This window comes from Nothoprocta perdicaria, unplaced genomic scaffold (genome assembly GCF_003342845.1).
Source record: "Nothoprocta perdicaria isolate Ctin4 unplaced genomic scaffold, notPer1 scaffold_11, whole genome shotgun sequence".
In the NCBI taxonomy this organism is placed as follows: domain Eukaryota; kingdom Metazoa; phylum Chordata; class Aves; order Tinamiformes; family Tinamidae; genus Nothoprocta; species Nothoprocta perdicaria.
The window spans coordinates 5,356,070-5,499,088 of NW_020454205.1; the positions used below are offsets into that span (position 1 = coordinate 5,356,070).

Here is a 143,019-nt window from a genome sequence, read left to right on the forward strand (position 1 = left end):
ATAACAAAAAATCCCCCCAATTCATTCCTGTTCAAGAGCATCAACTAAAGGACAAATGTTCATTGGGTTTTAGCAGCTTCAGGTGTTGTGGATCTGATGGGTGATGGTTCCTACTAGGTGGTTGGATGCCTGTGAGCCCTAGGGTTGTTTGGGTATCTGAAGAAATGTTCCTTTCTAATGCTTTTCCTGCCTTAACCTCTGTGTGCCATATGTGGCTAAGTTCTCTTATATATCTCCTTTGTTTTGTTCCTTTTTCATGTTTGTTCCTTTGTGTTTGAGCTTTAGCCTGAAGCCTGCAGCTTCCCAGCTGTAGCCATTCGCCTCTCCTACACATTATTTATGCAGCAGCATCATGGCTAAAGCTGCTGCATGTTTAGGCTTGATATCTAAATTGTCCTAAACATAAACCAGTGATCAAGGCCCAAAATGTCATTTTCTCCCTTTAAAATAAGTTACAAATATCAGACCTTATTTCAGTAGCGTATAGTGTTATGTAGCATAGTATACCATTTTATAGTATTGTATGTAGTGCTATGTATAATACAGTTCTAGAAACATTGTTGTTCCTTCATATGTTGTTCCTTCATGGCTCAGAGTGTTTGATGTTAGTAACAGCTCAAACTTACATTAAAAGGCTGAAGACAGAGTGCTAGTCTGAAGCTAAACAGAATTGTTTTTTGAAAGTAAACCAGATGTTGTATCTTCAGCATTATGTTAATATATATTTTTTCATTTTAAAGGACATCCAGAAGGGGGGAGAAAGCATATCTTAATGGATTTTTTTTTATTGCAATTGACAGTGAGCATGATTTCAAATTGCACTGCCTTTTTAGCAGCTTCTGCAAAGGGATCGATGTCCGAGTATTGGCCACGTAAGCTGAACTAAGCAAGCCGACTGCATTGACAGTGTATCTGGGGTACACCTGTATCCTGCTGATGGCTGCTGTAGCTAAATGTTAAACAACATCTTCCAGGAAAAACAGTGCTGGCTCTAGACACTGTTAATGGGCCTTGAGCTATGTATTCCTGTTCAGGAAAGAGATTTCTGAGATACAGTAGGTGGTTTTGTGAAAACGTCAGCTCAGTGCTTAGTAGCAGCTAAAAGAAAGGTGGTTGTTACTAGGAATGCTGTTAAATGTGTCTGTGTCTCCCTTGTATCTTAAGGACTGTATTTTGTTCGGATTTCTTCGTCTTGGAGCGTAGCAATCTAGAAGAGGTGCAAACAAAAAAGAACAAAAAAGGGTGATGAACTGTGTGGAGGAGTTTCTGTAACAGTATTGACTCGCCAGGCAAGGCTCTTCAGCGTGGAGAGGAGATGGCTAAAAAGGGCTCTGTTAGACGTCTGTTCTGTCTCAGACAGGATCACAGATGTCAACGGGGAAGCCAGGGGCACGCTGGCTCTTCCAGTATCAAAGCCAGCAGGCATCAGACTTTTGAAGCTGAAGGAGATTATCAGTGTGGTTAAGCTGTGACATCTCTGGACACTGGGGTTACCAGAAGTCTTAATGGATTCAAAAATCCGTCAGATCAGTGAATGGAAGAAAGGTCCATTGGGCCAGTGGAGTAAAAGATAGCAGTGTGCCCAACAATTTTGCAGTGAACTGTCTCCATGCTGGCAGCAATGGCATCTCTTCAACTGCTAAACTACTACTATGCTCCTTAATTGCAGGGTAGACCCAAGCCTTGCGGTGGCTTTACTTGCTCTTTAGGGGCTCAGCCACTAGATGCCCCTGTGGCATAAGCAGGAAACCAGGCAGGGTTTGTGCTGCCCTGACCCAGGGAAGGCAGCTGGGAGCTGCCCAGTGGCTGTGTTCCCATGAGCGACATCTGCCTCCAGCTTCTGTTGCTTGAGCTCTTAGGAGAAGTGCATGCTGCAGTTCCCTGGCATGTTGTTCTGTTGTCCCAGAAGGTATGAGCTCCCAGTGTAACCCCCATCGGATATGGGAGTCCATCTTTTCCAAGCAGAAGAAGGGGAGTTTGGATGGCAGGGTTCACAGAAGAGGACATCAATTAGGGTTATATGAGGCAGGAGCAAAGAACACAAAATTGAAAGCTGCTGAGGGCAGGATCAAGGGCTTGTTTCTTGATGGTGAGGTCAGTGGAAAGTACATCTGGAAGACAATGGGGTTTTCTGACACTTTTAATACGCTTCCATCCCTGAACAGAACTGACATGAAGTCAAACTTCTTTTGCTATTCTGTAATTGCTTAAGCAGTTCTGCTTATAGCACTTGCATCTTTAATGTCATCTTTAAAGTTTAATGCCAAGACTGGACGGGGTCACCAATGAAAGTGTAAGATGGGAATGGCTAGTTGCTCAGCCTAACTTGGTGTTTGACATCTGTCTGCCCCTGCATTCACCTTTGCACGTCTGCAGGATGAGCAGTGCACAAGTGTGACTGTTGGCCTGTTTGCTTAGCTCTGTGAACAGTTGGGGATGACAGAGCAGTAAAGCTGGGGTTGAAGGAGATCTGAGCACTCTGTGTGGCACCGAAAGGACTCGGCTGTTTCATTTGGTGCCTAATAAGAGTACCTTATTCCTTACAAAGGCATCTTCTGTTGCTTCAGGGTGTGCAAATGTTTTCTGAAGCTGCTGGATATCTGTTCTTAAATTCCAAGCTGGAATGTCTATCCATGGGCCTGGGACATGCAGGCAGCACTGCAGAGTCTGTAGTGCTTTGGTGCTTTTGCTAGCATCTCAGTGCTCCTCCACATCCACCACCACGGTAAAAGGTTTGTCTAGACTTGGTAGGTAAATGTGTGATGTGAGGTTTCAGGCTTGCCATGGTGGTAGTTTTTCTATAACTCCTGTTTCCTAGAGCACTGGACACTGTACATTTCTTGGAGGATCCCTTGTTCTGGATTTTCTCTTGGACCGTCTTTCCCTGGATGGTGTCCTGACAGGAATGAAGCCATCCAGCTTGTCTCCTGTCCTCTGCCTGTGATGGGGTTGTTGCTGAGGTGACTCTCCTCCTCCTCGTCATCTGAGGAGGATGTAGCTGGCACTGGAGGGTTGGGGATGAGGACTTCTTCAGTGCTTCTCAACTACATGAAAACCAAGTGGAGATTTGTCCATTTTGTGGCTATCTGTAGCCAGCTGTTTTGGACTTAAGAGCCAAAAGGATTGTGCCTGAAGAGTAAGGAGGGATTTCCATTCTGGTGCAAGCAAGTCAGGGCACGTAGTATATATTGTTGGTCTCCCACTGCTGGAGGTTTGGCTTTGGTAATGTCTCTGGCTCAATTTCAGCCCCCAAATTTCCCTCAGAATCAGCATTCCTGGAAACTTTTCTGTAGGCAAGGTAGCACATTGCCCTGTGCACAAGAGGAAAACCACCCGGGGATTTTTGTGACCACTGTAAAGGTCTTCTGGAGACAGACCAAGGGTTTCTTGTTTACCTTGTCTTTTTTAATATATGTATTTTGCTGTGATTTTTGTTTTCAGGTTTCTTTTTAAAGCAGAGACATTGAGGGCTGAAAACGTTTTGTCACATGCTACTGCTGCTGCTCAGAGCCATAGGGGCTGTATTCTTGCTCCATTTTGAGCCTTATGGCTTCTCACCTTGCAACTCCAACATTTCATCTAGGTTTACTTTCTTGTGACTTCTCTTGCAATGCAGATGAAAGGGAGAGAAATAGGCTCACAGGTGTTCAAGTTATATTTAAAGGGCAGTGTGTGTCTGCAGATACTGCTTTTCTAGCATTCTTCTCTGAAATGAGCTCATGTTTCCTGCCTGCATACTTCTCCAAGGGCTTCCCCAATGTTGTACAGTGCAAGGAGTAACCTTGTACCTAAGGAAGTAAATTCATGGAAGGCCCTTGAATTTAAGGAGCAGCAGTGTGCAGATGTTTAGCACTTAAGATGGGTGCCACTCTACAAATGATCCTATACTTGTCGAAGTTGTTTGTTGCCTCCGCTCTGAATGGTGTAAGATAAATTGACATGGTCCTTTGTAGGGAGGCCCACCCAGGATGCTGGAGAAAAGGCAGGTCCCAAAAGAGAAACTCTTTCGTGCTGTGTCTGTTAGCAGCGCTGGGCTCAAGACATGAAGGTCAGCAACTTCTGTTTATCTTGTGCTACGTGGATTTTGAACCTGGGCGAAGCAACCACGAGTTTGGTTGCAAGGAACTACGTGGATCTACTCCAGATGATGCAGATGTGGCTTTAGTGCCTGTTTATCCCTTGGAGTTGGAGTGATACAATGGAAATGTCCCAGGTTTTCTTTAACCCGTGTAGAGGATGGAAAAAGGTGTGAAAACGTAGTATTTCCAATGTGGAGAGGTGGAAAACTATTTCAAAGACTAAAGAATTGCTCGTAGTTTATTTTGCTCTTTGGAGAGGTATAAACTGTTGCTCTGTGGTTTTGGGGGAGGAGAGGGAGTGCAAGCAGACACAGTGTGAAATTCATCTGTTTCCCTCATAACCCTTTGCAAAGTGGAAATTGTATAAATTGGCTCGCTGGCAGGATGGAAGGAAATGCTGTTAAAGGACCCTTTGTTTTCAGAATGGATGCTAGCACAAAGGAAGGAACATAGGTTGAAGCAGAGATTTATTTTGTGAAGTGTGTCCTGGAACCCATTTTCCTGGCAAAGGCAGAATTGGCTGCAGAGGGCAGTCTGAGCTGAGCTACAGGCTGGGATTTGCCTCATAGGAGATCATGGGTTGGTCCTTAACACCACTTTCAGGCTGCTTCCAAAATATTTTGACTCTTCCCCCCACCATGGATTTTTGCTGCTGAAGCATCAGTCCCTTCTCCCAACCAGTTCATGAATCTTGTATGTGCTAAATTAAAATATCTGTTGCAGGAAGCTCATAGCAGGATGGTGGTAGCAAAAAGGGAAAGGGAAGCATTTGGAGTGTACCGGCACTGCTGTTGGAGCTGCTGGATTGCACAGGTGAATATGTTGGGGAGAAAAGCCTGTACGTTGCCAGGATGAGGCACGGTGTTAAAGCTCAGGGAGCAGGAGAGCTGGGGCAACCCCAGGAATTCAGATGGATGAGGGTTTTGAGCCTCTTGGACTCAGCAGAGTAGAAGTAGCTTGAGTCTTTTCCAAAGTCACGCTAGCTCTGGCTCAGGACCAGATTTTCCTGCTGTTGCTGCTGGAAATCAGGCCCATGCTGCCCAAACTGTGCTTCCAAATTCTTCAGAGCACACTCCTGCGGGTGCCGCAGCTGCAAGGGGATTGCTAGGGGAGGAGGGAGAGAATTAGGTTGTCTGGAAAGGTTAAATGTGATTTTTTGGAGTGCATGACTGGCTGACTTGCTGCCTGGAACAGGAAAGAAGGAACATTTGTGTAAAGCATTCTTGCAGCTTTGCAGCTGAGATCCCCTAACAACGCTTCCGTGCATCCTGCCCACCAGCTGATATACTCTTTGCACCCCATCATTCCTAAATAGTGTGCTTAATTCAAGCAGTGCTTTCTGTTGCTGGGATTTCTTCCTTTTTCGAAGCAGGCAGTACAAAGCCCAGGCAGGAGCGAGCTGTATCCCAGCTCCGTGTGTTGCTTCTGTGCTGCTTGGAGCTGCCAGCAGCACTTCCTTACAAAGCAGTCTCTTGATAAGCTTGCACCTATGTCCCTGTTTAGAGAATTTGTTTTTTTTCCCCCTGCAGTCACTCTAAGACACTTCAGATGCTACCGCTCCAGATAGTCACCTTTTGTCTTGTGTCAGCTTTGATATGTCAACCGTGGTGGTGCTGTTCTGTAGTCTAAGACTCCTGTGCAATAAAGGATGCATCTAATTTCTGGGCAGCTGCCCAAGCTGGAGAATACCCCAAGGTTATATTTGCAAGAAGCTTGTGTTACGGGGGGGGTATGCAGCAATACGGAGTTGTTTAGAAAAAGCAGCGCTTCCAAGTATTTTTATTCCATAACTGAACAACTGTGGGCTAGGTTTAAGTGAGAATTTCACTGAGAAAATGTCAGCTTATCACGGACAGTAAATGCCAGTGATCTTTGATACCTCACTGTGTGGATACCTGCTTTTCAAGTATGCCCAATTCTGAGAGATTCTGACTTTTGAGGCTTTATTTCCTCTTTGAATCAGGAACTGCAGACTGAGGCCATTCCTGCTCACGTGGCTACATAAGCCAGCTCCTGATCTTTGCTGTGGTTTCTGAAGTACGTGCTGTTCTGGGGTCGCTTTTAGCAGAGGAATGAAATGAAAACATTGCAGTGTCCTCAGCTGTGGTGGGTTTTGGCATATTAGCTCAATCTTACTGTGTTGTAAGACTTTGGTTCCTTTGGTCATAACAAAGGTATTGGAATGAAGTGGCAGCAAATGAGTCAAGCTGATTTCACTACACCTATGGCAATGGATAAATACAAAGCACTGTGGTGTATTTGGATGACTTAAATATATACAGATAAATATATACAGATAAACTAATAGGCTACCTTGATACTACACACCTGTGTATTTGGACTATTCATTTTACTAATACCTGATAATATTCTCGTCACACCTGTACAAATAGCTAACTATCCTAGCATGAAAGTCTGTGTTAAGACCACTTCACTGAAATGTGCACCAATAGCTCCTTAAAGAAAAAGTATGTTTGATAGTCAGGCACCAATTTTACCAATTTTGTGGGGGTGAGAAATGAGAAAATGGTGGCTGCATGAGAAAACAGCCCCTGTTCACAGACACAGGCCCTCTTTAATCTTTGTGGGAGAAGCCTATTTCTGTGGCTTCTCTAAGGAAGGAGCTAAAGTCAAGAGGTGTGTTTGGTGAGGGGCAAGTACAGCAGCAGGTGTTGCTGGTTACGAAGCTTTATCGAGTGTCTCTCATGCCTGTGGAGAGCTACACGGTCTTAAAGTTAACTCACCCACTTGTAGCATTTCCTCATTTATGTTATAAAAATGCCTGCTGAATAGATGGTGTTGGAGGTCTTTGGTTGAAGTTTTGAATGTTTACTTGAGAGTATTAATTACATTTTTCAGACCTCTTCCATCTCCTGTCCTAAGCACCATTTTCTAGTCTGTTTAAAAAAACAAAAAAAAAAAAAAAAAAAAAAAAAAAAACAAAAAAAAAAAACAGAAAAGTCAACCCTGTTCTCCCTTCCCCAGCTAAATAGGGTTATTAAGTTATATAGCAGAACTGTGTTGTCCTGTGTGAAGAGCTGTCCCCTCACTCGTGTCTGCATATCTATGTGATGCTTTCCTGCCCAAACAGTGCACAGTGGCTGAAGCTTTTTATCCTTTTGGTTTTTTTTTTTTTCTTTTCAGAGTAATCACAGGAAGAGAAGAAAAAAGCAAACATTTTGCAAGTCCTTCCATTATGGAGTACCAAGCATGAAGCAATAAGTAAAATGCTGTTTGGTCAGGGATGCTGCATATGTGGTAGGTGGCCAAGGCCATGTTAAGTAACTCTTCTGAAATGTTAACTCCTGCTTCGACCAAAACCAGGAAGAGCCAGTACGGTGCAGTCTGGTGCTCATGGATAAGATATTAGGCTGGGGAGAAATTCTGTCTCTCATTTTCACAGCATATAAGCCTAACATTGAATCTTGAGCAAATGCAACTAATCTTGCCTTGTAAGGTCATGTTATTTTTAAACTGTGTAAAGAATGTGTAGCGTGGGCAAGAGGGTGTTTGTGCAGTCTTTTTGATGTGTTTTTCTTTCATAAAGCTGGCCTGGCCTTTTTAGTGATCCCTGGGAGCAAACCAGTGGAGTGTTTGAGCCTCTGGAATCACAAGGGAGAAGGACTGATTCCTAATCCTGGTCCTGCTTTGTAAAAAAACAAAACACAAGTCATTTTATGAAATGTCAGGGAATAAAAACCTTGCTGCCTTCCAAACATCTTCCAGTAAATCAAGTTGAGTACTGGACTAGAGACAGACACTGTGGACTCTTATCTGGGTAGCTACAGGGCGCCTAGGGCCAGTCTGTTAGTTGTGTCTGCATGAAAATAAGAGGAGTGTTTGACATGCAGGGCTCAGCAGTGGCTTTGGGAGTAAACTGCCCTTTGCAGAGTAGTTATTACTATGTGGGCTACTACTCTTGGCTGCTCTCAGTTTTAGCTAAGTAAGGTTTTTTTTTTTGCAATTGGCCTTTTGGAATGATGTCGGTCTCCTTCAGAAACTATAAGGGTTTTTTTTCTATTACTTCGAAATCAGCTGATCTAAGTGGAGCTACTAATCCCAGTGGCAATGGAATTTGACCCATTTCCAAGACTTTGATTCTTCTTCTCTTGCTGAAGATAAGGAAAGAACCTTATCTTTGTCCAGCTTGGGTGAAACATGGGCTCAGTATCCCAGATAGCAGCTGAGCATGGCCTGGGCTACTCAAGTCTGAAAGAAAAGTTTAATCTCCTCGAAAATGGGTTTTCTCTAACCTAGGAATGGATATAACAGCCTTGTTGCCAAGCATCATATGAATCACACTGGTCAAAAGTCTGTCTTGATTACTGTGATAGGAGAGATCTGGAGAGGAAGGGGGCTACTGAGATGGGCAATTTGAAGTAATTTGCCCTCTTTTTAAAGGTCCATGTGATGTTGCTGTGGGATATTCAATTATTTGGTTGCAATACTATTTTCCTTTTACAAAATAAAAAGTCTTCAATATATTTTAAAAAGTGATATGGGAAATTAAACTGCTGATCAGGACCTGATGATCATTAACACTTGTGTCTTGACGACCCTTTGGTGTTTGCTGCTGCCCATGGATGCTCATTTGGATGTGTGCCTTCTCCTCAAGAAAAGAGACATTGAACACCAGGGTCTGTTTTCACAGCTCCCTATTTACCTTGCAGAGCTAAATTGCTTTTAGCTGTCAGACTGAGCTAGTATTCTTGAAGAAAAATAATAATAAAAAAAAGAAACTGCATTATAATTAGGTTTTGATACTTTTTGACATTTTGGTTACAAAAATCAAAATAGAAGTTTTCATTTAGTTTTTAACTGAAAGTTTTCTTGGTTTGTATTCTGAAAACAAAAATGAAAATTTCAGCTTGAGAGAGATCTGTTCCTTCACTAAAATATATATATTTCTGCGAAAGTTGAAATAACTACTTGTGTTTTTCTAAGAAATTGATTTTTTGAGAAACTGTTTAAACATCTCAATATAAAAATATTCTTTTGTGTCTCAAACATAGTGAAATTCAGCTAGAGATAGGAAGATGTTTAAGTTAGCTGCTGTTATACATCCCTGTTTTTGTTTTGAATTGGGTGCTTGTTAGCCAAAGACCCACCAGCTTCTGTACTGTATCCAGAAGCTTTCCCAAAATGAGCCTTGTGTGTCTTATTCAAGTAATATTTGCAATTTATGCTGGGCTCTCAGGATTTAGATCGGCAAATTCTTCTTCACCCACATGAATCCCCTGAGGACTGCAGGGTTGGGACTCAGGAATGAGGTGGCTGTGCTTTTAAAAGCAGATATTACCTTGTTTTTTGGAGAGGCTGTTCCATTCTGCAGGGAAGTTAAACTTCAGGAGGATTCCAGCTGTTCATGGTATAAGGTACAAGTCAATAGAGTTAGGCAGCCAGGGTCTGTCCTGCTGGGAAAAAAACAATCTTGGGGGGGGGGGGAAGAAGAAACAAGGAGAAAAGATGTAAGGGGGGCAATTTAATTCTGCTGTGTTTCAGGTTAAAATCTGCAAGCCAATTACAGGTCTTTACAGTTTTGTCTTTTGAATCAGCTTAAAGTGTTCTTATTTTCTCTCCCTATTTATTTGAGCCTTTCTCTAGGAGATAGAGAAGATGCAAAATAAATTGGTGTGAAGATAGAGGCAGGCAAACAAAAGCTAAGTATCTGACTGTGCAGCTAGTGTGACATGATCCTGTCATGGTTATGATGACTGTGAGTTAGTTTTTCCCGCTGTGCTTCCCAACAGTTTTTCCTTGAACATGTTATTCAACAGCTGTTTTTCTTCAGCAGGAGGGTCCTTCTCTGTGGCACTATGGACCCGAAAGCCAGGACTTCCTGAAGCTTCTCCACAAGGAAAAGTGAGGATGGGGTGGAGCAGAGCTGCGGATAAGTGTGGAGTGCACTGCCTTGGCACTACTCTGGTCTGGTGGGTAAAACTGCATTTAAAGATGCCTCTTTGTTCATGCTTATCTCACTAGGACCTGTTTTTGTCTTTAAAAAGAAATGGAAAAAGTCCTAATGTGTATTTAATTACTCTGTTTCTTTTTTTCTTAGCTTAAAAATATTTTGCCTTTGAGCTCAGGATAGAATATGTTTAAGGTGAGCTCTAGGCTACCTGAGATATTCCCTCAAAACTGGAATAGATGGATAAAAATTCAGCCTGATGTTTTCTTAGTTAATTCTAATGTATTCTTACTTAATTCTGATGTATTCTGCTTAATTCTAATGTATTCAAGTCAATAATTAAAAAAAAGTAATAAATAAGAGTAATAAAAGCAGTTGGATGTGCTTTTGGATAACAGTCTCTCCATCTCTAAGGGATAAAGCAGGTGGATTTTTAAGAAGGCTTGCTGGTAAGCTAGACAAAATGATTGCCAGTGTTTATGCCACATGAAGGCACTCAGAAACAATAAGAGAGCCTGCAGGATTTTTGACAGGTGGAAATGGAAGGGACATTCCTATGGCCAAAGTTTGATTGCTCCCCATCTGTGTGGAGTTTTACCTGCATCAAAGCAGCCCTTGGCAGGAGCTGTCGCACCCCAGGTGTGGTGGAACAGATTAGCCATCCTGCCAGCCCACAGCGTACTAACCTGTATATATTTTCCTGCTGGATTTCCTGAGCTTTCCCATCATACCAGCATGGATGTGCAGTGTGGTTTGGGTGGGATGAGCTGCTGGCCGCAGGGCAGTGGCTGCCCTGCCTTTGGAGCAGCTGTGCTGGTGAGTTCCATGTGTGTGGGATATCCGAGGCTTCCAGCAGGCTCTGATCTCCAGCTGTGAGCTCTGTGAGTCGATCTGTGCCGCTGCAGCAGAGACAGCCAGTGTTGCTGGGTGCTCAGGAACTCTGGAGGAATATATGGAGTTGTCAGATTCTGGTAACGCCAGATCCCATCTGCAGAAACTCCGCAAGACTTGAATGTATCCTAACTTGAAATGCAGCTTTTTACTCACCTTCTAGTGCTGAATCCCTTAGGTTATGTCCTAAAATGCTCTATCACAGCTACACACCTCTTTTGTCTAGAAAGACTGAAGTTCTGTGGTAACAACTGCTGCCATGTGGCTGGACTTGAAGAAAAGGGGAAAATGTCAGGATGCAGAGTCATGTGGGTCGCTCAGGGTGAATCAGTGAGTACCCGGATCTGAAGATTGCCTTTTGATCTACTATGAACTCCTCCTATTAAAATTTAAAATAACTTCTTTCTTCCTAAACCTTCTCTTAGAACAGACCATAGAGAAACATAAAAAACATTCAGGCTGTGGCTCAAATAACTGAAGTCAAGAGATCTAAGGCATAAGGCTTGTACGTGATTCTTACTCTTTTCAATCTCTACCCATACATACTTAGGCGAAGCTCACCCTTAGCTGTGAAATTCTTGGCTTGTGACACTTTGCATTCTGATTACTTGGCTTTATTCCAAGTGCTTCATTTTATCTGAGAGGGGCTCAGAGCAGCAGGTCGGCAAGTGTAACTGGCTGCTGTCCCTTCCTGAGCAGTCCAAGGGGATCAGGTGATGGAGGACGTGTTGGTGCTGCCTGTTCATTTGCATGTGGGCAAAAAACTGGCTATTTCTGTGCAATTCGTAGTGAGGAAATAAACTGAAGCTGAGGCCTTAAAGGTCGTAGGGGGTTGATAGAGTTGTTAGCAAGGTGCTGTGAACAGAAATTCACTTCCCTAGCTCGAGCTTATTGTTGTATCACTGTAGTGCTCATGTCTGATAGACCAAGGCCTGATTAGAAAACGTGTGGCAAATCTTAGCATTAGTGAGGTGCTTTCTGAGCTCCCCTCTCCGTTTCTTGGAGAAATGGAAGCTTCCCTTGAAACTGAAGGGTTTCCAAGTCACTTTGGCATATTCCCTGGTAGTTGTAGGGAAGGAGAAGGGTGTTTGTCTTATTTCCAGTGGCTACAGGAATTTCAGTTTTTTGGCCCCTTCAATTGCTCTGCTTTTCTGCTCAGGACGTTTTTGGAATGTGTTTTAGTTGGGGAAAGGCAGGGTGGTCAGAAACCAGACACAATCTGACAGATGGCCGGAGCTGGCTTCCAGAAGCAGCTGAAGGACGCTTGGAAAAATTTCCTCTCTGATCTAAAAGGAGAGTCCAAACAATTCACATGGGCTGCTTGGGCACTGAACCCAGTCCTCATTTTGGGGGAGGTTTATGCCCATTGAGCTCTAAGGTGCAGGCAGTTATTTGGGCTTTTCAGTAGTGGGAATCTGTCCACAAATTGATTTCAATCTCTTGTCCTTCAGATGGAAGGAAGCTCTCCTGTACTGCACATGAGAGTTCATGTGTGTTTGTAGAAAAATGGTGGAGTCTTTGCTAGAGCACATGTTCATCAGTGAGCAGCAGGGAGCCCTGTTAACTTCCTTCTCCCAGCTTAGCGCAGCTGTAAAGCTTATCTTTAAGCTGTGAACTCCTCTGCACTTGGTTTCTCTTCCATCCTGTCTCTTTCCATCATGTGGATCTTGCCTTTTCTCCTGTGTTTCTCATCTGTGCTCCAACATGCTATCCATCATACCAAAGGTCCTCTCTCTGCCTTTTGTTGGTGCTCTGCTGTTCAACCTACTGCTGCCACAAGCTGTGCAGGAAACACTTTCATGTGCTCCTCGCATTGATTTCTGACTGATCTTGAACCTCTGTATACAAAGGAGTGCTAATTGTTACTGTCCATGGTTAGGAAAGGTCAGGTAAATCTTTTAAAGAAGTGTGTGTGAGCTGCTCAAAAAAGTCTGAATATCTATTTTTTCTCTTTGTGCTAATTGCAGCTTTGATCACCTGGGTTTTGAAAGATGCCACACTGCTTTAATTCATGAAGGAGAATAATGTGCATTCTTCCTTCACAGCTTGTGTGTTCATTAGACATTTTCACCTCTGGCTAATGAGGAACATAATTTTTTTTGAAGACGATAGTGTGGGGTTGTAGGAGATACGTGATAGTTATCAAGGTCTGTAATCAGTTAGGCGACAGCATATGGAACGTTTCGTCTCGTTTCAGCTGCTGTCCATTGAAATTTTGCCAAAAAGCTGATTTCTCTCTTTTTTTTTCTTTTTTTTTTTTTTGGGCAATGTCCTTTTATTTATAGAGAGGCAGCACTTTGGGTCCCTAGATGGGGTTTCTGGTGGCTATATACTCTTCAAAAAAACAGAATAAAAAGATCACAGCTTTCCACAGAATTTAGTCCTCCTGTTTTCCTCCTTTCATTACCAGTATGTTTGTAGCAGTCAGATGTCCATCTTGCTGCTGGTGGACTTCCAGTTGTGCACTGGAGAACACTAGAAAGCCCACGATGAACAGAAAATCTTAATTTGCATGGACCATGTGCTGCTAGGATAACAAGTGGTGCTTTTCCCCCTCTCCTAGGGACATAATAACCCAGATGCTTGTTTCCATGCATGAAGACTCTCATCAAGGCTGTGGGTGCAACTTCTTTAGCAGGTTTTGCTGTCCTCCAGCAGGCAGAGCTAATATTTGGCCTGTGGTGCAACACCTATGACAGTACTTAGAAGGCAACTTGAAGAAAAATGTTGCAAGGGAGTCTCAGCAAGCCCTCCTCAGAGGGGCAGGAGGAGGTGGGGCTGCAGCCAGGACTTTTAATGGCTGCATGAATGGGGAGGTGTGGGGCATTGCTGTGCAACTGGTTGGGTGTCCTGGCTGCCTCTGAGCTCTCTTTCCTGTAGTCTGCAAGGGCGAACTGTGTGTGTCAAATTCTGGAGAGAGGCAAACAAGTGGCTTTTTGTTTTGTCTTGTGATCTCTAAGCCTTATTTCCTCATCAGCAAGCTTCAAGATGACAAGAATTCTGACGGCTTGCAAAGTGGCGAAGGCTTTGAAAGGCAGATTGGAGTTCTGCACTGTGTCTGCTCATCACTGGAGTTTCCCAAGGACTGGTACCAGGTTGTTGAGCATCAAGGTAACAGTGACTAAGCTGCTCTGTCTCTAGATGTTTGGCATGCTGGGAGGTAGCCCACTGCGGATAAGGTTTGCTTAGACACATAAAAATGGATCAGAAGGGTCTGAACCCTAACCAAAGGATTTTCTTGACTACAGGGCTTTATTGGGTAAGCAAATAGTTTGGTAGTCTGGAATGGAATTTTCTGGGGTAAATTGCACAAAAATGGTGGAAGTTCCTGGTTGCTGTTAATTCTTATCTGATGTTTCTTTGCAAACACCCTACATTTCTGTAGGGCTGGTAGCTAGCAGAGGCAGCTCCTTTGGTCCCTCTCAGCCCGATTCAGCAACGCACTTAAATGCGTGTGTAACTTTGAGCATGTGAGTAATCCTGTTGGGTCCTTGTAGGATCCATTTTCAATGTATGAGAAACCAGGTTGGTTCTGACACTAATCAGAGAGGTAGAGTCAACCCTCTGTGAATGCTTTAGGGCATCAGCCATTCATTCTCCGGTGTTAGTTCGAATCCTCAGCTTTCTTTTGCTTTTCATTACAAGAGCTGCATTTCCTCAGCTTTGCCAGTGAAACTCGGGCAGTTAGAGCAGAGCACAGTGGTGAAGTGGGACATTCTGTGTGAAATGTAGCATTGGGGATGTTTTGACACCAGGCACAAACAAAATGAAGCTCTTGCACATGTGTCCTTTTAGATCAACAGTGCAGTAGAATTAGTGACCTGAGAAATGATGCTTCAGGGGTGAAGGGAGGATCCCTGGGAACCTTGTGCTGTGGTACCCAGTGATGCAGCTTCACATGGTGCAGTGGAGGAGCAAACGGATTAATACCATTAATGTCCACTCTAGATTCAGGTTTCCCTTACCTGTTCCATGGCCACTGATTTGTAAGAGAAAGCAGATCTCAGCTCCTGACAACAGACCTTTTAAACCTGAAAACTCAGATGCAAAGAAAAAATGAAGGTGGGAAGAAGCTTCCCTATTTTTCTTATCCCTTGTTCAATTTTCTCCCCTGTGCTTGGAGGCAGGCCGTGTATTTTTATTGCTGTGCTTGCTCATGGACCAGTCTTCCCCTCTCTGGCAGTGTGCAGCAGGCAAGGACTGTTACCTGGCTCACTGTGCCTTACAACCCAGCAGTAATCTTCCTCTTAGCAGCTTGATCCTGATGGTGCAATCAGATCTGCCTTAGGAGGATGTTATTTCTGCCTGTGATGACAGCAGGAATCCTGCTCGGGAATTAGAAACCTGCCATGATTACCAGTCTCCTCAGGGGCACTATCTGAAGAGGCAGTAGATTGTGATTGTGTATGAAAGAGATGACACAAGCTGTGATGGGGGAGTTAAAGTTCCTCCCCAAGACTGCAGACGCTTTGTGCATCTCGGCACTGGACAGGAAAGTGTCTCCTGGGTGTGACAGAAGAAAGTGTGACAGTTCTGGCTGTCTCTTCCGGAGATTTTATGCTTCAAATTGAAATGGGATGAGAGGGAAAGGAGAAATTCCACCACCAGTCTTGCTAGATCCCTGGAAGCTGTGAGGGAAGGTCCTGCACTCTGAAGTTGCTGTTTCTAGGGTGTAAGAGCTCAGGTTCCTAACTGGTAGCTGGTTTATCACTGGTTGATGCCTGTAGCGTTTGTGTGTTTTGTGTCGCCAAACAGGGATCTGGGCAGATGCACTCGAGTTCACCAGGGCTTCAGAAAGCGTGTAGCCACGTAAGCAGGACTGAACAGCTCTGCTAAAACAGCATCCTGGGTTGTTGCTATTGCTTCTGATCCCTAAGTAGGTGCTCACAGCTGGTTCTGATGCATCTGCTGTGTCAAAGTGCAGCAGCCAAAGGCTTGTGGCACACTGTGAGAGGTCAGTTGAGAAGCAAATCACTGTGGCAGGATGTCGTAACCACAAACTAAAAGGCAGCTTGTGCTGGTAAAGCTCTGTAGCCTGTGGTTAGGGCTGCTGGCTCAGTATTTGCTGAGACTGTGTTTTATTTATGTGCTCCAGGGCAATTGTGGTAGGCACCTATAGCTGACTGGTTCTTATGTATTCTTCTGCTGGTGGATTAGCATCTGACGCTTGGATCTGCCATCTTCAATGACAGATTGATGATGTTAGCTGTGTATTTTGTCCCTTGTTCAAGGACTTTGCAGTGGCAGACTGATCAGGTCACAGCTTGTAACGCTGAGATACCTGATGAAGGAGCTTCGGGCCCCTGGAGAACTGCCCTGCTGAGATGCACTTAGAGTAGTTGCTGTTCTCACCCTCACTGCAGCGTGGGGTGCTAGCAGCCCAGCAGCTTCTTTCTGACCTGGACATTGAGACTGTTGCAGGTCGGGACTCAAAACCTGGAAGACCAAAACTTGAACCTTTGCTGTCTTGGGGCTGCTACTTTAGGCAGTGTCAGGCTCTTCTATCACTATTTGCGGGGCTTGCAGGGGTCGAAGGGCCTCTGTAATGTAGCTGTGCAAGCAGTAAACCAGCAGTTTACTCATAAGTGATCTTAAAATGCCGACCTGTTGCATAGCTTTGCTTCAGGGTGTAGTAGTTGATCACAGTGTGAGACAAGTGACCAGCAGGCATCTTACGGTTAGGCTTGGTGCATTGTCTATCGTTGTGGATAATGGATATTTGTAGGAAGACTGGAAAAAGGGAGTGCAATGCCCAGAAATTAAGGTGTGGGGGCTAATGACAGTGTAGGTAATGATCCTGTTAGTGTAGGTTTTAATGAGTGCCTAGTTGCCTTTGCTCCTTCTCAGCAGTCTATTTTAGGGAGCACAACAAAATGCAACAAAAATCCTGATCTGGGTATAGTCTAAGAGAAGTATTAACATGAAGGAGAGGTGGTAGTTTTAGCAGAAATCCTAATAATTATTCTTGTAGGGCTGTTTTCTGCCCAGTTGAACCCAGCATGTGTGAGGAGGCCTCACTTCAGATGAGCAGTTGGAGACGGGAGGACTCGTGTTTCTGTTTCCCTTCCTTTGCATCTCATCTGCCCTGCAGCAGAGAGGCAGCATCCTCGGCCAGAGGGAGCCCTTCCTTGCAGCCAGGGGTTGAGTTTGCCCCAGAGAGCAGCTCTGAGACCTCCCTGGACGTCACCTGGGAGAAGGAGCCTTTTGGTGAGGCCGAAGGGCTCCGTGTCGCAGCCTTCAGGGTGATTGCAAGTCATTTAGTGCTCCCCTGAGGCCAGTGTAGTTAAATAGGGATGTAAAGATTAGTATGAGCAATAAACAGGTGGCTCATACCCATATACCTGTCTCAGTAAGGAGAGAATCAGAGGAGCTATAGAAGCCACTGGGAGCAAGCTTAGAAGTACAGTGAGGAGGAGAATAAGAAAATTTGAGTGCTGGATTTAGGGACCATGTCAGGTAACTGTGAACAGGCTCCTCGGGTATATTTTGAAGCAGATGAAAGAGGGCCCTGGTCTTGCCCCCAGGCTGCTGCATGGGTGTTAGGTGAGTGGGAGCAATTAACAGGGCTCCCTGCCCACACCACAACCTCTGTAGATGGCAGGGCTGGAGAGACAGAGCAAATAGTGTTGTTTCTGTGAAGAGCCTTAAGAAACAGTGCAGGTTTGAGTTGCAGGAGCTGTGTTCTTTATACTGTGGCATCCTTGCTGCGTTTCTTGCTTTCTCTTTGGTTTTGATGATAAAGGAGCTAACCAAAAACCTCTCCCTAGAGATCGCCTGAATGTGAATCTGCTTTTGATGCTAAAGATTTTGACTTGGCTTTTGATTCATTTTTAATTCTTGCCTTTCTGCTTTTCATAGTCTTAGCCAGAAGCAAATGTGCTAAAATAAGACTGAAAAAAAAACAACTTGGTGAAAGAAGACCTGGCTGTGAGCAATGTCCAGATAGATTTCCAGCCTGTGATAGCTTAGTGCTTCCAAAAGGAGATGTGTTTTTCAGCAGAGAGGATCCTCCACTTTGTTGCTGGTTATTTGGTCTTGAGAGAGTGGACGGAGTACAGTCCTGGCCCTGCATTTCCACAGTACAGGAAATCTGATGGGAGTTTGGCCTCTAATGCTGTTCTGGAAGGGTCAGCTGTTAGGCACCTGACCAAATGTGTGTGTTGTGTCTAGGAATGTTGTGCTGTGTGGAGCTGGGGCCTGTCTTAGGAAGGACTTGCTTTATCAGCCCTTACTGGAGGGGAACAACGTGGCCAGGGCTGGGGTGGAGCCCCTCTTGTGCCTGTGCTGGTCACCAGGGCCTCACCTGGCTTTGGGACCCAGTGTCCCTTGAGCTCTCCGGGTTTATCCAGGCTTTGCCCCAGGAAACTGCGGGATGTCTGTGGAGGGAAGTGCTTGGAGCGGCTTGGATGGTTATTATGTCAGAAGAGTTTGAATTCTGAAGCGGGGGGGAAAAAAATTACCTGTTCAGCTTGCAGGAAAGGAGTTTATAGCAGACGTGCCATAAAAAGCAAATTGTACTGCAGATCTTGTGGGATTCAGCAGTTCTTTATCATCCGTCCTGTAAATGGGGAGGGGTGCTGGAGCAAGGAATGCAACTGCAACTAAATTCATCCGCTTCTTGACTACTACTTTTAACAGCTCCAGTGTCTTGGCTACTTCATCTATGAAGTGCTCAGTGCAGAGGCACCCGAGCTAGTTAACTCTTCCAGCTGCTGTGACAATACGCACAAAATCCAGCAATACTGTGGAGATGGCTGAGAGGACATCTCCATCCTCAGAGGTCCTCAGGAGCCATGCAGCCTCTCTGGAGCCCAGGGAGCTGTGTTAAGGTAACGTTGCCAGTGAGTAGGAAGGAGAAATCAGATTGTAAATGGTGCATGTCACAGTGGGTGCCTGTGCAGGAAACGTTTTAGTCAAAAATAAAGATTTATTCTATGCTACGTAGGGAGACTTCTGAAAAGCAAGGAGATAAAAGGACCTCACAGCAGCTCTTTTGTTTCTTCTTATTACTATTTTTTTAAAGTGCTAATTTCTCCCAGCTAGATCCAGATTGGGTCAACTGACCTTTTTAATTGCCTGTAAATTAGCTTTCACGTTACAAACAAAACTGAAAAGACAAGGTAGGTTGGCAGCTTAGGGATGTGGTAACACCTCCACTAGAAATGTAAGCAAGAATAATTGCTCCAAGAACACTCAGCGAGCAGACTAAGCTCTTAATTAAGAATAATAAATCGAAGAGGGGAGGGAAATACCTGAACATTTCTCCCTTGTAGCTGAACACGTGTGCAGTTTATGATCTCGTGTGTACAAGCGCAGGTGGCCTGTTGTGGGCAGGGAAGGACGGGCAGATTCCTGTCAGCAGTTCCAACGAGGAGAGGCTCGAGGGTCATGGTAATGGCTGTGGATTTTGGCCTTTAGGAGCTCAATGTATTTTAACTTCTCCAGCCATTCCTACAAAGCGGACTTCGCTTCCCAGAGGAATCCCCACCAAGGGTCTTGCAGCTGTGGCTGCGATTGCACTTGCCCAGCTTGTGCCACTGGGGCAGAGCTTCCCAAAAGTTTATGCCCTGGAGATGAAGGCTGTGGGAGAAGCAGGTTCCTGAGCTCCGTGCCCATGTCGGTGTGGGCTGCATTTTGGCAGGGGTCGGGAAGGGGCGAGGGCCTGTCGAGGACCAGGCCTCAAGTGGCTGCCTGTCTGCGGGCCCGTGGCCCGAGCCCTGCTGCTGCTCTGGCTGCAGAGCTGCTCTCGGGAAGAAGCATCTCTGCTGTGGCAGGGAGAAAGCCCTGCCTCGGAGCAGCCACTGCTGCTCAGAGGTGTTTCGGAGTGAGCAGCTTTCTCTAGCGACAGGCTCAGTGAGATTTGGGAGCTGACCAAGCTGCAATTTCTGCTCGAGCTACATCTAGGGGATTTAGCTGCAAAACCTGTATTTATAAGCATAGAGGGAGTTCGGTGCTGCTGACTCTCCCACCCTGTGGTATGGGAGACTCAGAAATGATGGCTGATCCTATTGAGAATGACTGGATGTTTGACACTAATGAGGAAAAAATGCAAGGCTAAAACCATCCCAGATGCACAGAATTCAATTACTTGGCAGTGTGGTTTGGTTTTTAGTGTATTTTGCAGTACATTAGTAATTGATCTGCGCAGTATTTATAACTGCAGAGAAACCCTAGATGAATGTTTGCCATGATTGTTACAAAATGTTCAATTCTGGGAATGAAATTTCTCCTCACTGTGATTGTTCCTCTGATTTACAGCTAATGGAAAAGAGCTCTTCTGTGCCTTTCTGCAACAAATTGATCTCGGTTCCTCTCTTAAAAACCCCAATGCAAAGAATTTTTCTGCTTTAAAAAGAAATATGAAGGATCACACTGTAAGAAATGCTGAGAGCTGCTGCCTGGTGTACCAGCTTGTCCCATCTCCCATGGCTTAGGGTACTGGGCTTCCTGTGCTGGACTTGCTCTGTGACTGCATCTCCAGGCCCAGGAGGCAGCTCCACATGTGTTCCAAAGTGGAAGATTCTTGGGAGTCCAAAGGGCTGAAGTTACTGGCAAATCTGTTTCCAGCTCTGCCTTTTCTCTTCCCCAGTGGTCACTGGTTATTCTGGTGCCTGTATGAATCTTCCAACTTGTTTTTCTGATATTTCATGGATACCTTTTGATAGAAGGTGCACTCCCCAAGTGGTCTCCTGGCCTGCTGCGGGGCAGCTAAGAAAGGTTTAATTTCTAAATCAGACCAAAGGGGGTAGTGCAGCCCACATCGTCACTGAGGAAAGCCTGCGTGTGACGTGGGACCGCAGAGGTTGGGATACAACTGAGAGCCATGTGTCCAGAGCTGAACTCAAGTCTTGGAGCTGACTTGACTTCCTGCTGGAAGGAAGGAAGTTCTGCTGGAGCCTCGAGCCATGTGCTGTGGGGCAGTCAGAGCCTGCCCTGTCTATGAAAGGCCTGGCTGCGTGAGGAGCAGCACAGTCCCCATCAAGCCTTGGGCAAACACTGAGGAGAAAGGCAGTCCTTTTTTCCCCTGATTTATAGTCTTGTTTGCTTACAAGCTCTTGTGAGTGGGTGAGGTGGGCAAGGTGGTGGTGGCAGCAGGCAGGGTGATTCCGTGGTGACAACAGCACATGCTGCTCAGAGAGGTTTTTCAGCTGCTTGGCCTTCGTTAGGTGGAATTTGCCATGTGTTAGGAGGAGAAAGAGTACGAGGCACTTAGTAAATGGGGACAGAGATGGTCTTTTGGTGTCTGGGGAGGGAATAATGCCTAACATGTGAGGAATGAGGCAGATGTCCTAGGAGTTACCTGTGTAAACATCAGAGCTTTTGTTCCTATATTTGAGTGTCTTCATATCCCTTTCTCTAGGCGCAGACAGCCAACTTGGTGCTGGAAGATGGAACGAAGATGAAGGGCTATTCTTTTGGCCATCCATCCTCCACAGCAGGGGAAGTTGTGTTCAACACTGGTCTTGCTGGGTAAGTTGCAAACCATCTACTTGGAGCGTGTAAAAGGGGGAAGGGGTGATAGAGCAGCTACTTTTTCCAAGCCCTTGGGGGGTGCTTATCCCAGCCTGTTGTGTTCTGTCCAGAAATGCTGCCCTCCAAGGATATAGAGAGGGAGAGAGATGAGTTGAAAGGACTTCAGTCAGTCCTTTTGTGATGCTGCTGATGTAGAGCAGAGGAACTCACGAGAACTGGCCAGTAAGCACCTCAGTTAAATTTGTATGTTGTCCCTCATGTTTCTGGGTCAAATATGGAGGTCGGAATCATCTTTCCACCTTCTGGGTGGTGAAACTTGCTGTCTGCATGTGAATTTTTTAAATCCAGAGCTTCCCAGGCTGGATTCTATATGACATGTGGTGGTACAAACCACAGCTAAGAAAACATTTGAATTCTGTGCCCTTTCCTGCTAGAGAGGATCAAATTCATGCCTAACCTAGCACAGCTCTCGTGTCCTCTGGAGCGACAGAAGCCCATGGCTGGTTAGGACAGCGGCAAAATCCTGCGAGTCCTTCTGGTAACTGTTCTGAGAGAGGAGATTTGTCTAGAGGAACAAGGCCTTCATGAGGAGAGGGACACAACTCTGGGGAAGTGAGACGGCCCTGAGGTTGCTGGTGCTGGAGCTTTGCCTGCTGTCGCTGCTCAGCTGCCTCGTGGCTCTCCAGATTCTGTTCTCCCTCAGAAAAACCGGTGCCCTCTTGAAACAGGATGAGTTTTTAAATGTTTCTGTTGGTAAGAATGCTAAATTGCTGCAGAGGGGAATCTGTTTGCAAAGTTTTGCATAAGGAAGCAATTATTTAAGCTTTTGACAGCACTAATTACTTGCTGTGTTAATATACCTGCCAACAAACAACTGTTTAATATAGATCAGAATGATGGAGGGCACCAGAGTTCTCCTCTCTGTGATAGATTATGGGCAATAAATCTTGTCACGTCACAGAAGTCGGGCAGGACCTGATGGATTAATTTCCCTTCCACATGTTAGTGTGGCAGCAGAAGCTGTTTGCTCTTTTTCTGGTGATTTGGAGAGGATGCCTGTGAGAAGAGAGAACAGTTTTGCTCTGTGGAACATATGGGGATGGAGGGAACATGTGAAACATAAGGTTGCATCTTCAGCGTGTTCTCCAGGAACCCCATCTCGACTGATTTGGCGAAGAGGAGCAGAGTTTGCAGCTTTGTTGCAGATCATAGAAATGACAGGATTTGCTTTCAGTCCAGGGGCTGCTGCCCAGTGCCAGAAACACTGTAGCTCTGCCTAGGGCTGCTGAGTAAACCACTGGGTCCAGAGGAAACCCCTTGAAGGTTTTCATTGATGCAGTAAGAGGCTGAGAGCCCGTGTGAAGGAGGTGCTTTGGCAGATGCTCTGGCAGGGTTGGGCCTTGTACAGCCTCCCTGGGCCTATAGCTGTTTGTCAGTACAGGGAATAAGGGGTAGGAAAGGGAGAGTTTTGCCATGGCAGGTTTTAAGCCTGGAATATTGCTTTCTGGGGTCTGACTGTTCGTAGGTGTGCAGTGGGGTCTGTGAGCTCTGGTGAGACAGTGGTGTTGTTGGTCCAGTACCTTGTGTCCTCGTGAGGACTCCCTCACTTGGATTCATGATGTAGAGCAGGGAGGCAAAGCACTTTGTGTGCTTACAGCTTTGGCGTTCCAAAAAAAAAAATAAAAAAAAAATAATAAAAAAAAAAGCCGAAAACAAACAAAAAAACCCAGAAAACTCTAGTGTTGCATCTATCCATTTGGAGCGAGGAGGTTTTCAACTAAGAGAAAGAATTAAACCCCCTATAATGTGCCCATGCTTCAGTTAGCTCAGTAAATGCATCTGCTTCCAAGATGTTTGCATGTACTTACTGTGATAGTCTGGTAAGAGAGGTGGTTGACAGGAGTTTCCTGAACCCAGCAAGGCTTTGGGGAGGTGCAGAGAAGTCTGGACCTTGCAGCATCCCTGGAGCTTCTGCCCCTATCTGCTGCACAGGGCATTGTGCCTGCTGAAAGGGCCCTCTCTCTCCATGTAGAGCTGAGTTTGTGCTTACAAATAACATACAAAGGTTAATGACATGAGCCTTGTCTTTAGCAGCGCGTTTTTTGGAAGCATAACCCATTGACTTGAAGGAGGTGCCAAATGTACACGTGCTGTGTGCTTCCTGCCATTGCACTGCAGCTTGAGTGGATGTTTACAGCAGGAGATGCAGATTTGAGCACAAGGAGAGGCCTCCCTGGAAATATTTTGGAGCCAGGGTTCATCCAGGACATCACTTGAGGTGGCTGCCGAACTGCATCTTCTGCCTGCAACCATTCGGTTTAAACTATGGTGACAGTAATAAGTTATAGTCTACATAGGGCAGATTCATCTTGCACCATCTTAATGCATTTGGCTACATACTGGTGTAGATAACTTCATCAGATGTTGGGTTGCAGCTATTTTTTGGTTGAAAAGCAGCAGTTATTTAACAGCTTGCTGCACCAGTATGCAGCAGTATCATGCAGAAAATGAGGGCCTGCTTACTGATTAAAAGCTGCAAAGTAAAAGCATGGGTAGACAGACCCTAACTAATCTGTCAGCCTCCTGGGAGGGGAAAGTGAGAATGGATCTACTGGATCCAGAGCTGACACAGTAGGTTTAGCAAAGCCTTAAATTTGATTTACCCATTAAAATACAAAATCTTGTGTTCAGTCACCCATGGCAATACAATGTGTTCAACCAAACTTACGGATCTGCCCTTATTGGCAGAATATTCAGGCAGGTGCTTAAACATAATTGAAACTTATGACATAAACTCTGCTTCTATCTTTCTGTTATGGAAATTCAGGCCTGTTTTATATTTACTTATTTGCTCTCTTATTTTCCTCTCTCCTTTGCCTTTCTTCTTTACCTAGATACACTGAAGCCTTGACAGATCCCAGCTACAAAGGACAGATCCTTACACTAGCCAACCCTGTAGTTGGGAATGGTGGGGTACCTGACACGGCTGCTTTGGATGAAATGGGCCTCAACAGGTTCCTTGAGTCTGATGGAATCAAGGTAAAAAGACAGAGTTGCATGTGCATCTGTGCATCTAAAAATTGCAATGAACACTTAGGCTGTGCTGGAACCTGTGTGACCCCAGGAGTCTTCTCTTGGTGGACTGAATCACATCTCTGGTCTCTACAGCCCTTCCTGACCCAACTGGCAGCATATAATAAATCAAGGGGTTTCCTGGCCCATTCTGGCATTAAAAGATGTCAGTGCAGTGAGGGCTGGGTATTGTACCATATCAGATGAACAGACATTCAAGTAGAGGATGTAGTGCTAGAGCTGTTCTTTCCTTCTACAAAAGATTAAAACAACAGTATAAGCAAAATTTAAGTAAAGATCAAAAGTTACTGCAAAAAAGTTACTATGAAAGTTAAGTGTGTGTTCCAAAAGGGCAATTTGTCAGAACATCTGAGGAGCCCATTTCTGTACTGCAAAGCCACCTGTGATGGCACCATGTGTGACGTGGCCATAAAGAAGAGGGGAGGTCTCTCTATGCTATCGTATCTATTTGCCACGGGAGCACTGGCTTGGGGCAGGAGAACACCCCCCATATAGCAGTGGCAGCTCTGAAAAATGAAGCATAGTCATGTAATCACAGTGCCAGTGAAATGCTTTATCCATCCTGAGGTGACGTGGCTCCTTTATAAACTGCTAATGCCACTGGAAAATGCAGTTGCCTTTTGAAGAGAAATGTCGCTTTCAAGTGAAAAGCATTATTTTAAAGTAAAACACTGGCTTAAATTTAACCTTTCTAACAAAATGTGCTTTCTCAGAAGGTCTGGGGCAAGCATGGAGTGAACCTTCGGTGCAAAAGGCAGTTTCTTCTCTCTGCAGGTCTCAGGTTTGGTGGTGCTGGATTACAGCAGTGAGTACAGTCACTGGCAGGCTGCTAGGAGCCTGGGCGAGTGGCTGCAGGAGGAGAAGGTGAGAGATGCAGCAGTAGCTGCTTTATGGACAGACCTGTGAAGGTGGGACCAGGGGGCAGAACTGCTGGCTTTGTGCTGCTAACCATGCCTCTCCTCTGACTGGCTTTTGTCAGTTTTGGGTTCATCTTGTGTTTCACAAATCTCTGGTTCTTCATCCATTTTCTTTTTCAAGATGCAAAGTTATTTCCCGCTATTGCTGTTCCGAGTGGTTGCCACGATCTCAACCCCCCAAAAATTGTTTTTTGCCAAAACCCCACTGGTTTGAACCTGAGAGAATTAAGGATGTAGCAGCAAAGTGTGCACTGACAGCTGGGAGGGGTGGATGCTTAGGAATAAGGCAAAAATAGGGCTCAAAAATGAGGAAGGAGTTGCAGCATGAGCCTTTTTTTCCCCCAAATGTTTTCAATGCAGACACAAGAAGATTTGGAGAACCAAGACATATGAGTGAGAATGGGGAGGAATGAGGGGTTACTAGTTCTCTAACTTGCTCTTGTCTAATGTTTTGTGTAGGTGCCTGCTCTGTATGGGATTGATACCAGGATGCTCTCCAAATTGATCCGGGACAAGGTATGATCCCCCTTCCTTGATCCAGGTGCATTAAACTTGTCATTATGGGACCCTTTTTCTGACACTGCAGCAAGCCTGGGGTGACGATGCTGGCGGCTGGGTTGCCTTGGCCTCGGGTGCTGTTCAGATCCCTGTGCCCTGTGGGCAGCCGTGGCACTGTTTGCATCCCGATGATCCCCCTCTTCCTTGGCTCTGTGCTGGATTTCCTCTTCTAAGCCAGTGAACCAGCACAAGCTGATTTAAATGGTCGGTCTCAGGTAGGTGTGTAAACAGCCAGAGGCAGCAACACTTCTGTGGGATTGTTTTGCATATTAGTTTGTAGGCAACACCACCTCTATTCAACAGAAACTCCTCTGCTCCTCAGAGACATAAAGGAATGCTTACATTGACCTAAACTGGATTACTAACTCAGGCCAATTTTCCTTCCCTGAAGCCTTTTGTTATTTTTTAATAGTCATTATTTCTGCCTGATTCCTGAGAGCTGACAATTGAAGGACATATGCAGGATTATGTTACTGAATGGAGGTTAATGTTAAGGTACACTTTACACTGACTAAAACAATGATCAAAGCCACTCTGCATATAAATTGTTGTGCCTCAGGGGCTGCTCTCTTATAGAGGATTATTTGAAGTTGCTCTTTTCCATTTTGTTTAGGTGATCAATTTGCAATCTGCAGTCCAAACCCACACCCACATTCATTCCACAGAATAAAATATGAATGACCCAGCTTGAATAGAAGAATATTTGTAGAAGGGAATTCTTATGGGAAGGTTGGAGATTTTCTGGCCCTTAGACAGCAGATAAGTGGTTTATTACACCGGAGAATGGCAATATGTTTTCTTCTTTTTTTGATAGATGCTATTTAATGGTTCATCATTGCTTTCATCCAAACTAAATATGCTTACAGTATTTATCCAGTAGCTTAGCAGGAAGTTTATGGCACTAAGGGCTATTGTACTGGTACTGTGGCTAGTATTTTTGTTATTCCTAAATGATGTTTAATGTAGCCTTTTCTCCCAGTCTTCTTGGTCAGATTTTTGGTTTGTTTTTGGTGGGGGAGCTAGAGTGGGGACCTAGCAAACAATATTTTGCCTCCTGCCCTTTTGGGGATGAGAACAGTTTCATTGTGATCAATGCATAAATCAGCAGTAACTTGTTAGGTTGCATTCTAAGGGCAATTGCAAGGTGCTGTTTTACTGTGTAACCCAGTGCCAAAGTAAGCCAGCGGGTCTTGTCATGGGCGTTTGTGGGGCAGGTTGCCAAGGGGCAGTTCCTGTGGCTCCCGGGAGCGGAGCCTTTTCCAGGGGACAGTGGCCTTCTCAACTCTTCCCCACAAAGCAGCCTAGGGGAGATGTGCTGCCTTTAAAACTTAACCCTAGCAGCACATATGAAAATCTAAGGTCCTGGGTCTTTCTTGCCTTAGGGAAGTGTTAAGGATATTTGAGGTATGACCAAGCACCAGGTTAGGGTAAAGAATATTACCATGAGAAGGAAATATTTCCTTCCTAGGATCACAACAAGATGCTTTGGAGCTTGTTGTCTCTTTTCCTACGCCTTTGCTCCTTCCAGTTCCAACTTCTACCTGCTTGTCTTCCTTCCATGAACCTTCTACCTTCTTCCTGGCCAATGCAGGCAGCTGAGCAGGGGTGTCCTGGCTTCTGTGGTAAGAACAGCCAAGAGCAGAGCCTTTTCACAGTGTGTTTTAATAATTCATTCAGCAAACAGTTGCAGTGACCTTCCTCCCACACAGCTTTTTCATATGGCTTTTTCTCTGCTGCCTCTCAGCCATCCACAGTGGGTGGCTGAAGACCTCACAGGAGGTTTCCAAAGTCAAAAAGTTGCAAGCTCCCTTGTGGATTGCACCCAGACCTACAAAATGGGGATGTGGGGAGCTGAATTTTGATCCTCCTGGAAGGCAACCCATTTTCCTGTTATTAGATAGCTTGCCAAACTGCCTCTTAACAGCTTTTACTGCTGGCAGTGCCTCTTTCCCAAATGAAGGATGTTTAAACAGCTTTCTGATACCAAGGAAAACTTATAAACTTCCGAGGAAGCAGAAAGTGGTTATAAGCTGTCAAGAAACCATCACCAAGCAGCTGTTCGAGTTCCTGTGCCTGTCAGCACCTGCCCTAGTATTCACAGCTGCTGCTTTGCTCATGCTTAGCTGTTTACTGCTGTATTTCTACAGGGCACCGTACTTGGGAAGATTGAATTTGAAGGTCAACCTGTGGAGTTTACAGACCCAAATAAGCAGAACTTAATTGCAGAAGTGTCAACCAAGGTGAGAACTTCTCTAGTCCCAATGCTGTATACTCCGGATATTAACTGCTCTCCATTTGCCCTCCAAATCATCCATTTTGCCCAAACAAACAGTTCAGGGACCTATTCTAAACTATGTCTTTTTAGATCTTTAGAGGGCTGTGACCACAATATCATCTTCCTTGAATCTCTGTGGCTCCCAAGGTGCTGTGTTGAAGTTGTTAAATGAGCTGTGTTGATCTTGTGTAGTCTGGGTAGTGCTGTGTACCGGCCAGGCATCGTCTGTTACAATGACAGGATCAAGATTTATTGGGCATACAGAGAACAAGTATATAGGAGAATATTTCCAGACCAAAAAAATTTTTTTCCAGTTGTTCCCCTTAAATAAAATTCAAGGAAGATTATGGTCACAGTCTGTGTTCAGGCTCAAATTTTTTTGAGTGATTCCAGAGGGCTTTGGATTTGAAAACAGACTAAGGTGTTGGGATTCCTTCTGTGAAAAGGTGGTTGTGTAGCACCAGGCAGAATAGCCGTGGAGTTTAGCATCTCTTCATAAGGCAGCCCAGCTGTGAAACAGAGGTGTTGAGAAAGCTGATTAAAAGGGAATTACTTAGTGTTAAAAAAAACCCAAACCCCCTCATGCTAACTGCAGTTACATAACAAATAAATAGCTCTCCATTCTTCAGGAAGAAGCTATCTATAAATCATGCTGCATCAGTACTACAGCTGTCATTGAATGTATCCGTGTTGCAGTGCCAAGGCCTGTGTAACATACAGTAGGGTTTTTCTTCCCCATTTTGTGGTCTTGTTGCAACAAGGGGCTGTACAAAGTCCGGTGGTCCAGATTTGGCACTGAGGCAGGTAGTCCCTGGTTGCAGCTTATGTGTATATGCACATATAAACCAGCATTAAAGCTTCCACTTTCATGGAAAAATCAAGGAAGCATTAATGGTTGGTGCTTCTAGAGATTCCCTTGGTTGCTGAGCACCAGTTGTTTCGTATTACCGAACAGTCAGTCTGCTGCCCTTCCTTGTGTCTGAGAGGGATAATCTGTCATTTACAACCTAGTCTGTCTCTTTTCTCTTCCTACTGACAGGAAATCAAAATATATGGTAGAGGGAATCCAGTTAAAGTGGTAGCTGTTGACTGTGGGTTGAAGCACAACATTATCCGTCTGCTAGTAAAGGTAGGTGGGTGCTTTATACCCTGCATCTCTGCTTTGCTCTGAGCCTTGTCTCGTGCATGTGCTCACTGGGCCTTCTTTCTACCTGGATATAGTCATCCGAGTAGCAGATTCTCCCCTAACATGGAGTATAAGTTGGGGATGATTCCTGAGGACTGACTAATGTTTCCTGAGCTAGATATGTCATACCTGAGGCAGTGAGTGCTGAGGCAGCCTTTTGGCCACCAGAAGAACTAGAGGGTGAACTTAAGAGACAAGGCACAATCTTAGGGCTGCCAGATCCTAAGTTAGCAGTTAGAATTTGTTAGCAGTTCCCCGTGTTAAAGGAAACCAACCATTTTGTGTGTATGTTTTAGTGTTTCATTAATAAGTTTTGGCCCCATTAATAGATTTCAAACCTGACAGTCACTGACAAGATTCAGATACCAGGTCCTTAACCATCTTGTGAAAATAATCTGGACAGATAGTAGAGATGAGCCTCATTATTATCCCTAAGGAAGGAAAGTCTGAAATCTGATCTCAGCCTTTGTGGAATATCAGAGATGCAGCCTCCAGACTCAAATTAATTTGTTCTCCTGCTTCATGTATTGCTTGTTCCCCTCTTGCTTCTCTCCCAGCGAGGTGCAGAAGTGCATTTGGTGCCATGGGACCATGATTTCACCAGCATGGAGTATGATGGGCTCTTAATTTCTGGAGGTCCAGGGGATCCAATGAAGGCCCAGGAGGTGATTCAGAACGTTAGAAAGGTACAGCATGAGAAACACAGGCCAGTTTTCTTATTTCCATTTATTTATGTATCTGAAATCTAAACAGTTGTTTTTACTAGGATGTTTTGGACAATGTAGCCAGTTCATTTGCTTTCTACGTTCCTCATGTCTGTCTACTGAGAGTTAGGTCTCCAGTCCAGTGGTTGCAGTACAACTGTGCAGACCCTCATGAAAATGAGTATCATCATTTTATCAATGCCCTTAAGTATCTAGTGCTCATTCAGCACTGCTGTCAGCTTGTGAAAAAGCTGCCCTGTTTTCACAGTTCCTTCCGTTTGAAATCATGTCATGCACTGAATGCCCTGATAAAATTTGTCATCATTGGTTCACCTTGAATAGACTGAGACATTGGGCTGTGCTCAGAGGTTTCCCTTTGAAAGGGAGGAGAGAAGGAAACTTGCATCCATGTGGATTTGCCACCTTGCCTTCAGTCTTTTCCCAGGCCCAGGTGACTTCTTTGAGGGAACTGCAGTAGAGATGGACCTACTGCACGGTTTATGCTGGGATTGCTGGGCAGAGTCACTTCACTACCTCATGGAAACCTTTTTGTTTTAGATCCTGGAGAGCGATCGCCTGGAGCCCTTGTTTGGGATCAGCATGGGCAATTTAATCACTGGAATAGCAGCTGGAGCTACTTGCTACAGGATGCAGATGGCCAACAGGTACAGCAGCAACAGCGCAGGGCTCCGCACTCTGGAATGCCCCAGAGCAGCCATACTTGGCTCCTGAGCTGCCTTACAAGAAGCTAATGTAGTAGTAACGTTACTTATTCATTCCTGGCATTTTTCTTGCCTTAAATTTAAACTGCCATGTTGTGCTCTGTTTTTTGGGGGGAACTGTGGAAGTATTTGTTATAATTTGTCCCCATCAAACTGAAGGATAGCCAAGTTTCTTCTAGAATGTATCCCTTTGAGAGGCTACTGGTACTGCACATCTAGCAGGGAACTGCTGTGGGTTCCCCCCTGTGATCGGCTGTAGGTAACTGACATTGGGACACATCCTGCATCAATTCGCCTCTCCTTCCACTTTTTCCTTTCCCCCCTTCCCTTTCAGAGGGCAGAACCAGCCAGTTGTGAATGTGCTGAACGGACGGGCAGTCGTCACTGCTCAGAACCACAGTTTTGCCATCGACAGCTCTACCCTCCCGCCGGGCTGGACACCTCTTTTTGTGAATGCCAATGATCAAACAAACGAAGTGAGCACGTGGCTTCTGGATCCCTACCTACCACAGCCCTTAAAGTGAAGATTTCCCCCCCACTTCCCCCCCTTTATTTCATCCCCTGGAAACTTACTGTGGGTTTGCACCTAGTCATCCAATCTAATCTTAATGATCTGGTCTTTTGCTTGAGGACTTGCCTTGCAGCTCCAAGGGAGTTGAAGTAAAACCCAAAAGAAAGTACCCCAAAGTGTTAGATTATGACAATGACCTCATGATTTCCCTTGGCAGAGCTACTCTGTTTACTTCATCTTTTCCTTACTGTTAGTGGTCCTCATTCCATTATCCTTGTCTTCAGGATTTGTGGCACAGGGACACTATCGTATCCACTGTCTTGTGTTGGGCTCTTTGTAGCCTGGCGTAGAAAATGAGAATTGTTACAGTTGGATATGGTCAGTTAACATAAGTAGAATTCCAAAAACTAGAGGTCAGGAATTAAACTTCTGCCTTTGACTAGTAGAAGGGGGTCGATTTGCCTCTTGGAAGATGTAAGATAGAGGCTTCTTGTCAAATATCCTACGCTAAATAAGCAGAACAAATAAATGAAATACCGACAAAAGCCCCAAACAACCCCTTTCTGTCCACCAAAACCCCAAAAAAACAAACCCCACAGTCTTGGTCTCTGGAGGTTCACAACTGAAAAAGTGCAGATAGGAAGCAGTATCCCATAGCCCCATACAGGGGTAATTCTTCTTTTCTGTTCTCTTGCCCATGAGCAAGGAGGTGTCTAAGACGATTGTGTTTGCTTCTGCAGGGAATTATGCATGAGACCAAACCAATTTTCACAGCGCAGTTCTACCCAGAGGCAAAACCAGGGCCAACAGACACAGAGGTACAGTACAGGATTTATCTGGCTTTGCTTTGAGATGGCTCGGAGACTATAGACACACACTAGCTAAGGTGAAAAGCCTTTATATGGTGACAAGCCTAAATCTAAATCCTAAAAGGGGCCCAGCCAGGCATGGGCTCGTGGCTGCTTAGCTTGATCCACTGCTAATTATAAGCAGCAGCAAGGTGTCTATTGACTTCTGTGTGCTCTGGATCAATGATTCCATTCGTATGACTTGCATGCTCTGAGTCCTGGTGGGATTATTTGTGTGTTGGAAGTTACTGAAGTGTTGAAGCCTTTGCAGGATCAGGCTCAAATCTCTTGTACCTGGAGTGGTTACAAAAGGGGAGAAAAAAATCCTTCTTACGAAAAAAAAAAATACTAGCCAGATGCTTTGTAATAAAATCATTGACTTTCTAATACAATTTAGTTCCAGTTTCAAATTTAATAATTACTGTAGAGTTATGCAAATGGATTCACACTTCCTCACTCTTGTTCTCCTAAGTGAAATGAAATTTTAATCCCCCATCTGTGACTTCGCACAAATTCTATAGCCCCGCTCGTGTAGTCACAGGGTATGACTAAGCAGCAGCAGGGGATGTGCAAGGCAGGGAAGGCATGTCTGAACATAAATACACTATTTAGCATTTCTTGAGTAAGCAAGCTTGAAGAATACTTAGAAATGATTGATTTTAGTCTTAATTTGATACTGTTGATTAAACCTCCAAGTAAATCTCTAGATATCAAGAAGTTTTCTGCCAGTCTGTTTGACTTGTGATTTGGAATTGCTTTAAATTTGACCTCAATTGTGTATTTTTCAAGCCCTTGTGCATGTCCCCTGCTCAGAGGGGTTTGGGAGACATCCTGCCAGTCCTGCTAGACTCGCCATGCTCATCTGTGCTCCTGTCTCCCTCGGGAGGTGCACGGGCAGAAGCTCTGCAAGTGCTTTTGGGGGCAGCTGGAGCCTCTCCTGTGGCTGCCTGTGGACCAGGGAGGGTCACACGGCATCCTCTGAGGCAGGCAGGGTGGATGGAAGCTGGAGAGGAGTTTTCTTCCATCTGCTCTGGTCTCCCCTCTGGAGGGCAGTACTGATTCAGCACCGCAGCTGCACAACTGTTTGGATCCCAGCTCCATAGCAGGCTCTGTTCCATGTAGTTCCCTTGGTCGAGTTAAGTGTATGGTCTTCTGATTTTTAACTTTGAGTGCATAGGCATTTATTATGCAGTCAGCTGTGTACAAGCAGAGCACACAAACATGATTTATATGTGTTTTTTCCCTGATGCGACCGCAATTTCTCGAATGCAGCTTTGTCAGATATGTCAGAAATCATTAAATATACCTCAGATATGATTCCCCTCTTCTCTGATGGTGTAAATATACCTCCTATAGGTAGCAGAGCAAAGCTGATGACTTTAGCTCACAAATGCTGTGTTTTAGCCTTCTTTGCTTGGTGTTACTTAGTTTTACTTTGGGGATTAAATACAAGTGTTTGTGTTTTTCCTAGTTTCTCTTTGATTCATTTATGTCGCTGATTAAGAAGGAGAAAGGCACTACCATCGCATCGGTCGTGCCCCAGGCCGGAGCAGCAGCTTCCAGAGTAGAGGTCAGTGTACAGGTACTCATCATTCCTGCCTCTCAGTTAGGCCAGAAGCTGTTAAATCCTACTGAGCACAGGATACAAAACACATCACATAAAAACCTGGCCAGCAATGCCAGAGACAAGGCTATTATAGAAAAGCTGTTAGTTCTTTCTACCTGTCGTATAGTTATCAGGTCTCTCTTGTGTTATTAACTACCTTTCTTTCGAGGGATTTTAAGATCTGATGCTTTGTATATTTTGCTTCAGTTCACCCCGGAAAGGAGCTCTCCTCGCTCTGAGGTGTCCTGGGATAATCTGGCCATGGGAGTTTGCCAGCAGCTTAATGCTGAGGCTCTGTTGCTTAGCAAATGTGTCTGGAATTCCTAGTATGAGATGAATTTCATACAGTTTTGCTATCTAAGAAAGCAGCTGGACTTCATGGGCAGCCAGACCGAGGCACGGTTGTTTATGAGCATGTGATACAGTTAACACATTTACTGTATGCCTTATGCATAACTCATGTACTTCTCTAACCAGATACGCAGGGGGGAGGTTGAGCAGAAATATTCTTGGAAGTAAAACTGCAGTGTTTTGAATGCGACCTGTCTTCCCTTTTGAAAGTTGCTTTTTTATAATTTGAAGTTGTTCTGTGTCATTCCCACCCCTGTGGGAAACATGCTGACTGTTTCATGCCATTTCACACTTGCAGGTCTCCAAAGTTCTCCTCCTAGGATCTGGGGGTCTGTCGATCGGTCAGGCAGGGGAGTTTGATTATTCTGGATCCCAGGCTGTGAAAGCCATGAAGGTGAGAGGATACTCTGAAAACGTTCATCTGCTTTGATTTAATTTACTTTCCCTTCTTGTAGCTGCTGTCGCTGCTACATTCAGCTCTCACGGGGGCAGGGAAGTTGGTGAGAATTAGTGCCTGTCAGTAAATCTAACTAGTTTCTTCTGTTTGGGAATTTGTTGCTTGAATGGTCTGAGTAAACTACTCAAGACTTACCTAGCAGAGAAATTTTTTCTGGAGTTTATGTTGCAGTCTTGAAGCAGTTTGTTATTCATGGTGGATGCCTGCTTGCTCCTGGCTTGTCATGTTGTCCAGTGCTCTGATTGAATGAATGTAAGTGAAGAGAAACCTGGTCAGCAGCATCTGAGCTGGAATTACTGAAACTTTTGTGGTGTCCAGACGCACACTGCATGGCTGGATACTGAGAAAGGCTGAACCTCAGTCTTTGTGAATGTTGTGTATGATTTTTATTTTATATAGGATAAACATTTTTGTATATTCCAAGCTTCGTTTCCAGAATAAATTCATAATCTTAAAAGGAATTAACAATTTTTTTCCTGGGGATGTGTTTTTGTGTGGTAAACTTGCTGTCCAGTTTCTGCTCTTTTTCTGAAGACTCGAGAGAGAAACATTTACTGGGATGAACAGAAATGTCTGTGTGTTTCTGCATGTGCCTGAAAAATACATGCTTATGAGGAAGTCCCTGTGTGTCCTGCTTGCAGCCTCCTGCGTACACGATGCGCACGATGGGTCTCTGCATGCCGTTGGCAAAGGGTAATCTTCATCTGGGGTAGATCAGGTTTGAAACTCCATCTCACAACTCATCTGGCATTGTGTGTGCTTTGTGCCCTGTACTGATGGTGCAAGCTACTAGTTGGAAGTGGCCACAACATCAGGAAGACAAGAGCGAATTAGAAGTGGATGGTGGTGGAGCTGGTGAGCGCAGATAGGAGCTGCTAGAAGGGCCTCTCTCTTACCCTTGTTTTCTCTTTTGTCCTTCAAACTCAGCTTTGGTTTCTAGAATGTGAAGAGGGTTTTTTTGTGATGAATCTCCCTAGCTTGACCTTTCACGGTGCCCCTTTCCTTCCTGCGGCCCCCAGGCAGCTGCTCTGCCCTGCAGGCTCCTCAGCTCCCCAGCTGCAGCCCTGGCTCTTCCCGACCCTGCCAGCGGGAGAGGCAGGCGGGCAGTGGCTGCCAGGGAAAAGCTGCACAAGAGGGATGGGAGGCAATGGGGACACTTCATGGGAGGCAAGAGGTTGCTTTTTCCTTACACTTTCTATTTTTTCCCTCTTTTAAAGAATCAATATTGTTTCTTATTGCTACGGTCTGCTGATTTCTGCTCTTCCTACTCCATTAGACCTTGGTGCATTGAAAGACAAGTGCTGTTGTTTGCATTTAGTGCTACACAGTTATGTGGGTGTCTCTTTTTAAGAGGAAAAGCCTCATGGAGCTGGGCCTCCCCGGTCAGTGGGGGAGTATTTGCAAGAACTTGCATGAGAGGCAGGAGCATCCCAAGACGAACTGGCCCTGGAAGCATCTCAGGATAGCGGAGACCGACTCATGTCACGTGAAAACCTTTCTTGGTTGCTTGCTTTGGGGATTCTCCCAACTCTTCTCAGTACAGGTTGGGTATTACACAAAGGCAGAAGTTTGTCCATGGAAATCTTCCTTCTGGATTAAAATCCAGCACCCCAAACAAACGGGCATGATGTAGTATCAATAAAAAGTGTTTCTCTTGGCACAGTGGGCATTAATTCTGCTCATTAATCACCTTCCTCATCACTGCCAGCGGGTCCTTAGGGTATATAACCATGAATTTTTGAGAACATTCATCAGAGGAAGCTGTTTTACTCGGAAAACTATCCTTCCTATGCACTGCTGTGAAAATAGTTCTGTTTGGGGCGATTTCTCTGAAATACTGGTATTTTCTATAACAGTTTGATCTCTTCTTTTCCTGCCCTGCTCCACATGCATTCAAGGAAAGTACTTTTCAGTGAAAAAAAATCCAACTTTCCGTGAGAAAGTACCACAAATTTAAGACCAGTTTTTAAAGTGGTATTTTAGGTTATCAAAGAAAAATGAAGAAATGTCATTCAGTGTCTGAACTTAGTAGGCAGAGAGAACATTGTGCAAGAGTCCCACTGCTCCAGCTGAGTTACATATTTCTTCTCGCAAACAGTTGATTAAATAATCCCAAATTTGATCCAAACAGAAAAATCCTGTGGTGTTTTCATATTGTTTGTGGACTGAGGGGAAGTAGCAAGTTCTTTACAGGTCCTAGTAATGCTCCCATAAGCATTTGCTTGAGGAGCATCTTCAGCTTACCAACCCTCCTCCTGCCTTATTTCTTTTTTTTTGTCATTTTTCATCACAGTTCCTGTCTGTTCTAAAAGCTTCTGTTCTCATTTCTTACTATCTCTTTCCATATAGTAAATCTTTGTGTTAAAATATGTTGCATCTCTAGTTAGGACCATTTACAAAGGATTTGCTTCTTTGTAGAAGTTTCCTGTCTTGTAAGTTGAGGATGAGAATGACTTACCATAAAATCAGGCTACAGACTTTTTACTTCCTAGTGCACCTTTCCTTAAAGCAGTAGTGCATAATCTGAGTTTGACATGTATTTTTAAGCTTGGCCACATTTTAGTCTCATCATTCTTAGGAGAACTTGGTTAACTTCTTCATTACCCAGTAATACTCTGATAGTCTCTCTTCGGCCTTAAACTTTTGCCCTAGCCTTGTTGAAGGCCATTTCTCCGTGCTACAGATAATGCTGTTATCTCTTTTTAACACGTATGCCTAAATTTAACACAGACTTTTGCTTTTTCAGGAAGAAGGTGTGAAAGTCATCCTCATGAATCCCAATATCGYCTCGGTGCAGACCAACGAGACAGGCCCGAAGCAGGCTGATGCCGTCTACTTCCTCCCCATCACCCCGCACTTTGTCACGGAGGTCATCAAGGCTGAGCAACCCGATGGATTAATTCTGGGCATGGGTGGCCAGACAGCTCTCAACTGCGGTGGGTGCAGAGTAGGTGCCCTGGCCTCTCCTTGCAGCTGAGTCTGCTCTCACCACGCAGTTCAGCAGACTTGATTTCTATAGACATGTAAGAGCTGTGTGCCTGATACGCTCTCCGAGTTGCCACAGGGAATGGGCAGAGATGTGGCTGTGGGTCAAACATAGTATCTAATGACTGCTTGTGATATTTAAAATGGATTCGGATGTTTTGCTTTGCACTTTATGCCTGTGGTATTGTATTTGGATTGGGGATATTCCAGCTATAAACACTGATCTGATGAGTGAACAATTTGAGGCAGAGACCCAGATGAAAAGTTAATTGCATTTAGCTTCTTGCAACTGTATCCAGAAATACGAATCTGTTTTGGATTGCAGATGGTAAACAGTGACTTAAAACAGTGACTTCACTGCCAGTGCCAGGTCTTACAAACTGCGGGCCAGAAACTTTCGCTTTGTGGTTTATATCTTCCGGATACTTTCTTCTTCCTTCACCTTCAGTCATCAGAGCTCTGTCTTTGCTTATGCTGCAGGAGTGGAACTTTTCAAGCAAGGAGTGCTGCGGGAGTACGGCGTGAAGGTCCTAGGTACATCAGTTGAATCCATCATGGCTACAGAGGATAGACAGCTCTTTTCTGACAGACTGACTGAACTGAATGAAAAGATTGCTCCTAGCTTTGCAGTGGAGTCGGTAAATCAGACAATTTTGAAAATGTGGTTACCTATTTGACCTATCTTAAATATATATGTACATATAGTTTTGTTTGAATGCTTAGTACAGCGGTGAACACTGTAGCTTGGATACTTTCATCACTCCAAACTCATGATTGATGTTGACTCACAGTGATTTAGAATGGGTGAAAATGAAATTAAGCGCTTGAAAGTATAAATTAATTTAGCCACTGACAAGAAAAATAAATTAGACTGGTAACACATATCTCCTGCAGTACAAATATATACACACACACACACCCCACTTCAGTGGCTACTTTTTTTTTAAATCTTATGCAAGCTGTAGAGGCTTAAGATTTCAGGTCCTCAGAATCAGCAGTACTGAAATCCCTCGTGAAGATGAAAGAGTGAAAAAGTAATTGGTTCAGTGGGTAGGCCCATTTGAGCTGGGAGGAAACTGTTAAACCAAGATGTCTGTTGGAGGGGTTATTTCATGCATAGAAGACAGAGGAGGTAAGGACATTTCCTTGGGAAGTCAGCAGGAAAGTTGACATGTAACTTAACAGAAATCACTTCCCAGTGTCTATGCTTCTATTTTCTGCTTCTTGTAGGAACAAAGCAAGGTTACAAAGCTGAGTTAATTCTTTTTCATGTCATTTCAGACAATATAGCGTCTTACTGATGGGCTTTCCAGTCAAATAAGCAAAGGTAGTTTAAGACTCTCTTCAGCCTAGTTGTTACCATTGCCTTTGAAACCTCTTCCCATCTGCTTTAAGGTGGAAGATGCTCTGAAGGCTGCCGAAAAGATCAGCTACCCTGTCATGATACGTTCTGCGTATGCACTTGGTGGTCTGGGATCAGGCATATGTCACGATAAGGAAAGTCTGCTGGAGCTTGGTATCAAGGTTGGTCTGCAATTGCAAACCCCAGGAATGGAGTCAGGACCTCTGACTTTTAGATATTCTTTTAATAATTGCAAACAGTGGGGCTACAAGCAGTGTGCCTTTATTTGTACCTTATATAACTTATATTTGTCTGCCCTCCAACATTAGTAGACTCCTTCACTTGCTTTCAGGAGTGAATGATGTGTGAAAGATGCTAAGAATGTGGAAACCTCTAAAGAGCTCAGTGATAACATAACATTGGGGACAGAAAAGCTAGGAAGCTTCAGGCCTTGTTGTGTAAATGTGATGTTTTTGCTGGGTCCAAAACTCATGCGGAGATTTAACAGGACAATATTTCAAAATTGCAAGCTGTCTTTGGCTAAGAAACAACAGGTAATTGCTGGGAAGGAAGCTTGATTTCTGTGAGGGGGGGGAAAAAAACCCTCAGATTTCCTTTAAAAACCCCAGCTATCTGGTTCTTAATCCTTCCTGAATGTCTAGAAAGAAACTGCTGATGCCAGCAAGAAGAGGGCAGTGAGAATTATTTTTTTATTCTCCCCTGTACTGCTGTCATGCTAACAGATTTTGGGCTCAGTGTGCACAATGCTGAAAAAAATACCTGTTTGGGCAATATCTGTCCCAGGAGGTCTCAGGAATAAGATGGACAAGAACAGGGAAGAGGTGGTGGACCCAGTAGCCCACCCCGTGTTAAGGATTGATGGCTAGGGTTGGGAACTGTGCGTGCTCGAGCTTACGTATGGTCTATATCCACAAAAAGCAGGATTTTACTCGGAGGCCCTCCGAGTAGCTGTCTGAAAGGTTCATGTCAAAACATTTTTGAGTAGGAAAACTCATACTTCAGCAGGAAAAATAAAAATGCTTGAGTGTCTCCATTTCTCTGTGAAAAAATAAAGTAATAACTCTTTTTATAAGCATTTTCTGTAAAATTTTAGGGATGGTATAATTCATATTTAATAAAATATTCATCCCTTTTTCTACTAAAAGTCTAATTCTGTTTTACCATGTAAGTTCTTCAAAAATAGTGCTACAGGAACTTCAGCATTTCGAATAAGGACCAATATCTCATAATTTACAATGTAAAATAATTTGGGTATTTGTGCATTCGCTTGACTCCTTGGCTCTCAGTTCCATGGCTCAGCAGAACCTCTGCTCTCTCCCCTTCAATTAAGGAGACAATCTGTAGTCTTCCTCTGAACCAGATTTTCAAACCCTGGACTTTGGGCCTGACTGACGTGGTGTATAATTCAGATAACTGATCACCTGCAGGCTTGTCTTCTCATAGCACAGCCAATTTAAGTAATCTGGCCTTGAGTTGATGTCTCCTGAGTCAGCTGCTCTTTGAGGAATGGGACTGGAGGGTAGGATGTGTGAAGCACCACTCCTCTAGCTTAGGGTTTTATTTTATTTTATTTTTTACAAGTGCAGCACCTGAGCTAAGAGCAGTGTCTGGGTTGCAGCTTGAGCAGGCTGTGCAGGGGAGATGAGGCTGAAGGCTGATTTATGGGCAGCATTAAGAAAGAGAAGTTTTGTAAAGGACGGATTGGTAATGTGCCTGTTGCCTGCTAGGATTTTAAGCAAGTGTGATTAATGCTTTATGTCTGCTAATATTAGGGCCATTTATTCACTTTGTTGGTAAATGAGTATTAACTAACTGTATTTTTCATTTTTTTTGTCTCCTGTGCTGAGGAGCACTTTCAAGAATAGTTAAAGAATAAATCATGAGTCTTGCTTCTGATTATTAGGCCAGTGATAAGCAGCATTATTAGTGCTGTTAATTAAGCAGTGTTTTCTGGCACTTCCCATTGCTCAATCATTTAGCTTTCTGCAGTTATTCACCTGAAGTCCACCCACATGCACAAAGTCAAGTATGTCTGTTGCAGGACTGGAGCCTTAGATATTTTTATGTTCTTATTCATTATTTATATGCCATTGCAAGCTCAAATGCCTTGATGTGTTTTCTGCTATTTTCTGCCATCTAATCACATAAATATTTTCTATGCCTTTCAAATTAAGTTAATGCATATTTTTTTTAAAAGGTGCTTGTCATCGATGCTATAAACTTTGCTAATTTTTTGTGTGTGTGAGCTGGTCTGGGGTTGTCTGGAGAGGTGCCACAGCAGTTTGTGTATGAGAACATGTTCTAATAAGATTTCCTTACTGTTCCTTTTCTAACATATCCCCAGGCATTTGCGATGACTAACCAAATTCTGGTGGAAAAGTCAGTTGTTGGCTGGAAGGAGATAGAGTATGAAGTTGTGAGGGATGCTGCCGATAACTGTATTGCTGTCTGCAATATGGAAAACATTGATGCTATGGGAGTCCACACAGGTAGGCTTGGGAGCATGGTGCTCACCACAAATAGCTGTTCTAACATTTCTTTTTTCACATTTCACGGCAGATTTTGCTAGGCTGAACCTGTGATTATGATTTCATTTTCCACAAGAAAACCAGTCCTCTCCAAAAACCAGTGCTGGGGCTCTATCCGTGCCCTCATTGCACCCACGATTGGAGCATCAGTTTAACTTTGTTGCTGGGAATAGGGTAGCAAGGAAAGTGACCTCCGTGGCTAGCACCTACTGTCACTGAAGGGCTTCTCTTTCCTTCTCTTGTCGATTTTGATAAACAGGGGATTCTGTTGTAGTGGCTCCAAGCCAGACGCTCAGTAACGAGGAGTTTCAGCTGCTGAGGGATCGTGCCATCAAGGTGGTCCGGCATTTGGGCATCGTGGGAGAGTGCAATGTCCAGTTCGCGCTGCATCCAACCTCCCTGGACTACTACGTCATTGAAGTTAATGCCAGGCTCTCAAGAAGTTCAGCTTTGGCATCCAAAGCAACAGGGTAAGATTATATATATTTATAGAAAAGGGTGAGGGGAGAGAAAAGAAACACAGGGGAGAATTGTGGCAAGGGCCTTGAATCAGTGTATTATTTAAATATGCAAATGGGAGCTGCAAGGAAGAAGCCTTCCTGTGTCTACTCTCCCTACAGTTAAGACAAAGAGGCTCAGGTTTATTTTGCAGCAAGGAAGAGTGAAGCCCTCGCTAGGGAGGAGTGTGTCAGGCAGGGGTGGAGCTCTGCGTGGGTTGTTCCTAAGAAAAGTTTACCTTGGCATCTGCTAGGAAAGACCTTGGGAGAGCTGGTCCTGCTGTGAGATGGAGGAACAGCTTGGTGACCTCTTGAGATCCATTCCCACCTGCTGATGCTATTACTGCAGAAAATGAAAGAGCTCTTGTGGGGAGAGGAAGAAGCAGGGGTGCATAATAACTGTCCTTGCAGAGCGGATCCCGTTTATCCGTATGTTGGTCACAAATCATCTCCGGGACCTGGAGGACACGGTTATTAATGAGCTGTCTATCAGACTGACACAAATGGTATTGCCTGCTGCCTTTGTTCTGTTGGCTAATCATAAACTAATCGAGATAAGGGTGGTCAGAACAGGCTGTTTAGAAATTGGCTTCTTAATTGCGCTTTGCAGATGGTGTTGAGAGGTGCAAATTAATCTCTATAATTTGCAGTTCTCAATTCTTGTGGTGACTGTAGTGCAATAGCAGGCTGGAGACGAGAGCCAGTGGACAGTGGGCATTTGGTTGTTTTCTTTTGGGTGACAGACTTGCAGCAAAACGTTCCTCTGGGTGTCTAGATGGGCTTGCTGTGGGTGCAGCACAATGTGTGTTTTCAAGAGCAGCTTTGCTGATAGCTGGTTCAGGTAGGGACCTCTAAGTTAGGGTAGGAAATGTTCAAGGGTTGTGGTGCTTGAGCATTGCAACTGTCCATGGTGTTGAGAAGGTTGTCACCTCATGTGTTTAATCTGACCCACACTTGGAATTCTCGAAAAATAAGAAGGGTCTTTATAGCGGTGGAAGTGCTGGAGCTAGTTGTGCTACGGAGGAGTTGGTGTTGAGAGCTTGATTTCTCTTTGGGTGGGACGGAAGCAGTGGGGTTTCCTCAGAGCTGTAACATGTGGATTGTCATGGCTGGAGGCAGCCTAAGCAACTGAACTTGGCTTGGATAGGAATACAGGAATAGGGTCTGGAGAGAAGCAACTGTCTCTGCAAGGGAAGGTACCAAAGAACATGTTGGTTTTGGCTTGTTATCTAGTACAGCGTCTGGATTCACAGACCTAAAGACTCCCTGCAGATTGTGCCAGTGACTGTTACCTGAAATACCTTGTTTCAGTGAAGGAGGAAGAGGAGAAGGGAATGTTTGTGGTATCCTAGTTAAAGCAGCTTTTGCCTGAGGAGTGTTTCTTATGCCACTGATGCAGTGCCTCGTGCTACCAGATTCTGCTCATTCTTGCAGCATGTGCTTTATAATAATCAGAATGGCTCAGCTGTCAGTACTGGTCATGAAAGAGTACGTGGCATAAGAAGTAAATGTAGGAAATATTGTAGGTAATTTTTCAAGACGAGATTTTTCCTCCTTATACTGGAATAAAGTAACTTGTCTGCCTGCTGATGAGGCCTTTGCAGCCAACTGGAAATTATGAGGAATGACATACTTAGCTAAATGAGAACAACAGGCAGTTCTGCAAGGGACTCGCTGCATTTCCTCTGCTCCAGCCTGGCCAATCTCAGCTTCACAGACCAGTTACCACTTTTCCTGCTGGTACCCTGGAACTGTGCGAGATGCCTCTGTCTCAGCTGGGATCGTGTGGTTTGTGGACTCCTCAAGGATGAGTCTGTCCTTTGCACTGTTGGCAATTAGCCTCTTGTTGGTAGACTGGATACAACCAAACAGGGGCCTTGCTGTGTGCAAAGTGTAGTCCAGCCTGGCAGGGCCGTAAGAATGTTTAAAAAAAAAAAAAAAAAAAGTAACCCACTCAGCCATTTGTAGTTCTAATTTTACATGTAAGGAAGCAGGGCAGAGTGGTTAAGAAGCTACATTGAGAGGAAATCAAAAGCCAGCAATCAAACAAATGTCCTGAACCTTAGGTTTTAGGGCCACAGCTTAAGGCTCTTGCTTTATTTTTAATTTTTTTTCTTAACAGCTTTTTCCTGCCTTTAGTCTCGGGGTATGAAGAATGCATTTTTTTAGTAAGCCTCAGTCTTGTTTCTCAGATGAGCTATGCTTAGCAGTCTATCTCCTGGGAACAGGGGGCTGTTAGAATTCACCTTTGGAGATAATTTCATTACAGCAATTTCAGAGGATTATGCAGCTTCCTTGTCATTTGCAGCACCAGCCATGCTATTCAGGTGTTTTTCTCTCCCCTTCTCTACCTCCTCTCCATGGCAGGTACCCACTGGCCTTCGTCGCTGCCAAAATTGCCTTGGGCATCACCCTACCAGAAATCAAGAACGTGGTGACAGGAAAAACCTCTGCCTGCTTTGAGCCCAGCCTGGATTACGTCGTTACCAAGATACCCCGCTGGGATCTGGACCGTTTTCAGGGTACCTCCAACCAGATAGGAAGCTCCATGAAAAGTGTGGGAGAGGTGAGTAAGAGACCTGTCCTCTTTCTTTTACCTTCCATCACTGGAGAAAGTCATTTCTCTTTCTTGGACACCTGCAGAATATCTGATTTCCTGGGCTTAAATAAGCCACACTGCTTGGGAAACCTGACTTTTGAGGACATTTATTCAGCTCAACTGAGTTTTGCCCAGCTCTATATTCAATTGGAATGCATTAGGATTCTGATCTTGGACATCATGGTATGGATTCATAAACAGTTACCTTTTTTAAAGGAATAAAAATTCCACTTTGGATCGCCTGAGGTTGATTTCATTCTTAATGTGCGCTAAAGGACTCCCAGATTTATGCTTTGTTTGGAGCTCTGCAGCTGTGGTTAAATAGAGTATAGCTTTAGAACTGCAGGTTTTAAGATCTTCAGTGATGTTCATTTCCCATGATTTTTGGTCCCTGTTAAAATGGTGTGCCTAATTTCAGCATACTTTTGCCCTTGAAAGTGAAACACAACATGTAATCTTGCTCTGAAGTTTGACTTACTGCTCTCAAAAGGTGATTATGTCTCATATCTGGAACATGGCAGTGTGACTTTTAAACTCTGATCATTTTTAAGGTGTCTGAGACAATAATAGCATTTTCAGACCAAGTTTTAGGAGGTGCAAAATTATCCATGCGATTAGTTAATTACATATTATCAACCAGTGCAAAATAATTAAATGTGTGTTTTGTTGGCTGCCTTTTTTTCCCCTAATGCTTTTCAAGTATCTATTCTATGAAATTATTTTGACATATGAGACCTCTCTAACATCAATTCTACCTTGTGCAGACAACAAGCCCTCATCACAGCTGAAAGGATTAATTAGAACTTGGTTTCCCTGCGGCAATTTGTACATTTAATAGCAATAAGGTGTTTTTCAGTGACTTAATGCTTATGCAGATTTCTAGCCCCTCAATGGCCTGTCTCTGCTTACAGGTTCTCACCACGTTCTGCAGAGCTGGGGTTCCCAAATACAGGTGCCTTGGGCACTAGCAGCTGTGAATGCTTCCTGGCTGTTGCATTTGCAGGAGCAATTGCTGCCTGTCCAGGGGCTGGATATCACAACAGCAGCCTGCAATGAAACCTCTGTGCTGCTTGGGATGGATCACTGGTGTGGGACCCCGTCCCACTCCATAGCTTGGAGGAAGCCCCTCTATTTTCCAACAACAGTAGCTGGTTAGAAGGAAGAGGGGGAGATGCAGGAGAAATCAGCACTTGGACCGTCCTGCTCCATCCCTGCCCTGGGCTGGTGTGTGATGAGGGAGCGAAGCTCAAGAGCTGCAGTTCGTTTCTGGTGGAGGCAGCCAGCAAGAGGTTAATATCGCTAGGACAGGGCATCTCTGAAGCAGGGAGCTCCTTGCAGCTCCATCTCTATTAGTATGGCCCAGGAGTCCCCCTGGGCCTGCACCTGAAGTCAGATTGCAGTGCCTGCTGCATTTTTATTAATTGAATGGTCTGCTCTGACCTGTTTTTTTTTCTCCTACGCTCTGTTGTGCTGGGTAGTGGAGCTGTGAGAAAAGAGAGAACAATGTTATTTTTTTCCCTGACACTTTTCAACACTGTTTGAGATTTTGAAGCTGTTAGGGTTACGTTGCCCTGGGAAATAAAAATGTAAGAATTTGAAAAAGGGCTCTGTTCCTGCACAGCTTTCCACACAGCAAGGCTTGTTTTCTGATTAGCTGTGGTGTCAAGTTTGAAGGAGGGAGGCTCCAGTGTTGCTTTCTACCAGAAAGGAGTAATCTTTAACACTGTCCTCATAGGGGAGTATCATCATTAAATGTAATTTAAAGGGAAAGGAACAGATTTCTCCTTCTGAACGCTAAAATCCCCACTGTGGGTTTCCATCTATAACGGGTTGTTAAACAAAAACGTCTTTTTGTATTACTACACACATGCTGTTGCTTAATGCTTTCCTCTACTAAAGTTCTTGGGAGCATTTTACAGAGGAGAGCAGCAACTTCCTTTATTTTACAGATGGGGAGACCAAAGCACAGAGTTGCTTGTCTGAAATTCCCCATCGCCGCTTAGGGGCAGAGCCAGACCTAGAACGGGGACTGCTGTGGCTCAGTCTGCAGCACAGCCAGCGCGGCTGCCTCGAGGAGGGGCCCTGAAGGCTGCAGCCCCCGTGTGTGCCACTTTGCTCTGTGTTTGCGCTCGAGACCCGCAGCCGTCTGTGGCTGGGTGGCCCGTGACGCGCAGGGCTCTCCTTGCAGGTCATGGCCATCGGGCGCACCTTTGAGGAGAGCTTCCAGAAGGCCCTGCGGATGTGTCACCCTTCCGTGGATGGCTTCACCCCGCGCCTGCCCCTGGGAAAAGCCTGGCCGCCCAACCTCGACCTCCGGAAGGAGCTAGCGGAGCCCTCCAGCACTCGGATCTACGCGATGGCCAAGGTACCGAGCGACACAAAGCGGGCAGGGAGTCCCTGCTTCTTTCCCTCCTGCACACAGGAATCAGCCTGTGAAGCAGCAGCCTTGCTGCTGAGGTACAGGTGTGTTCTGCCGCTTGTTATTTCCCCTGCAGAACACAGTAGTGGCCACAGCTGGGTGGATGTGTGAGTGTGTGTCCCTCTGCTTGTTGTCACCTGTGCTTTCCTGACAACGCCACGCTTGTTGCGCGGAGCAGCAGGCACACTCCATGCCTGCTCATGGCACCTCACACTGTAGCTAGAAGCTAGGAGAAATACAGATTTCTTCTTCTGGGGGCTTTACCCATTATTTTATCCTAGTATGAGCCGCAGTCAAATTTAGCTCATTTTTCAGATTTTTATTAGGTTTGCTGGTTTTACTTGTTTTTGTGAAATTTTGTGAAGATTTCCATTAGTTTTTGGAAGAAGGAAAAACGGATCCTTTTGAGAAGTGAAGCAAAGGAGGCCAAGGAGAGGCAAGCTGCAGTCCGAGGGGCACTTTCTCTTTGCAGTTGCCACATTGCTTTGGCTTGAGCATTAAACAAAACAACCCCCCTCTATTTAAATTTAGCATCCCTGTTCTCAATCCCCACCTGTCTGAAATAGACTTTGTTTCCTGTAGTGTTTTTAAGCCATCTCCTGTCACCTTAGGCAAATCACTTCATCTTTCAAGGCCTCCGGGTAAGGGTGGGTGTTACTCTGAGGGGAGCTGGGCTGTAAAATTATTTCTTGCCTCTGCTCCATAGCTCCTGCCTGTGTCTATAGCTCATGGCAACTGTAGAGTTAGCTGCTTTACAGGATAGATGCAGTTTCACACCTTGGCTTCCCTGTGGCTAATTTGTCCACCTGTCCATACCCTCTATGAAGAGATGGGGACAATTGTCTTTTGTAGCCTGTGTGTGTCTTGTTCCTTAAAGATCATAAGCCCTCCTGGCAGGGAGCTCCCACTCGTAATGTCTTGTGCCTTTGGAGCAGAGCAAGCTGTGGCTGTGCTGTGTTTGTAAAAGGATTTTCACATCTCTGTCCCTCTTAAAAATGACCTAAACAGAAAACACAAGATGCTCCATAAACATATACCTTGCCCAGCTGTGGATTCTCACCTACCAGGCAAGGGGATACGTGTGCTCATGAGTATAGAACACACCTCAGCAGCTGTGCTTGCTTATTAAAGCTTTCTTCTGTGTCTGAGAGGGAAAATCTTGCTTGTCTTCTCCCGAAGTGGCTCTGAGGGCTTCCGGAAAGGTTAATCTTAGCCCCTTGTTAGCAGAGGGGCTCTGAGGAGATGAAGGTGAGTTTGGGCCCTGCTTAACACTCCGGGTATTCCCAGCTGTTGGCATTTTCACTGGAAGTTATTGAGAAAAGGAAGATCAAGGTCTTAATCCCTCCCTGAGAAGAGTTGCCTGTGTCTGCGGCTGTGCACTAATTCATGCCCATTAATAAGCGAGGCAAGCCCTGCTGTTCTGGCTTTGGCAGTGTCAGGAGGGGGAACCTCAGCAGCTGGCGCGGCTGACCTGGAAATCCCTGTCCTGCTTGCTGACATTTAAAAACCAGCAGCTCTGAGCTTTGTTTAAAACAAGATGAAGCTTCATTATACGTCTTATTCCCCATATCACCCCCCCCCAGCCCCTGTTATTCAGCTCTCAAGGGCTTTTTATGCTTTTTTTCCCCTTCCTTTTTCTGTTGTATGATGTTGGTGATGGTGTTGATGCCACCAGTAATGGCTGAGGTGAAGAGAGTGTCTCTCCCTCAGAACTATTGCTGTTGTAATGGGACTCCTTGTAGTATGTAAAGGAAGGCAGCAGTAGAAAGAAACACGTAAGACAAGCTGCTCATGTGCCCCTAAAGTTGCGTGTGACCTCCTGCTCCAAGCACTGACCAGCTGAGATGGGAGAGTCCTCATAGGAATAAGCCTGTGCCAGTACTGCATGCAGTGGTAAGCAAAGCTTCAATTGCAATTTACAGTGCAGATGCAAATCTATTAAAAAAACATGGTCTTTTTAGTGCCACTACTCATGGGACTGCTGTGACAGTCCTGAACTTTGTGTTGCTGTGTCTGGGAGGCTTGTAGGCCTGTGGGGTCTCCTAGCTAAAGAAGCAGTCTGGAAATGACTGGTTCCCTGTAGCAGAACAAAGTGCATGAGAGACTTTCCCTGCTGTTTCTGCTCTTTGTGAGGAGGCAGTAGCTTTGGTCCACAGCTTATTATTTCCCTGAGCAAGAGACTCGCTGTGAGAGGGAGGCCCCAGTGAGTCGCCTGAAACTCCCCTGGAAAGGGTGGAAATGGCTTTGAGGTGCTGTCAGCGTTGGCAGGATCTAACGGGAAAGCTGCTGCTGCGCATCCCTTACGTGGCTGGTGTCTTCTGGGAGCGCAGCACTGAAGTGACCCAGGTGTTTCTCCCTGTTACCATAAAGCGTCCATCTCCAGGGCTCAAACGTGGGATATGACAACGATACGACCATTGTCCATGGCCTGATAACCTGGAGGAATGATCCCAGTGTGCAGCAGGTCCAGCCCATTCCTGAATTACTGCTGCCTTCCGGCAGTGCTGTTGCACTGACCTCCTTCCAGGGAGCTTGCCCTGCAAGAACACAATTAAGCGTGGTAGCAAATTAATGAGCCTGATTACTTGGGCTCAGCAAAGATACTGGTGTTATCATTTTTGGTTGATTGGGGCTGTTTTATCAGGAGAGTTGCAGCAATTCAACCAGTGGTGAGAACTGTTTAGTTTCAGTGTTGTGATAGAAGAAACAGCTGCAACTTGGGGCACTCTCGGGGTTTTTTTTTTTGATATCATGGCATTCTGCACAATGTTGTTGTTTGAGTAGCTCTGTGGGGCTCTTTTTTACCCCATTAGTGCAAATAGTTCTGATAAAAATTAAAATTACAGAAGTAAAATAAATGGCCTCAATAAGCTAATGCAGGGGAATTTAAATTATACTGCCTTAGCTTGTCTCCCTATATCTCAGGCTAGAGTTATGCTGTGGTATGAAATGGCTACAGGACCTGGACTCTCCCTTCAGGTGTATTCTAGGGCCACACGTTTTGATTTAGCCGTCCTTTAAATGGGTAAATCAAGGTTTCTGCTCCAAAGCAAAAGAGTTTCTCCTGAATAGAAAATTGGGCCTTTCTATTTTGCAGCTAGGAGGCTGACACTGAGCTTTTGGAAACCTTAGTGATGATGGGTGCAGATGGAGGAGGTGTCACAGCAGAATCTGCCTGTGTGTATATAGCTGTGTCAGATACTTGCCTGCCACCAAATCTTGCTGACAACAGTTGAAGTTTGACTGGAATCTTTGAATCGTTGGGGTGTCCGCTATGGTCTGTGGTAGTTCTTACATGTATGTTGTATATACACGTGTGTGTGTGTATGTATTATACAATTACGACTGCCTGTTTGCAACTAGCTTCGTATTTTTGAAGGATGTATTCAGGGACAGGTTGGTGTTGTCCTCCTTTTGCAGGCCTTGGATGATGACGTCCCTGTGGATGACATTCACAAACTCACGGCCATTGGCAAGTGGTTCCTCTGTAAGATGCGCAGTATTGTGAACATGGAGAAGATCTTGAAGGAAGTGGACAGGTAAGGGAAAAACAGCAGTAAAACCCAGCTTTGTCTTAAGACACAGTGATTCTCTGGGAATCTTTCTTCTGGGAAGATCTGTGGCAGGCCTGAGATACAGTGGGTGCCGAAGAGTTTTCCTCCATTAGCAGTGTCTGCAGAGCTGTCTTCAACCTTAGTTTGTTCCCAGACAGAGGAAATCTTATCTTGGGAAAAGCACTTTGGCTGGTTAAGCATCTTGGCTGCTCAGAAAGAATATGGAACTGGGACTTTATTTTGCAGAATCCTTGCTGCATCTTGGAAGCTGGGAATAGGAATGTGGACGCTCTGCAACTCGTAACAGCAGGCTGCATTCGTAGGACAGAAGCAGCTTTTGAGCACAGGACTTATCCTGACTTATTACACCTGGGAATCAAATACGGTGCATTTTTGGGAATGGCTGATTGATTTTTAAGCTTTTCTGCCTTACAGTGATAATGCACCATGTGTCGCTTTTGTACTTCACTTTCAAACACCTATAATTCCAGACATATTTGAAGATAAATCTTTTGCTTTCTTTTTAGAAAAATGACCATATAAACCCAAGCAGAAAAGATAGCAGTAAATTAAAGTGCTCGGCTGTATTTCAGTTCCAGCCTCTTGCTGACTTGAGCTTTCCCCTCATGGTTTATGAGGTTGGGAGAACCTCCTTGCTGAGTTATTGGCTGCTTGTTGGCTTCTGTGCTGTGGATGCCCACTGTGTTAACTGCATTTTACCACAGGATGGCACTGGAAACGCACAGTACCCAGCCTGTCATGAGGGTGCTAGCTAGTGGTGATCAGCTGCTTTCTGTATCTTTGACCAGCTGCACAGTTTTAATTGAGCAGTTTTTGGTCTCCTTTCTCCCACCCCCTGGAACAAGCTGAATCGGGAACTAGATGAAAGTAGGTGTAGGGGAGGATGTTGAAGAGGAGTAACTTGGTTATTTACAGAAATCTATTTGGCTGCACAAATTTTTTGTGCTCTTGGGTACTTTAAAATACATATGTACGTATGTAGCTCCTGAGCATGAAAAAAAATTACCCAGAATCGGTTGGATTTTCTCATTGTTGGATGTCACGTTCTGGAATGATACGCCTTGGGCGTCAGATGTTGGACATATCCTCACCTGGTATAAATCTGGCTTCAGTTCACTGAGACTAATTTTGCTGAAATGCCCTGTATCACTGAGGTGGTTGTCCCCTTCTCCAGTACAGGTAGCAAGCAGTATTATCAGTGTGGCTGGTACCTAGTCCTATCCCACGTTGCTTTTTCATCCTTCCAGTGAGTAAACAGTAGACCTGAAGTCCTGCCTGCTGCAGGAAGCAGTGCCCAGCCTTGCATGTGTGTCGCCTGGGGGATGCAGTGCACAGGAGGTGTAAGTCACAATTCGGCTGAGTGCCAGTGCTGTGAATTAACTAGCCAGGAAAGATTTCCCCTCCAGTATCCTTCCTTAGACCTTCTCAAGGAGACTGTTTCAGCTCCCAGTGTGGGAAGGAGGGAGCGTAACCTGCATGGGAAGGAGGGGATGGACTGTCCGGATACATTACGTTGAAGGCACGTTGGCAGCAAGAGGAAGCTGGGGGAAGGCACTTCTGACCTGAAGAAAGACACTAGTCCAATGAGCCACATCAGGCAACACATCTCCGCAGTGCCCATGGGAAAGCTAATTGAGTGCTGCAAATGAGACTTGGCACGTGTGTGCCCTTCCTGCAGCCAGCTGTTTCCAGTCCCTGACATGAGCTGTACCTGTGCTGCGGGATTATTTCCAATTGAAAAGAATGGGCTGTGACACACTCCTTGCATTGAATCTTTTTGCTGTTGGAATATAGTCACTGTAACGCAAAGCATTTGCCCTGTTCTGAAGCACTGCTCTTGGCTACAGGCTCACTTGCAAATAGATAAAACCCATCCCTTTCTTTTTGTCCCCTAGTGGGATTTGGGGAGCTTTACAGCAAGGTTTGGGTTGCAGTTGGAGTTCCAGCCCTGCCAAGAGTTCTTGACTTTGACCCACTGGATCTGTTGCAGAGCCTGGTAGTGAGGTTGATGGTCTCTGCCATGGCTGTGGTGGAACCACTACAGAAGGGCAGGTGCTGGAAGTAAAACTTTCCTCCAGCGGGTGACCTGTGGAGCACTGGAGGAAGGAAAGATGAGGCAGGCCATCAATAACTGTGTTTCTCCAAGGTGGGTATTGCAGTCTTGCTCCCTTCAAAAGCAGCTTTTCTGCTGACTTGTGTGCTCTGGGGGCAGGTCAGCAAGCAGAGGTCACATCTTGCCTGGATAGAAAGCAGAGCAGCTCCAGCAATGCTAACTAGGGCTGTGCTGATTTATGCTGTTTGAGGAGCTGTCGCTGACATGTTTGTTGTGCTCACTTCTAACAACCTGGGAAGATTACATGTGTCTCCTGAGTGACCCAGAGGGCAGGGAAGACTCAGACTCAAATTAGGAATTCAGTACATGAGAGGAGAATGTAATATAAGAAGTTATATAGCAGAATTGCTTGTGCTTTGTGTGGATCTGACTTAGAATCCTTTGTCTTACAGAGGTGTGGGTGGTAATTTCATCACTGTGTTTTCCTTCAAAGTGTCTGTGTATTTGTTAAACTTCACTCTGCATTTTTTTTTTCTTTCTCTTGATAGGCATGGCATACAGGTTTGCCCTTCGTGTGGTTGGGGAGGCTCTGCTCTAGACTTGCACGTGTTGGATATCCTGTCAAAACCTCAGACCGTCCTTTATCAGGATAGCAAAGAGCGTATATGGCCTGTCCTTGGCTGTGCTTTGGCTTGAGCTTTCCCTTCAGTACATTGCTTGATTCTAGGTGCAAGTCCTTCAGGTTTTAGGAAGTAATATGAGCTTCATGTTATGTAAAATCTCCATGATGAAGTTGATTGGCCTGTGGGCCTTAGTCCTTTAAAGATGCAGAGCACTAGAGTGTTGGTTGTTCAGTGAGCAAGAGGTGTTGGTTTACAGCTCCTGCTTCCCTAACTGCCCCTTAGATAGCTTTTTGTCAGTCATCTCATGAGCTTCTCAGGAGGGGAAGAACGATAACAATCTGCTTCCTTGAGAAGAGATGCAGGGAGAGATTTTATACGCTGATCTCATTATTTTAATTGCAGCGTGTTCAAAATCTTGTGGAATGTCAGAAGCAATCAAGGAAGCCAGTAGGAGCCTTGAAGCAGGGAGGTTGGTGAGTGAAAGAGGCACAGAAGAGGCACAGATGCTGTGTCTCTGCACAGAACCCAGCCTGAACACCGGCAGCCTTGAGACAATGCTCCTGACTGTGACCCTTCCACAGGGTTGGAGAAGGGAAGGCTCTGGGGAGATGTTAGGATTTCTCACTCTAGCAGCGCTTGCTTCTGTCCACTTTGCTGTCAGTATGGCCAAGCTTTAGTTGGGGCTTGAGGCCACCCCCTGCATATTGAGGAAGAGCCTCAAGGGTGGACTGAGGTGGTGATGCTTTCCAAATCCCCCATGAGCAGTTGCTGAGATAGCCTGAGCTGTCTGCAGGGTCCAGGGCTGGACCTGTGGGTTCACAGGGTAATAAATGCTCCCAGCTCAGGTGCTTTGGCCAGTTCCCCAAATATTCCTGGTCTATGTGATATAAGCCTGTTAAGATGTGCCTAAGCAATGCACAGGGCAGGCATGAACTTGATGACAGCCTAGTTAGCACAAAGCAGGGCCAGACTGGGGAGCCAGGGAGGTGTTGACTCGCATAGAGCCGGGTTTTTCTGCTGACGCCTTTATTTAGCATCACTGCTAACGTGGTGGATCAGATGGAAGCCAGCAGAGTGGAAGAGAGGGCTGCTGCGGAGCGAGCAGGCCCTCCTGGTGACTGCGATGCTGCCAGCCTTCTCTCAGGCACTTAATAGATTTCCCCAGGTCCTTTGTGCCAGGTGAAAATTTCCTCATTAAGGGGAAGTTATTCAGTTTCCTTATAGTGATGTTATTGAAGAAGGGATGGGAGTGGGTGGAGTTTCTGAGGTGGCAGGGTGGAATTTTTGAACAAGAAGCAACAGCAAATTGATGCTGGAAGCTGCGGAGAAGGCATGAGCGACACTTGTGCCATTTGTCAGCTGCAAAAGGTGCTGGGAACGCAGTGTCCTGGGGAGATGCACAGCCACTAAGTGGGGATGTGTGGAAAGGTCTGGCTGGCTGGTTCCAAAGGTCTTAAGACTTGTGAGTGTTGTATGGCAAAGGTGACTGTTGGGAAACGCTGGTGTTTTAGCAGAGTCTGGAGCCTCCTAATCCTCCTTTGGGGTGGACCCTGCTTACAAATGCATTAGTTTGTCTTTGCAAGCATTTTTTGCTCAATGTGTGGAGGGTAAGTGATGCCACAGGGAAGGTGGGAGGGCAGTGGTGTGGGAGTGGGTCATGTGTTGGGGAAGAGCCCAAGGTGAAGGCAGCTCTTTTTAGAGCTTGACTGCTGGAGACCTTGGAGAGGTCGTTTACACTCGGGCTCCGGCAGGGTGATTCTGCTCTTGCTGCCTTCAGTGTCTATAGCAAATCTGAAGGGCCAACTTTGAGCGAAGCCAGGGGGACCAAAGCTGGTTAATGCTGAGCCTTAATCCTCACCATGTCTCTGACTCACTCTGTGCTGCCCGAGCAGACGCTCCCCGGTGTCTGCCGTAGCCACCACGTTGCAAGTCTCACGTCATGTTTGCTTGCGATGCCTGGGGAGCTGTGGAGGAGGGAGGACTGTTTCATTTCCCCCTTGGGTGCTCACTGCTTGCCCTGCACAAAATCAGTTACCTTTGTGTGGAGTGATAAGTGTCCTAACCCCGTCCGGGCCGCTAGCCCGAGGCCACTGAATCACATATCAAATCACTGGTTCTTGTCCACTCCTCCTGCAGGGCGAGGTGCTGGAAATGACGATGGATGGTGTTGTTATGGGATACAAGCAGTGGAATTGAAGCAGGCCCCGAGGGAAGGCAGTGCTCTTTGTGTGTCAGCAGTCGAATCGCAGCTCGCTGCGCGGGTGCCTGCGGGAGGCAGCACAAATGCTCCAGCATAGACTCGTTTGCCCGCGGTCACTGGGTCTGCTCGCTTGTTCTTCTGCGGCGCAGAACCTGGGAGGGAAGGGTAATGTGGCCGTGTCCTTTCTAATTGCTGGCGAGGCCTAACAGCTGTTTTGTGAGGGAATCTGCAGGTTCTGCTTGCTCCCTTGCTGCTGTAAAGTCCTCCTGCCTTCAGTTCTGGCATCCACAGTTCACACAGGGAGTCCCTGCCCTGGGGCTGAAATCAGAAAGTCGAAAGGATTCTCTCTGGATAAGCAGCTCTGTGACAGGAGAGCAGGCCCAGGGAAAGAGCAGCTTTAAAGCAGCTGTTGGGATGCTGCAAAGCAGCTCTGATTTGGGGAAGTCTTTCTGCACCTGGAACCACATCCAAGGCTGCTCCTTTCTTGTAGGCAGGGAGAGCTTCATGGGCTTGTGCTGCAGGGGAGGGAGATGTGGCAGGAGGGAGGTCTTGGAGGGAAACCCACCTGTGATTGGGGCCCAGAGGTTTCATGTTCCCAGTCCTGCCATTCCAGTAGCTGCTTTGCTTTTCCCAGTGGCTTTTCCCTGTCTTGCACCAACCTGACCTTATGGAGCGCATAGAGCTGCTCTGCACCTGAAGCAGAGCAGAAAACCCAACCCAGTGATTCTCTTTCATGCTTCAGCTTCCTGACACACTGCAGTAAAGCAGCCTTACCACTCCCTTTCCACTCAAATAACATAATGCTATTTATTTAAAAATACCACCAAGCAAAGGACATAATTCAAAAGCTCTGATTTAGGAAAATAGCCTCTTTGTTAATCGTTTCCTTTTTCCTGATTCAGAGCTTGCTTGCTCATAAAATATTGATTTATTGGGCAGGCAATGATGCTTTTGGCCATGAAGATGAAAAGCAGAAGGGCTGATAAAAATACATGGGCTTTTTTATGTTTTTGCAAAAGCTGAGCTTGGAAAAGGTAGCTTAGAAACAGACGGGCAGAAACTATCTGGGCTCTATGTGGAGTCCAACCAAAATGAAGCAAGGTGTATGGTATATGTATGGTACATGGTTTATGTACTTACTGGCATATGACGGTATGGATGCTGTGGGTGTGTGGGGCTTGTACCAGCCCAGTGGGAGGTACTGCCTGGGGGAGCCCCATCGTGAGTCACTTCAGTATCTCAGGAATGTGGTGAAAAAAACGTTGCACGTCCCAACAGCACAGGTGTCCCTATAGGCTTTATCTAGCCTATGGGACATACGTTCGGAGGTCTGTTTTGTACTGGATGAGGATGGCTCAGGGGTCCGCTTCCCTTTACACCCACGTTCCTACAGCAGGAGCCCCTCATGCAGTGTGGAAGGCATGAGCACACACATGTATTCAGGCTTGTGCTGTCAAACTAACCTAGTTTTCTGTATTTAAACCCAGTGAAGCTGTTCCAGAAGAGACACTGAGGAGAGCCAAGCAGATGGGCTTCTCGGACAGGCAGATTGGGAAGTGCCTGGGGCTGACCGAAGTCCAGAGCCGGGAGCTGAGGCTGAGGAAGAACATAGTGCCTTGGGTGAAGCAGGTACTGTGAGAAACGCTGCTGGTGAGGGGGCTTCTAGGGGTGCCATGGCCAGGAGATTGCTGCGCTGTCAGGAAAGGTAAAGGTAAATGAAGGCGAAAACCTGCCTGTGTTACCAGCAACGTCAATTTTGATGTTGATGCAAACATCAGAGAATGCAAAATTTCATCTGCCTTGCTGTTAAATCCTCGCCGCAGCCATCAGTGCAGTGGCATGAACCTATAGACTGAACATCCCTGAAGAAGGATGTAAAATATTCTTGCTCATTTTGTGTTTGGTGAGATGGACACATCTCTCTGGCTTCAGAAAGGCTGAGAAGCCTGGTGGTGGCCCGCAACTTTGTGACCATGCAAAGCACAGTATGTCTTTTTCCTTGGTAGTAACTTTTCACAGGGTGGCACTTCATGGGAAATGTCCCATTGTTAGGGGCAGGTTTGCTGTTCACTGTGATAGCAGCGAGCATAATGAGCTCATCTTGAATTCAGGACGGGCCACAAGTGCTTTGCTAGGTCTTCTGTCGCTGCAGTTTAAGGGATGTTGATATTAAAGTGTCACCAGCTGTTTTTGTCCCTAAAGGCTGGGGGGAACCCTCTCCAAACGAGTGAATGTTTCTGAAAGACCCATCTGCGCCCTCAGGCCTCCAGATGCCAGATCTGCTCCTGCTCACAGCTGCTCTTTTCCTCCCACGGCCCTACAGAACTGGGACTGCTTTTGCACTATGTTTTTTATAAGTGCGTATGGCCCTGCAGCGCTGAAGTGATTTGTGAGCCACAGGTTCTTTAGTAAGGTCGTTCTGCTAATGCCTGTGTTTGTGGCACCGCAGCAGATGGTTCTTTTTGAGCCCTGAAGTACAAGTCTCAGTAATAGCAGCAGTAATGAGCAGCACGCTCTTGTGTAGTGCTAGTGACGTAAGGTCACAGTCTTCATTGCTCACAAGGATTCGGACAACCAGTGGGGATTTGTGAAATACTTGGAGAGCAGAAAGATTTTTTCAGTTGTAGGATGTAGAAGTTCCTGACAGGACTGCTCTGATAGTGTTCAGGATTCTATGTGGGAATGTTTGAGCTCTTCCTTCAGGGAGCTTTAGCAGTTGCTCGTGACCTAGATGAACTAGTTACCATGTATAGCATGTAATAAGAAGTTGACACATGCAGTTTATGAACAGCCTGGTTGGGAAATTATTCTTCTGGGCTCTCTGGTGACTCTTTACTTAAGAAAAGTTGCTGAAAAGTACATGTAAGGAGTGGTGGAAAACCCACTCATGGCTTGTGTGCCATTTAGTTATCAAAGCAAGAGATTTATGACAGCATAAATAGAGTGCTTCGTGTGCTACTGCTCCAGATGATCACTAAGGGATAATTGCCTGTGTGCTTGTACTCAGTGAGGGATTAAGATGGGGTCAGGAGAATAGGATGAAGAACCCACATGTTGCAGCTGAGGGATTCAGGAGAGCTGGAGGAAAGATGATGTGTGTAATTAATGCTGTCCAAGTAACTAGAGAATGGGGCTGAGGGAGGAAGAGGTGGATGGAAGAAGACTGAGCTGTGGAGGTGAAACCTCCTGCCAGCTGAACAGGCAGGCCTGTTCAGGGGAAAGGCCAGGCAGTGAGGGAGACTCCCCTTTTGCTGCTTTGCCAGCACATCATGATTCAGGTCATCTCTATTGAGGAAAGACATGATGGCAAAACATAAAACAGAAAGGAAGGGGATGAGGGTGGGAAGAGCAACTGTAAGGGAAATTACTTATTGTCCAGGTAACAAACCCTCCTCTCCTTCCTTGTCACAGATCGACACACTGGCAGCAGAATACGCCGCGCTAACTAATTACCTCTACGTCACGTACAACGGGCAGGTATTTGAAACACCAGTCTTAGTGCTGTCTTGCTGTCTGCTTTGATTTCTTCCCCCTCTGTCACGTTATTTCTGGAGACCTTGCAGATGTCTCTGTAGCAGTTGTGCATCATTCCTTCCTAGCATTCCTTTTTCTAGGAAATGCGCAGTTCCCCAGGCTGCTGGAGTAGGTAAGACCAGTCAAATAAGTGGTGCTGGGTCTCCTCTTGTTTAGGTGCAGGACCATTAATCCCGGTGGAGTTGCACCTGATTTACACAGCAGTAAATGAGATCAGACTCAAGCCCTGAAGGATCAGACTCTTAGATGTGGGCTGAGCACAAGAAATTGTTTGTTCTCAGAGGCATAGAGTGAAGTGCTGCTGAGTACACATCCTAATGGCTTCTCTCCCTCCCTTCTCAGGAACATGATGTAAAATTTGATGACCGTGGAGTGATGGTGTTGGGCTGTGGACCGTATCACATAGGTAAATCTTTCTTACGACTCCTCTGTCCTCCTTGCACCCTTGAGCCTTTCTGGATATTCTTGTGGTTCATTTGTTCCTCTTCTCATGTGGTGCCTCCAGAGCACAGTGCACAGGACATCAATTCCTACCACAAGCTTTGTCTTTTACACTTGCTTGGGGACTTCATTTCACGCCCTGGAAAAATAGGAGACTCTCTATTACTTTTCACTTGAAACTGGAGAGCACATCACCTAGTCATGACTACCACTGGGAATGTGCATTTTTTTCTTTTGTTTGTAAAACATAACGCTTGTTTTAAATATATATATCTTAAAGCTTTTAGGAATCTGGCACTTTGTTATGGAAGTTCATTGCTGCCGCAGCCGTATTCAGTTGAGCTTCGTAGTGCCAGCTCATGACTGTTACGTGCTGTCTGTTTTATTACTTGTAAGCATATATGTTTATGATGATACTTGGATGTCTTCAGCTAATTTTGTATAAACAATTGTGTGCTGTTTTTTCAACACACTTAAACAATTCTGCAGCATCAGAATTTTTTTGTGGCTATGGGAACTGGGTAGACAGATTGTGCTGAGTTCTTTGTATGATGACTTTTTCATTTTGTGAATCCTTTCCAGAGAGCTTGTAATTATTAAGGAGGGAAAAAAAAAACCTGTCATTCAGAAATATTTTTGCTCTGTGTCTCAGAAGCACTGGTGATGGTTTTCAATAGCTGAAATGTAAACTGCATGCATTCATTTTGCTTGGACAGACAGGTCACGCGCTTCACTGCTGTTGCTGATTGTAGGAGGTGTCTTTTTGAACTCTGCTTCCAATAGGAATCTTGAGATGAATGATACCAGGAGGAACGCTCCAAGATGATGCTGTTTTCTGTAAATGCTGCTGATTGTCGACACGCTGTGTAGGACAGTTGCAAAAACTGTATATAAAAGGGATGGCAGTGATATTGAATAATTTGAATGTGGGTGAAAACACTTTGCACTCTTCACTTGAAACTGCTGATAATATAGACTTAAATATATAGGTCTGACCTTGATCTGGGAGAAGACTGTAACTAAAGAAAGCGAGCTAATGGAAAAAAATAGTTCCTGTTTAGTACCATCTGAAAGATGTTTCCCAGATGCAATAGCCAAGTTGATATTTTTTTATTTTATTATTCTTGGAAAGGAAGTATGTGCTTTTTGCTTGCGCTTTCAGCACTGTAATTGTAGCTCAGTGCAGCCTCTGAGTGTCGGGGCTCTTGGTCAGCCTGCAAGGCAGCGTTTGCTCCTCACTGCTGCTGTGGGGCTTGATGCTGAGCTGGGAGAGGGCTCCCCTGCTTGGGTTTTGCTTCTGTGAAAGTCAGTGTTGAAAGACAAAGGTGCCTTGGTGACCTGCTCCAGTGCACGCGTGGACGAGCTGCGCACGGTGTGCGCCCATCTGACGTGGCTGCAGCCTGAAAGGGAGTTCAGAGCCACGTGTGCTGAAGTAGTGATCACCTTCCCGGGGCAGGCTCTGCCCAGCTCGCAGCAGTTGTTACCGGCTCATCTAATTGTTTGCTGCCTTCCTCCTTACTTTTCTTTGGACATGAGATTGTTGATGTGGTGGGAGTACACGTGCTGTTTTCCTGGGTAGCATCCAAAGCAGGCAGATGGGGACTCTGGATGACCTTTCGTGTCCCAGATTTGAGGCTTCATATGCATATAAGAGCTCCCGAATAATGGGGTATTTGCAGGTGTAGGGAAGTAAACCGTGTGCCTGACAGTGGGTGACCTGTGGCAGCTGCCTGCTCGTTACCAGCTGTTGTGGAGACAGCAGTTCAGCACAGTCTGAAAATCCGACCTATCTTACAACACAATTACATATGAAAATATGGATCTCAATACTATCATGTAATGACTGTGAATACATCATGATGAGGTCAAGGTTTTGTAAGCATAACCTTTTAATGATGCTCTTTTAAATATGCATCATTCTCTGAGGGTAGCTTCCTTAGATCTTTGAGCATAGAAATTCATAGGGCACTAGCTGGTCTGGATTAGAACACCGTGTGATCCTGAGTCCTCCCTCCCCTGCTCACGCTTTTGGGTGTTCAACTTCCACGGGAACACAATTAGGTTTCTCCCTCTCAGGTGACAGATGCTGTGTTGTGTGGGTGTTTTTTGGGTCTTAAGCTTGAATGCTAAGAGCATTTGTTTGTGTTTCTTCCCCACATGCTCCCTGTGTGTGTGCCCTGGCAGGCAGCAGCGTGGAGTTTGACTGGTGCGCTGTCTCCAGCATCCGCACGCTGCGGCAGCTTGGCAGCAAGGCCGTCGTGGTGAACTGCAACCCGGAGACGGTGAGCACGGATTTTGATGAGTGTGACAGACTGTACTTTGAAGAGCTGTCTTTGGAAAGGATCCTGGACATCTACCAGCACGAGGTAAACAAAAGCAGTAGCAGCAACAGAAAGCCGTGAAGCAGACCCAAACTCTTCAAAATTCACATCAGCAGCTTGCTTTGGCAGAGCACCTGGGGGCGCGGGGGGGAGAGCTCGCTAGCTAAAGCTGTTTAGTTTGGAGCCCGATGTTGCATTTTACACATCGTTGATGTTCCTAGCAGACTGCTCAATAATGAATGCCAAATAAATATTAAATTATTTTGCAAGATGCCATATTGTGCAATATTTACAAGCAGATTTAATTTGCTGCACAGTCATTTATCGCACAAATTGTTCTGCCCTTGTGGGGCTGAGCTTCAGCACTTGAGCATATCCTTGACTTGAGGCACAAGTACTTCCCCTGAAGCAAGTAGAACAGCTTAGGCACATATCACCAGCTTGTGCTTACGAGCCTGTAGTCCTGGGCCTTGCAGTACAGTAGAACAGGCCCCTGGAATCACCATCAAACCATGAAATGTTCCTGATCCGGGTATTGCAGGTGCCTGTTGGGGATTTCCAAGAGCTCAGAGCTCGTACTAAGAAAGAGAGGAATCCCAGGCAGATTTGGTAATGAGAGCATTTATGATGGAAACAATTTGTTCTTGTACAGGAAGCTTTGGTTTCTCTGTAGTAATGCGCTCAGGATGCTGTGGCTGAGACTGAGATGTTTACAGGTGCTTCACCACCCTTGAAATCCAGTGGGAGTTGCCTGTATAACTTGATGAAGTGACTTTGCAGAACCTAGGTCATCTTAAGCTTTTGGTTCTTCTTGGCTCTTTTCTTGAGTGATGACACTTGGAGATTTTGTTCTTGCTAAATGTGAGCATGCTTCTAAAATGGTTTTGTAACTTGGCTACATTTTGGTCATTCCCAAATTGGGAACAATGCAAAAAGCCCTTCAAAACTTGGGTCCTGTTCTCTAAGCCTGGCTCTTGACAGCCACTTGCAGAACACTGTCTTGGGACCATTTTCAGATTGTATCATCATACTTCCTTGGTTTTGCATCCTTTTCACATCCTTTTTAATTTTTCATGAAAACAGAGTCTTATTTAAAATCATAGATTTAAGACAGGATAAGACTGACAGCTTGCAGGGATCTTAGAGGCTGATTTTCAGATGCTTTGGCATTTTCCATGAGGTTCAGCCCTATAACATTGAGCTCTTGTTTACTTGAACAAACCTGAACTTGTGAACTTGGGGCGTGGAGGAAATTCGTGTGCGAGCCTGCCAGAGAAATAACACTGATGAAACACAGCATCTAATTACTGCAGGATCAAAGACGAGGTAGCGATAGGTGATGAGGGAGCAACTACTCATTTTTAAAACATAGTGCTCGTAATTAGCAAGTTGGGCAAGAAAAATACGTGTAAAGAATAATGCGTGTGGATTGAAGCCTGGGTCGTGCTGCTTGTGAGAGCAGTGCTTGGTGAGTGGAAGGTCACATTTCTAAGTCCATATTCTGGCCTTGCTGATGCTGGGAGGCGTTGCAGGCCTCAAGGTCTAAGAGCAGCTTTCTCGGCTCCCTGGAGCTGAACGGGAAGGATGTGCTGGCAATTACGGCAGCCGTGCTCATGAGCTGACCCCTGCTAATGGTTCTGGGCGCGCTGTTAGCATGCTGGGGGGAGAGAAAAACAGCAAGAGGGGACGTGTCGGGGCTTGCAGCAAAGGTTTGGGTGCCAGTGAAAGCCAACAAGTCAACGTTGTTGGCTCCATTGGTGTTGAATCCGTTAGGATCTGAATTGAAGCAGCTAAAGTTGTGCTGCATAGTGCAAGTCAAGAAGAACAACGGCTGTTCGGCTGCTTTGTAGCACTTATAGGCAGTGGTGAGATGGAGCAGTGTCATTATACCAAATGTGCAGATGTGGAAACTGAGCCTCTGAGGGGTGGAGAGACTGCAGAGAGTCAGGTGAAAGGCCTGGGGACAGATCCCAGATCTCCAGGAGAATACAGGTCAAAATGATTCATTTACTCTGTGTGTTTTTCTTGTTTTGTTTTCAAATGAGCGAGGCAAACCCTAATATCTTGTTAACAGAATCCTTTCTCAGGAAAATGCGGATGGAAGTCAGTCCCTAAGGATACAGCCAAGCTAAACTGAGCTTCTGATTGCTGATCCTGCAAGTACCTTCTCTCCCAGCTTAATGTAAGACGAAATCGTGCCCTGTTTTCAGCCCAGTCTTGTAAATTTTCAAGGTGCAGCGACCAGTGTCAGTGGGACAAATCCTTTGAGAAGTGCTGGGGCAGTGGCAAAGCGTAAGTCAAATCATGGGCAAGAGAGGCACAGAGCCCTTTGCCTGCAGGAGGCATAGTTTGTACATCAGCTCCCAAAGCATTGCTAGGACTAGCATCAAACCGTAAGCAGCTATTAAACTTAGCTTAATCAGGGTACTCACTTGTCCCGGATTCTGATCAGACAAATTAAGCTGTGCTAAGGAGCAAGTTTGCTAGGAAGACTGTGGGAAGTGTTTCATGGTCCTACCCCAGTGAGATGCTCAGCTGTCTCCCTCTTCCCTTCCCTCATCTCCCTTTACATCTCCCTTTCCAGCTCACGTTTGCAGCTCTGCAGAACTGTGCAGAGTTGGGTGGCGTTCCATGGGGACGGTAATTAAAAAAAATAAAATTCTTTCCCTCAGATTTATTTGTTTTTTGCTTCCAAAGGAGATGTTCCCTTTTAATTTTAATATCTTTCTGCTTGAGGGTCTCTTCTGATCCTTTTTCAATATCTGCTGTGATTCATAAAACTAAAGGAGGCTCTTAGGTATAGTTTTAATGGTCCAATTTGTTTCCAAACTTGGGGAGAAAAAGGAAAAACAGCTCTATTACTAATGGTATAGAAGGAAGGTAGTAATAAAAAGAACATTATTATAAAGTGGAAAATAATTCTCTTTAGCTTTCACTGGATTATGTACAATGTATATTTAAAAAAAAAATATACACTGGCAAAGACATTGATTTTCTTTATAGTTGGTGTGGCTGATGGCAAAGTGTGACGTAGCAGAGTGTGTCCCTGTCTGCCTGCTCCGTGGTGCTGTCCTGCTCCTAGTGGAGCAGCACTGGTTTTTAGGGGAAAGTGTTGCTTGGGAAGTACAGCACAGCTGTAGGAATTCAGGCTGGAAACTGAGTTTCAATTTATGGCCCTTTCTGAGTAAAAATGAGTATCCTGAGTCTTTCCTCTAAGTTGTCCCCTCTGAGTTGGACCCTTCAAGGGGCTGGATTCCCTAATACCATCCCAACTTTGGATGCAAGCAGCATTTTGATTTTACAGGCTCAGTGACTGGAACTGCCTTGAAGGAAGAGAAGAAGAATCAGAAAGCTGGAAAGCCAGAGGTTAGAATGCCTTTAGGCTGGGTTAAGGCAGCCCTGATGCCGAGACGTGCGCAGGACCCATCGCTCCCTGGGCAAAGTGGAGAAGCAGAAAAGCCCATCTGCAGCGCTGGCACTTTGGGCACACCAGTGATCTTGTCATCCACGGGATAATAAGCACTGCTTAAATACCAGGCTTTTGTAGAGGATCTGTATTATGGTAGGAAAGTACCCACATTAAAGTTAAGCTGGGCTTGTATTAACATTTATCATCTGTTTTTCTTCTTTTTTTTTTTTTCCCCTGTGTCGCTTCTAGTCCATCCTGCTCACAGCTTACAAGTCTTTCACTCCAAATCTCTTCAAATCCATCATTAAGAAGCTCCTTTTTTTTTCCAGGTAGGCCAGTGGTGTTGACCTTCATCAGGAAAAGGACATTTCTTAATTAAGAGAGCATTGATACTCTAGAAAGTTAGAGGCAAAACGGGGCTGACCTGTGTGTTGGGTGTTTGATTTCTGCATCTCATTTGCTGGAGATGAGAATCTCTAGGTTGAGAAGAGCCCTTCAGCACAGCATTGCTGTGGGCCTGACTCCTCCTCTGGGCAAAGTTTCACCAACTTTAATTTGGAAGTAAAATGGCCATTATTTAATTACGTTGAATTATTAGATGATGTAGAAGTAATTCAAATAGTCATCATTGTTGCAAGTACTCTGAGGCCTGTTACTCTTACTGGTGAAAAATTTTATGCCAGCCTCTTTTGAACTTGAAAGCCATAGAAGAGATCTGTGGAGAAAAAAAAATACTGTATTTGCACCTGGAAAAGGATGTATTTGCAAGCGAGCTCACCCTGCCTTTTTATTTTATACTGCTTATTATTTCCTTGGTTAAAATGCTCTAGTTACCCAGTCTTAAGTGTGAAATATGCTTTTGGGGCTGCATACTTGTAACTACCCCAAGGAGCGAGTCAGGAATAATAAGGAGCAATGGGAATAAATGGCTAAACATATCCAGAATCATTCAGCATCCCAGGCTGTTGGGCAGATCGGGCTCTGCTGCCTTGGTTCCTATGGGCCAGGGCAGGGACAGCAGCGAGCGCTCCTTGGGGATTGGCTTCTAGGGCTGGGGAGGATGTTTGCTTAGCAAATACCTGTGCTGGAGGAAAGAAATGGCTGTTTCTAGTTGTTTTCCATTGCCCTTCTGCGGGATTGTGCTGCAGGCTGTTTTCTCTGAAGAGCTGGGCTGAGGGAGAAAGGGCAGAAAACACCTTGTTTGTTGGTGCTGTTGTGTCGGAGTCTCCACGGGGAGTTGGGAGCAGCCTCGCTGAAGGGATAGTCCCCAGGTCTGCATGTAAGGAGCTGGTGCGGGGGCAGCTGGCCAGGAAAGGGGAGTTTTGCATTTTGTTGGCATAGTTGCAAAGCTAGGGAGCTCCTGGCAGTCCAAGGCTTATCCTCACAGGGAAAGCAGCAGCAGCTAACCACGAACTGAAAGCAAGGTAACAGTCAGTGGTTCTTACAGCAGTGCTAAACTCTTGGCTTAACATCCAAAGGCACATGGACTCTGCAGGCACCTGCAGCTTCTGAGGGAATTAAAATTCGAGCTCCTGCTGTGTGCCGAGACATATCAAGCAGGATGTTGGGATGCTGGGTCTGTTTTTATTCCTTTTTTCCCTTTTTTTTAAGGGAGGATACACGCTGTGTCATGCTTTCCTGCCTGGGTATCTCTGGGTCAGCATACGTATGATCTGCCTTTACTCATAGGAACTGGAAAGTGATGTAATCTAAACATTGTATCCTTAGTTATAACTGCTCTTAATGTTCAGTAAGACTGAATGTGACTGTGCAACTTCCTCTTCGCCAACAGGGATGCAGTGGCTGCATCATCTCCGTAGGTGGGCAGATTCCCAATAACTTGGCCGTGCCGTTGTACCGGAGCGGAGTGAAGGTGCTTGGCACAAATCCTTTGCAGATTGACCGGGCAGAAGATCGTGCCGTGTTCTCGGCTGTCCTGGACGAGCTGCACGTGGCACAGGCCCCCTGGAAGGCAGTCAGCACCCTGGTAGGTTGGGCATGTGCAGCTGGGAGATGATAAAGTGGCTCCAGGTTTTTATGAGCATCTCCACAGGGGGACTGACTTGCTGATAAATGTTGAGATTCTGAAGATGCTTAACATTTGGCAGTTTTTAAACTGCCAGGGTGCATGTACTTCTTGATCCCTGCTATAGCTCAGGTCTTTCTGCTGAGCTGTGCTTCATGGGGATGGATGGAAATTGGCAGGAAAGCATCTTTAAATCTTCCCCACAAAGTATGAGGAATATATCCAACAAAAGATAGAGGTGCTGCTAGGTTACTCTGTCCTACTGGCCTTGAAAACTGTGCTAGCAGGTGGAGATTGCAGAGGAACAGAGATTTGACAGCACCATTTTTTTCCATGGTGAAACTGTCTGGACAAGGGAGCGTGTGAGGAGGACCACTCTGGAATACAGAAGGGGTGTAACCAGTTCAGCCCAGGCTGTAGTCTCCTGATTTTATTCTTCCCCCCCCTCCCCTAGAATCTTTATTGATAGTAAAGTGCAAATGCAGCTGGAGTTGACATTTTGGATATGACTTGAAAATGTTTTCTTGTTCATAGCATGTTTTTCCTTCTTGCCTTTAGAAAGATGCGGTTGAATTTGCAAGCTCCGTGAGCTACCCGTGCTTGTTGAGGCCTTCCTATGTCCTGAGGTAAAGCTCGACCATCAGAGCTCATCAGGCTGGGTTAATGAATTGCAAAAGCTGTTCCAAGGCAGGGGAGAGAAGAATTTCATGGTACACATGGAGAACTGTGCTGGGTACATGTCAGACTTGCCAAGCTTAACAGGTGGGACAACTGCTCAAACTGATGAAGGAAGCCAATGGATCCCTTCTATCCCTCAAGCACAGAACAAAGATAAAATTTGATCATCGTAGTGTTTGTTTAAAACCATTACATGTTTTGTATCTCAAGGCCAAAACCATGAGCCATCTGGGATGTTGCTTAAGGCCCTCGAGCCTGTTTCATTGAGTCTGCTGGTACAATTACGCCAGAGGATTGTTTGCCACCAGTAAAACAGAAGGGAACAAGCTGAGGCCATTTATTGGGGTTAGCATCTGTTTTCAGAAAATGACAGAACGTTTTTTGAATGCAGCTTCTGATTTGCAGGACTCCACTGCTTACAGGCGTGTTTTATGTCTCCTCCACTTTGGCTGCTGCATCTCTTTAGGTAGTGTACAGGACCACCTGCTTCCAACGCCTTTTTGGAAAGAGTTGTATCAGCACATGCGGAAGTTGGGAATGATCACTGTTTTCTGAGGAGTTTCTTCATATGCAGCACAGAGAGACAGTCTGAGCACAGTTTGCAAGTAAATTTGGAATAGGAAACAGGATCCTTTTAACATGAAATAGAAATGTGTCAAAATGAAAGGGTACTCATTTTAGGTGGAGCCAAAAATACTTTCCTTTAGGAGAAACAAAGGGGAGAGAAGGAATTCATATATGTTCAACCCTTCAATGCAGCATCAAAGGGTACTTCAAGAAGTGTCTTTTAGAAGCACTGCTGCACGATGACTTCTCGATGACTTCCCTGGCCGGTGTCTGAATCTAGCAGTGAGGTTGCAGAGCAAAGCTCAAAGCTTTGCACTCAATTCAGGCAAACAAGTTAAAAGTTGATACTCTTCCCTCGACTTTTAGGGCATATTCCTTTTAGCCTGTTTCCATGTCTATTAAATTCAGTATGGGCTCTTTCCATGTCAGTATTTGCCAATGCAGTAATTCAAGGCTGTTTGGGAGGGTGTGGAGGATTTTAGGGAGAAAGATGAAACTGTGGAAGGTCAAACTTGAAATAGAGAGTGAAAAGCCGTAGCACAGCAGACTCTGGCTTCTGTTTGCAGAGCAGCAGCCAGCCCTCAGCAGTGTTCATCCTCTGCACAGTTATGGCCTTAAATATTTGCCACTTGCCTTGGAGAACTAAATGCATTTTCCTTTCCGCATTTCTGCAGTACATGCCAGCTCACATCCTCAGTGGGGGAAGTGACATAGGTCTTTGGATTTAATTGAACTTTATTGATTTAGATCAGCAAAAGATGCATCCCAGTAAGCATAAGCAACTGCAGCTACTTGCAGCTATTTATCTTTAGTGGAAGTGACAGATTTCTAGGATGTTTTCAGGGATAGATCCTTCTTCCCCTTTCCTCACAGTTTCTGTAACCTTGTCCATGTAAGCAAAGGGGAAGCTGAGCAGCAGCGTGATAGGAATGGCCAGTGTAGCATCTATTTAAAAAAAAAAAAAAAGAAAAAAAAACCTTATTCTCTGAATCACTTGTTCTCAAAGGAAAACTCCTAAATCCCCTTCTCAGATATAACTGGCAGCTGCACTTCAAAGTATATGGCTTTTGGATGCAGAATTCAGGCACTGGAAAACCTTTAGGGAATGGGCACAGCAAAATAATTCCTCAGCAATGAGGGGTCCCTTTTCATCTGTATTCACACTCGTAGCGAGCACCTGTGGCCTTGTGCTTTGCTCCTTCCACCATGAGCTCGTGGGCTAAAAATGGGTCTTGTGTCTTTGGAGCATATTTGCATGTACAGTGTAAAATGTTTGGGACTTGAGCGCTGACTCTGCACCAGTCTTAACACTGCTGTCTGCCTTGAAGCTGCAAGGAAAGGTGACTTGTTTGCTTTGCCTTTCCCAGCGGGTCTGCAATGAACGTGGCATTCACTGAAGAGGAGATGAAGAAATTCTTAGCAGAAGCCACCAGAGTCTCCCAGGTATCAGCCCTTGCCCTGTCAGTGCTCTGCTTGTCCTGGTGTTTGCTGTGTTGGTTCACCTGCACTGCATTTGTTTTCCATCTCAGTTAGGGTGATGGTCTGGGACCCCCCACGCACCCCATCCAAGCTTGCCAGGAGCCACACATCTCAACTGACCATGATAGCACTGAAATTACCTTTCACTTAATTTATGAACCATTTTGCCTGACTTTGAACAAATTAAACTTCATGCTGGCATCTTCTCTCCCACTGATGATGTGTGCAGTCTTTTTCTGTTGTTGTTTTCCCTCGATCCATTTCTTAAATGCGGAAATCTTTACAAGTTTTTGATATGACATTTAACTCTGCAAATCACGTACTGAGTTGCATTTTTCTTTGATACAAAAGCAGGACTACTGCCTGCTTACTGTTAATCCAGTGGGATTATTGATCTGCAGAGTACAGAACGTAGAAGATGAAAGCTCTGGTTTCCTTTTTGAATGTCTTTCAGAAGTAAATTCGGGGATTTTTTTTCATCTTTTTTTCTCTTTCCTAGCAGAGAGAGGGATTTGGTCTTGTACACTGAAATTTAGAATAGTAAAATCCAAGCAGTTTCCCAAAGACATGAGTGCTTCAGAACATAGTAAACACAATTCAAAGCTTGAATTTCTTCTGTAGTTCTTATCAGTGTTACTGTAACAAGGGAAGATGTTTGGAGAGATGAGAAGGTGGGAGATGGAAAATATTAAATGACTGGGCTTGAACGAGCAGTATTTAGAGTTTTGAATCTGACTTTGTAGCAATCTCTGAGTTTGGCCTGGTCGCTTAGCCTGTTGGTTTGTGCTTTGCATGGCCCCTGTTCAGACAGCCCTGCAGCAATCACAGGAACCTGGCAGTTAGAAATAAGTAAGTTAGAGGAACCCTGCAAACACAACTGGCTATGGACGTCAGTCACATTACTGTTTACTCAGTGGATTTCTGAGGACATTAAAGAATATGAAACAAGAATTATGTCATTTTTTTCAGGAGTAAAACTGCTCTGGAGAGATAGGTTCCTTGGAGGAAAGAAGACTGCTTAGTTCCATTGGTTAACACTTTTGAAGGGACTTCTGAAAGGAGGAGAATGCTAATGATTAATTAAAAGACCAGAGGGTCCACTTGTGGTGTGGCAACATGTGCTGTATTCCTGGTGAAAGGAGGGGATGCTTCCACGGGATCCTTGTGACTCGGGGGTTCTGCAGCACCGATGAGGTGCTGGTGCTTCCTGCAGCCCTGACCCATTGTGGTTCTGTGGCAATTCTTGAGTCTTTGGGTGCTCTGGCCTTGATCCTGCAGTGGCCCATGCCAGATTTGCTTATTAAATATTTGCTAGTGTACTCGAATTGCTAAGGAAAGGCTGCTTTTATTTTCCTTTTATGTGATGTTTCTACAAAGTCAAAAGCCTTTGTATAGTTGAAGCAAAAAAAGGCAAACCAGAACAGCGTTCTGCTTCTGAGCTTGGGGAGTTTTCTGATGGGCATTTTTTATACTGGTGGAATATTTGTGGTCTGTGAGTGGTTCCACTGAGGCCAGCAATAATACTTGTGAGTGTGCAAGTGAGTAAAAGCACTTGAGTGGGACACATCTTCTGCTTATAAAGCCTTACCTAAGCCTTCTCCTCCCAGCAAGGCTTCTGCAGCTCAAGAAGTGCCTGACAAATGTTCTTCTGTTGTTTTAGCCACATCACTGTTATGCTGTTGCCTTATTATGGCATTTAAGCTGTCAGTACTGTTCAAAACTTCTTGGAAGAGTTGAGACAGATTTGAATAAACAAGACTGAATGCACATGTAAAACCTTCTGGTGAAAAACTGCAGCAAGTCAGAAAGTTACAGGACATAAGCCTCTAAATTTATGAAATGGTGTAGGCTGTGGCATTGTCCTTGTCTTTGAATTTACCCTTGTGCTGATAAATGTAAGAGATTGTCTCTTGTAACTTTTGAAGTTGCTTTATATTTTTTTCAAAAGAAGCCTTTTGAGCATGCACAGACCGTCATTTATTCTATTTTATTCTCTAATAAATAACAGGCAGTTAATAGTGGATGGGAAAGGTAAAGTGTTGAGTCATAAAGGTGGCCTGGAAGAGTGCTGGGGATGGGATTTTCATTGTCCTCTGGAGCTGGTGGCTGGAAAGAGAAAGCTCAGAGTAGAGCGGATGCTTCAGGCTGTTCTTCCAGAGAGGGGCAGGAAGAAAGGGGCATAAAAATGAGAATATGGATGAGTGTGTTTGGGGCGGCTCATTTCCTAGCCGTGGTGACCAACTGTGGAGGCCTCAGTCCTGCTTGACTAATGCAGCAGCAGCAGCAGCTTTGGGGAGATCACACCAGGTTTGCCCCATTGCTTCTTTGGCCAAGTTCACCTTCCTGCAGAAACGAGGATACTAATAACTGCTCCTGTGATATTCTGCTTCCGAGGCTTTTTCCAGTGATGAATGAGGAAACACTTGGATGGCCACCAGATACTCTCAAATTAAAGCTCTCTTTTTCCCTGTCTTGATGATAGGATCACCCTGTGGTACTCACTAAATTTATTGAAGATGCCCGTGAGGTGGAAATGGATGCTGTAGCCAAGGCAGGAAGAGTAAGAATTTTGCTTTTTCTTAATATTAAACGTCTTTAAATCAGAGGCTTGCAAAAATAGGTGGTTTGAGTGTTTTACTGTACAGCCTTGAGTTTTTTGCTGAGTAATGACATGAATATATCTGAGATCTTAAAAAAAAAAAAAAAAAAGTGCTTGCAAAAGCTCAAGATGCCCTTACCCTTTTGTATCCATATAACTACTTACTACTAAAATGTCATTTCACCACTTGAATGAGTCCTTTAGAAAATAGTTTTTATTGCTTTCACAAATCACTGGCTTCATGAGTGTCTTGCATCAGAATCATATCAGCCCTTGTTACGATATTGCCATAGTTGTTTTATTATTATAACTTCATTTTGTATTTCATTACTAACCAAAATAATCCTCTCAAACAACCGCAGATATTTCATGCAGCAGAAATATTCTATCTTCACTCTTCCTTTTTGACCAGCAAACAAAATCATTGCCTTTCGGGGTATCAAAGTACTGCAACTTGATGCAATTCATTTAGCTTAAATTCCTTTAGGCCTGAACTTCCCACACTTGCATTTCTCTGTGATTAAACCCTCCCCAAGGGGTCAACAAATATGTACAAATTACATTGTTAGACAGTTGTTCCTATTTGAAAATGACAAGCAGATCTTAGCTGGTTTAAAGGCTTTTAATTAATTTTTTTTATTGTTTTTTGTCAAAATGTGTGCTAGAAAGAGGAGGGAAGTGAAAGGGCTTCAAGACTGTCATAGGTTTAATGTGTTTGTGGTTGGCTTAGCCATAGTGTGAAAGGCACTGGCACCATCTCAGTGTCCCTTTATCCTGTAGATGCCTCAGGCCTGTTCTCTCTGAGTTTTCCTGTCTCTCTCCTCTCATGGATACAGCTCAGTTTAGGAGTCTGTGGAGCCCTGTATTTGAAAGAGGGCATGGAAATGGGAGGGCAGCTCTGAGCCTGGTGAGGTGGCTAACTGCTCTCTCGGTTCTGCACGCAGGTCATCTCACATGCCGTTTCGGAGCACGTGGAGAACGCAGGGGTGCACTCTGGAGATGCCACCCTCGTGTTGCCCGCTCAGACTGTTAGCCAGGGAGCCCTGGAGAAGGTGGGTTTCTCCTAACATCTGACAGAGAGGACAAGGAGAGTTGGAATCCGCTTCTTCCTTGCTTGGGAGAACTGATTTTGGTTTCAAGAGACATCAACTCAGTGGTTTATGAAGGCCCATGTGATTTGTGCAAATGTAGGATGTCAGGGGGCTCCTATGTGGCCTCAGGGAGCAGCTGTAAAATGTGTGGAGTCACCTGAAATACGGCCCATTAATGTAAGTAGTAGAGATGGGCACTTTCTGGATCTACTGGGGCTTTCTGGTTTTTTGTTTCCTTCTTTTAGGACGAGGGGCCTTAGTGCAGCAGCGTGTCTGATGCATGTATGTGCCATGGGCCACTCTTCCCAAGCCCTTTTTACTTCTGCCTTCAAATGCAGCTCCTGTTTCTAGGTTACTAGGCAAATTAAACACTTAAAAGATTATTGCCAAAAGAGTATTGCCAAAATAAGGGTATAGAGAAAAATTATGCTTGAGCAGAGAGATATGAAGTTTGAAGGAATGTAAGGGGATTTATTGATGTGATGTTGTCTGTTGGGGGAGGAATTGTTAATTTTTAATGTATATGTATATTTTATACATTTTTTTCATTGTTTCTGTAGATTAAAGTTGCTACGAGAAAGATTGCAAATGCTTTTGCTATCTCTGGTCCGTTCAACATCCAGTTCTTGGTGCGAGGAAATGATGTGCTGGTAAGAGCTCCTGTGGCTTCGGGAGCAAACTCTGCTCTGGGTGCTTTGGTGCCTGGTTCCTGCAGTCCTTGTCCCAGAACCTCTGTGACAATTGCAGCTGTGGGTTCCAGACCTGCGTGGTGTGATGGTGTGTGCCTTGCTTGGGCCACCCCTGGGTCACACAGCTCGCCATGTGTGGAGAGAGCATCCCCTCCTGCTAGTACAGTGCAGCCTTTCAGGGTTAAGGAGGTCTCGTTGCCTTGTCTTTCAGTAGTAGCTTTAGTTTCTCTGTGGGCTTTGGTCTTTCTCAAAACTGTCAGTTTTGAATATGATGGATAACAGTGAGACCTATGCCTTATCTTAGGAACTGGGGGCTGTTGCATTTTATGAAATAAATACTGCTGTTTTCAACTCTCTGTCCTCTCTCTTCGGGGAGTTTGATAGCTACAGCAAGCCTTCCAAGTCACTGGAAAGAAAGCAAGATAATTTAAGTGTTTAAGCTCTTAATAAAAGCCATTAAGATGGTTATCTAAACAGTGCAGTCTTGGTAGCTATCAACAACAGAAGCAGCACGGATGCCTGGCCCTTCGTGGAAGAGCTGGCACACTGTCCTTCGTGGAGGAAGGTCAGGGAGTGAGAGCAGAGGACAGCTGAGGAAGGCATGCATGGAAAACCTGGCAGGGAGGGGAGACTGTGTTATTGGGAAATAACGCAGGGCTGTCTGAGGTGTTGATTGAGAAAAGGCTGCTTAGAGTTCTTCACTGCTTCTTCTGGTTCACACTGACTTTGTTACAGAGTTACTCGGAGACCACAGAGGAGCCTTTAGTTCCTTGCTTTCCCTCAGCTGTGTTTCCCTCTCTGGATTACCCCTCTTTTCCTTCCACCTTTTTCATTCTTGGCTGCCACCTTTGTTCTCCCTCTCCAGGTTTCCTCTCTTGCTAAGGAACTCCACAGTGGGCTTCTCAGCAGGATGCAGAACTTCTTTTCTTTCTTGAGTGGCTGAGTATTGGTGAGGAAAGTCAGTAACCAATGATTGCCCAGTCATTCATGAGCCAATACTATGGAGAAAGGAGGAGAGCAGAGTATGTGTCTCATTTGGCAGTCTGAGAACCATCTCCACAAAGAGAACGAACAACTGTTTTTCAGAAACTTGTATTAATCTATTTCTTAGGCAGCATTCTGTCTGATCCTGGTGTTTCTCCTTCTTAATTTCGCCAGGTGATTGAGTGCAATTTGCGGGCCTCACGCTCCTTCCCTTTCGTATCCAAGACTCTGGGCGTGGACTTCATTGAGGTGGCAACAAAAGTGATGATTGGCCAAGAGGTTGATGAATCGGCCCTTCCCACACTGGAGCATCCAATTATTCCCTCCAAATACATTGGGATTAAGGTAGGGGTTTAGAAGAATGTAAATAAGTTAATAAATAATCAAAATAATGAAACACTAAAACCCAAAACCCCAGCAAAGCCAGCATATAGCACATGAGTTTGCTCTCTGGGCATTAAAGAACTAATTTTACTCACTGAGAAAATTATTCTTTGTCTGAAGGCCAAGTTGGGCTTTCGCAGTGTCCACTGTGCTAATGGACATTTGTAATACTAGTGAAAAAACGAAGGAAAACTATCCATTAGTTATTAATAAAATTACTTTTTGTTATTTCTAACCACTCTGAATTGTGTTTCTAAATTATCTAATAAGTATGCACTTTCAGAAGTGATTGCTGAAACTCAGACCTTTCAGTGATACTGTCTATTTGTGCAGATGTACAAATATATGCGCTTAGCGTATCCCCAAATTTGTTTTCCAAGATCTGGGACATGGACTTTTCAATGAACAGAATTCCTTTTATATGAATCCCCAGTAACAGTGTAGATGAAAGTCTAAGCTCCTTTGATTTCAGTAGGGCTGAGATTTCGCTTTAATTACAAAAATTTTACACATCCTAGATACCAGAAAGTTCTCCAGATACTGACTGCTAGGTTGTTTAAAAAAAAGAAAAAGTTGAAGTTCCTAATCATAAAAATCTAGAACAACAGTGCAGAAAATATGATAGTTAATGAGAATTGTTTATACAGAAACTTTCAAGCTTTAATAGTTTCCATATCAAATGAATACTAAGAAACAGAGCTAACATCCTTCTAATAAAACGTTCAGACCCATTAAAATGCAATTGAAATCAATGGGCCAAGGCAGCTTATGTTATTTGCAAGCCAGTCAGTCTAGACGCAGCTTTGCGTTTTATTTTGATGTCACAGATTAACGTTTTCTGAAATTCTCATCTGAAGTTTTTTTGTTTTATTTTTGTTAATATGATTTATTTTTAAAAGTTTGTGTTATTTTAACCTGGGGCTTCTGTACCGTTGCTAACTGAACTGTCAAGAGCTGCATCTCTCTTGGGAGTGCTGGCTTCAGAGCGGAAAATGCAGCAGCGCTCCTCAAAACTTCACTACAAAGCCTTTTGCACTGCTTGGGTTCTGTGTGGATTTGTCAAATGTAAAATCCTGCCTAGTGACTTTGGAAATGTGATACTTTGAAAAATGTACCAGTTAAACCAGGTTTTTGCTATTCATGCATCATGTTTTCTATACTTTCACATTTTTGTTGCTAGAAATATTTGCATGGAAACGGAATTTTGTTCCTCCAGCAGTTCTTAAATGCCCAGAAAAGAGAACATGAAACTGGTGTCGTCTTTCTCGACAGAGCTGCTCCCTTGTGAATTCACAAGTTTAGCTTTAGCAACCAAAATACTGTCCTGCTATGTTTGCTTGCAGAGTGACAGGGCGACTGTGGGCTGACCGAGATTAAATCCCGGGTAATGCATGACTAAAAGTTTTTAAAGTGAAGATTGCGTTACCCAGTTTCATTTTCACAAAATTCACATTTTCATGCTCGGGGCAAGCAGAATGCAGGGAGTTGGTCAGGAGGCTTTGGTCAATTGTTCCCATTCGAGACAGCCAATGTGTGTGTTAAAATGAATCCACCTTGACTGTCAGCTCTCAGCTTGAGCCTATAGAGTTGGCTGATGTAGAAAATTACTCTTTACTGGTACATAAAGCAAGACTGACCTAGAAGGTGCCAACACACGTACTGCTTATTGACCCTTTTCACAGCAAAGTTCTCCTGTCACATTTTAGTTGGTCATTGTAGGGGGCCATGAAACAGCCTACCTCTTCTCTGCAATGTCTACCCTCAGACTTTAATTTTTAATTTTAAATTTGAGGCAGGAGGCGGGAAAGAGAGGTAAAACTTAAAAATCACTTGTGAAGTTTCATCATCTTTTTGCTGTAAGTGTATTCCTATGGAATACTTTCATTCCTGTGAATGAAAAATTTCTCTTGGGGACAGGCTTCAGATAGTATCTCTCATTGTTTGATGATGCTTCACAACATTTCTTAAAATGTGCCTTAAAAATGATAGTGAACTACCACAAATCAGAAATCTGCCATCAGAATGTGAGCTGGCTTTTGAGACTCAGGAGGAAGATTTATTAGTGAAATATGTGTTGGCCTTTGTCAGGGGGCTGAGAAAACCTCATTTGCCACTTGTTCCTTTGCTTATCAGAGCTGGCCAATGCTTGTTTTAGATTAAGCTGTCTCTCTGTCACTGTCATTAGGTTTTCTACTGATCCATTAATTTTTTACTCAGGTCTGTTTAATTTTTCTGTCTTTCACTAGGCCCCGATGTTCTCCTGGTCCCGGCTGAGAGATGCTGACCCTGTTCTCAGGTGTGAGATGGCCTCTACCGGGGAGGTATCTTAGCTTTTACTATTATGATTTTTAAAAGTGGTCTTTAAACATTCATGTCTAAATGGGACTTTATTGCATCCTGAATCATAATAGAATCTAGATTCTTCTTCAAAAAAAAACACTTTCTGTAAAAACACATTGTGGAGAACCCAGTTTATTCAGCCACTGGATGTCCCTCTTTAGCTGTGTCTCAGGTTCCCAAGTTGGACCTGCTTGGTGTGATAGCATGAAATGAGATTTTTGAGAGCTGTCGGGCTCTGGGATGTTCTCAGTGTGTCAGTCCATTTTATGAATCACCTGCTTCTTGACAGACAAGTGTATGCTGCTTTCAACCCCCCACTGAAGCGCAGCAGAATAGCAGTGTCAAGACTTGGTTGTGACCGTTTGGTCTTGCACATACTACTTAATGGCTACAGAAATATGTAGTGATATTTTGGTTGTTGCCTGCTATAAAGGTATGTCCCAAGGTGCAAAAAGGTGAGGAAGAGAGAATGAAATGTGATGGCAGCAGGATGGGAGCAGAGCAGCTGGACTTCCTTGCCTGCTGCTCCCTAGGTCGGGCTCTGAAGTGCTCCTTGGTGCACTGATAGGATGAGAGCCTTGACCCTTCAAAGAGATGTAGTTTTCCATATATAGCTTCTGAAGAGATCTTAACTCACCTAGAGTAAAGAAGCTTCCAAGTCTGTTCATTAGTTATTGCTGATGTGTCAATAGCTCTGCAGACATATGCTCACATTCCTTAAGCTTGCTAGCTCTGAAGTTTCTAGAAGAGAGTTGTAGCAAGGGACTGCTAGACTGGCAAGCACATTTAAGTGATTAAATACTGAGGCCATTAGAGCTGGCTTAGATGGACAGATGGCAGAGCCTGGGCTGCTGCATTTGACCTGAGCTTGGGTAGGTCTACGAGAGCTGTTTTCATAAAGAGAGACTTACTATTTTAGTATGAACAAGCAGTAGACCCAGATACGTAGCTGGAATAGCCTTAGGTTTTCTACTGTCTCCAGAACTGTTCTATTCTGCTCATTATTCAGTGTGTGAAAGCAGTATAGCAGATTTCCTCATGATTTGGTTAATGGGCAGAAAAAAGCCAAGTGTTCTCCTTCTTTTCAGAATAAATTTGACTTTGTAGAAAACAAAACAAATTTCTCTCCCCTCTCTTCCCATGCAATCCCCCCCCCCAAAAAAAAGAATAAAAATGTAACTAAGAGCAAGAATTTTTTTTTTCTGAGCTTTATATGGAATTAGAGATTATCTTGGTCATAAGGGAGGGATTATTAACTTTTATGAGTTAAAGATCTATATTCACAAATGCCATAAAATGTGACAGTTACGAAGGTCTTCCTTATGAGTGAAGTAAGGATAATAACTCTCTTCTGGTAAAATGCTCAATTATTCCTCAAAGACGTTTAACACACACGACTTGGTTTGGGCTTGAATTTGGCACTTTTATTTGGCAAAGCTGTATTTTGCTGGCAGGAGCAGTTGCCACGTGAGCCAAAATGGCAGTGCTTGGGGTCCCTTGTGTATCACAGTTGTTTTGGCCATGCCACAGTGAAGAGGCCTAATGTACAGCACGATGGGTTTAGGGAAAAGCATTATTGTGTGTCCTTCTGTAAGCAGCTGAGTTCCACAGAGACTCCTGCATCAAGGGGTACTGCCTGTGCAATCTTTATTGATTTGTTTATTAGGCTTTTATTTGTATAAAATAAATTGTTTTGAATCAGTGTGGTGGTTCTGTGGTTTCCTTTGGTGTATATTGACACTAGCTGTGTTTTCTAAATCAGGGGAGTTGTAATGGGAGGTGATCTTGACAAGCTGTGGTATCTTCCTACATGAAATGCATGGAAGGACATGGCAACACAAGTGCAGCCTTAAGCACAGTTTGCTCCAGAAGAGACGCACAGAGGTGCTGCCTGCCTGCCTAATGCTCACTGGTACTTAAGCACTATATAATGGTAAACATTTTGCAGTGCACTCGCAAACACTGTGGAGCAGAAGCTGTGTACACCATCCCCATAACTCTTAGCCAAATCAATTGCTGTTGCTCCTTGGTGTGCTGTTTGAAACTAAAGCGTTGCTTATTCCTTTGTTATTGCTTCATTAAAATCATGAGATTTGTCTGCAGTGATTTTTCTAGGCTTTTTTTCTGCCTTGCCTGCAGACTCTTGAGGAAGAATAAGGTCTGATTCTTGGTGAAGAAGTCAAGAGCACAATCACTGTTTCTTTTTAAAGCATGTTTTTTCCTGATGCCTTTTTCTTTGTGTCTGACAGGTTGCCTGCTTCGGGGAGGATGTGTACTCTGCTTTCCAGAAGGCCCTGCTTGCCACAGGGTTTATGTTTCCTAAGAAGGGAATTCTGATTGGAATCCAGGTGAGACTCAAACACCAAACCTGAGAGGGGACTGACACAGAGTAACACTCTAACTGTTGATTTGTTTTCATCCATGTGTCTTTTATGCTTAATTGAGAACTGTCGACTTAAAAGACATTTCCCTGCAATCCATCTTGAAGTGTGACAGGCAGTGAGGAATGAACACAAAAGAGGGATCTTGCTTTGCATGAATGGAAGTTGTGGTGGGAATGTCCTTCAGTCGGTGGCTTTTGCAGAGAGCCTTTCTTGAGGGAATTCCTGGTGGATTGGCCTTGGGAACAGCACGGTTCTACTTAACAGTTCTGACCTGGCAAAGAAGATAAGTGTTTTAAGATGAAAAGGTAGCCTGGCAGAAAAGCAAAAGGATTTGCTCTCTCTCATGGGGTAATAACCAGCTGTGGGACATGCTGCTTTTGGATACATTTGTAAATTGTCTGTTTACAGCCATGTCTGTATTTGTCAATCTCTTGTTTCCTATCCAAGTAGAACATACCTGGGCCCCATAAAGACAACTTTTTGTCCCTGCCATATTCCAGTTTTCTTTTTAGTAAGGTTGTGTCCTGCATGTTTGCAGAAAGCCAGTGAACAAAAGGGTAGAACATAGGAATTCTCTGAGCAGAATAGGGGTGTGTGTAAAGTGTGTTGGGCTGCCTGGACCAGCTGAGGATGTGAAGGTGGATTGTGAGAACTGGTCTGAAAGGAACATGGCTTTGGCTGGCACAGATGGCCAGTTCTTGCTTTATTAATTAAAAAAAAAAAAAAAAAAGAAAAGAAAAAATTCAGGGCTTGAAACCATTGCTAGAGTTTGCCTCAAATTAACAGCAAAATTGTGGCATGTTGCCTAGCTAAAATTAAAAAGTTCAATGTAAAACTCAATTGAATCCTTTGCATCTATTCACTGCAATATTAAGATTTTAAAACAGCAGTTAAAAGGGGGAGGAAAAGCCCAGAAAGAAAAAAGGAGCCCAGTGTCTAAAGTTGAAGTCTGTTTGCCTGGTAGTAGTTAAAAGGGAACAGGCAGCAGGGTGATTTTAGCTATATAAAGCATTTGTGTAACTCCCGTGTCAGTATCTGTTAAACTGAGGCAAATAGTCTTTGTACAAAGGTCTTAAGGAGAGAGGAAAAAAAAAAAAGATAAAACAGAAAGAAGTCCAATCCTCCCAGCCTTTTAAAAGTAACAGTCTTCTGTCCTTTTTAATGAGTAGTTTACAGTTCATTTTCATGCAAAAGAAACCGGAAAACTGCAGATCAGTCACTTAAAGGTCTCTCATCTCAGAAAACTTCTTACATAACTAAACTCCAAAATATGAAGGGTAAAGCTAATGCTGAGGACCAGATACTGCACTCCCACCTCCCTGGAGTTTATCCCATACCTACATTTCAAGGGTTTCTTTTTGCAATCTGCCGGGCAGGGAAGTGAAGCCTCGTAAGAGGTTGTGGTCCTGATGCCCGGGTTCCTGAACAACACGTTCTGTGTCCTGCGGGCTCAGGCTGGAGAGAAGAGGAGCTTCTCTGCAGAAACTAGTGGCATGAGGACAGTGGCAGCAGGTGGGTGTTAAACACCAGACTATAACTACTGACTCAAAGTGAAGTCCCGTGCTGTGACTGCTGGAGATGTCACAGCACATGGGGACATGGATCCCACCGCAGCCCCGGCATTCAGCTACAGCATCCTCTCCATTAGCTGCTCTCGTGCACTTGGGTCTGTTCCCAGCAGGAGCATGTGCACCAGCCCACTTGTAAACCCTAAAGATCTAGCATAAATAGAAACACGCTTCCTTAAATGTGTAAGGAGACCCTGACTCGATATAGATAGGTTATGTGGTGTAGCACACTGTTACATGTTTAGGTGAGACAGTATAGCACCCCTTTGTGTCACTGGTCGTCATCTCAAGGCCAAAGAGGAGCAGTTCCGCACGGGGTGTGACAACCTGAGGCACGTTGGGTTCCAGGCCGGCTCACAAAGCCCCCCTGCCTTGTCCTGGAGCTGCCCGCACTGTCTGGCCTGGTACAGCTTGAGGTTCCCCAGGGTTTCAAGGGCCTAACATGCTCCTGGGGCAAGTGGAGCAGGGCACAAGTGCTTCTCAGACAGCTTCTGCAAGCTGATCATCTGACCTCTTTGCACAATTTGGAGAAATCTGTGACGCTGAAACCCTGAGTCTGCCATTAAATAATTTATATTTTATGCAAGAGTAGTTGAAAAGCTCATTTTATTTTCCTCCCTGATTGGGCTATTCAGTCATATCTCTGGGATGGAGTGCATCTGTCTTGCATCTGCGCTGGTGACCACAAGATGCAGAAAACATTAATGGAGTGTTTTATTTTTAAATCCTGCCATTCCGAGGCTGTTGTTTCAAGGTAACCTTCTGCCATATCTGCTGCCTTCGTTAAGTGCAGAAAGTCTTGTGTGCTCTGCAGTGGACTTGGATACAGTATTCAAGACAGGAGATGAATTAGTTTCATTTTGAGCCTGAACTTAGTAAAAACTGGTATAACTATACCAAAATAATTGAGGATTTAGTTCTTTACAAATGGCAAGATATGCAAGCAGTTGTGGGAGAGACATAAGAAATAAAACTTTTCCTATAAGGGAAACAAGAATACTGTTTTCCTGCAATAAATATCTTGCACTAAATAAATCTGCTTGTACTTTTCACCTTTAGTAACTAATGGTTTCTTACACAGGTTCTTTCAGTCAGCTTGTAAATCTGCTCCGATGCAAGCTGACAGCTGTAATTTCTTTTCATGGAGAGGCTGTTTTATGTGTCACAAGTGTTCAGTACATGTTTGATAGAAGTTTATAATACTGTTGTGAAAGCCAACCCTTCTGACCAGAAGGCAGAACGGTTCTCTCTGACTGGGAAGCTGCCAACCCTGTCACATTGTATATTTATATTTTCCAGTTAGTGTACATAACAGAATGGCTTTAAAATGAGGTGGTTCTCAGTGTCTCTAGCACTCAAAAAAAGGACATTGACTCCTGTTCTTCATAATACTTCACCCTTCAGAATACTCTTGTCTTGCCCCAGCAGGTTGAGACCATCAGTAGTACCAACAGGGAGGCTGCAGTAATTCTCTCTGGGGGAAAAAGAAAAAAAAACAACCAAAAAAAAACCAGACTAGGCTTGGGTTAGAAGTGAGATGCCAGTTGGCTCTGAAATGAGGAGGGTCTACAATGCTTTTGATCTTTGTATCGTTACACCTTCAGCATCCAGAAGAAAATACATAACCAGCATCAAATTTCTGCTCGCATTTTGCTCTAAAAGGGCCAGTGCAGGAGCAGACTGTCTACAAGAGGTTATTTCATCTTTATTTCTTCTAAACAACCATTAGATCTGGCTGTGTGTTTGGAGAGAGCCCCTTGGATGCATCCTGAGTACCTGAGTGTTCAGGTCCTCGTGGGAATGGGGCATCCCAGTCTCACAAGTGGTTTTGTACTTTCCATTGCCCGTGGGAGTGAGAAATGAACTCGTGCATCAGCGGGCTCTTCATCGCGTCAATTTGCAAACAGAGCATCCACAAGCAGCCCAAAGCCTGTTTGTATTTGCCATTTTGCCAGAACGGAAGGCCAAATGTTTGGGCAGTGATAGTGAAAACATTTAATTAAGAATGCCACTTAATTAAGTAGGCGTTGCCAGTTGGTGAATTTGAGATGATGATTGTCCTGATATTTAATATCCAGGGCTGTTTTGTAATTGCAGCAAAACTTAACACAGAGCATATAGCCTGGCATTGTAACAAGACATCTCAGCCACGAGTGGCTTTGGGCTTCGGGATTCAGACCATTTTCTTGGCACGCTGCTCCACCTGCACACACACGTGTGGACAGGCAGACCGAGCACAGCAGGTGCATTTACCTCTTTGCATGCTCTGCAGAGCTGTGTTGCCCTACGAAACACTATTTCCAAATCCTAGCTTTGATGTGTTATTTAATTAACTTCTTTTTCAGAATTCCTTCCGTCCAAAGTTCCTCAGTGTGGCAGAGCTACTTCATGAGCAAGGTTTGAAGGTAGGTAGTTTGGATACATAAAGCTAGAACCACATAAAGCTGGAGCCAAATCATCAGACAGAAAGGGGAAGAAATTTAGAGCCCGTTTAGGGGCAGAGAAAAAAAAATTTTTAAAGTACAGCGGGGATTTTTAACTGACTGCTCCATAAAGCCAGGGTGTATTACACAACCAAAAGTCTTCATTATTATTTACTTGAGCAAACAGGATTAAGTCACGAGGGTACGAACAGCCTTGGCTCTGCTCAGCCTGCAGCCAGGATGTCATATGATAAATCGCTCCAAATTCTCCAAGAAACAAAGCTGCCCATCAGGCTGTCGTGTGTGAGAGGAGGGCAGGGAGGGGAAGCCCTTCATGTAGGGAAGGTCTTTACAGTATTTCTTCTTTAATGATACTTGCAAGCTGTGGCCATATGAATTTCGCACTGGTTTGCATTCTTCTTTTTACTCTTTTCAGTGTCGTTTCACATCCATATCCCTGCTGGAAGTAAACACCGTGATCATAAAAGAATGAGGAATGCTTTAGATTGTTAAGCATTTATGTACTTCTTGTGAGCAGCTCGGTGGCGTTAGTGCAACTGCTGGACTTGCAGTTCCACCTTTCAAGACTTAAGGTGCTAGGCAGAGGGATTTAGTTCTAACTGCTGCTGGATGTGTTAATATCATTTATTGACTATTGTCTGTCAGCAGATCACAAAATGGGGAAAAGACACGTCATCCTGTACGTGTCTTTATATGGAGAAACACCCATACAATGAAAAATGCCTTCCAGAATCAGCTCCGACAACCAGACTGAACATTGGATCTGACCCGCATGGGTTAAACAAAATGCTTCTGCATTACAAAGCACACAATAACCTTAAAACCTTGTTTCCCTTGAACAGCTTTTTGCCACAGAAGAAACTTCTGCCTGGCTCAAGGCCAACAGCATCCCAGCAACTCCAGTGGCGTGGCCATCACGGGACAGCCAAGATCCCAGGCTCCCTTCACTCAGGAGGTAAGGACAATGGTCAGCACTGTGTTAGAAATGGAAGGTGCAAATTCCTGGTCCTGTTGACATCAGGGATGGTGTCGTCAGACTTCAGGGATGCATCATAGTTTCTTTTTGCTTGATTCTACTTGCAAGCGCCATAGCAGGAACCCTGGATGAATTAATGACCATCTTGTTGAACAGGTCTGATTAATACAGCATGGATGTATTTCTCCATGCTGATTTTTTTAAGCAAAAGTATGTGATATCTAAATATTTAGCCTTTGATGACACCGAGTCGTGTGTTTAATGAAGTTGTGCTGAGTTGTATGATAGTTGAGCTTTGCTTTGTATTTCAAAATGGGACAGAAGCAAAGCTAGCATCACAGCTTGGTGTCTTAACCATTCAGCTCTTCTTTCCAGGGATGGTAGACTTTATAATAAAAGTGAAGCTCAAATGAAAACCTTGAGTCTTGTTGAGTTGCATGGCTGTGCTATAGAGTTTGGTTAAGCAAGATGCACAGTGAAACTGTCTTGTGCGTTGTCCCTTGCAGGCTGGTAAGGGATAGGAAAATAGATCTGGTGATTAACCTGCCCGGCAGCAGCTCTGAGTTCGTCCGTGATAATTACGTGATCCGGCGGCTGGCTATCGACAGCGGGATTGCTCTGCTCACTAATTTCCAGGTACCTTCCAGGTTGTTCTTTCTACTCCTAGTCACACAGGAGCCTTCAGAACTTTCCAGGATTTCCTGATCGTAGATTTCAGTGTATGGGGACCCTTGTTATCCTTGAGAAATAACAGCATAGCCAAACATCATGGCAATACAATTATTTAAATAGTTTTTTGTGGGTTTTTTTGTGGTACTGTGCAAAGTAACATTGCTCAAAGCAAAACAGAAAAATAGACATTTGGAGTCCTGTATTGTAGCCCAAGGTTATTTCTGCTCCAGTTCTAGTTCGGAGCAGATCTCCTGCACAGGACTCTCTGTAATATGTTTAAATTGAGTGTGAACAGTTTGGAGGTAGGAAGACTTGCCAGTACAGATCCTCAAAGTTTAGAGCGGGTGGGAGCTGTACTTTCTTGGATGATGCCTAGGGCAATCCAGTTCCAGAACACCATCCAGGTGGAAATGCTGCCTATGGATTTTGGTCCTGTTTTAGTCCCCAGCTGCCAAACGTTTTTGTGTTTTGTCATTCCTGACAACCCCCTTTCACTTGTTGATAGGGGAAGGGACATTTAGTGATGCAAAGTGGGACTCCTGCTGCCATCAGTACCTCAGCTTCCTTTGCAAGTGGCTTCAACTGTCACAGAAGGGCCTCATCTGGCTCTCATTAAACACAGCAGCCAAATTCCTGTTGATTTTAGTGAGTGCCGACTTGGAACCCAGTGGCTCGAACTGATGTCTAGCTGTGCAAGATCTTCTGCTGTGATTTGAGTGAATGGGGAGCAGAGAGAGTGCCAAGCTCTAAGTTCACAGACAGGATAATGCCAAGCATGATTACTAGGAATGGGAAATTGAAAACCCATCCTCTTCTGACTAGCAAAACACACACTGACAACCAGAAAAGGAGTTCCCATCCAAAATTTATAACCACACCTGCTTGATATGTTTAACTGAGCTGATTTGGTTGCAGAACTCAAATGTCTTGAGTGTATGTGAGGAGAATAACTGTGCTTTCTTTAAAGGCTTGGGCTGTAGGGAGGAACAACATCTCCCATGGTACACAGCTGTCTTGCCCAAGAAATCAGCACCTCCACATACCTCTCCGGGCAGCAGGCTCTGTTGCTGGGCTCAATCTCCATGCACAGTCACTTGGAAATTGTCTTGACTTGGATGGATTCGAGAGCTGGAGCTGCACTGGGCAGCAACAGGGGGAGAGTGTCAAAGTGTGGACCTTGCTTTATTACTCAGCCTTCTGCAGAAGCCTTTGTGGTGCTCAGTCATCATCTGCTTTATATTCACAGGTGGCGAAGCTGCTTGCTGAAGCTATCAAGCACTCCAGGAAATTGGACTCCAAGAGTCTTTTCCACTACAGACATTTTGACAGTGGTGATGAAGCATAGAATAGCTATTGCCACCCTGCAATTTTATTGCCTCTGACACTATGAAAGAGAGTGGATTTCTGACCATCCATCTAACCATCTTTCCATGTATTTCAAAGCATCTGCAATGTTCGTCTTTCCAGCTCACAGAAGCTAATACCCAGCACATACTTTGGATCAAGATGCTAATTGAAAAGCCATCCTCTTCTCAGCCTCTTCACCTACTTTTTTTTCCCATTTCCACTTAGGAGCAAATATTAGTTACCTACTAGATGGGTAAATCCACATGGCACCGCAGCAAAGGAGATGCAAGTGATCCTATGTGGGAAGTTCCTTCTTTTTATAACCAAGCCTGACGCTCCTTTGAAGGTCCTTTCCTTGGTTCTGGACTTGCAACTGTTCTCATACTGCTGTGCTAGAGCCTGGCCCCAGGCTTCTGTAGAACAATGTGTAGTTTTCTCTTTCCATTGCTGATTACTGAGCATTTTATTGCTTCCCCCCCCCGTTATGTATTAGTTAGCCTTCTTCCTACTTGATCCATCAGGAACACCTATTGCAATGCAGAAGTACTGATGGTCATGATTGTGACAGGAGCTCTTTAATGATGAAAGAATATGAATCCCCCATTGCTCCATGACAGCAGGTGACAGGAACAGTGCAGCTAATTCTTGCTGGGTTTTTAACCGTGGCCAATCATCATCTTTTGCGGCCTGCAGATTTGTAGGGAGAGGGAGGCTCTATGTGTGTGCTGGAATTGCTTCCAAGTTCTGCTCAGTCCTTCAGGTTCTCTCTGTGGTTCATGGATCTGAATTCAGGGGGCAGTCTCTGTGTTACAAGGCCTCTGGCTTGTGAGTTGGGAGCTCCCAGAAGACTTCTGTATGTTGCTGTCCAGCATTTTGTGCCATGCTTGTGGGCATTAAAATTGGCTCCTTTCAGAACGAGGTGTAAGTGTTGCAGTGCTTTACTGATCAGTGACCCTTTCCCTTTTGCTGCAGGCCCCTCTGCTGCTGTTTCAGCTCTAACAACACCTGCAGATCCTGCCCACGGAGCAGAATCCTGCTGTGCCACATGTTGCACGTTACCCCTTGCTGCCTGCCCGGCAGAAGAGTTGAGCAGCTGCACAGCCCAAGGCAGTACATTTTGTATACGTATGCAGCAGACAGATGGTGCCTGCCTCTAACCGTTCTCCAGCTAAGGAACATACGCGTCTCTGTGCCCATATTGCACTATGTACATAGCACAGCCCGGAGTCAGGAGGATTCAAGGTTGGACAACCTCTCTGATACTTGCTGAGCACAGGCCCCGGGATAAGCTAAAGCAGAGCATGTTTCCCCATCCCTCTGCTGGTGATGCCAGTCAAGAGGGCCCTGTCAGCTGGTAGCTCTCCATCCTAAGGGTAATGTGAAGCCTTGATACAGTAAGTGCCTGTAGATGGCAGGGGAGCCAGGCTGAGCAGGCCCAGCAGAAGAGCACTTTGAGCCAACATACTCCTCCTTGCCTGTGCTCTCAAGTTCCCTTGGATTGAGGAAGCTTCCCATGTAAGTAGAATCAAGGGCTAATGGATAGTCTGCTTTTTTTAATAACTAATGTTCAAAGTTTCAGGAAGGATATTAAATCTCATGAGAGATGTTAACAAGACAAGGTGCAAAGGAGAAGAGACAGGCTCTGATGCCTTAGGCACCAGGAGTGTCCCAGCCCCTTGTTCCTCACTCCTGGGTATGGCTGCGTATGTGGCCATGGTGAGAGGGGGACAGTTTTTCATGCCTGTGCTGGCAGAATTGGCTGGCACAGGGAAGTGCTCCCATCTGAAATGGGAGTGTTTCAAATACAGCGTGGCATATCGTAAGTAAAATATATACTTTAAAAGGTTTCTGTTTAAGAGGGAAACTTGTACTGTGAGTGTGCATCTATACATCTATCTATACGTTTGTATCATCGTTTATTGCAGCAGCTGCAGGTACTTGAGCCACAGTTTCTTCTCCGTCCACAGACTCTGGTGCAATTAGAGTAGAAATTAGTAGCAAAACGCACGGTGGCTGAATATATGGTGAGCACTCAGTAATTACACCGCAGTGTTAACATTTTGCTGCTGGTGCTGAACATGGTTCTCTTCCCCCCCTTCTCCAAAGCAGGTGTCACTAATGTGCTTCCAAACTCAATCAGACACATATACATATATATATATATATATATATATATATATATATATATATACACATCACCCCCCATGCCCTCCAAGTCACTGTTGGCTTCTCCATCTCCTTGTGGTGTCTCCTCCCCTTCCCCTGCAGAAGAAAAAGTTCCTGCTGCTCTTGACTGATGCAAGATGAAACTGTAGCTCCTGCCATGGCCTGGAAGGAGCCAGGGCATCACCCCCACGCTTACCTTGTGCATGCATTGAGTTATTGCTTGGCTGAATTTCTTTTCCTGTATCCTTTTCTTTGCATAATGAAGATGCTGACACTTATAGGAATAGATGTTTGAGTGGCTGCAGCTGTTGGGATCAATGCAGATGTAAACAACAATAATAATACAATTAGTAGCCTTTGTACTGTGCTCATCTCTGCCTTCAGCAGATCTTGCCTCGTACATGTATTTTTTATATTAATCCTAGGGAGGGTGACAATCCCTGATGAAGGGGGATGTTTCAGGGCGAGAAATGGCCGCTGGTGAGTCTGTGAGCTGTCAGATCATTTTGTGCTTTTTCACTGTCTTAAAAAAAAACAGAGTTAATAAAGAACTACATGAAGGAAAAAGCAGAAAGCACAGCTTTCCATGTAACAAGATCTGCAGAAGTCGGGAGGGCGTATGAATGGACTTCATCTTACCAGAGACCTTTGTTTTTCTCAGAGGTAGTGTGGCTGTGAAGCTGCTGGCTGTGTAGCTTTCCAAGGGTGCCACGTTGCAGAGGCTCCGTTTCCCAGCAGGTACTGCTGAATATTGAGGTCAGGCTCTCTATCCAATTCATCACCCCCCTGCATTTACTTTTCCTCTGGTTAACATCATTTAAGCCACCAGGGCTGCCACAGCCATCTCAGGACACCGAAATCTGCTGTGCTGCAGCAGTGAGCTGCCAAACACTGCCCAAAGCCTCTGTTTCTGGTCCTCTTACATCTCAATGTATAATGCAACATAATGCAATTTATAGGGAATAATTTAATTACACTGTAACATTTGCTTCACTCTTTACCATTGAAGAGGATTTAAACCTTTTAATGTCCCTTAATTAAAAGGGAAACATGATATTTTGTCATTAACTAGCTGGGCTAAACTCTCAGTTGTGCTCATAATTTAAGAATATGGAGTTCTGCAGAGTGATGATACCAGTAGAGATAAATTCTTTTAATGTGGGGATATTTGTAATGATGAAACTGAGAGACAAAAGCATTTGTTAGACACTGCGTTCAAGCTTCATGGCAATGTACTTTGGGGAAAAGATGAGTATTTGCTCGGGAAGTGATAGTGCTTTGGGATTAGCACAATATTGGGCAAATGCACTGGCTCCCCTAAGAGTAGCAAGTACAAGCAGTTTCCCAGAGAGCTGCAAGGTTTGCCCGGAATTGGAAATTCTGGCACAGTTCATTCCCCCAGGGAATGTTTCCTCATGATTTCTTGCTGCTAAAGGTCATTCTTTTACTGGAAGCATGGAGTTTTTTTAAACTCTGAGGAGATGGTTTCTATGGGTCTCTGCAGAGCTGCTTACACCAGTACAAAGCTGGCATGATAATGCTTTTGTGCTGATTCTCCAACCCTTTTGGCCTCTAAGTGCCTCTAAGTAAATGATTGCACATGATGCTTTTCTTGAAAAGGGGACTGATTCTCTACAATAAACATTTCCTCCTCCAGCTCTAGCCAATCTTGTTCTTTCTCTGACTTCCTGAACGTTGCTAAATGCTGCTAAGCTCTTGTCCTTCAAGATCTCTTGTGATAATGAGGCCTTATTACAGCTTAAAATGGCCCTCTGCTATTCACCCTCTTTCAGAGAGAGAGAGAGAAAGAGAAAAATGTTACAATCATCTGCTTGTGACAGTGGAAATGTCCTCTTTTCGGTTGTCTTTTGACCAAGTCTTGTGTGACACAGGATGAAATATTTGCTCCTTTTCCCAGTGTATGTGAAAGAGCGTGGTGGAGATGGGAAATAGAGAAACTTTGAAAATCTGACCTTTGGTGAAGTTGGAACTTGAGCTTTTAGTAAAATTTTGAATGCATTGAACTGAAGGCAAGTAAACATTGTGTTCTTACTACCAGCAGGTCTGAGAACTTAGTGTGCACTGAGGGAAGCCGAGAAGTATTTTGTAGTGCCCTGAAAGCAGCTATGAAGACAGCAGTGTTGATCTGTTTTGCAGCTTAGCCTTTAGCTGTTGTTCCTGAAATGAAAGTCCCACCATTCCTGTGTCATCGCCTTCCAAGAGGCTACATTGATACCCCAAATCAAGGCATCCCAGACACAGTATCTCTTGAAGATTCTGTCCTGGGAGCTTTCATGTGAACAACCAAAGACACGTTGCTGTTAATGAGGCTGCTGGCTGCTAGAGCTTGGCACAGGTAAGCAGAAAACCCCTTGCTGCTGTTGCTGAGAGGTCTGTGTCCATGTCACGGTGGACATGAGTAATATAGAGCAGTGCCATTAACCACCTGAACCCGGTGCAGGGCGGACAGAGTCAGTATAGACCCCTAAGGGCACTGGGATTCAAAGAGGACAAGGCGGGAAAGAGATCAACATTTAAGTGTCCAGACACGTTCCAGATTTGTTAGTAAATGCTTTTAAGTCAGGGTAGATAGAAGAGCAGCAGAGGTTTCTATCCTATGACAGGTCTGGGAGCTGCTTCAGGTGCAAGATAAAACATGTTCTGTAGGTGGCTGTGAGAGAAATCAGTGAGAGGAGCATCATACTGAGAATATGAGAGTGCAGCGGCTGGCCCTGCTCCCTCCCTGTGCTCCAGTCCTACAGTTCAAGGTGGGTAAGATACTGCACTTGGCTTGAGGGATGTGGTTCATGCTGTCTTTGAAAAGGTTCCTCATGGCATAAAGTGCATGGGGAGAGTGAATGTGGGTCGTAGCCCTATCAGCACAGCTCTGAAGTAAATACACGACAGAGCAACCACTTGCTATTTCACTTCTTGCTGCATGGATATGCCTGAAATGAAGCCGGAGACATCTGTCTGTTTGGAGATGAAAATACCTCTGCACAGATAATAAAGATCTGAGACCTTGGCAGAGTAGAGAATACCAGTTATGTAAAGGGATATCTAAGAGCTGAGTTGCTCAAGGATTGAATTTCTGTTCTGTGGGTCTAAGCTTAGCACAATTGCACTGTTTCATATGGTAGCATAAGCCTAGGCATCCTTAACTAAAAGATGGATTTTTTTTTTAATTAACTGCAGGAAAAAAAGAGCCTCAACAAATTCTGTTCACTATCTACCATCAAGAAAGGCCTATTAACAATAATTGTTGGGTTTCTAGTTTTCAAAGAACCCATAATTAAATTTTATTGTCTCATAAGTGATTAGAATTAATTGCTTCCACACTGGCTCTGGTGCTTATTATCTGCTTTGCATTGGGGATGGCTATTCTGCAGAACTCCTCCATTTGCCACAATCCCTTCCTGCTCTGTCTGTGCCAAAGCAAATCCAGCACAGAAGCTGTTCAGAATTACCAGAAAGTGGCAGGTGTTGATTTAATGCATCATCTTTGGGAGAGCAGGATTAGCGCTCTGCTAACAGAATGGCTTCCCCCGCTGTTTAAAAAGAAACGCTACATGTGACAGAGAAGGGGACGGAGAAACCACCTACCAGCTAAACAACCAGGTTGGTTAGAAACTCAAACCGATGCGTGAAGACTGAATGCAGTGTATGAGCTCCTTTCTAGATGGTTTTGCTGTGCTAATCAGGGGATTAATCCCCCGGTGCGTTAGAGACCTGCGTGTGCATTCCAGTAAGTAGTGGTAGTTGTATTATCTTGAGTTGCTGCTCTCCTGGTTGGACCACGTTCACCCCAGTTTGGCTGGGATTGAGTCTGACCTTCTACTTGCCAGAACCTTGACTTTTAGAAGCTTGTCTTCCAACATCTCATGGGTTTTGCGTGCCCTAAGGACCTGCTCAAGGGCCAGAGTGCGTCATGCTGGTGACCAGCCGCTTCCCGTGCCCTGTCCATACGCAGCGCTTGCCAGCTGGGATTTGTCTGAGCAAAACCCCCGGATCTGGCCGCCTGACGTGTAGTGTCGTGGCTGCTTTACCAGTGATCTTCACCAGAGGCCTTTCTAGCCCGTAGATCAGGACGAAGGTGTCAGCCCTTGTGTTCGTCTTTTCCACGACCTTTATTTCACCGCTCCAGGTGTGGGTTTGGATTCCTTTCCCACCTCGTGCCTATTTGCATCAGAAAGTGGAACTTGCTTTTATCCTAAACTAGCTTTGTCAAGTACTACCTAGTCGGGCTAAGGTTTTGAGCCTGTGGCACAGCTGAAGAACAGGGTCCATCTCCTCATGCCTTGGCACGGGCCACTTGCTGGAACGCAGATGTCGCTCCCTTGCCTCTGACATGCAAGGTGGAGATGTTTAGCCGTCCATCACCCATGTCAGCACGTAGCAATGGGCAGCTCTATAAAATCCACTTGAGCAGTTTTTACAGAATCACAAAATTTTCACTTTAGTATCTGTCCTGTGGGAAGTTATCACTATCTATTCAGCCCCAGGACGTAGCAGGGGCAATGAGGGATTTGCCTCGTGCAGACGTAAATATTAGACTGTAAGGGATAGTGTCACAGAGAATTGATATGGACAGTTCCCAGTCCAGCTGAATAACTTGGCATATGTGAAAATATTAGGAAAACAAGTTCCTTAACTTATCTGTGGCCTCTAATTGCTCAGTTCAGCAACTGACTCTGTTCAGAGGGGTTTGGATAAAGGCAAGCCCCCAAAATACCAGGAGGTAATAATGCTCCTTGGGGAAGAACTGGTAGAAAGAACATTCAATATCCCACAGAGAAAAACATGTAGGTAAATGAGTGGTGTGTGTATATATATATATATTTATATATTTTGTGGGATCGCTTTAATAGGATTGAACAGTCAGTTGTCCAAAAGTCCTGTGCAATGTGCTTCATTTACAGCACTTTGTAATTAGCAGCATCACTTTGATGCCTGCTGGAGCAGGTTACTGGAATGCCACATTAGCATGCAGAAAATATTTATGCAAAAAAATCTCCTTTTCCCTGGGCTTATTTCAGTGTTTCTTTTTTTAAAGAAAGTGAGTGGGAAAATATTGTAAAGTCATCTTTTGAGGATCATTTTTTGTTTATGTTTGTGTTAAAAACCATAAAGAAAGGAGCTCCTAAAACCAAACTGTCTGCACAGTAAAATGTGCAGCAAATAGTGCCACTTTGGTAAATGTTACCATTCATTTTTCAATAAATTACCAATTTATACTTCTGAATGTGGTAATAAAAAGAGGTAAAAGGACAGAAGAAGGAGGAAAAACTTGGGAGGTTTATGTTTACTGCCAAGCATTTGGCTTTATGTTTATCTCATGGAAAGTCACTCCATATATCATGATAATTGACTTCACCAAGTACCTTTAAAAAAAGATTCTGCTACAAAGCTGCATCTTATGCGAGAACAACCTCAGCATGGCTTTTCCACAGAGTAAAATGTTTTCCTGGGAATCAATGGCATAAGATTTTTACAGTGTGCCTTATTTTGTGGTTCATTTGCCCGATCAGCTGCTGAGAACAAGCAAGGTTGTGGCAGAAATGAAAGCAAGATATTTCTAGTTCCCTTAAATCTCAACAAATCGCCACTTATCTACCATTGCTCCAGACTAATTGATTCTTGAGAATCTTATGGAGCGAAAGCCTTTTTTTTTTACCCCCTTATTTCCAGCAATTTGCAGGCAGCTTTTCCATGCTGCTGACCGGATCTGGGCCCGCCAAACTAGAGGGGCCACTAGATGTTTCCGCTCATCCTGGAGCAGGAAAGGACGACCAGCAAGCAGCTGAGACTCTGAATTTTTCCATCACTCAACACAACAAAAGCAAGTTTTATTGCAGTTCTATTTTGGAAGCCGCATTTGTGACAGTTCCTCTCTGAGTCAGCCAGAAGAGCAGAGGATGGGACTGTGGTAGGCAATAAAAAACCCTGCTGTTCCTATAAGCACTTTAATTACTCACCTCGTTACAGGTGAGACCGGGGGAGGCTGGCAGTGATGCCAGCTCCAGCCCAGCTGCGAAGGGTTTATTTTTCTCAATGATGAGTGGAAGAGGCTGTAAAAATACTGTGCAAGGTTGGCTAATAAACTGTATTTTATTAGCCGTACTTATTAGGAGTGTTTACAGGCTAGCCTGCCGATGGGCACCTTCATGAGCTACTACTGCTTAATTGCCATCGTTCTGGGAGTACAAAACAAAGGACAGAAAGCCAAGAAACGTGGAAAACTTAACATATGTGCGTGTCGGGGCAAGATTGATAGCCAGGCAGTGAGTAACTACCTGGCTGAGCAGGTATTTTAAATGGCTACAGTGTTGGCCTCATCCTGTCGTTTGTTCCCTGTTCAGAGCAGATTGATGGTGCCCACGGTTTGTGGCTGCTTGGGGTGGTGAAGAGGACACATGATGCTTGACCTGTGCTTCTGTCTGTGACCCACAGCAGAGCCACAAGCTGGTGGGGCCCCATGTTGGCCCTCTGTCCTTGGGCCTTTCGAGTCCTGGTCAAACACTCCCAGCTTCTGCCATGGTTTCCCCTGTACCATTTGCTTCTCCTAATTCCTGTGAACTGCAGCTGGCATCTTGTGGCTCTCGTGGCAGCTCGGAGCTGTTTTGGAGTGTGCTTCCAGCTAGCAGGAGCGAGGCACTTCCTAGAAATGCAGCCTTGTCGGGGTCGTGGCGTTGGTGCGTGCTGGCAGCGTTGCATCTCAGGCCAGCAGAGCGCAATGGTAACAGTCCAGTAATCAAAGTAATCACAAGCGAGTGGGAAATTAAGTTTGATCCGAGAAGAGGCTCTGTGAAAGCGCCTCCGTGCTTATTGTCTTCGGTGCTCTGCTTATTGTCTTTCACTCACACAGCCTAAAACGTGATCTGCTTGCAAGCAAAAAGGGGTTGTACTGAATTTTTCCGATTGTGCTTCCTTTTCAGCCTCCCCCTGTGCTGGAAGCTCTGCAAATCCCACCCGAGTTGCTGGGTTCTTGACTTTTTGTGCCTCATCTCCGGGGGTAGACATGGTGCAGGTGAGAGCAGCATCCTTGGGGGCAGCTCTGCCAGCCCCTCGAGGGCCGCCCGTTTGCCCACGGGTGCCCGTGTGGTGCTCAGCAAGTAGCCACGGGCACCGTGTGCGAGGAAGGAGCCGCCGCTGCTGCCCGAGCCCAGCCGCTCCCGCGGCCCGACGGAGAAGAGGGGCTGTGGAAGCAGATAACATTGAGTGCTGCGCTCACCTGGGAGCCAGCTTGGAGAGAAACGAGGTATCTAAAGATGCAAATCACCGCAACTTAACTTGGCTCCGCACTTTCCCAAGTCCCGCTTTGTATCACTGGCTGTCTTAGGAATCATAATACCATTCAGATCTGGCCTTTTATCTCAGTCCCTCTCTGCTGACGAGGAGAAAGCAGGTATTCCCAAGCCTGGTGGAGTGCTGCGAGAAGCAATCTGCAAATATCTGCTGTGGAGCTGCAGTTTCTCACTTGAAGCCTCGTGTGGCCTCTTGGGAGACTTTCCGTTAATTTTGGGGAACAGATATGGAAGGATTGAATGGATGCGTAGCTTCTCTCCCAGAGCTGACTTTTTTTTCCATGGCTTACATCTGGGAAAAGAAGTAAAAAAAAACATATCCTAGTATTTTAGGTAAGCAGTACCCAATATCTGGTTGAACTGAGGAGGAATTAAGCTATAGGGTGCAATTACTCTCACCAGAGCTTCTCCAGCTGATCAATAGGCTCTGTGCTGCGAAGGCTGCTTTTTTTCTTGTTAATTCTTAATTTGAGCAGCGTCTTTGTAGAAATTGCACATGACTACTCTTAACTTGAAAAGAATTTGCTGTTCTTGTTAAACTTTGAAAAGTGGTCTGGAAAAATGATTTTGGTCTTATAAATGGAGCAGAAGCACTCAGATCTGTCAGTAAGAGTGCTGCAAGAGGCTTTGTAAAAAGAGGGGAAGTTTTGAAGGCAGATAAAGACAATTTCAAACAGCTTTACAAAAATTGTTTTCTATTTTGTTCCCCTCATTTGAGCATCAGATCTTTAAAAAGTACAAATCATTGGAACAGCTGCATCATCTCACTTCACCTCACCAAAAGAGTCTCTCTCCTCCCACCAACTGCAAGATTAGATAATTCTCTTTACCTCTGAAAGGAAAAGAAATGTTTTATGGAATCATTAATGCTCCCATCTTTTTCAATGGCCCTCTATTTAAATATTGACTAAATGCAACCTTATGTATTTATTGGACAGGGAGAAGATTTTTTTTTTCCCCAGGAGGAATATGTAAAATAAATATTTATAAACCAGATCTACCTCTGTTTCTCAAATTATGAGAGCGAATAATTTCCTAACAAACAATTTCTGTGCTGCTTTTTTCAGTTTAGAGAATGCAGTGTTCATCTGCCTGGTGGAACAGAGAACGAAAACAGCCAACAGCAGCATTAGGGTTAGGTGTATTAGGAACTCTGAGGCTTGATGTTCCAAGGAACTTGGTCTTTCCTGGTTATTGGTGAGCACTATGAACATAATGACCAAATATGTTAATATCTGCCCTGGAAGGACAGATCTAGGGCTAATCTTGCTGAATTAATGTCTGCAGAGTCCACCCATTGGATCCTGTAGTTTTTACCACTGGAAAGACAGGGAGGAGAGGAGAAACAGTGAAGATCAGGGACTGAAATTTGTCTTTTTTACCCTATTCTCATGCTAGTTGCATTCTGTTCAGCAGGGACTTGCAGGATGTCTTTCTTCTCTAGAATGCTTGAGATCACAGCACCTGCCTTGTTCCTACCTTGAGCAGGGTTTAGAGCCTTGAAGTCGGATTCATCCTCCCTAACTTCAGGTGTGTTTAAAAAAAAAAAAAAAAATTACACATGTAGTCTGAGCGAGCTGAGTTTGGGTCTCTCTAAGTGGTGGAATGAAAAGCTTCTCTCTTTGCTTATGTGAGATATCTGTTTTAGGACAGTGGGAAGTGAGGGGCCTGTCTGTCCCTGTTGCTGGTGGTCCGGAGCTTGAATCAAAGCAGGGTCGAGCATAAAGCTGCCTGTGAAGAAGATCTTTGAGAGTTAATGAATGAATAGTAAAGTGCAAGCTAAAACGTTACGTAATGTGATGGAGCTATGAAAAATAACTCTTCTGATATAAAAGAGCAGGCTTTGCATTGGCTATTCCCACTAAGTGTGAGATAGGAGGTTTACAATGGAAAAACTAATGAAAATGTCTGTCCGTTGCTGACTGCCTATACACCCTCTAAATGAATGTTTAGAGGATGTCTCCAAATGCTGCTATATGAATCCCCGGCTGACCTACACCTGGGTTCTCTGCCTCTCCCAAAGGATATAGTAGAATGGATGGAGGCTCAGGAAAATGTGGCCAGATTGAGCAATAGTGGTGTTTCCGCACAAAGAATGAGTTGGAAAGCTTTAATTCCAGTGATGGAAAGAAAAAATATATATTTTTATATATTTATATATATATTTTATATATATATGAGACTGGGGGCTGATGGCAAAAATTCCCAGGAATGTGTGTTTTTGTCTGAGGAAGCTTGTGTTGCCCTATGAAGAACACCTCTCAGCAATCATTTGGACGTTTATAGTCCGAGACAGATCTAGTAGCACAAACCTTGGGCGCTCAGGTGCGTACCCGATTCCACTGAGTTAGGTATGATCTCTGCAGAATTCACCCTGTGGGGGCTCAAACCTGTCAAGCTAAATCAAGCTCTTTTGGCAGGCCAAATGTTTTATGTTTCTGTATTTGATGTTGTGCTTACAAATTCACAGAAGATAATGCTAAAAAGTGGAGCACTTCCTTGAAAGCGTTATCTTGAGGAAAAGCATTGCTCTGTGGTCCTTGTTATGCTATGTGTGATGAAGGTAGATATCAGGTAAAATCTTGTTTGTGTGTCTTGTAGCCATTCAAACAGCTTTTCTTGGCAAGGTGTAAAAAGGGGATTTGCCTGGAGCTGATCCAGCACTTTGTGGCTGCAAGTGTGGAAGAGACATCAAGGATGTAGAAGAGCTATTAAGGTAGTGAATCTAGGGGCAATTGGAGGTGCTCTCCTCATTGGTGTTGGCGTAATGGCACAAGCAGCGATGTAAAGGGACAGATTTCTTTCAAATGTGTGTGGCCTCCACAACAGTCAGTGTATGTGTGAGGACAGGACTTGACCTCTAGGTTATATGCCAAAATAAGGGATATACAGGCAAAAACATTTTGCAGGGTTGGGGGAGGATTACTGCACTAAGTGGCTTTGTGGAGAGTAAATGGAACCTTTCCCGTAGGCTGCAGCCTTCTCTTTGTTACTGCAGGTCTCAAGAAGGGCTTGGGTCTACGTACAAACTTGGAAGCTGATGGCCTGATCAAATGTAAAATCTCTCCCCCAGCAGTATCCCTGCTTAAAATTCCTAGCTATCAAGCAGCCACTTCCTCCCAGATTATTGGCTTTTCATGTGCTCAAGTGCAGCCTTTTCATCGGATTGCATATGTTCTGATCACTTTCTGGCAATTTTTCTTATTGTAAATAGAGCCCATTCAGCTATAGTTTATATAACTAGTATTCAGATAATACCCTCCTAATGACCACTCTCCCGGGAGAAACACAATTATATCCCTTTCCCATTCCTGCCAATTGCTTTTGAGTTTGCCACGGAGCCCAGCGTGGCTCAGCTATTGTACTAGTGCAGATGGGTGGGAGCCACAAAAGCCCGAACTGGAAAATTCTCAATCTCTGGGCACGTCCAGAGCATGGGTTTACTTCTCCCTGCATTAGGGGTCCCCATTGAAAGAGTTGGACAGAGAAACTTTGGTGCTTGCAGACTTACTCACGTGTTTGAATTGACATGATTTCAGAGGGTTTGTGGAAAACTAGAAGGTTCATATTTAATCAGGACTGAAATGGGCAACGTACTCAAAAGATTTTGCCTGGCAGAATGTTCTTTAATGACATGGGCTTTGGATTTACTTTTCCATTATCCACTTTTAACACGTTTGAGGTCCATTTAAGCTGCTGCAGATGTGCGTAACCTGGGGATCCAGGGCAGGAGAAGGTCAGAGACCAGTGAGTTGGAGGACACATGACAGGTTATCTCAAGGAAGAGCCAGTAATGTTGCTATCAGCTGGCAGGTAGCAGTGAGGGGAATATGCCAATGATCTAGCAACAAGTTGGTTGCTGTGTCAACATTCTGCACAATTCTGTTTCATGTGGTATTTTGAAGGGCTGGGTCCCCAAACAGCTCCTCTGGATACTGCATATAAGGCACAGTGACCTTACACCTGCCTGTAAAAGACATCCTCCGAATAGCCCTAGGAATACACGCACAGGCATATATAGAAGGATGGCAATTATAGACCTTGGGAAAGTGAAACATCTCTCCCAGGAATACGGATGTGCTTGGAATTTCTTTTGGTTCGTGGGGAAGCAAGACACATTGTGCATGTTTTCTGCTCGCAAGCGGAGCGCGTCTCTCGGCTTCGAAACGCGCTAGTCGAGGAGGCGTCAAGCACAACAGAGGGAAGGGGGGCACCCAATATGTCTTCACATGCTTTCTGTGAATCAAACACATAGCTGGTTGTCCTCCTGTCCTTCTGCGGTGGGAACAACATATGCTGCTGGGTGAGGGAAAGCTCCCCGTCCCAGCATGCTGTGTCCTTGATATAGCAGCCCAGGCTACCGGCAAAGAGGAGCTCCTGGGCTTTGCAGGTAAAGCCCCAGGCTCCCTGCTTGGGCAGGGCGACCACAGGAATGAGGTACAACACGGCCCGACGGCCTGGCTGGAAGTAATACGTGACAGGCTTCCTATTAAGCAGTAAGAAAGAAAATCAATTCTTGATGTCTTCACTAGCTGTCTTTCATCACAAGAGCCCTTCCTTCCCCAGTCACTCTTTCTCAGGCTTTACACCCATCTTCCTAACCTAGAGCCTGTTGCTCCTCCTTGTTTGGTTCCCCAGAGATCTTTTTCTTCTTCAGTACTCTAACCTTTCTCTGATTTCCTGCACCAAGTCCAGATGGCCCATGATCACAGTGAGCTTGTGGCATGATTATTATTATTTTTTACTTTGCAGATAATTGTATGAAAAGTCTTAAGAACAGCCTGTGTGTATGTATGGAAGCATTTCTCTCCCAAAATTTCATCATCTGCAATGAAATCCGGGCTTGGGCTCAAAGGAAGACAAGTAGGCATACATGTTCCCCCAAGGAAAACTCCCCCCAAGGAAAACTGCCCATAACTCATAGACAATTTGGAAATTAAGCAGCTAGATATCACTGTACTCTCAAACTGCAAATGAGATACCTATTGGCTGCATTAGGCTACAGCAGGAAGTTTTCAGACTGTTAGCAGTGAATTTTAATGTGAAGTATTTATAAATACTTTTATATATTTAATATTCTGTGGAGACTTGGCTGATGCTGCAGTTCTTAAAATTGCACTGAAACATGATATATAGCATGCTCAATGGTCCAGTATATATCGTTGTGCGTCTCCAAATTGCTATGTTTTCAAGGTAAGTCTGCACAGGAAAATAATTGCTGGCTGAAGTGTCAATGCCAGGTTCTGTGATGTTGGATCACAACTTTCATTTCTTAAAAACAACCTGATTCTGCTCTGTTGTGCTGCCAGTAATGCTACTGGGAAGAGGAATCAAACCCAAATCTCCTACTTGGGACAGATGGCCTCTTGGATCTGTAGGCCAGGCTCTGATCTTGTTGACACAAGGCTGGATCCATCGCAGTGCCACGTCACCCTTTGTAGGATTTGAGTTGCTCCACTTAGACCTGTGCAGGTAGGCGACAGAGCCTGGAGTGTGGCTCCATGTTCAACAAGGCCTTTGCGGGTTGCTTGCAAAGCTTTAAGCCTCTCTGCGGGTCTTACAGTCAATAAAAGCCTGTCAGGAATTAGCCCCAAATGAGGAATACTGGCTGGCTCTGTCACAGAAGTCAGCAGCACTCTCACAATCAGAGAAAAGAGTAGCAGCTTTTCCACCCAGAAAAATGGGAAAGTGAACTGCAGGGCTCAAAGTAACCATCTGGCAAACAAAATATATCCTGAACAGTAAATGATTTAAACAGCCACACTGATTTTGCTGCTTTCTCATGTCAGCCTCATCTATCTATTGGTTGTTTCTTTATCTTTAAGGGAGGGGTTTTCAGGAATACAGCCAAGGTGTAGAAACTCAGGAGGTGGATTTTCTACTGCATGTGTGAGTCCCACCACTGCACTGCAAGTGTTCAGCAGATGAGAATCCAGACTGCAGGGAGAACTTGAATACGATAAGCAGAACCTGACCTGTTGGGTAGGATGCAACATTTAACTGAGTGTTTGCCATAAGGCTGGGTATAGGTTGACCCTTGTTCAGCAAATGACTTCAGTGCTTGCTTTATGAAACCACCACACTTTATGTTGTTCATAGGATCTGCCTCAGGTCTGGATGCAAAAAGGTAACAAGAAACTCTGAGTCTGCTGAAATGGGTGAACTGATTCCTGATGGGTCAGGGCTGTCCCTGCCCATGTGATTTGGGCATAGCCAGGAGCCATGGGGTGACTCTCCAGATGTAGAAAGGACGATCAGAACATACCTTGTGCAGAAAAAGCCTGTTGAAATGACAGAGTGAAGCTCCAAGCACATCTCTAGGACAGAAATAGTGTGTCTGGAGCTCTCATAGACACCCCAAAGCCAACTGTAAGCTACCGAGGTTGAGCATTGCTGCCTGGACCTGCCAGAGGGAAGTTTAACCTTTATTTGCCCTTAATAAGATGATTATATTCAGGGTGCAATACCCAGAGTACAACACCTCTAGTCGGTATTAAGATAGGCACTCCTTCCCAGTCCAGCTCTGGCTCTAGGAGAAACAGGTAATGATGAAGCTGCCTGTTTATACAATCCTGTTTGGAATTTACAGCACTATGTAAATGATTTATAACAACCCTAAATAATTGATGTCTCTGGAAATGGATTCCTGTCAACAATACATTCTGACCCTGGCCTCCATTTCAGCCTCAATATCCGTTTAATGAGGAAATTGGTCTCATTGCTTTAGCTTCTCATTTGTGTATTGAAATGTAATGCTTATATAACTGGCCATGGTTCTCTTTTCTGTAAAAGACAAACTATAGAGAGACATGAGGGCCTATGTGTAGAGGATGAGGTGTGAGGTAATTCCTACTGGCAATGCCCTGCTTTGTGTGGGGTGAAAGGAAGTATCCTAGTCTGGGCTTTCTGGTACATTGTTGGTCTGAAAACTGGAGTCTTCCATGGAAAACAGCATGTGCAGAAAGTCCTGATTGACCAGGCTACATACAAAGATGAAAATATTAAAGCAAATCTTTGCCTCTCACTCCTTCCTTCTCCTCAGATAGTTTGAGAATCCTTTACTTGTAATTTGTCCTCAAAACTTCTCCCAGAAGACCATTTCCTTTCTTGCTTCTTCAACCAGGTGGACCACTTTTGGTCTTTTCATCAGATTCTCCTTTCTCAATGATGTGTTGGAAGATGCTTCCATATAAGTCCTGTAGGACCAGGTCAGTTGCCCTGTTGTTAGATCTGGTTCCTGTTGCTTCCTTCAACTTCTTTTTGCCATTGATTGGCTCTAAGTGCTTGGCCAGGGCCTCTCTCCTAAAGGAGAAAAAGGACACACTTGGGGATTGTGGTGGAATGGGTTGTTCTCCTATCTGCATTCACAGTCACCATCTTCCTCAGAGTGTTGATGGCTGTGATTTTAGTCACTTCGACCTGTGGTCTCATCTGTGACAGTAAAAGTACACATTGCTGGTGCGTTTTGGAAGTATGGATAAAAAGCTCATATGTGTTTAGGAACACAAGAAAAATAATTCTTTATTTTATCCTTTATCCTTTTTATCCTATATCCTAGTTTATCCTTTAGAGTCAGTAATCCCAAATAGCCAACGGCTAGGCATTTCACCTAGTGCCTGATTGCTATTTTCAATCATCTCATTAGCGCCTGGTTTCATAGTGACTGTAGCACATATCTCCAAGGGGATTAGCACACTGCATACAGAGTAATTGAGACCTTGCAATCATTCTGTCACAAATTTGAACAGAAAGGCGGAAAATCTGCCTTTTTTTTTCTTAAGCAAGATACTGGAAAGGTAGGAATTGCCTTCTAAAAATAGCAGCCGGCACTTTGAGCAGTCACTTATGATTTTGAGGTGTCACTGTTGTTTGTTACAGTACTTGGTACATCTTAAGGGCTGCTGCTTTTAGGGATGCAGTGGCTTCCCTGTGCTATTTACTGAACCGTCACAGACGGAGAGCACTGAACAGCATTCAGGGAGCTTCGACTCCCCTTCCAGGGCCGGGATGAGAGGAGGGAAGCCGTTCTGGGTATGCTCGCAGGGCCCTCCTCTGCGAAGGCTTAGCTCTTTAAGTAACCTGTCTCTTCAAGGCCCACATTTTGTGCTTTTCTGTCGTGTGTTGGGTTTTGTGGTTATTGTGAGGCGGACGTGTTGGCCCTGAGGAAAGCTGGGCCTTGGTGCTGTGCAGCTGCACTCCCCAGCAGCCATCTTGTGTCCGGTGAGTGGAGGCGAGAGATTGCGACATGGCTGCCAGGCCGCGGCAGACCCTTCCACAGGCTGGCACCCGGAGCCAGAGGGAATTAGAGCCCCGAAGAGCTTAGGAATTAGAGCCCAGAGGAGCTTTCCTGGGCACACTCTGAGGCAGCGCTGCTGTGAGGACAGCTCTGCCGGCGGTGACCGTTGTGCCTGAGTGGGCCAGCTGAAGGGTAATGGGATTTAATTGCTCTTTGGAGGAGAGAGGGATTTGAGAGGGATTTTCCTTTTTTTTTTTTTTTTTTTTTAACTTGACACTGTGGGATGCATTTAAAAAATACTCAGGTGAGACTGCTGAGGGAGAAGGAGCGGGAATGGCAGTGATCCTTTATGTGTTGGGATTTCCACCTTTGGAAAGCAAACAGTGGGTCCAGCAAATTCGTGACCTGGCTGCCCTTGGACCCCCCAACCTGCCCTGGGGGCTCCATGGAGCCATTTCACTCCTGTCTCACACATCGTCTGTCCAAGCCAAGGAAACCTTGGCCCTGCCTCTTAATTTGCCTCCTATGGGGTTTGGACCTTCCTGCACAAGGCGGAAAGGCGGAGACATTGGCAGGCCCGCGTGGACATGGATGTGACGCAGCAGGAGCAGGGAGCCCCACATGCCTGGCGTCTGGCACCGGCTCCAGCCTCCCCCTTGAAACTCGCTCCTGCCCGAGGAAATGCGAAGAAACATCTTGGCTCCTCTGTGCCCCAGCAAGCGTCCTGGCCACGGAGAAAGGTCAGTAATGGTTTCCCTCTCCCTTCTCCTCTTCCTTCTGCCTGGCACGAGGAGCGCTGGCAAATCCAATTTATTTGTTCATTTTTCATTCTTGGCGGCGCATTTGAAGCGCTAACTGGTGCCATGGGAAATGAGCTGTGTTTGGAGCCCCTGCGGGACCCAGGGCAGCCCTGGTGCTGATGGACTGTGCACGTCGGGACGCTCGCTTTTCCCATGTTTAAAGGTGCCATCAAGCCCAGTGCCCGGTTTGCAGCTTAACGCACGTGCCTATGGGGACACTCCTGTTGCAGGCATTTTTGTCTACATTAAGAATATCCATATTTTTATCTGCATTAAGAATATCCGTGGCTCCTTGTTTCTGAACGCTATTGCAATTTCTATTATTTTTTAAGACTGGAGCAAAGAAAATGCATCATCTATGTTTGAACATTTGTCCTGAAAACACCTTTTTAAACACAGCGTTGTCTTTGGCTTCACCTGCAGCTTCAAGGTGGTGACTGCATTATGTTTTGTTTCCTCTTTTTTTCCTGCTTACCTGTTTAATTTCTCCTCCTTCTATCTAGCTTAGAGATGATGAACTTGTGTGATGGGCTTTTATGGTGTCTGTTAAATACTTCCTTTGAAGCAAGCTAAGCTAATGATATGGGTAATTAAACCTCATGCTTTGGAATATAAGATGATTGGCAGCAGAATCAGGATGGCTTTAGTTGCTCCCCGCTGCCGCTGTCCCTGTCCCAGCATAGCTGTGCGTCAGCGCTGGGGGTCAGCGTGTGTTGGGGCAACACCATCTCTCTTTGGAGCAGCCAGCTTTTGGGGAAAGGCTGGGATTAACGCTGCCTGATTCTTGCCTGTGGTTGTCCTGCTGTGCCAGGCTCTGCATGGAGATCCAGGCAGATGTTGATTCCCTGGACTCTCAGTCTGAGCCCTGGAAAGGGGGACACCGCTGAGCAGCCTGGAGCAAACTGCGCCCTGTATTGAAAAGAAATATCTTGAACATGCCCTTGAAATTAAAGGGTGGTTCTTCCCATGTAAACATTAGTGTAGATTCGGTAATGACTTCAGCTGAAACAGCCTCCTTGTCAGAAAATTCATGTTCCTTCTAAATAGTCCTGCACCCTGCTATGCAGCTGGATAATGCTTCTTCGTTTTCTCTTTCCATATTTGATGGACTGCACTGAAACACACATAGGGTGGCCATGCACAGATCAGGAATTGACTACATCTTTGAAAGCAGAAGCCAGAAATATGATAGTGATGAGAGCTGGTGGAAAAATCTCGTCCTTGATCTTTTATTTTCTAGTTCCTTTATGTTCTAGTTCTTTTCTAGAACAGAAATGACGAGCTCATCATTACATACTACTATATTAATATAAAGATGGGTCTACAGCATGAGGAACCACAAGGAGCTCATTAGCTGTTGGAGAAGTGGTTAAGCTACCTGCTGGGGAAAGCGATAATTTTGTTTCTCACACTTTTCCTTGCACTTTCTTCTCCTCCGCCCAGTAATTAAGACTACTTAATGACAATTTTGGTGACCTGAGTATATCACTGACCCATGTTTGCAACAACTAATTAGCACTGTGTTGCACCTAACATAACAATTTAATTTTACAGAGTTCAGAGTAACACCTCTTAGACTGCGGAGGACCTGTATCAGGCGGGCACTATCTGTAGCATCATATAATTGTTTGGAGGAAAGAGATAAGCAATGACCCGTCCACACTCCAAGGGAAAAGATAAAACTGTAGATAAGCTTGTTTTCTCTTCTGACCACCAGATTCAGAGACCTGTTTTAAGAGTTGTATTAGCTTTTATTTTTATCCCTGATCCAAAAACTGGGGGCTTTCAGCCAGTTTCCAGACTTGGTGTAAAGGTAAGCAGCAGTCTCCTTTGAATCCCTTTTATATGCACATCCTCTTTGTAAAGCTATGCAACAAAATGTTTTTTTAATGATTTGCCTTTAATGTCTTCCATCCCCCTGCCTTTTCCCTTTGTGAGCTGACATCCTGATTTGACACCTTGCAGCACTGTGGTTCTGATGATATTGAAAGGCAGCACCAGTCCACGCTTTGGGAGTCACGAGCTTTGACTTCAGAGCTGATGTAAATTGTCATATTGCTTGGAAGGAAGTGCACAGCCTCTGCCCGGTGGCTTCTCTGCAGGACTGAACAACAGGTTTTCCTTGACAAACCCGTTCAGGCCAGATCTTCAAAGATACTGACTGGAGTGGGAGTTAAGCATTTATAAATCTTAAGGCCCAATGTCCACTTCTTTGCAATGGGTCCTGTCTTAGCTGAAGCTGCTAGAAACTGTCCTCATAAGAACTCACTGATATTTTCTAATAAGAATAGCTGCAATTTTCTTGTCATTATTTCACTGCAAGTGTTCGCAGGACACTTATTTTCAGGAGTTTGTTAGTAGTTTTGACTAATTGTTGCAAAGTAGCATCTTCAAATTGTTCTGCTGTGTCATATGCCCTAAACCCTTAAGGGGAGCCCTTAAATACCTCCCCTTTGGAGCTGGAGTTGCAGCTGCTAAGATTTCAGAACAGAATTTTTCAAAGTGTTACCAAGTAGTTTTTTTATTGTGAGTCTTGTGCATTAGTCTGCAGTTTAGGGAATCAAATGAGTTTGAGTGCTGCAGCTTAAATGAGGAAAAATCAAATCTCAGAGGTGTGAATGGGTGCAGATCCCATATCCTGACTGGATCCTGACACATTACCAGGATTGGGTTCCTAGAAGAAATGCCAGTGGGAGCCCCAGTCTGAGTAGAGGCCAAAAAGGTGATTCCTGCAAATGCTGACTTGGCCCTGGCTGGGGACAAGTGACTTGGCCGAGTAATGGTGCAGTCAGGGCTGGGAAATGCAGGTGCAAACATCAGCCTGAAACAGGTTAGCAGGTTCTGTGCTGTCCTGAGTTGGTTGCTGGTAGCAGAATGTTAGTTCTCTGCAAAGGGCTGAGGTTTAAAAATGGGCAGAACAACGTGATGGCCTTTGCCTGCTCCCACCCAGTCACTGCGTATGTTCACAGGGGATTTTTAGTGCTGGAAACGGGGAAGAAAACAACTCAGGCCTTTCAAGGACTGTGCTAATGGCCCAGGGCCTGAGCTGTATCCCAGGAGATGGAGCTGTCTGTCTTGCACAAAAGCTGCAGAGCTGCTGGAAATGCATGTGTACCAAGAACATTTTCATTATTCTCTATCAAACCCTGCTTTGATATGCTGAAAGATAAGGACAGAGTTACCCTAACTGTGATTCTTCTCTTTCTCCTTTCCTCTGACACTTGCACAACGAAACCAGGAGTTTGTGGTCACTGCTGTCTCAGGGGACGTGTGCTGAACGGGCCGGTGAGCCTCACACTGATCCGTGGTAAGGTGATGGAACAGCTCATCCTGGAGGCTGTTTGCATACATGTGAAGGACAGGATCCTGTGTCAAAAAGAAAAATCGCCCTCTCTGGCTCAGTGTGAATTGCTGGGGATCTGATGTAATTGTGTGTACTTTCACTGATACAATATTACATCAATGAAGAATCAACTCCTGAGTTTTTGATGATATTTCATTGGAAAAGATGGGGAACCATGACTGACGGCACATCTCTAAGGACATGTAACCTGATTAACCCTGCATGTCTCATGTGCAGTCTGCTGGGTTGCAAATACAGCGGAGCATTTTTAATTTCTTCCTCAAACTGTCTTGCACAGTTCACATGGCAGCTGTGGGTTAGTGGGGGCTGGGAGCACGTCAGCACAGGCTTTCACCTTTGGGTGCAGGCAGCCCTGACAGAGATGTGTGATAGTTTTCTTCAGCTTTATATGAAAGAGAGAAGTTATATATTAGAAAATCAGAATGCTGGATGTCATGAAGATGGTATCTCTTTGGCTGTGATGAAGGAGGCTGTGGGAGCCCTGGGGAGCCAGCTCTCGGAAAGCGAGTGCAGGATTTTTGAAGTGTTGAGCAAAAGCATGCATAATATTTTGTATGGATGGTCCTTCAAAGGACTGTGTTTGTGCCCCTGGCACCCTGTGCATGCAAACCCTCCTTGAAACTCCTGGAGAAAATTGAGTGTTTGTGGGTTGGACAGTTCTGAGGACAAAATTGGCACTGGGAAAAAACAACCTTGCAAACTGATGTTAATTTTGCATGTGATAGTCTTTGCACAGAGCTCAGTGTCTAGCTGCCCTTCTGCAAATGGGACCATCTCAAGTTTAGATTAGGCCGAAGACCTGGACTCGGTGACATCAGGTAGCAGCTTGCCTGACTCTCATCAATAAAGCAGATGCTTGCATTTGAATGCGCCATTATCAGCTATTTCTCTGATCAGATCAGTGGGTTCTTGCAAAATATCTCATACAGCCTTGTGGCAAGGTCTCTGAGAGACAACGGAACACTTTTTCCCTTGTCTCACTCTGCTACTACTAGTTAATAATCACAGCAAATGGAGAAGCAATTTAGAATGATTTAGGCTGTTACACCACCAGCAATGGTGGCTATTTTAGACCTTTGGAAAGAAAACCTTGATTATAACGACTTTAAAATGGCATATGAGAGAGGACAGGAGACTCTCTTTTGTAGCACAGTAGTTTGATCACAGTGCTGTGTCCCTAAACTTGTGAGGAGGACACAAATGCTGAACCTCACAACATCTACCTCTGTCTCCCTTGAACACTTGTCCGCACTGCACGCTGCTGTGGGTTGGGTTGGGAGTGCCAGTTTTGGGGATACAGTTATGTTTCCTGCTAAGGTTTTAGAAAACAGACTGCTCTGATTTTCTGAAGCAGTTGCCTCAGTAGATCATGACCAAGCCTCACCCAACAAAAATGTCTCCCTGCCTTAGCAACTGCCTTCCACTGCTAGGAAATGATGAATTAAGTCATCTGTGGTGCAGTGCTCCTGGCTGCAAGGTTGTAAATGGCATGCGCGTGGCCCCAGAAATATGAGATCCCACATTGGTTTTTAAAGAAGTGCAACACCAGTAGCACTGATAATATCTTCTTCTCCCAGGGAGAACGTGCTGAAGCGAAGTCTGCTCCAGACAGGCCCATGCATCAGCGGGTGATGAGCACATGCATCTGACAGCAGATGCTTCCCTTTAAGGGCTGCCGAGCTGAGTGAAATATTTCTTCCCGAGACATTTTGTGGTAGGTTAGCATGTTCCTGTGCGTGAGCTATCGCAGAGGCGCTTGCTGGCAAACAAGAGCCATTTGGAAATAAAATGAGAATGAAACAAATCAGAGAAACAAGCCTTTCCTATTCTAAAACAAGCCTTTCCTATTCTAAAACAAGCCTTTCCTATTCTAAAGGATGCATCTCTGCCCTGAGCATCACCATGGACCAAGTCTGGAGCCGTGTGATTGTATGTCCCTTTTTTGACTTTGAGCAGATGATACCAGTTTGTACCAGTCAAGGCCTTGAGGTCAAATCTTCATGCTAGCAGATCAACAGAAGTAGCTGTGCAAGAGCTCCTGCAACTTCCAAGCTCCAATTTGGGCTGCTTTTCCCAGCTATCTTCTGTTTCGACCCCCTGCTTGGTCTCCTGTGTGCTAATCACTTTGTTTCCTAATTGCTCCTGTTTCCACCTCCTACACCACAGTGGTCATTAGCGATGGGCACAAGACAGCAAGCGCTGAACGTGGCCATCAGGAGAGGCAGCTTCATGTCCTGCACAAGGACAAGGACCATCGTCTCTCAAGTCCTGCCATTCTATTCCAGGGTCAACAATTGCTTTCTGTCCTCAGATAACAGGGCATTTCTACTCTAAACCCTTGGGTGATGTGGTCTAAAAGCAGCTGGGAGGCTTTAACACCACGGTGGGAATGTGGTACTGTTTAGTTGATCCAAATTCTTGTGTTTCAGAATGAAAAGAAAGGCAACAATAACCAAAAAGTGAATTGAAAAGACAGGACGTGGTTTGAATCTTCTTGGTTTGACAGGGCGGCATCTGGGAGCTGCTCATCTAGAACAGAGCTGGACTCTCTCCTGGAGCAGGGCAGGAGCCTGACACTCGCTCCAAGGTTTAAGTTGGCCTCATCCCTCTGGGAGCTGGTGCAGCTCCCAGGGGAGCTTGAGCCGAAGTCCTCCGCAGAGCGGCCCGGGTCGGAGAGACTATCCATGCCAGAGCCCTCCAGCCAGCCACGTCCCTGAGGAAAGGCGGGAGCAGCCCGGTGAGCAGCGACTTCACGGCGCGGTCGGAAGGGGGGTCGAAGGAGCCCTCGTTGGCGTTCGGGCTGCGGGATGGAGAGTGATGGGTGGTGCGGCCGGAGCGAGCGGGAGCCTCCTGGCCGCGCTCCAGCCTCGCGCCCGCTCGGCGCTGCCGGAGGGAAGCGCTGCGGAGCCGCGTCCCGAGCCCGAGCGCGCCGCTTCCCTGCTCACTGAGTGACAGAAAGCACCTGACACAGCGTGCTGGGGAAGGCTGCCGCTGCCTTTCAGCGTGCTGACAGGGGCATTAAAATGTATTTATAACAGCTGGGGATGGCTTGCCCTGAGGAGTGAACTTAATTCGTAGTCTGCCAGGCACTCCTTTGTGAATGACAGTGATTTGTCCCCTGTGTATTCGCTCTCCTTCTTGCCCTCTTCCGTTCTCCTTGCATTTTATAAAGCTATATTTGACAGTCTAATTTCATATAACTAATAACATTATGTAGTGAAATGAGCTCAGATGTCCATTTAGCTCTCCAGAACTGGGCTACTTGCTAAACGTTGCTTTTCTCACCTGTCCTCTAGAGCCAGTGCTGTGGTTAAGTCTTCTGATCTCTCTTTAAATCAAATATTTTGGTGAGTAAAGTGCTCTGACTTGCCTCTGCCACGTGACTAAGCCAGGGAAGTGTTCTAGACAGCTAAAAGAGGCCCTTGGCTGATAAGGTGCAGCAAGTATCTAAATAAAAAGCTAACCTGCAACCCCAGAGCGGTCATTTTAATTTTTCATGTTGAGATCTTGACATCACATCTCAACCCTCTCCCTCATCCTGACATCTAAACAAAACGAATGCCAAAATCCCTGCCCTGCGGCCGCCGGTGTGGGCGCTGGGATGGATTTTGACAGGCGCCAGGTTTGCCTCTGTAGCTCCTGCTCGTTGCTGTTCCTCATTGCACGTCGCTCTGCGCAGGCGAGAGGGGCCTTCCTGGCAGAGGATGAGGCCTTTTCTGCAGCAGGTGATAGAGGGAGCTGAGGAGATGCGGGGCAGCATTGCAGAGAAAACTGACAATTTGCATTGCCTAATTGGAGGAATTTTTCTTAATGAGTCTCACCAGTTGGTTTGTAGCTGAGGATATATATTCCTCATGCTGTAACTGCACACGGGTTCTTGTTACCCAGAGAAATGACTATGTTTTTGTAATGACTTTGTAAAAATTTTTTTGCCCTTGGCCATGAAATGCCTTAGGCACTCGCTTCCCCTGCACGAGGCTGTGGGAGAAATTTTCTTTCCATAGCTCTTGGCACAGGTAGCAAGGAGATGCTTCGCTGCGATCTTGCATGGCAAAGGTGAAAGAGAAAAATATAGAGGTACAGAAAATCAAGAGCCGGATAAAGATATTGATGGTGACACAGCAAATGCTCCTATTTTTTGCTTGTGAAACTATGCAGTTCCAGCTGCTGCCTCTGTCCCTGCGAGGGAGTGTTGATACAAGTGACTTCTGGCACCCACCTTGGGAGCCCATTTACTTTGGAGAGTCAAGCCTGTCTCCATCCTTCCTTTGCCAAAGGACAGGACATTCATCTGGTATCAAACCACTTTGAAGACTTAGGCTCTCCAGAACTGTTTTGAAGCTAATATTCTTTTAATTCTCTCTTTCCTTTCTTTTTTTCTTCTTTTGGATCTCTGCTTCAAGTAATTCAACCAGATTATATCTATGAATAATACGTTTTCATCAAATTTTCCATCAAGTTCTTGCTAGCAAGCCAAGCTGCAACCAAAGCTTTTGGTTGAGAGTTGTGACTTTTACAGCGTAGCCCTTGTCTTGTCTTTCTTGGCTCTGCCTTATCAAACATTAACGTGGATGTTCCTCACTCTCAGCAAGGTAAGTTCTCAAAAGAGGGAAGGGAGCAAAAATGAAAACAACCCCAAGTTGGCACAGCCCTCCTCCACTCTCCCGAGCAGTGCAGACAGCTCTGCTTTTTTCAGGATATGGGAGCGCATCCTCCAGAAATGGGAGCAACAATCTGGAAGATTTTCTTCTGCTCCTCACCTGAGCTCCCGCTTCCCATGTGGGAGCAAAATGAGAAGGGAGGTGACTGGTAACGCTCAGATCCTTTGTGCTTGTGCTCTCCCTTTCCAATTCCCATGCAAACACAAACCGGCCAACGCTGACTTCCCCTTGGGGCCGAGGAGGAGGAAGGACGCACGGACACCAGGTATCTACAGCCTTGCTCTTTCAGCCCATATGGAGCGGAAACTCAGTTCCGGAGAAAAAGAAAAGTACTTAATGTAATGGTTTTCATAATAAATGCGACCATGCGGAGCAATTAGAAAGCCAGCAAGTGTCAGACTGTGAACAAGTTACCTTCTGATGTTTTCAGTGACACGGGTTCTTCTGGCTGGCTTCAAAATCACAGGTGACACAGCCCACGTTAGCAGATCTGAGTCGCACATCTAATTAAAGCAGCAGATCTTTTTCCTTCCTAGCAGTCTTTATAGTTGGCTCAATGGATTTTTTCCGCTCTTGCTCATTAATATACATTTTAAATGCTTAACTTAGAAACAACTGTGGTCCTTGATCACCTTCCTGTTTACATTTTGACGATGTACTCGGAGCAAAGGGACCCCTCTTGTACTTCATCTCCCTCCTCTTCTCTCTGAGCTTTGTCACCCTCCTCCGGGATCTCTTTTCAAAAGATCAAGAGTAGAGAAGAGGCTTCAGATGCCATAAATATTGCAGGAACCAGCGTTCATCAGAGAATGGCCTCCTTTAAGATCAATATGTCTTCCTGAGGGGGCATTCAGTCCTTCAAAGTAAACAAGCTGGGAACATTAATTCAAATGCTTTTATACTAAATACATATACATGAATCGGCCTGCGTGGCTGTGATAAATAAGTGTTACATAAGTGAGGCTTAAAACAAACCGCACATGCAGAAAAAGGCCGACTCGGCAGATTTCCGAGGTGCGAGCCAGTTCCTACCGCGGATCATCTGATGAGGGAGATAATTTTGTTAAAGGGCTGAGAGGAAGCTCTCCTGACCTTCGGAAATGGACCGATCTGGCCCGCGAGACCCCTTTCCCGGGAGGGGGATACCACTAGCCTGATGCCCAAGTCGGGACCTTTGGCAGAACTTGCTGAGCGTGCTTGTTTGCAGCCTCTTGTCTCCTGCACACTGAAGTGTGTTCATAGCTGTGGCAGCAGCAGGGCTACCTCCCTCTCCAGCAGGTAAAGAGGAGGCACCAGCCTCTGCTTCTGTGTCTGAAGCTGGAAATGGCCTCGGAGCGAGCCGGCTCCGCAGGCGGGCAGCCCTCCCAAAGCAGGTGGCTGGTGTAGTCATCTGTACCCAAAACCAAAGCTCTGTGGTGTGCGGGCTTGTGTGCGAGCTGGGCAACACCATGCCACTCTTTCCTGCTTTTGATGCCAACTTCCCTTCTCCCTGCGCTGCAAAATACCACCACAAATTAAACTTTTTGGACAAGCAGGCGTGGAAATTCATTGGAGGGAGTAGCTCTTCTCCCCATTTCTCTTCCAGTTCCCCAGCCCATCTCAGTTTCCTGGCAGAGTGACAGGACTGCAGAACATTCCTGCTACCAGAAAGAACAAATAAACCCAGCAGGTTTTGCAGCAATTACTGAGTTGCATGTGCATAATCTGCAAGAATGCTCTTTTTCATAGTGTACCTCACACTGGCATAAAACAGAATTGTTTGCATTTCTGCTTTATGCAACGGTCCTGTTGCATTAGAAGTCTGGCAAGCACCATGTACCGCCGTATGATATTTCACTGGTCGTCAGGCAGACTGAGACTGTGGTTCCATGAGAGCCTCCCGCTCACTCTAGAGGGCATCAGAGATGAGACTTTTGGAAATTGGAATGGTCCCGAATGGAATATTTGAAGCTGTTCATATTCAAGGTAGCACCTGTCCCTCAGTAAAATTATAGCCTCCTGCAACTCTGGAGGAGTTAAGTGTTCTTAAAAACACTTGAGGCTTTAGGTTATTAACTCTGGGTAATGGTTTCAAGAAGATTCTTCCCTGATAAAGTGTAATAGGGGAAAGAAGTGAGCAAAAAAAATTGCTAGGGAGCAAGACAAGGTTGATCATAGAGAAAGTGATATTAATTATCATGCACTTGAGGGGAAAAAAAGATTCAAATAAGTGGAAGGAAGGGGAAGGAGAAAAAAATCTGAACAAGTATATGAACTAGCAGTAAAATACTGGTCAGGAAGTCAAATCTGGCATAGCTGGTCATTCCAAGAGAAAAAAAAAATCACATCATATAACAGTAAGTAGCAGTGACTGAAGCAGAGGGTAAAGGTGATAACATTTATACTGTGGTGATCTTGTTGGTTTTTTTTTCTTATGTTTAAACAACTAGAGAAATTCCTCGTAACCCACAGGTTTCATGATTCTGCATGGTGGAAGGAGTCTCCCCTCTTTACAGTTAAGTTGTTGAAGTTGCTGATCAGCTGATTTTTACACAGTTTTTAATTTCTTTTCTGCCATTTTCAGAGTGACTGACCTCACGTGGTGGAGAGCAGACTTGTATCACTGGCATAAATGCGGATGTGCCTTTTGTGCCTTCAGGTAGGGGTGGCTCTGTCCACCTATTTTTCTAAGTACAGTTTATCTTTGGGTCCCAACATTTCCATCCAACAGCCTTGGGTGCTGTGGCTGAAACTCATGGGGAGACCAGTGCCACGAGTAGGCCGTGTGTGAAGGCAGGATTCCTGGGTCATTAGTACAAGAGAGCTCGGTAAGGTGGGGAGCAAGGCTGGCAACTAAAGGTTGTCACCTAGAGGCAGTCGTGCTGCTCTCCACGTACGTGATTTTGAAGGGCAAATTCTACCCCTAGTAGCAGAATGAGAGCATTGCTAATAGTGTTGGCAGAGGAAGCTGCCTGCTCACAGGTGCTGAGGCACCCACAGCTCTTGTAGCCAGCAGCCAACACAGGCTTTTCATTCATGTTATTCTGTACCTTACGCTAACGGCCTGAAATCTCTAAGTAACTTCCTTTTGATCTCTCCAGTTTGGGGCAGTATCGCTGTGAAGGAAGGTTAATGGGATGCAAAACTGCCAGCCAGAAGAGTGAGTTTTCAAGCGGTTGTTCTGGTCCTGACATGCAATAGATTCTGTTCAAGGGAAATTCATACAGAAGGAGTGGAAGAAAAAATGATAAATCCAGCAAGCCTGGTAAGGCAGCAGTGAGTTATTCCTTGACCTTGGGCAGCTGCACCGATACGTATGTGTGTTTTGTTCAAGGCCTTCCAGCTCACACATCCCACTGCACTAGGGATGATAAAGACTCCAAGACATCTCCCTGGGCTTCTGATGGGAAAGTCACCAGCTCCTGCCCTCCACTGACTGCTCTCAGCACTCCTGGAACTGGTCTGCTTGGTAGGGTTGTGTCCACTCTCGTTCTCAGAAAGTGGTTGACATCAGACATCTGGAGAGCAAAAACATTCTGTGCTGAGTATATGGAGGAGTATCAATTCAGACTAAAATCTGTCTAATTATATATACTTTAATCAAGAGCTCTGAAAATATTTGCGGTGTTGTAAATAACTGGGAGGTGATGTTTGACTAGTTCTTAGATTTATCAGATTGACATATTTTCAGTGTATATACCTGGGAGATCACTTTAGGTATTTGTATTATTTCACTGCAAGAAAAAAAAAAAAAAAGAAATGAGAGGTAAGGCAAAAGCATCCAAACAGTCTAGAACGGAAGTGTCTCCTGCACAGGTTATTGGGTGGAATAAGAGCACGTCTCCCCCAGTATTGCACCATCGTTTCTCCTTTCGTTAACTCCAGCTCTTGTGCTTGAGCGACTGTTTCACATTACTGAAAGCTCTTGATAGCTGCAATTCTCCTTTCCCTTCTTAAATCAACGTCTGATCCAAAGCCCCCTGTAGTCAATGTGAAGGTTTTCATTGAACGCATAGTTTCTGAATCAGAGCGTAGTGGGCTTTTTTTAAGACACGCAGAATAGCAGTTACAGCTCTTTTATAGAAGTTATAGCTGCAGCCACCCCAGTCTTTCCCCCCATTCTTTCTCCTGATGACTCTCCTGGCTTTGACTCCACAGCTTCTTTTCCAATCTAACTATTCAGTTTGAAAGGGGGGATTCCCAATGCTCCAGACAAGTACAAAGAGGCAGGGCATGTCCATATGGTCAGTATGGACATGGAAAGCCAACTCTACCTGTACATTGGGCGAATACAGCGCGAGCCACCTGTCTGGAAGCTGTGAGGCAGGTTAGGGTGGGCTTGTGCCCAAGTGATTTAATTTCCCACTCCAAATCTTCTCTCCAGACCTAGCAGAGCAGTGGGCTACTGGTACCAGTCCAGTAAAGAGCACAACAGGCTGCTGAAGACAAAATTGAGGCACTGGTGGAGTGGCAATCTGGGTGCTAACAAGCCACATACCCACTTGCATTAGCTCTGTGCAAAGCTTGTCTGAAAACAGAGCTTAGTATTTTACTTGGTTTGGGATTTTCAGTCTGTAGGGTGAGCTGGTGCCCACCTGCCCATGCGAAGCAGGTTGTTGCCCAGCAGATGGGACCATGAAACAGAAACGCAGCAAAGGGCATCTTGGAGCTTCTCCTTGCTGGGTCTGTTTGCCTTGGCTGCCGTGGCCCCTCGTGCCGGGGCAGGAGGTGGGGAGGGCGCAGGCAGGCAGGCTGCAGCGGGGAGGCTGGCTGCAGAGAGCCGCCGGGCACGAGCCAGCGTGTGAAAAAGGTCAGCTCTTCAAATGGCCCATTGGAAGAAGGCACGTGTCAGGCTCTGCTGCCCCCGGGGGAGATGCCTTGTGTGGGTTTATGAACTCTGGGAAAGGGGCCAAGTTAGCCCTAATTATATTCTGTTTAATCAGCTATTTAAATAGCGAACTGTTTTCTTGGCTCTCTTCCCCAGGCGAGATCACATCTTTATGCTATTGACCTTTTTATTTTATGCAAGAAGCTCTCTTGTTGGTTTGGACCATACTTCTGAACCCAGATAAGTCGTGTGCGCTTAACTTGCTCTTTTATCACCTCTCTTCTTGGAGAGAAAGTCCAAGGTTAGTTATTTCCCATGTTCTCAATATAAAAATGAAATACAGGATTACATTTTTTTTCCATTTTCACTATGCAAACTCAAGAAAACCCTCTGGAAAAAAAAAAGGCAGTAAGTTTAAAGATGTAGAGTAAGTCGATTTCCAGTCAATATCAGGGACCATTTGTAGTCCTGCTTTGAACAGTACTTGGAGAAAAACAGCTCGAATATCTGAAAAATATCATCCCTCTTCCCTTCCAAAGCTTCACTTAGCTATAAAGAAATGACAGGAGAGCAAAGGAGCTAAGTTTGAGACGTCCATGCAATGTGTTTCATGGGTTCTCCACCATCGACACCCAGTTCCCCTGGGAGTCAGTGGGCTCTGGAAGTAAGTCTGCTGAAGAGCAGACGGCTCAAACCCTACTCAGGCCTTGCCAACCTCAGCTTGGGAAGGAGTCCGATCCCGGATAGGTACAGCCTAGGTACTAAAGAGCTAGGTACTCTCTAAAAAGCTGATATCATATTTTATCCTGACCCCTACCTGCTGGTACATTGAGATCTACGTGTTATCTTCAGGAGCTGGGGACCAACTTATCACAATTACAGCTGTCATTTTCTTCCAAGCATTTCTGAGCCTCCAGCATGACAAATATTCTGCTGTTTGTGCTGGGCTAGAGGTGTCCAGTTTCTCAGTTGCTTCTCAAGAGGTTGGAAAACAATTTAATCAGGCTCTTGTGGTTTTAACAAGAACAACATGGGACCGAACAGCAACCAGGTGGATATTAGTCAGGAACAAGCTAGCTTGTCTTGTAGCTAGGCTCATGATTCCCAGTTGGACGTGGAAGTTTTAGCAACAGCACTTTACAGCTTCTGCCCTTGGCTGGGAGCAGCTGTTGGCTGCCCCTCTTTGAAAGGAGCATCCTTGCACTTCAATCCCTAACGTAGCTCCCTCCAAAGGAGACCTCTCCCAACCAAGCTATTAACCTGGCTTTTGAAGAGACACAAGTATCATCATTTTACTGTTAGGACAGGTTTACTTTCAGCTTGTTCCCAAATCAGAACTCAGAGTTAGGACTGTGGAGTTGCCAGGGTGAGCAGCCAGCGAGACGTTTTGGCCATTTCTGGCTTTCCAAGGTGGGCAGCAAGAGTAGTTTCCTAACTGGGTAGTGCAGAAGGGGCCTGTTCCCAGGGCAGCTGCTGCTTTTCTCCCTGCTTGTCCTCTCCTTCCTCTGGGCTCCTCCTCTTGTGGTGATGAGCACCCACTGGTGGCATCCGAAGGAACAGCCAACATTGTTTCCTCCGTGCTGGCAAACACAGTTTACCTGAGCAGGAGCCTGGTAATTCTTTGACACCCAGAGCATCCATCCTTCACCTGTGCACAACTCAGCTTTAAATGACAAATCAGCACCAATCTTCACCCTCAGTTTTGGGAGGAGTGTCTGAATACAAAGGCAGCCTGCCTTGAAGGGATCCATGAACGGGCAAGGGAAGTGTCAATAGAAACCTTGTGCTTTTGAAAGCAGCAGATTTGTCACTGTGCCCTGCGTTCCCCTTCAGTACCACTTCTCCTGGAGGAAAACTGCTCCAGGCACCCTAGACTGCAAGAGTCTAAATGATTCTGGCCTCCCTTTTCCTCTTTGGTAAGGTAAGGCAGGCTCCGGGATTAGTTATGCATCTGATTGTGCCTCTAATAAACTAAATGTAATTAAAAAATAGAGCAGGGCCATTGCATTTTAACAGCTTGGAGCTCTCCCTGTGGAAGGATCAGCAAACAGTGAAAGAATATGAAGATTCAGCTCCCCGGCACCTGCTGGGCAGCCTCTGTCAAGATTAACAGCATCTCACCAGGTTATTAGAGTGAACATGAATACTTTGGAGGCTCTGTGGGTAGTTATGGTATCACGTTTTATTATCTTCCACTGAAATGAAATTACTTATTGTAATTGCTTGTCAGTCACAGGCCAACAAATCTGACAAAGGAAAGCTTTTGTGCTGCGAATGGGGAGCAGGAGGCAGAAGGAAGAAGATGGACTGAGCAAAATTAGGCTTTTTTTTTTTTTTTTTTTTGCGGGGGAAAGGAGGAGGGATGTTGAGAAAATGTAGTCATGGGGGAAGGGAGTGCAGGCCTTCATCTCCTTGCTTTGCATAGTGATCTGAGACGAGCAGTTATGCCCTAATGGTCTAAATTGAGCAAGCCTCCTCAAAAGCCACAAAGGGAATGAGGGAGCTAAATGAAGGTGGTAAGTTTGGTTGGGTGGAAGTGTCTGCTTTGTGGATAGTGTGTCAGCACAGTGGCTCGGCAGAGTTTCTCCCCAACATCAAATATTATCTCTCAGAGGCAGTGCTGACGTTTGATGTCTAGGGAGCGGCAGGCACCAGGAGGGGTAAGCTTTGCACATCGCAGAGATCAGAGCCTGACAGGAAAATGATCCCTTTGGTTTGTTGAAGAGTCAGACTCCAAGGAGAGAGAAGAGTGCCTGGGAACAGAGGTGATGGGAGCGAAGGGGAGCGGAGGAGAGCACTGCAGAGATTTGGAAGCGGGGATTGCTGTGTCAGCAACCACAAGTGCCCTAGGAAGAGCTCAGGACACCGCAATTGCAGCAGCCAAATAATCACATATAGACTCTCTAGTGCAAGAGAGAGGTGTGTGATCACTGTGAGGCTACCACGGCATCTTGTTTGCTGCCATGGTCAGTAGTATAGGCACGACCTGAGGAGCGAGGTGTTGTTCAGTACTTGCACAGTCTTCATTTCACTTTCCTGCGTAGCTCAGTCTTCCAAGTCAGAAGTATTATATTTGATTTCTTTTTATATGCATGATATTCATATTCCAGCACTTTATCCAGTCACATTTGGGACCTTTGTCAATTACGGGATCCGTAGCCTTGGGTAGTATTTGAAGTACTTAATTCTTTTCATTTATTCTGAACTTGTTACTTCCTAATTTTGTGTGATAACTCCTAGTTGTTGCTCCAGAAGGGCCCATGCACAATTACTCCTTATGCTGTGACTCATGCTTCTCAAAAATGCTGGCTCTGTGACTGATAATCACATACTTCCTCAACCCAGGAAGTCAAAGTTATGAGAATTAAGTTACGAGAAAGTCACGGGAAACAGCAGCTTCTAGCTTGGGGGTTCGTAATGAAACAGCAGCTTCTGCCCATGGGGGTAGAAGCAAAACAGCCAGGTCGTGCTCAAAGTCCAGTGTAGATCACCAGCTCAGGCTGTTCTTCTGTGCCCCAGCAGAAGGGTGAGATCCCACGTTTGTACAAATGTAATCATGCTAGACTCTGTTCCAGAAGCAAATAGGTGCAATTCTTTAATTATTGCTTTGCCCACTGTGTCTGTTTTCCTGCTGCGTGAATCTCTACCTTGAGATGGTCTTCGTTATGTAATCACTGTTAACGATTACAGCTCAGTGTTAATTAAACAGATCAGTTTTCATTTTGAGACATTTTATTTAAGATGTCTTCAGGCTATTAGACTGGAAGGGGATTCTGTTTTTTTTTTTTTTACTTTTATTTTGAGCATGTCTTACTAAAAGCTCATGTGTCTTTTTATCTGCAGATCAGATTTCTTGGCTGTCTTTGTGCCGGAAGATCAACCAGAGCAGTGTCAGGTTTTCCTCCCTGTCAGTAGCAGCTAAACTTCCATCCTTTCTTAGAGGTGTAAAAGATGCCTAATCACACAATTACAGCTCGTGCCTTTTGTTATTTTGGTTCCTGCCCTACTGGCTGCTTTTTGAATCGTGAATGAAAACGCAGTATTTACATACCAATTTTACAACGTGATGTTACGACTAGCTCCTCTGACGTGCACTGTTATTTTCAAGTGAGTTTTATGCTTTAGCTATCATCTCTTCTTCCTTCAAAGCTTATTCGATGCTGAAGCATGTAAATGTGCACTGGTAGTGATAACAGTTGCGAGCTCTGTTAACAGTAAGGGCAGAAGGAAGCATGGCAATAGTTCAGACATCGCGTATAACACAAACTGAAAACTATCATTTAATAATTCCTGTTACTCCTATCTTCTTCATGAGCTGCAATGGACACTTGGGAAAGACATCCAAACCTGATTTATACCAGAGGTGAATCCATCACGTCCTTCTCTTCCTTTAGTTAATTATCGTAGTCATTGGAAGCATGAATCTTATTTTGAATCAGAGTCAATATATTTTAAATTTTTAGTCCATGAATTTTGTAATTTCTCATTCTGATATATGTAAAATACTGTAAACTAATGGGAATCTTCACTTCCATAAGGATAATTATAGACAAGATGCTCAAGTGTTATGTCCAATTTGAATTTCAAAATGGAAATGATTTAATTGCTATACTTTTTAGTTAGGAGTTCTGAACCTTTCTGCATTTTCCTGATTTTAGAAGGTGGGATGCTTCTGTAATGAAGTAATCAGTATCCTTTGAGAGGTAGGGGCTGTTTCTGTGGACCCCTTACCACAAGATCTTAAGTGCTGTGGCCAGGTAGCACACACATCATCTGTGCTTCTTAGTTTGAGTCAAGTGCTATACTTCTCCAGGCTGGTGGTCTTTTATTGTAGTTTGCTTCTCTATCTGTCTTTATATGTGTGTGTGTGTGTGTGTGTGTGTATATTACATTATCCTAATCTTAGAGCTATACATTATAAGGCTTGATGGGTCATTTCAGACTGGATAAAGTATATACTAACGTGAACATCCTGTGAACTAAAAGCCTTTTCCTTCACAAAATGATCTGCTGACTGGCTTGATATGACACGATGAACCATGGTGCTGTGAGCAGCTGTTGAGGCTCCTGCCTAGGTTCTCTTTGAGGAAACGTGGTTGAACCTTAGAGTGTAGTTTTCTGTGCTTTGCCCTGACTCTATAACCAGCCCTAGGTTGCCCTTACAATTGCAGTGTAGCCCTGGGGACCTTCAATAAGACTCAGTTAAGTCAATTGGGACCATTGATTTGAAGTGATGGCTTCAAAGAATTGGCTTTTCATTGCTTGTGTGGATAAGGTTATTCATCGTCCGCTGGGTGGAAGCAATGGCCAGGAGACAGAATCCCATCCTGATTCCCCAGTATATCTTTCCTTACTTGAAAAGATTTATGTGATTTTTTTTAAATATAATTTCGTTCAGAAATGAAGTTATAACCAAATACCTTGTCATACAGGTTCAAGGCTCATTGCCTGAGTGGATAATCTTGAATCTCAGGGGCCTGTGAGATGAGGTAAAAAGTAATAGTTTTTGGTATTTTAAAATGACTGCTTAGATATGCTTTGCCTCATACTAAAGTGGGTTGATTAAAAACAATGTATTGTGTTTTAAAGGACATATTTAGCCTTTAGGAGTGCAGCTCGCCTTGCTTTCCCTCCCCTACCACCTAGTTAAGTGTCATATACATTGTCTATCTGCAAAGAAGAGTAGAATGCACTTCTCATCAATTGAAGAGCAGCCTGTGGCAGTATTCAAAAAAAATTAATTAAAAGCTGTTGTGTTTTGAGGAGAAGGCCTGAAGCAGAGATCCTCCTACATGCATTTACATTTCTAAAGCCTGCCTATGGGAGAAGCATCTCCTCTGCAATATTCCAGGCAGGATTTCTCCCACTGCTGGCTGAGGAGGTTGGCAGAGCAACCAGGAAGAGCGTTGGGAGATTGACCAGATGTGGGAATGCTCCAGAGAACTGCAGGGTTTGATTTTGTTTTAAGACTCTAGGGAACTAAATCTGGGGAAATCTGAGGATCTGTAAATAAGCGTCTCCCTGTGCCATCTGTGCCGTGGGTCTTCAGGTGCTGGTGGTGTCACACAAAGCAAAACACCCGGTAGGCCTGGCGGAGAGGGCAGCACCGAATTGCAGAACAGTGTGAACTGCACATAAGATCAGATGGGACTTTGGAGATCTGTGTTTCTACCCTCAAAGCTTCCAAGACACGGACAGAGTCTTTGCTCCTACTTCTTTACAAAGCACTTAACTCCCAGAAGGTAGTGAGAAACCTTTGCTCCGCTGTATGTTTTGGAAGGTGTGCTTATTGTGGGATGAGAATGTGGGACCTCTTTTTGCTGAAAACTGGTGACAAAAGCAGTGGCTGGGCAATGTTTTCAAGCATGGAGTGCAAAGAAGTCTTGAAAGAAGAGAAATTGAGTAGTAGTTGTATCTAAATTTTGCAGGTCTGTTTGGTCAGGTCGCTAGGGATTCTCCTTGAAGAGGGTTGTGAACAGGAGCAACATACAAGTCAAATCTAGTAGCCTTGAAATCATTCTGTGCTCTTCTTCCTCTTTCTGGGGCTAGAGACACTACATTTACACTGAGCAGTTTTCTCTGTAAAAGAGAAGTAAATGGGGCATGAACAGCAATTCAAGTCCCTGGGGAAATATAGGGAAACTAAATCTGATTGAGCATGTAGGAAAGAATTGTCAAAAGCATCCCAGGTGATGGAGTTGTGGAGGAACAAGAAAGGACATAGACAAATGTGGGCACGAGAAATAGGCACCGAATGCTATGATGCCTTCTGTGTCAATCCCACCAGGAATAAGGGACCTCTGACCTTCAGGGGCTGGAAGAAAGATACCTGTAAGACCAGTGGTTACTTGTCCTCAAAAAATAAAGCTGAAAAAGACCAAGCTAGAAAATAAATAAACAAGTAATGAGGACTAAGTAGTTCCGACCTTACTAAATGAAAATTCCAGTCCAGGATTTGAGTGTGCCAATAAAGAAGCAGATTGGAATGATGTCTTGTGACTGAAGGCCTGAGATGTTGCAGAGATACTGCTGGCTGTGGCCACTGTGAAGATGAGCAGCGTTGGCAGAGGGGAGGCTTGAGAAGTGGATTGAAGATGACACTTGTGGAGCAAGAAGTGAGAGTAAGGAAAGAGGAATAACACAGGACAGCTAATGGTGTTAGCTGTCGAGTCTGCGTGGGAGAACTTTGGGATCACAGGACATCCAGCTGTCTTCTCAGAGGACAGGTTAAATGGACACTTCCCACTCGTGCAGAAGTCATAGCACCTTCAACTCCTCTGTGGTTTATTGGATGCGCCTTAAAGAGGCTGCAGTTTCTTGAGGAAAGAAAGGATTTACTGATCTCCAAATACTAGGAACAAGCAGAAGAGGAGTCTTTTCCAAGAGTACATGAAGAAGGCAGTTCTGGCAAGAGAAAATGTGCAGAAATACCTAAGGAAAAGGCAGAAAATAGTGATTGTGATCAAATACTCAGGCAGTAGGTGAGGATCAGTTGTGCAACTGGCATGTTGAGACTTCTCAGGCCACCTAAGAGAAGAGGATGAGGGAATGCAGGTTGAGCTGGTGTTTTACTGAAAAAGAGAACAAGAAAGAAAATTATCATGGGCAATTCTTGGGATGTCAGAAAACTTAGCATGTTGGAGTCTGTGCACTATCAGGGCCAGTTCCCAGGCCAAGCCAACACAGCCCGCCCTCTGAAGTCATTTCTGGTTTATAAGGAAGACTATCCTATGATCCAGCCAGGGATCACAGTAAAGGACTTTCTGCTCATTTCTCACTGGCAGATCCAGAAGTGGAGATGATCAGTGCATCATTTTTAGCCATGACCATGAACAAATTGAGACAAGTAGCTGCAAGAAGTTTATTCCCTGTCAGTGAAACATACCTGTTGTTTTGCTGGACAATATTAAGTATCTATATGTTGCATAGGCACCACCTGTTTTGTAGCTTTTTCCCTTGGTATGAGCTTTCCCACAAATGCACTATCATATATTTCTGGAAAAAAAATATTTCAGGAAGAAATCTGTAACATGGATGACTATAGGTAGACTCTGCAGTGGAGGAAGAAAATCACAAAATCTTAGGAGATATCATTAATAAGGCATGGACCAGCTTAATTCTTAGGAAGAGAAGAATGCAGGGAAGGAAAAGCATCTAATATCTCCTAGGGAGGCCTCTTACAGGTGACGCTTTAAAGAAAACTGCCTCTAATTGAAGCGGACAAACGAGAATGAGCATGAAGGAGCACACTGTGGGTGTATGCAAGCAGGTACAAAAAGGAGAGCAGCAAGGCCCTCCTCTGCTTCTGCTGTCTGCAGACGTGTTAAAGGACAAATTGTTTAGAAGGGAGTAATGGACACAAGGAATTAACACTCAAGAACAAATGCTGGCAAAACAACACCCAGAGAAGGAGAATAAATGAGAAATCCACCTGGTGCCTCTCGTGTGAAGATTCGTCATGTAATTGCAGTCTGCAACGTGCATAAAGAGTGGTAGTGGAAATTGCTCTGCGGACGTTTAGCCTTGCTTTTGCCTTCAGAAAGGGCAGCAAACAAGGAATCCTCTCTTGTGACAAAGTCCATTGATAATGAATGTTTGAGATGTAGAGATTTTCCTTTCTCATCCTGGACTTGACTGAATATTCGGAATCATTAGTGGAATGGGAAGGAATCTGCAGAAAAAACATGTCTTGAATGAGCTCAGGTGACTGAATTCTGCTTTGCAGCTGTCTGTCCATGTGGCTGTAGACTTTATACAGGCAAAACCCTTTCTAGAAGGATGATAAGGTCTTTGATGGACTAATTTTTGTTTCTCACAGAGAAGTGGGGGAAAAAAATCCAGCAAACAACTACCTTGGGTAAAAAATGAAAGAGGGGGCCAGTGAGGGGAGCTCTTCTGTTTCTGCCCTGCATTAGCTATGGTTAAAAAGCAGCTAAATATTCAAACTCAGGGTAGGAGAAGCTCAAAAGCCAGGAAGGAAGCTACTATTTTTTTGGGTGCAGGGCAGAGTATGGCAAAGGTGCAGGAAAGGAAGAGAATATTTATATATGATCCCTGCAGGCTTAAGGTCTTGTCTCAGCCAACATTTACTCTCTGGATTAAGGAGATGAAATGAACCCAGATGTACATAGGGTACATATGGTTCCACAGGCATATTCTGTGGTATTTCTTCGTGCAAAGGTGGTGTTAAATTGTGCAGTATGAGGGTTTTCCTGCATTTCCTTCACTTGTTAGGCCATTGAGTAGCTTAGAACAGGAGTAAGATGTCCAGCATCCAGGTATAGCCCCTCTGGAAAGGGTTGTAGAAGAGAGTGAATCACTTTAATTCTGTTCCTTGTCAAAATGGTTGATTGATCTATGAACAAGGCAAACCACAAGTCTGCCAGTGCCAGTCCAACAAGCACTTTGCTTGGTTAAATATGGAAGTGGTTCAAATTTACCAAGCTTCATGGTTCCAGTGATGTTTTTTGTTAAATAATTATGTCCAATATGCTGCACACCCCCAGGAAAAAAAATATTGAGTTGTCAGTGCAGTAGAAAATGCTAGTGGGGGACTCTTTTCTTTAGTTGTCGATTTGGATAAATAAATTTAACAGTATTTTTTTTTTTTTTTACACAGTCTTTCAATGTTTCCATAAATAGAGGCAAGGGAAGAGTGGAAAAAACCCACTGCCAAACTTCTGCCTGACTTTGCTGCCGTGCTGCTTCATTCTGGGAATTGCTGGTAACGTCATGTGGAGCCCTCAAACCTCCCGAGGTTCTGTGGCTCATGTTCTTCTGTCACCCCTAGGATGATGACTCGGCTAGAAGTCATGAGTATATTTAGAATAAAATACGCTTGTAGGAAAGCTGTGAACCAAGTATCCTTTCAAGTGCGTAATTGGAATGCACTGTCCAGGTATTTTAACTGTTTTTTCCTTGTATTTGGACGTGCAGAATGGTACTTTGGGAATAGTATATTGCTACTTCTCTATCACTCCAGATCCCCCAGAGCCAGGGTTGAGTGGAGAAGTCAAACCAACGTAATTTGAGGAAGAGCTTCATGACTGTGAGGGTGCCAGAGCCCTGGCACAGGCCGCCCGGAGAGGCTGTGGAGTCTGCTTCTCTGGAGATCTTCCAAACCCGCCTGGATGTGACCCTGGGTCCTGTGCTGTAAGTGTCCCTGCTGGAGCAGGGGGTTGGACTAGATGATCTCTAGAGGTCTCTTCCAACCTCAGGCATTCTGTGATAGTTTCCTGTTGGTGTGTTGCTGCAGTGCTCGTTTCCAAGCGGAAAGAGCAGAAGTTGGTTTTGGTAAGGCCTCCAAGGTGTATGCTGCTGATGTGTGCAAGGAGATATTTTCAGACAGTAATGCACTTTCCAACTGCTTAACATAAATACCAAAGTTACATGATGCCCATGAGGTGTAGGGTGTTTATTGTCCATGTCCAGTGTCTGTGGTTAAAAGAAGGAGCAGGCTAGGTCTTTATACAGCCTGGATGGAAAGAGGATTTGAACTCTTCATAAAAGCCTAAGAATTCCACACTTAGTTCCTGACAGATCTCAAATACTTAACAATCTCCCTGCTTTTCCCTTGGCCCAACTACCCAGTAATGCATTCCTGCACTGTATGGTGTTTATTGGAGCAGGTCTCTAGACTTCATCCAGAGGTAACTTCTGAAACAGACTGAAATATTTTGGAATACGCATTTGAATGAGGAGAAACCAAGCTAGGTAACTGCTTCCAAAATTTATGGAGTCATGACTGACTCCTGTCTGTCATGATACCACTGAAATAGCAAGAGAGAAGGTTAAGAAAGTCAAATTTGGAGGTAATGGTGTATGATCAAAATGCACTCAGATTTAATATTTTTATATAAATACTGTACAGTAAATTATTTGCCAAATAGCATTCATTATTCCGCTGCAGGGGTCAAATAATGGAGAAAATGTATTTGTGAATAAATTATTCAACAATTATTGCAAAATACAGCTGATAAATTATTCACAAAGACTAATTCCACCAGTTTCCAGCTGGTTTCCACTTTGATGGTGTTTCTGGGCAGAGCCTTTCGGGTGGACTCGGGTGCTCTCGGAGTGACTCTGCCCTTGGCTTTGGCAGTGGCAGCTTTGGCTGCCGTGGCCGAGGAGAGGAGGAGCGAGCGAATGGGTGTTTCCCTTTGGAGGAAGCTGGGCCGGGGAAGCACTCGGGGAGCAGCCCCTGGGAATGACCCCCTAAAACACACACAACACGGGGGCCTCATCCTCTCTGTGTGTCCGTGTGTGTCCACGGAGCCGCATGGATCGCTGAGCCAGGCGTAGCCTTCGGACAGCCCCAGCCCCATAGCTGAGTCCCGTGGGAAACCTGCTCTTGTATTCCCAAGGTCATTCCTGCCAGCATCAACTCCACTACTATTATAAAAAAAAAAAAAAAAATCTGCAAATTGTTCTTCAGTTTATTTTTCCTGGCTTCCAAAACAACTTGCTGGAAGTCATTTTATGCCACTTTCTACCAGACCAAAGATGTTTGCAGTAATGAACCTCCTTCAGCCTATGGATTGTAATATTCCTTTTCAGTTAGATAAGTGGTTTGACCTCTGTCAGCTTCGACTTGTAAGCTCGTTCCTCAATCCCTCAAATCCAGGCTGTGTAAAAGACACTCACGAACTCCTATTTGTTAGTCATACTTAAAGAGGAAGTAAGCAGAACCCCACAGGGTATTTAATTATTGGTTTGACTAATAGCATAGGCTAGAAATAATCCCGTCACTTCTGCTCATCAGCTTTTTTCTTTCTCAGTCTTTCTGTTTTATTTTTAAGGAATCTCTAGCACTTTTTCTGGAAGCACCATAGCTTTTCCCTTGGTTATGCTGGTGTTGAGATGTGGTGAGACCAGCAGCTCCCAGTCATTTGGAGCACACGCTGCACACCTGCAGGAACTGAGGAAAGGATGGGGACCTTGCTTTTGAATGCTGCAGTGCCAGTCACGTTAATACAACTGTGTGAAGGAGATAAGAATTACACGTGTATTAAGGAGGTTAGGTCGTGTAAACAAAGGTGTCTTTTAAAAAAAATGTCACTTTAATAGCTAATTGCAGCATGTAGCAATAAGAAGTACAGCGTTCTTCCCAAGATAAGATTTGAATGCAGAGGAACACAAAAGAGAAGCTGGCATATTCACGTATTTTGAGACATTAGTTTTCCTTTGGAATAAAATTAGCCATGCTTCCCAGCTTGAGTAAAAAAGCCAGTAAATGGCTCCTTTCAAATGCCAGCCAGTATCTGAATGGGTTTTTTATGTGTTTTTCCTTCTTGGTAGACGCTGCAGGCTGTTCCTATACAGGAGCCTCCCAGGATGCTGAAAAACTCTCCTGAAAAATGAAACAGGCACCTTGACAGCCTGGGTGATGTCTCGAGATGCCTCGAAGTTATTGGAGGGCTGCTGTAAAGATGGAAGGTGTAAAATGATGGATTTGACTAATTCGGTATTTTAGAGCCTAAAACTCATTGAGGTCAGAGAGCCGGCTGCCAAATGAAGGGATGTAAAATATGCCAAATTAGGCGAAACTTCTTCTGGTTATGGTGGTTTCCTTCTACAAGTAGCAGGATATGGCATGCAGTAGTTGCTGTTAGCAAACTGTATTTTCCTTCCCTATCCTCTTAAAAACTGCTTCCTAATGAAGTTTACAAGTGGAGAAGCAATGGACCCCCATAAATAATGACATTTTCTTCTACTCCAGGCATTTTGCCGGAGGGCCCAGCCTTTGCCACTCAGAACCATTTGGAAACTAGGATTTCTGCACAGCTCAGGCCCATGGCAAGATGTTACGGGCATTATTAGTTGGTACCATTGCTTCCAGTGCAGACTGGACATGACAAGTTGCATCCAAAATGTCTAGTTTTTCAGAAACTGAAACTGTAGATCTCATTTGAATTTACTTTTGGGGAGGTATAATTGTTCATAATCTTTGCTTGATATAATGGAAACCACATCTGAAGTACATGAACATATTTCTCTATTTCAAGGACATAATATTTTAAAATAGCTGCTGTTTTTTAAGTTGCTTGATTAGTTTTTTTTCCTCTCATATGACCATATCATAAGAAATTTGGAACGGGTCACATGTTGCACTGACACAGGTGTTTATTCCCACTGAACTAGAACCCCAGATTTGCAATATCCATTTACGCCTGTGCGATGGGCTGCTGAAGTCCAACAGATACGTGGATGCCTCAGCAGCACAGCCAGATGCCTTGCAAACTCATCTTGACAATGAACTAGCCCAGACATAAAATCCCCTTGTGACCTCACCGTGCTGTTAGGGATGTTATTCAGATGAAAAAGAAGCTATTAGCTGACTCATGAGGAATACAGAATTAAAAATATTCGTTTTCCGTGGGTGAGATGCTGCGGACTCTCTCGCACGTGTCTGGGAGGTTGGCTGTGCTGGGAGGACGCGGCTGCCTGCGCCCCGAGGCTGCCTGCCCAGCAGTCATCAAGAGATGGCAGTGTCTGCGTGAGATGGCCCCGCTCCTATTGCTGCATCCTCGCTTACAGCTGTGTCTGACAGAAGGGCGTTTTAACTACACAGAAATACACTTTTTATAATCACCTCTAAGAATATTATGACAGACAATTAATAATCTGACAGCAAAGTAGCTATTTTTAATGGCTTTAACTGAATGCTTTATTTCATCTTTGAGCCAATCCTTGCTGTAATCCCATTACCATAATAGAAGTTTTGGTAGCAGAATATGTGCTTGACTCTTTCTTCTTGTGCTTCTCTAATCAGACCTGTGCTGTCAGGAGAGCTGCTTGGAGGACTGTGTCCTTTGCTGATGGAAAAGGTGTTGGGCCTGGCTGACCTGCTGGTGCATGGCTGATTTTCAGAGGCTTGGTGGAGATGATCTGCACAAAGGTTTGGGAGTGCTGTAGGTGTGAACCTGCTTGTTCAATGGGGACACCGAGGTACACGTAGGAGTGTCAAATCTCCTACCACACATGACAAAATTTCAACCAGATTCTGCTGAACTGGGCTTGAATACTTTGCAAGATGAGTCTGAACCAGCCCCAGCAACAGTTTGGGAGTTTTTAGTGCACCTTTGCTTAGCTGGTCATTGCTACTTGGTATGTAAGCACTGTTGGTCAGGTTTATTCTGGTAGGTGGTCATTGCTACAGGTTTCCTCATTCCCTGTTGCCACCTGTTGCAGTTTTCATTTGGGAATCTTAAAATCTGCTGTCCCTAACATCTGGGGAAAGCCTAGCATCCCATCCTTGGATGTGGCTTGTGAAACAAAGTCACTGCTTGCTTGTAGAGAAGGCTTTGTAGTAAAAACTACACTATTTTAGCAAGATGGAGAACTGTACAGTGAGTTGTTTTCTCCTGTACTTTGTCACAGCAAACGGCGTGTGTGTCTGAAGAGGGGTTAATAGAATGTTTTGAATGATCGTGGGTAAATGTTACGTAGTACATGGCTTAAATCCAGAACGTGTCAGATACTGCAGCTGGCTGTGATTCAGGTAAAGAACATGAATGATTCACGAGGTGGGTAGAAGTAGAGTAAGTAATTCTTTCATCTTGATCATTTTCTCCCTGAAGCTAAATATCTTGCATGCAGTGACAGCTTTGTAAAATAGTGTGATGGCCGGTAAGGATAGGTGAAGCTTAGAAGAGACCTGCTAAAAGAGATTTGTTTTGGATGTAAGAGATAGAAGCCGTCTCTCTTTCTCTCTTCTTCTTTTTCTTTCTTTTTTTTTTCTCTCTTTCCTTGGGTGCACAGGGGATTGTAAAGAATGAAAATGAACCAGTCCGGAATACTAATATTGCTGCTTTGATAAATCCGAGAGACGTTTTAATTAGGAAGAGGATGCAAAGACTTAGAAGAACTTATTTACTTGTGTAATTTGAAAACCCTGAAAATAATCCTGAGGGGCAACAGACTGAGAAGGAACAAATGCAGTTTATTTCTCTGGGAAGATGTAGTCGGGTTCAAGGCCAAAGCTGTGGAAGGCAAAAAGAAAATGTAACCAGTCACTCTTCTGCCTTCTCACTGCCCTATGAATTGTGTAGGCCTATTTAAAATGCCACTTTTTCCTTTAACCAAAACCATAAGGCTATTTTGAGACAATTCCCTCATGTTCATACTAGCCACAGAATTACATGTGGGTTTCTGAGATGGCTTTGTAGGAAAACATCCACGTGATTCTGCACACGTTGGCTGTTTTCCAGGCAGAAGAGCCCTCAGATGCACTTAGCATGCTCTCAACTGCAGCTGCCTTGAACCTTCCTGCTTGCTTTAACAGTGTAGATAAAGAGCATCTTCACCGGAGCCAAGACCATCATCTAGTAAATTAGGTGACCCCACTTGGGAAATGTGAGAGGTGGTGTCTCAAAGTATCCCTGAAGATAGCTGAAGGAGAGGGACATCAATATAATTCATTGCCGCAAGCCGAGTCTCAACAGAAGTGGCTTTGTGGTGCTCCCTGCCTCTATCATCAGATCACCAGGCGTGCAGAGAAGGACTCGCAGTCCCCGTGTCAGGCGTAGCATCAACAGCATGTCTGGCTGAAGGTCTTGGGGCCAGAACATCCCTGTGCTTTGATCCCTTGCAAAATCATTGCCTGACTTCGTGATCTTGATAGGATGATTTACCCTAAGTTGGTGCTGGCATTGACTTCAGATCTGTCTCTACCCTGTTTTCTCTACTGCTTCTCTCATCTTTCCTCTTTGTCATTTTTTTCGCTCTCCTCTTTCTTTATGCCCCCTCTCCTCCTCAGGTCTAATTTCAGGTCATCAGTACAAGGCTTCCCCCGTCTCGCCTCAGCATCACAGAGAGGAGTTTCATGAGCCATTGCGAAGCATCATTTCCTTCTCTCTTGCCTGCAGTGAACTCCTCTATCATACAATGATAAACTACTTGTATTAAACAACAGAAGAAGAATTTTGAAGCAATAAATAAATCATCTCCCAGCAGAGCACATTGGTAAACGTGAACGGGGTAAGCTTTAAGCATTTCCAACCTCAGGAGCCACAGCATGCATTAAGGATTTGATCCAGCCCCTCCAAAGTCAGTGAAAAGAGTCCTGCAGGCTTCTAGGAGCTTTGGATCAGGTTATGTGATTTCTGGGGATATATGGACTATCAATATTCTCTTTCTCCCCAGCTGCCTCTGTTGAAAAGCTAAACAAACCTCGTATGTTCTCATTTTTACACTGATCCCCAGCTGGCACCCTGATCCCCAGTGGTGCAAGGGCAAGCAGCTACCTGGACTTCTGCAAATACCACTAATACCACTTCCCTCTCTCTTCCAAAGTGTTCTTGGTAATATTTCATTTTTGGTTTAAAAATAGAGTTAAAGAAAGAGATTAGCGCTATTTTTGCTTCCTGTGGCTGGCTTTTAATTTTTGACAGTTTACATTTTGACTACATTACTTTCAGTGATAATACTTCAATCAGCTGGAATGTTTACTGTAATTATGAGCTTTGTGAGCTGAAATCCAGACCCACGTTTAGTCAGTAAAAATGTTTGGCATGTGATTTTCAAAGACGATCAAAAAGCTGCAATTTTTTTTGGTTGTTTACTATATGGAAGCAAATAGTAGAAGCATTTTGAGAGCTTTGACTTTATTCTGTTTCCTTTGTTGTCTCTGGTCGCAGAAGTTGGTGTGTTTGGACGAAGGCAGACCTATGGAGGGAGGGCAACGCTTCTCAGCAAATCCACTTGCAAGAAGGTGCAAAAGCAATTACAGTAGGTAAACAAGAAAGGATGTTGTAGATCTTGTCCCGGTCTTTTTTTTCGGCTGGGTACTAAATGCAAAGCTGAGGGGATTATTTGATTTCCCCTTTCCAAATCCTACTGTGTGTTATCTTTGCAGAATGACTTTTATGTAATCTTTAGTGTGCATAAATATATGTTAATGCTAAAAATAATGCAATGAAAGTAAAGTGAGAAGCACTGGAACAAAGTCTCGTCATGCAAACATCATGAGTGGCTTCAGATTTTTTTTTTTTTTTGGCCTGGATACTGCAGGAAATTTGTTATTCTCTTTCTCTAGAGTGCAGTTTTAAAAAATCTGCTGGACGGAAGGTGGACAACACGCTATTGGTTTAAAGTACGGAGGAAATCTGTGTGTGGTTGTAACGAAGGTTTTCAGCTGATGCAGTTGGTTTTGTCCGGTATCAGGCATTAATCATAGAGCAGGTTGGAGGGACTGCTCGTCTCCACAGCTCCACCTTTGTTTTCTTGTATGTGTTTGTTCCTGCAAGTCTTGTAGCCAATGTCAGTGTGAAGCTCATCATCTCATAATCAAGTCCATGCTTGACCCCCCTTCCCCCCCATTTAGGGGTCACGATGAAAATTACATCAAAGTCTGTCACCATGAAACAACATGGGAGTCTTTCTGCTCACTCCAAAGGGCTTCTTAGGAGAAGGATGTGTAAGGAGCTCTGTAGCAACCATAATAATTCTTCATTTTATTGCAGCTTCCATTCAGAGGGGCTGTTGTCCCTCATCTCGCATACCAGATGGTGCCACAGGCTCTGTAGTGAGGGCCTTATCTCTTCAACACTTCAGCCTAACTCTTCACAGCCAGTTAGGAACTAAGTGCTATCTTTTGGAATCAGAGGTACAGGAGAAAATAGACAGTGTTGTCTCTCACTTCTGCATTTCAGGGAACACAGAGCTCTCCAGGAGTTTTACAAGCAGACTTAGAAGCATTTATTCCACACTGACTTAAGTTGAGTTTGTTACTGATTGAACCAACGTGCCGCATTTTTTGGTCTTGCTTGTGACCTGCAGTGGGCTCTGCTACTGATTCTTCTGTGTCTGCTCTTCAGCCTGGCCTGACCTTCCTTTTCCCATCATCATGAGGTCCCAAAGACGAGCCTGAAAGAGGAGAGCATCTACTTTCAGGTGAAAGTTATAATTTGTATTTCCGATTGTGAGTTTATTGTGGAATATATTGAGGTTTAAAGGACTGAAAAACGCCCTCTTTTGAAGGTTTGATTGCACATTCATTCCTCATTACTGAGTGGTATGCAGTTTGCTGTCTGGAGTAGCAGTAATGCTATCAATAATATCTAGTGTAATTAGCATTTAAAGATAGGAACTCTGGAATCAGGCCAACCGCGTCCAATTTTGCATCTTGGAAGTGATGAACAGGAAAATTGCACATGCATGAAATAATTTCACCTTAGGCTTGGGCAACTTTCTAATTATCGAGCGATGGCCCTTGTGCTGTTGGAACTGATGGGGTGCAGCTCCACCTTTTCACGGTCAGGGAAAAAATCACAAATATCTCACTGCACCGATGGCATCTCCATCCTCGTACAGCTTTAATATTCACAGCCGTATTGTCCAACTGCATTTTAATTCAGCTCTGTTTAGGCTTCTTTGCAATATTGTAAATTCTGGAAGCTGCCCACATGCTGTGTAAAGTGGTGTCTTTCATTTGTTTGACATTTACGTGTTAGTAGTATTGCTTGAACTCTTGTTCTCATATTATGAATCGGTAGAAAAAGGAGAGATGGATCATTTTCATATTATGCCCTTCATAGTCATAAATATGTTAATAAAACTGCTTCTAACTATACTATAAAGTGAGAATGCAGATTTAACCGTGACTTACAAAAGAGTTTAGCAAAAAAAGGCTGTGTCGTCTATTTTATTTTTTTATTTATTCTTTATAGTCGTTGAAGAGCAGCAGAGAGGGTTGGAGATGTAATGCATTTTAGCTTAATTGTCATTGGAATGAATTTGTCAGAACACTGTGGGCAAAATACCAGTTGAGTCAAAGTGTTTTATCAAAGCTAGAGGGTTTCACAGAGGCAGATTTATTTCTAGCATCATCTGGGGGGACTTGTGGGTCTGTAACAGAAAGCCGGGTTTTATGCGCTGACCTTGGATGCAAAGAGCCCGTGTTCAAATCCTTTGCTTAGGATAGAGGCAGAAAAAGAAAAGAAGTGCTTAAATTTGGCGTTTTGGAGCTGGGATTTCTAAATGAGAGCTTCTCATGAAAAATACCCACTGGGTAGATGACTAGCAGCAGTTTTCTGCTGTCGTCTTATCCCGTGATCTGTGTGTTTGATAGGGAGGAAGGAGGAATTCACTGCTCCTTTGCTCGCACTGCTTGCTTGGAAATTCTGCAGGACTGGAATCACCCGTGCTAATCATACCAGTATTTTCATGGTAACCAAGGTGCATTTGGCTTCCATGCAGAAAGTCGAAAGAAAAGAGAACTGGAAGGAAGGCCTGCAGCCTGCTTTCTCCCTGCCTTTGTATGGGGCTTATGAAAACCACCTCAAAATACCACTTTTTTTTTTCTTTTAAGATTCTTTGGCTCTTTGCTTAATGTGAAATAACCACGATTTAAGGGACATTGATGCAGCTGGAGTCAGGTTGATTTTAGACCTTTCTGAATTGTTTCCTAAATGTAACATAAGTTGCAGTGAGAAATTTACAGCAGGGTGAGAACAGACCTTTCAAAATGTCAGATTGTATCTGCAAATTGCCATCGCCCGTAATAAACCTACCTGTCAAGTCAGTGGCAGGCGCAGCCTATTGGTGCATCTGATTTTGCTGTACACCATTTCTTGAATGAATCAGACACAGGACGAAACTAGCAATTCTTTCTCATAATCTCAACAAATTCTTGGGACTGCAGATCAAAAGAAACTAAAACTGTCAAATTAAATGCCCCAACTAGTTGAAAACAACCTGGGGGAAATAACATTATAAAGCCATGTAGTTAAGCACTGAAATCAGGGAGTCTGTAAGCTGAGGTTTATTCCTTAAAGCTGCTCTTGAGCTTGATTATGTGCATAGGACACAGTAGCCTCCAAACACCTCCCATTAAAGTCTTGCTTCACAGTGTGTTGTTACCCTTGCTGACCGTGTTGAACACACACACATGCAGTGTGATGTCTGGGCTTTAATTCTTTCAGCTCAGCCATCTGATCTGAAGAGGGAAGCAAAATTATAGCAGTAAAACTGTATCCTCTGATTCACCTTCCTGTTCTATTTATGATTTTTGCAACTGGGATGAATAAACTCCATAGTCAGCTTTCGAATGGCCGGGTGCCTGCTGAGCTCGTTTCGCTGCACGTGTCCTCAGAAGAGAATAGTAAATCTGGCTATTTTTGAAAACACTTTGCTGCAATATTGCAATTATAATTCTTTCGACATATTTTGGCTCTAAATGTGATGAATTGGAGGTGAATTAAAACTGGAAAATATTCTTGGACTTGTAGCTCTGAAGGTCATGTGTGAGTTAATTAGAAGTCAATTGCATTAAAACACTGTAAAAAGATACGAAGGACCAAGGCCCCCGCATGGGTGACTGTCCAAAACGCCCATCATCTGTTGATGTCATTTCCTCCTCTCACCAAGTCATCCAAAAATCATAAACCAAGAGCTGCCCATCGTGTGTGTACAAACAGTGGTATCACCATGGAGTGTCCATGAAATGCATCTGGACTGCAGTAATATTGCTCCTCGTGAGCAGTGTTGGAAATGAGCTCGGGGGTCTAAACAGGAGACCTGGGGCCACGCAGGTGACCTGGATTTGGGCACAGACTTGATGCCACATTCCTGAGCCATTAGCTGTTTGTTAGCCCTAATTTGGTGCCCCTGTAAAATGGACTTTGGTTTGGGCAGAGGAATGTCAGCATGTCACACCTACCCAATTGAGGGGCTTGAGCAGATAGCAGCTCTTGTATAACGGCTAATTGCAATATATCCACAGCCTAATGAGAACCAGTCTGAACAGAATTGGGAGGCCTGCCAGCTCAGCGCTGTGCCAGGAAGCAGCCTGGCACTTTAAACCCCATTTTGGTCATTCTTTCCCAGTCAACAAAGCACTTGGACATGTGTTTATGAAATGTTGCGTTGTTGTGGGACATGAAATGTCCTCGCCTTTGGTAAGTTCCTGTCTGCTCTCCTATATTACGGTGCTTCACCTGGTATGTTGGAGAGAGGAATCATTTGAGCACAGTTGTATTGCTGCAGAAAATGGTAAGTTGGGTCTCTGTAGGAGTGTTACAAAAGCATTTACACAGACAATATTCCTGAAGCTCAGTAATAGCACACATGTAATGGGGATGTTTCTCAAGTATTTATTCTCATATACCCCTTCCTCCACCTCCTCTGCCTCCCTACTTGTAGCATCTAACAATGGGAATGGCTGTGGCAAAAAGAAGGTAATTCTTTTTCTTCCTGTTTATGATAAACACTTGAAAATCCCATTCACCCAAGAGACACCCATCACGCAAGCTCCAAACATCTAAAGATGCTAGAGATTTTACTGAGAATGCAAATGCTCCAGTGAAGCTGACTTGGATGTTTGTTACAGGAGGATAATTCAGTCAGCGGCGTGGGGGAAATGCTGCCGCAGCAGCCGAAATCTGCTGCTAATGGGCTGCACTGGCCCTTCTTTTGGGAAACCGGGTGGGATGGGCATGAAGGAGAGCAGCCCTTTCAAGAAGTTCCCCTAGTGAAGCTGCTTGTGTGTCCGGTAATTGTGTCCCTTGTTTACAAGCTGGTTTAACTGAAAACTGTGGAAGACTGTCGCTTAGGAAGTCACTGGGGTAGTGGGAAAATAAAGGCTAGGAAGTGGCAGGTGAACCAGCTGTGATCATAGAAAATATTCCAGTTCTAGTTAGGTCGTTAGCCAGGGCCTCTCTCCAATGTTCCTGGGGTGTGCCCAGTATACACACAAGTATTCCGCTTGGACATAGTAACATGGAGCTGATCAGTGTATTTGTTTTGTAGGGATATCAGCCGGTGTGGATGTGCAACAAAACAGATAGTTTCCTTGGTTGTTTTGAGCAGTAATGCACTAAAGAATGAAATTGTTTCTTCTCTTCACAGGACTCCATTTTAATCCAGTTGAGAAACACCACCAGGCTTTACTGGTGCAAGGAGACTCGCCTTGATCTTTGCGTGTTTAGTGCCTGTTCTACAAATCAGTAAGGAACTGCAAGATTTATGTGACATCCTGAAGTCTTTCATACAAAAGCTCACTTCAACAACAAATATATGAAAATTTCTACTACTTTATGGCTGTTAGAGCCTTCAACTGGAAAATGTCAGTGAAGGATTGTTCAGCTGCAACATGACCTGCAGTTTTTCTTGAATGAAAGAGACATTGATGTTGCCAAGTATTGATGCCTTCTGAAAGATGCAGTTAAAGTGTGTTTTTTATTTACTTTACGGGATCAACGATTGTGCTAGCTCAGTGCCCACGAATGAAATCATCATTTACTAATAACTACAACATAAAAATAACAGATCGTGCAGCAGTTTTCAACCTTAGGAGTAGCAGAATAGTTGTGTTATCTCCCTTCGAATAGCGTTTAGAAAACAGGATGACAAAACCATGATTTTGTGTGTGTAAATTAATATTAACTAATGCTTATGCAGTTAATTGTTGTTGTTGTTGTTGTTGTTGTTATTATTATTATTATTATTATTATTATTATTATTGTGACATGCCCAGAAAAGAGAGAAAAGATGGAAACGGTGGAAACCCCTTTATGCCCTCACCTTCTGCTCTGGACTTGGACCATTCACTATGTGGATTTTAGACCCACATCAGATCCAGCCATGTGCCTGTGATGTATGGCTGCTACACAGGTGAGAAGTGATATTCCTGATTGTTCTTCTGCACGTACCGTGGCATCTCAATTAAACTCAACAGTGTTTTTTCAAAAGCTGCTGAACAGACTATTTTTAGATAAAGAATCCGGCACAGCCCACTAATGAGAAGTTTGTTCCTTGCTGCTGCTAGCCACAGTCTTTTTTGTTTGTTGTTGGTTTGTTTTAAGTTTGCTTAAAAGCCAAAGAAGTAAATATTGCTAAGCTCTTGCCTTTTAATCTGAAGATTAAATCATTCCCAGGCGGAGCTTCTGTCTCCTCTTGTACATCTTTATACCTTAATAGTTGCAGGCCAGCGTTTTGAAGTGTCTGGTACTTCTAAATGCGTTAAATCCTGGGTGCTCAGTTTGACATGCTAAAAAGGCTTGATTTTCAGAAAGTGCTGAACCATCTACTATAGAAAAATCAGGTTCTGCCAGCTGGGTGCACAAAACTGCTAGCCAAATGTCGCTGCTTTATGGTAATAGCTTAGAGTCTGTAACAAGACGGATCCTATCTTCTGGAAGTGTTGATGCCATCACTTTGAATTTACCAGCATTGCACCCTGAAACTGAAGCCAGCTTTGGGGCTGTAAAAAGATGCAGGAGCTGGGACATGTGCTCTGCTTCTGCCTCTGTGTTAGCTGGTGCAGCCAAGGCGAGGGCAACACAGCGGCTGGATACGTGTCCCATGAGACTGCTCCTGGGCAGAGAAGCTACCAGTTGTGCCCTCAACTGCTGAGACATCAGGCCAGCCAACAGTCTGCTTCATGGTCATCTTTTTCCCCCGCTATGCTAAAATATCTGTAGCGTGAGGAGTGCTCTTCCATCAGGGTCCCACCTGGGGTAAGTCACTGCATGTCCATTAAAGCCAGGAAAGCTGCACTCATTTCTGCCAGCTGAGCACCTGACCTTTAAAGTATTCAGTGTGTTCAACTCCTCAGCGGCCCTTGTTTCTGAGGGGAAATTCTGCAGCCGTGGAAGATGAGGGACGTTGCTGATGGCCTGTCATAAAGGCTGCAAAGCTTCCAAGAGAATAGTGCTTAATTTCAATCACTCTTACATTTAATACTTTGTAGTGGAGGTAGTTTATCATGGTCGAGCCTTTTACTAGTCTGCTACTATTTCAGTATTAAAGAAGGAGTGTTGTCCTGGAAGGAGGCTTTTTGCTGTTATGGCTAAGACAGCTGATGATTTTCCAACTTGAATGTCTTAAAATGAGCAGCTCTTGATTTGTTGTGGAAATTAGCCATTTAAAATAGATGTTTTCATAGCCAAGTAGACTTACCTGCATGAATCACCAGGTGTGATAAGCCAGGCAGAGCCTACCTCACTTGGTACTCCATGCAAATCTGGAGTAACACTTCATCAAAGTCAGTAAATTTAATTTAAATAAAGTAAATCCAGTGAGAATGAGTCTGGAATTAAGTCTCATGACTGGAAGCAGTTGAGAGACTGCCGCTATGTGATTTTAATGGCCCACAGGAGAGCATGTCTATAAAAATGATAGAGTGGCGCTACTCGTTATGTGTGAGCTCTGAAGGTGAAAGAGATAAAGCTCCCCAGCAGAAAGAGAGTGGATCTGTGAGCCGTTTGTAGGACATGTCCATAGTGTGAGTGTTGTGGAAACTCCCAAGAAATCGTCACCTACCACTGTAATACAAATCTGGCCAGCAGGTGCAGACATGGACCTTCCTTGACTTCATGCCCTGGAGGA

The 143,019-nt window shown here is 44.7% G+C and overlaps 1 protein-coding gene and 1 long non-coding RNA gene across 2 annotated transcripts; both read left to right on the forward strand.

Moving 5' to 3' along the window:
* The first annotated feature begins 4,850 nt into the window (after positions 1-4,850).
* On the forward strand, positions 4,851-7,246 carry LOC112955725. The gene is made up of 3 exons (XR_003250935.1): positions 4,851-4,892; positions 6,043-6,116; positions 7,224-7,246. It is a non-coding gene; the product is annotated as an uncharacterized LOC112955725 (long non-coding RNA).
* Positions 7,247-11,114: 3,868 nt separating this feature from the next.
* Positions 11,115-87,553, forward strand: CPS1 (carbamoyl-phosphate synthase 1). The gene is made up of 39 exons (XM_026049063.1): positions 11,115-11,208; positions 13,856-13,989; positions 21,239-21,348; positions 24,246-24,390; positions 25,219-25,308; positions 25,821-25,877; positions 28,067-28,159; positions 29,234-29,323; positions 29,938-30,066; positions 30,643-30,749; positions 31,141-31,282; positions 32,058-32,135; positions 33,637-33,735; positions 34,421-34,516; positions 37,326-37,515; positions 38,045-38,202; positions 38,960-39,088; positions 41,272-41,416; positions 41,715-41,925; positions 44,320-44,518; positions 46,740-46,916; positions 50,391-50,509; positions 56,909-57,050; positions 58,833-58,898; positions 59,298-59,361; positions 61,581-61,762; positions 66,919-67,113; positions 67,711-67,778; positions 69,765-69,840; positions 72,359-72,436; positions 73,420-73,527; positions 74,127-74,216; positions 75,414-75,584; positions 77,870-77,944; positions 80,213-80,311; positions 84,261-84,320; positions 85,202-85,314; positions 85,842-85,971; positions 87,254-87,553. Exons 2-39 carry the CDS (start codon positions 13,867-13,869, stop codon positions 87,350-87,352), a joined length of 4,503 nt encoding a protein of 1,500 aa, XP_025904848.1. The 5' UTR covers positions 11,115-11,208; positions 13,856-13,866; the 3' UTR covers positions 87,353-87,553.
* Positions 87,554-143,019: the final 55,466 nt, after the last annotated feature.